Source organism: Lytechinus variegatus, chromosome 5 (assembly GCF_018143015.1).
Source record: "Lytechinus variegatus isolate NC3 chromosome 5, Lvar_3.0, whole genome shotgun sequence".
Taxonomy (NCBI): domain Eukaryota; kingdom Metazoa; phylum Echinodermata; class Echinoidea; order Temnopleuroida; family Toxopneustidae; genus Lytechinus; species Lytechinus variegatus.
In genome coordinates, this window is record NC_054744.1 from 45,692,030 (window position 1) to 45,821,709 (window position 129,680).

General features: G+C 36.0%; 2 protein-coding genes across 2 annotated transcripts; both read left to right on the forward strand.

Annotated features, from left to right (window-relative positions):
* The first annotated feature begins 41,721 nt into the window (after window positions 1–41,721).
* Window positions 41,722–56,876, forward strand: LOC121415481. Its single transcript, XM_041608682.1, has 2 exons — window positions 41,722–43,280; window positions 56,824–56,876. Exons 1-2 carry the CDS (start codon window positions 42,029–42,031, stop codon window positions 56,874–56,876), a joined length of 1,305 nt encoding a protein of 434 aa, XP_041464616.1. The 5' UTR covers window positions 41,722–42,028.
* A 6,132-nt stretch (window positions 56,877–63,008) lies between these two features.
* Window positions 63,009–101,393, forward strand: LOC121415482 (G-protein coupled receptor 54-like). Its single transcript, XM_041608683.1, has 3 exons — window positions 63,009–63,065; window positions 95,183–95,318; window positions 99,878–101,393. Exons 1-3 carry the CDS (start codon window positions 63,009–63,011, stop codon window positions 100,489–100,491), a joined length of 807 nt encoding a protein of 268 aa, XP_041464617.1. The 3' UTR covers window positions 100,492–101,393.
* Window positions 101,394–129,680: the final 28,287 nt, after the last annotated feature.

Consider the following 129,680-nt stretch of genomic DNA (forward strand, 5'->3'; position numbering starts at 1 on the left):
AACAATGATGTTAGAATTGATGATCATATGGATGAAGCTTCACTTTACATCAATCCACATTATTTACAGTCACACGGTACATACATGCCATTACCCACAAATACGTACATACATCCAACATACACACACACACACGCATGCATGGAATAAAATGCCTTTAAAATATGTGGAGCCCTCTGCTGTGGTCGGGACCAATCCATTAAACTTGGATCAAGTTTGGACAAACAAGCATTGTGTTTTTCCATATTTGTGAGGGCCATACCTACCTTACATTTAAACCATATCTATATGTTTATATATATATGTATATGTATGTGTGTGTGTGTGGTTTGAATTATCTTTATAGTAACAATTTTGCCACCAAAATTGAAATTTCAACACTTAGTAAGCACAACCTTTACCCTTTTGTGTGCCAGCTGGATAACTGAATCTGAACATTAGACATCTCCAGCATTTTTCACTTAGTTTGTGTCTTTAAAGTGGGTTTACATTTCATTTTTAATTTGATACTTGTTTCCTCTACACTTTTCCCAAGCTTGACAATGATTAATAAAATGAAAATGAAGCCTTAGCCATTTCATGTAAATCACAGCTCAGTGTAAAGCAAATATCGTCAAGATAGCCTCAGTGTGTGGGGGAGTAGGGTGGGGCGCAATGCACTCTTCGAAGTGCTTTGGGCAAGGAAACAAGTTTAAAAATGCAAAAGATAACATCAAATAAATTTTACTAGCTAAATTCCACGTGTTCTTCATGATTAAGATGTACTTTTATTCGCATAACTATTTCCAAGTTTTGCGCAAATAATTTTTCACTAACTTTTCAAAAGTAAGTGGTGCTCACTCAAGCGGAAATATTTGTTGGCAGTTATATCGTCATTTGCTTAAATGGATCTGTACCAATGTTAAAATGTGAAAAAAATCTTCAGGATATTACACATATATAATTTTACAGGATTTTTTCTGAGTGTAATTTTTTTTTATACGCACTGTATAATTAAATGTTTAAATATATATGTGTGTGTGTGTGTGTGTGTGTGCGGTTTGAATTATCTTCATAGTATGAGGTAGGTATGCCGAAATAAGAAATAAATGTTTTGAATAATTCGTTTCGGGTTTTTTTTCTGTTGCTGCAGACATGCCTTATAGTCCAGGGCGCCAATAATAATAACATTTAAAAAAATCAAACGTCAATTTGAAGAGTAGAAAGTATGTAAGGGGGTTTTGATTTGGCACAGGTAAAAAAAGAACACCCGAAATTTTCATACAATATTACATTATTTGCAATATTTTCAAATTGTCTTTCTTGGATTTGATGATCGTAAAGATGGACATTGAACTATCTACCAACCTACAGAAACGAAACCGGAACAACAAAACAGTGATTGTCATTAACTAGTAAGACACATTTGCTTGTGGCTGTTGTCTGATTTTGGTAACTCCTCTTTCCCGTAGGCTTTTCCATGATGCCAAATACATTCAAAGTGGTTAAATGAAATTAAACCACTAATCCAATATTATAGGGTTGCCGGTTACTGCCGGAGTAATAATAATTATGATAACAACTATTGAGCACAGTAAACTATGTAAATATACATGTAGTACCTGTGCTATATAAATGGTCCATATCATTTTCATTATAATTAGTATTATTAGTATAATTATTATCATTATTGTTGTTGCTGTTATTATATAGACTTCATGCATTGAAAGCATTTGGTATGTTTTACGCGCAGGTGCAGTAACTAGATGCACCAACCGCTACACGCGCTCATACACATCCACACGCGCCTTTCACAGCAACTGAAACACCCACACAGACACACGCGCAAAGAAAGGAGAGCCGCTGACACTCACTGATGGTCATACTCTCAAAGTCGCACTCGGCATCCTCGTCCGTGAGAGGGTGGTTCATTCCAACTTTTTGGAGTAACTCGGTGCGGTAGTCACATCAGGTTCATCCTATCGCTGCCACTTACTTTTCAAAACAATGGCGGACTTTACAACATTCATCACCACCTTGACCGCTGAGGATTTCTCAGGGTCTACCTGGCCGACTGATACAGACACTGATGTCTCGTCACCTGAGCCAAGCCATACCCGATTTGAAAGTGTTAGTCGAGTTCTTGTTCCCCTCATCATGTCCATCATCACAGTAATCGGAATATCTGGAAACTCCATTGTCCTCTACATTATTATTCGACATCGAGAGATGCAAAATATAACCAACTTTTTCATCGCTAATCTGGCTGTTACTGATATTGCTCTGCTTGTCATGTGCACCATCCCCACTGCGGCAAACATTGCTGGAATTTTACCCATAAGTGATGCCATGTGCAAGGGGGTTAGCTACATGCAATTCGTAAGTATCAATTTATTAATTATTACTCAAAAGGAGATTTAATTAATCTAAGGATAACTGGTTGGTGATTGCCTTTGTCCTCTTATTTCACACCCTTTTATTTATTTTATTTTTTTACTAAAATTAATTCAGGAAGAATGTACTGAGCGAGAAGGCTTGAACTAATTAATGAACTATCTCGTGTATATTTATCCTCTCCGCAAACACAGCAAGAGCCTAATGGTCCTCCTTCGCCCAGAAGACTTTGTCTCTATATGAAATATATGCAGATGGCGGCGCCGTAATCAAAGCTGAAATTCAAAAGTAAACATGGAATCTTACTCCTAATGGGGTTGATACGTCAGTTCGTGCATTCGAACTCCATCCCTTTTTTCTTTGTATTTCACAAATTAAACAGACGTTATACATGTATTCTATTTGGTAATATTTTTTCACAGCATTGTCTTTATTTAAAGAAGGCGCCAAAATATGGTCTCTTAAACCGTGTTTAAGGATATGTTATGCGTGTCTTTAAAACTTGCTTTGGTTTATGTATTCTTTTTTTCATATTATTATTCAGCTTATTCGGCATATTGTTTTTAAGTTATATTCACGGCATATTCGAAACAATATAAGACTAAAGTGAATTACAATAAGAAAATTAGTTTCTGTGTTATCAGTTAGGAATAGGAAAATAAACTTTTTTTCATGCCACTTGACAGCCCCCCCCCCCTCCCCTCATACCGGTTTTGTATTTACAAGCAGTAACCTAGTTGTAAGAAAAACTAAATGATCGGCTGAATATAAGTCAAATTGTTGTAATTACGATGATTATTATAAAGACTATATTCATTTCCATAGTAGAGTATGGGCATACACGTAATCCCTTTCTTTATTTTGCACTTTCCCTAGATTCATTCTATATGCTTTCGTCTGTCAGATAAATTGACTGCTTGTTATTGGGAATTATGCACGAGGTATTAAACATCATGTCACTTGTCAAAGCCTGATCTTCTCTGTTTTAACAAAACACCCATCCACTTTTCCCCGTTTTACCCTGGACGTCGCATATATTCTTCTTCTTTTTTTGTTTAAAGAATGTTTCTACCGGATGGAGACATTTAGACGACGTTAAGCACGTGCTGCTTGAGCAACGCAAATTTACTCGAAGAAAAAAGTCAATACACACCTGACGTTTGAGTCAGATCGATACTATACTCGAGTTGGACGCAAAGACTCTTTACTCTGGTAAAGCAATGTTCCCTCCCCCTTCGGTGGCGTCAAAATCTCGTCTGAAATCATGCTGTTTAAGACGGGGCTTGTGTAAGGTTCACTTCCTCGTGAAACAAAGCGCTATATTCCCTAAAACCTCCGAAGTACGACGTGTTGTTCAGAGATCTACATGATAAATATTCAGTCATCGATTTTTCCACCTCATCGAGTTAACTATTGAAATGAATATCATTTGCATAAATTGATTATCAGGCAAAGAGTAGAATGTCGCACTAATTTTAAACAACCGGACATGAACAAAACATTGCACCATACATGCCATACGGCCAATACCACAGCGAATACCTGTCCCCTTGTATTTCTCTCTCACCCCCTCCTTCTCTTTTTCCCCATCTCTCTCCCTCTCTTTTTCTCTCTTTCTCTTTTCCTCTCTTTCTCTTTTCCTCTCTTTCTCTTTTCTTCTCCCTCTCTCTCAGTTATACTCTCCTCTGGGCCCCGCTTCATACACAAATTTACCATTGTGTTAGCTTTGCCAGACAATGGTAACTACCATGGTAACAAGGCTCCACAGCCAATCACAATCAATGGTTTCATGTAAGATACCAAGGGGAAGGCACATTTACTGTAATAGTAACATTTATACAACGGGGTTCAGGTGACCACCTCATTTCTGTTTCTCTTCTACAAACAATATACACACAAATTAAATCTTTTATAGGAAGGGTATGAGAGTACGATTTCACTTGTCGTTCTCTTTCTTCTATTTGTATTGATTTGCTTCTGTTTCCCCTTCCTCCTTTCTCTTATTCTCTTCTTCTTTTTCTCCTTCTGGTTCTTCTTCTTCTCCTCCTCCTTCTTCTCCTTCATCTACACTTATCATTCCACTTCTCCCTTTTGGTTAATTTCCTTTATTCATTCATTTTGTTTAATTTTCGATTTGGTTTAATTGTTACCTCGATGATGTTGACAAATGAGGTTTTAAAAAATATAAGAGATAAACATAAATATATGCATATTGTTCATATCATCCGAATCCGTTTGAATGAGAAACACTTTTCTCAAATATCATCCATCTCTTGCACTTAAGGTGCATAACACCATTAACCTTGAATTTACACACCTCAACGAGAATATGCCTGGTAATTTGTTTGCAATAGCTGGGGTTTCAATACCGTAAATTCATGCTGACTTGCGCTTTAGATTGTCTAGGCCCATGCATTCTTTGTGTACACAGCCTTCACAACGCTAAATTATAAAGGAAAATTTATGGACGGCGGATGATTTCCGAACATATTCAGAGAAATTCTATCTGAAAATCAAAATTTTACTGGAATATTTCATCGAAGGAAATGGAAAGAAATTGTTTGGCGGCAGTTTTATGTTACAAATGCAGTTCTTCCTGCTTCTACAATACTGCGATTGTGATCTAATATTTCTTCACAGAAACGAGTTTTGACTAAAGATAGGGCCTAACTGTGCTTCGGGTATTTTAGTATTTTAATCTGATGTAAAATAGTAAATGATCTATGATCAAGATTGAAAACTGACTTTGATAAATATATTTCATTCTTTGTTGTGAAAATATCATGCACCTCAATCCTTGAAATCGTTATATTTCCTATCCTTAGTCCAATCTCCTTTTTTATTCTTATAAACATTCCGTAAGAAAAAAAAAAAACTTCGAAAAACAAGCTTTCACAATTGTTAAACAGCATGCTACTCTTATCTTCATTATTTAGATATCACGCGGTATTATTTCCTGGTTTCTCGGTTTTAAAACTAATTGTGATTACAAATGGCCTCTAGCACTTCACAGGCACCAACAAATAGATCGGGCCCAAAATAACCTGATTATCAATCTGCTTACTCCCATAATAAAACAATTAGTGTCGACTCATTAGAGAAACGAAAGATTGCTGAATAAACATGTAATATTGAGGCTGATGCAGGGGCTGAAATATCTCCCTAAAGGTAAGGGGGACTAGGGGCTGGAAAATGGAAAATTTGACAAGCAAAAAAAAAAGGTTATCAAACTCAAAGTAAGGTCATCTCGTCGTAAAATACATGTTTTATTTCGATTTTGGATAATGTATTTCTTACCATCATAAAAGACCACAAATAGTAGGGGGAACATTTGATATTGTGTAGGGAGACACGCCCCCCCCCCCGTCCCCCTGGGATTTCCGCCCAAGGGCTGATGAAAGCAAGACGCGTTTTTTTTATCTGCAATATATGAGAACATTAGAAGGAGAAAAGTCACGTTTGATAATTACTCATTTGCGTCGTATGGTCTAGAGGTTAGAGCATTGGATTCATAGTCACATGGTGGTGAGTTCGAATCCCACTCTGCCATTGTCTCAACTTTGATTAAATGACCTTAGAGTAATATATGTTGTCTACATGTATAAGGTGAGCAACTATGCCGGATTAACTTCGAAGTAAAATGTTAAATCCTAAAAGGACTGGGGGCCATCATGGGCCCCCTCAACAATTCGCGCGATATTTCTGAGACGCAAGGAAATAGACACAAACAATTTTTTGATTTTTTTTTAATCTCGCGTAACTTTTGGGACAAAATTTTGCGACTTACGGGTAGAGCATCACGACACCACGTGACTTTTTTACAAGACAATGTCGTGCCGAAAATGTCTTTTTGTTATAGTTTGTGTACAAAGTATATGGGAAGTAAAATTCATGAAAAGGTGATTTTTTTCATTCTAATCGCTTTGCTTAATCAGTTCAGGGTTTAATTTAGTTGTTAAATGGTCTGTAATATTTTCCATTGAAATAAAACAATGAAAAACAAAGAAATACATTAAAAAAATACTTTCGCAATTTTTCTTTGTAGAAATCTTTAAATTAAAGTTCAAAAACAAAATATTGAAACAAAAAAGAAGAAAATTTAAGTGAGATTGGGTGTTTGATATTGAATTTCAGGAATAAATTTATATATTTTATTCGTTATACATAAAATGATAAATATTTTCAGATTCTTTTTGTTTACTGGGTCGTAGTTTATTAACCCATGGAGCCCAGGAGTCGACCGTGGGGTAGATTGGGGTCTCAATAGTAGATTGGTGGTGGTGATTTTTTTACCTGATTGCTAAGAAAGCATGAATGCATGTAAGCAAGCAACCAGAGGACCGACGGCTTAAGGTCCTCTCCGAAGGACCTGGTACTGAGGATTAATGCCTTACCAAAGGGCACTAGCGCACCAAGTGTGAATCGAACCCGGGTCACCGGAATACAAATCCCCCGCTCTACCGACTGAGCTATCGCACCTCCTAGTAATCTTAATAAACTGTGAAAACAGAAATTATGCATTACCACGATTATATGGATGAAAGTTTATCGTGACACACAAATCCTGACATGGAGTCACTCTACTATAATCCGAAACAGTAACCGAATCCGTTCCCAGGACATTACTCTACCAGCAAACTGAATTTTGACAAGCGGCACTAAGTGTTATGCTTATTATTATAGATGTACAGTATGCTTGGTATATTATATATATAGTACCTACCAATGGGACCCCAACTTTGAAATGTTTACAATGTACAGTAACATGCAGGAGATGGTCGTCTCTCACCCCCCCCCCCCCATCTCCCGTTGGATGGACAACAAACAATATCGAGAAATCGACGCATTTGATGCTGATTCTCCATGTGAAGCAAAAGTGAGTAGTTATGTTGCAAAGAATTCACTTTAACTCTTAAGGGCCATGACCAGCTTGTTTATACTAATCAGGATTTGTTAATCTTTGTTCCCAATTGCCAAATTCTTTATAACATGCGCATGCTCGTGATCATTAGCCATGCGATTTATTTTGAAGGAAGGCTATTTCATCTACAATGAGAAAGAGAGGGGGGAATAATATGGACCAAATTCAACGCCGTAACCTCATGATTCTTGCGAATGTTTGCCACGCATCGAATTGCGAAGTTATATCGTCCTTCGCAAATCGTTCGCATTTACAGACCTTCCGAGAGAACAGTAACATCTGCACAGTCAACTTGCTTTGTATTTTATTTTGTCTTTTTAATGTTTTATCTTGTTCCAGCCTCAGTATTAAACTGTTCTACTCCTTTTTTTTCTTTCTAGATCGCTCTCTGTCTCTATCCTATTTTTTTTCTCTCTCTATGAGCAAACACCGTCATTACATGATGATGTTCAACTTTTGCACTTTGCTTGAAAGAAAAAAAAATAGAAAAAGGGACATATCTTGCTTAGAGCAATATAAAGTAAATGGATGTCTTACTCAAGCTGTGCACCTGCTCCTCACACGTTTCTTCTTCCACGTTTCATCATATTCATGCTAAGAATAGGACACATTGCAATGCCCCAATCCATGTAAATGTTATTATCAATTATTTCCTGCATGTGCTTTGTTTTCAAGATAAATTATTGCACTCTTAACCGAAGTACTCTAAACTTTTGTTTGTTTTCCCCAATATTTGATTGATTGATTTATTCATGAACTTTCTTTAAAAGAAGGATGGCACATGCCAAATAATATTCTTTCACAATCTCGAAACCCGGGACGCTCCGTAATTTATTTACATTTAAGTAATAGTCGCACACGCACTCATTCCCACAAAACTGTTTCACGCAACCATGGAGTAACATCAAAGTGGAAAAAGAATTTTGTTCATTTTATTGATTTGTTTTTACTACACGATATATGGGAAGCAGCTTGCATGTGATGTCACAAACCAAAATCCTTATAACATTTTTTAATGGATTGTTTTCAAACTACACCGATATTCTGTATTATATTGTCGGGGTGAACTCTCATATGCCATTCATATATTGTTCATATCGCAAATGATATGTGCAATTTTCTGTTCTTAAAGTCACCTAACTACATTACTACCAGACCCAAATGTTGATAATTGGTTTAATCCCATTGCAAGCACCGTGCAGGGTAGAACATAATGAACTTCAAAATGGTTTTAAATATTCCGGCGCCGGTACTCACTTGGAAAAATTTGCGATGTTATCGTGGCGTTGAGAACAGGAATTCGCCTAAGGGTCTGGTGCTTCTCACCATGCTGTGGGTGTCTTCACGCCTTCTTTCGGCGATTTACTTCGCTTCCACTACTTGGGTTTCCCATGAGGCAGGAAGTGTGTGCATTTCTAGATTCCCTATATGTCTACCAGATAGTCATCTGTGCTAAAGGGAATGTATAGACATATGCTCTTTGATGTCAACGATATTAACGCTTCTCCACAGCATTTCACACGACAGAGTTCAATATGTACTAACCCTATGTTGTCGATTTACTTAAGTATATGGCCGGACTTTGTACATTTAAATTAAACATAAAGGGGGAATATTTAATATTTCCAGACGATGTCAGAACTCGCTTACAGATGGAAAGGGATGGGGCCTTTGGGTCCCTTGGACCTTCTAAAATTTAAACAAACAAGAAAATAAATGAGAGAAAGAAAGAACAAAGAGTAAATCGGGTAATATATTATTCTATTATCTATCAATATTTTGTCAAAATTTGTCACACAGTTAGATCTTAAGTTAAAGGAGAATGAAACCATTGGAACAAGATCGCTTGTGTGAAAACAGAAAAATCAAAGAAACAGATCAACGAAAGTTTGAGAAAAATCGGACAAATAATGAGAAAGTTATGAGCATTTGAATATTGCGATCACTAATGCTATGGAGATAGCAAATTGGCAATGCGACAAAGATGTGTGATGTCACTTGTGAACAACTCTCCCATTACTTCGGTATATTTTTCACTAGAATTGCCTCTTTTATCACATCTATCTATAAATAATGTGTTCTGTTTACATGAGGGCATGTAATACATGTTTTTTAAGAATACATCATGGATAAAGAGTTTGTATCATCATAAGAAAAAGCAAAAAGAGACATTTTGAGGGTATTTTATAGTCCACCAAAGGGAAAGTTGTTCATCAGTGACATCACACATCCTTGTCGCATTGCCAAAGTGAGGATCACCATAGCATTAGTGATTGCAATATTCAAATGCTCATAACTTTCTCACTATTTGTCTGATTTTTCTCAAACTTTCTTTATTCTTATTCTTTGATTTTTCTGTTTCTACAAAAGCCTATTTGTTCCAAAGGTTTCATTCCCCTTTAAATTCAACGTTTTTGGTCGCTGGTTTTACCAGCTGGCATTGCTCCCTTGCTGTTGTCCACCAAGTAGTGTTGTAACTCCCACACCAATCTGCGTCTGAATAGTGAAAGGCTCGACGTAAAATACATGTCATACAAAATAAATGTAAACTCAAAGTTCCAGGACTAATTATGAATAAATGTTTATTAATTTTGATATAAGATCTCGTCGTTTCTCTCATTAAGGTTAGCTGTAAGATGCCATTTTTAGCTGATGTAGATTTAAAAGAAATAGCTTGATTCTATCTTGAATCCATGTTTGCTTCGATGTTGCTTGAATCAGTTTTCTTTTTAAATACATCACTTAATATTATTTCCCGTTTAGGGCAAGATGCAACATTTGTATTCATTTAAGCCAACACACCAAAGATAACCGTTGACTATCACTGGAACTTCTTGTCACCAAAGTACTGACAACAAACTTAATTTCCATTAATCTGTGGTTATAGTTGCAGTTGTAGTCTTTGAAAGTTGATACTCTCTTCTGGCATTAAAATTCTGGTCTTAAAATCATGGGTATTTGTTAGGATTTATACCTGGAACATATTAAGTACACATTGCCTGGTACATGTGGTAAGACGTTATCTGATGTGATAGCTTTACCCTGGTTACTAGCCGTTCTACGGACGTGCCAAAATACATTAGCTCAATGGATACGGTGTAGTTAAAAAAAAATATCGACACCTCACAAATCCAAAATTTTAGGGAAAAAATATTTCATGAATGCAATGACTGAATCCAGATGCACATGATGTCATGAGTTGGTAAACGTGTTTGCAAACCCATTTTCGATGAAATTAACTTGAGAATTGATAGTTAAAATTGTTTATTAAATAATTATAATACAAATTATTGTAAACGTGTTTTAAATGGATTTGATGCAACCCTTGTAGGATTGTGCCATTATGGACATCTGTATTCATTCAATCCAGTCATGATTTACTTTGGAGCAAATCGAAATGTACATCACTGCAAAGAAAATTTCATCCAATCGTTAACATACCACAAAAATATGGTACCGAATTAATTGTCAGGTCATGTATAATAATTATGTGTTCATGACATATTTTGTACTTCTATTGGGGTATTGTGAGGTATCAAGTATCATATCATTATATTGAACTCACATCAATCATTTAGCGGTCATTATTAGTCCGTGGCGTCGCGAAAACGTTATGTGCGAGAGAAACAAACCCAAAAGGCAAGTCAGAACATTTGATATGAATTGAACCTGCCATCACAGAACAATGTCAAAGTTGCTTTCATTCTAAACGTGATCAAAATGCCATTACCTCGAATTTAGGGTGATTGAGTAGATAACAGAGACGGGTTAAAGATGGCCAACCACTGTAACATCTTCTGGTGTGAACGACCTTGCTCTAAGTCGTGCTTATTACCTTTATCCAATCAACTGTACTTTAGACATAAGGCATGCTGACTGTGAATAATGACGGCAATTCATTATGACAAATTTCCGGATGATGACTTATATTTCAATGCACAGTTTATCTTTTACTTCAACTGAATTGGTAAAGGAAACTTTCGTTTGCGACACAAATATTCTACCGGAAGCGCCCTTTTCACATTTGATTTGGTACTGAACAGGAAGCAGGGAATAAATTGCATGTCAACTCTTCCGTTAATTCAGTATTGAAAACACTTGGAGTAGTGAAATTACGCATGATGTTAAGTTTTCATCGAACGCTCATCCGTTTTGTAAAATCTCGTCAACATTATTCCCCTAGAGAACGTTCATTGCAAATATTGGTTTGAATTGGATTTTTTGATGCTCGGGAGGGGAGCGCAGGGGGAGGATCGGGGTGAGGTGGCAATACACTTATAAAGGAAAGAACAGGCATAACATTATGATTTGGCTAATGAAATTGTGTCTTTACGATGCCAAACACGCTTACGATCGACAAAGGAGTTACGGTTTTGAAATAAATAGCGAAAATATCAAGAAAAAAGTTCTGAGTTTTCCATTCGATACACTTTCTCTCAACTGATTTTCGGCTATTTTTTCTCTCGATCTGTTTAATTTCTATTTTTTGGTAAAGATTTACGCTGTTTAAGCTGAGATATTCTTCACACAAAATACTCTTCTACCAAAGAAGTAATCTCCCACTCTCCTGCTTCTACGCAATAAAACTATGTTATAATTTCAAAAAAAGTCTACCAGGAGTGACGTAAAAAGTGTGGCTTTGATCGGGGTAACCTACCGTACTTCCCTGCTTTGATTATACATTCATATTGATGACCTAACTGGGTCATTGTTTTGAAAATTGTTTGGTTGTCAAGTAAATAAATAATAATGTTATTGTAGTTATTGATGATAAAAATGGTGGAAATATTTCCATTAAAGATATTGCAATGCAATGCAACGTCATAGTATTTGAAATGATAAAACTGCAGACATATTCTTTATGTGCATGTTATACAGCTAAACAGTTCCACTGACCGTGCTTGCCTACATGTTACAACACTAGAAACCTATAGTATTTTCACATCGTATCTCTAAGATTAATGTATTTCCTTTCTACGAAATAATTACCTGAAATATAAGAGTGAAAATAAATGTCGACAAATTAGAACCACCATAAAATACTACATGGAAGGCGAGAAAAAACAAAGGAATAGGGGGTAGTGGTATGGTACATATTGATTCATTGGTGATCATTTCCTGGGATTATATTGCTCATTCCTGGAATGAACACTTGAATAGAACAGCCGTCTTGGATTCGTGACCGATACGACATGAATGCAATTAAACTGCTTTGACCAGCGTCCCTAAGGACAATTTCTATTCCATGTTTTTCATTTGATTTCTCACAGTAGGATATTTACTTTGGTATGCCAGGAATAAAGCTTTCTATATTGCATACCCTCCCTCATCAAATCTTCCTCTTGCCCTCTCTCTCTCTTTCCTTTTTGTGTTGAAAAATATATTTGTCTGTGTAGCTTCATGATTTGTAGATATTTTTTTTCTCGCTATACCCCTGTTTATTGAATTATTAAACAGACTTAAAAAATGCGTATGTTCAGTCTCTTTTTTGTCAATAAAAATTAGACACCGCCATAAATAGCATGATAAATAGGACCTAAGATCTTTAATTTGACATTTTCCTTCTGAAACCAGCATCAATCAAGCACGATGTTTTGACCATCGAATCAGGGGAACTTTGGCGTTTGTTTCATAGCAAGGTTTCACATCATTCCTTGTCGCCTAATCTCCCCTCTCTACTGTCTATACGCCCCCCCCCCTCTCTATCCCTCTTTACCCATTTTCTCTCTTCCCTTCCGTATCTTTCTCTAGTTCCCTTTCTCACCTCTTCTTCCCGGATCTATAATCGTATCATCTCCCCTCTCTCCACTAAGGCAAGGGCGCCAAATTGAGCTTGCGCTGATTGGGGTTTTATGTGACATACGATGACATGCTCCCTGCCTGGATAACAAAATGCGCCACATACCTAATGCTCACCTACTATTGAACCCCAAGTAACCCGGAATATGTGGGTAGAAAACGTTTACCTAATAACCTCTGACGGTTATCCTGCGGTTATGGGTTTCTGTACCACTATGCACCGCTACAATCGACAGAGTAACCGAAGGGGAAAAAAATAAGTCCCCAGGAATACACCTGGAGTTATTTTGGCGATAGTACAAGTTGGTGGGCTATGTAACAGTTCACTTGGTTCATTAACGCAAGCTTGGCTACCTGATCACATCTGATGTGATAAACCTGGAAGTAGTGCTATCGATTTAAGTAGGGCATACCATTACCCTGCATCAAAGTGGTAATATTATAGCACACATGAAGCTCATACCCCCTTTAATTATTAAAGTAGTCGGGTAGCTATTTCTTCCAAGACGTCTCGTATAGCTGGTCTGTTTAAGTCAGTGCCATATATAGGGAAAGCATAACATTTAAGATTACAGGTGGTCTCAACAAGGAACGTATATTGCTGGTGTGATGGTCTGCAAAATTAAGTAGCAGCGTTTGCCCTCGTTAAATACAATCATAAATGATCGGCCAAAATGTTAACTACCTGACTACCAAGATTACCAGGTTAAAACACGTTTTACGCGTTTACCTGAATAATGTTAGTAAGTTCAACAAATGCATGACCACAATCCTCATGCCAACTATATCACTGTTAGAAAATAAATTGGTAAATGAATGAGGAAATCAAAATATGGATAAAAATATTAATGATGATATCGACATAATCTTGTTTATCATCGTCGTCGTCGTCATCTCACGTTTACATAATGACATAATTGTCGTACCAGACCGAAAAAACGGATAGAAATGCCTGAGCATTGTATGAATATAAACCTTCCTTGTTTTGCCTCTAAATCTCCATGACAATTTGTATTGGAATACATCACGGGAGATGTCCGGATACTTTGTCGAGGGGGGGGGGGGTGACTCAACGGTAACGCCATTTTTTTTTATTCAACTAAGTCTTTTTTATATTTTTCTTTAATCTTCATCCGTTTCCTAATTTTCTCACTTTTTCACTACTCCAAAAAATAGCTCCCCCTGTGGTACGTTCTTGGAATACAAACAATTCTGATATCGAACATGTCCAAGGTGTTGAGCAGATTTGGAAACAAACTGTAACGATCCAGGGCAGATGTTGAGTTCGTAAAGCGCATTGAGTGCATAAGGAAATAGTTTGGTTGACCCATTTACTCTATTTTCGATCTCCCTGGGGCGATGTGTTACAGCTTTAAAACGTTTCAAGCAACTCATAAGTCTTTTCTTATACATATATTTTATTCTTTAAAAGTTTTGAAACTACGTTGGATCAATATTATCAATTATTATTCATTGATTGTTATTCTCAACTAAATATTCCAATATTAATCTTGTCACTGATCATCGACGCTTTCTCTAAGATTTTTAAAATTGTAGGTGGCATTGAATACGATGTTACACATCCCACTCCTTGAGGAACATTAAGACCGTAGGCAATATATAATGATTTCAATACAAGACAAACTGTCATAACTATGACGTCTTTATCTGAAAATTCTAATTGCAGCAACCCATTTAAGAATGAGAAGTCTTTCTTTGAAGGTAATTTTTTTATAGCATGATTTTTTAATAATAGTAGTTTCACTTCAAATAATTATATATATATGTATATATATATATATATATATATATTCATGTATATATATATATATATATATATATATATATATATATATATATATATATATATATATATATATATATATAAACACAAGTTAACAAGGTTAACTCGAAGTTCATCAATTTCATAAAATTTGATATATATTGTGACAGAAATTGATGAAGTTAACAATGGTAGGCGTAGCTTAAATCAAGGTTCCCCAGAGCTATCTGCCCTTTGGAAAAATTGCCAATTTTTTTTAAAATTTGAAATAAAAAGAGTTGCCAAAGCTGTTGTACACGTATAATTTCACACATGTATATACATATACTGTATATAAATAAATATACATAAATAAAAAAAAAAATTTGCCTGAATTTCAAGAATATTTATTTTGACTCTCCCCAATATGATGGCAAGAAATGATACAGGGGCCGCGGAACGGTTTTCAAAGGGGGGGCTGAAGCCCTTCCCCCGCTTCTGCGGCCCCTGTGATAGGTATCAAATATTTGAAAATTGAAGAGGGCAAGATTTATAATCCTTATTTTTTTTGTCGAAAAAACACATTGATCATTATGAGGAATGAGTTTATAAAATGTTTAAAATTGTTTGCCGTCTTAAAAGCATGGGCGCGTTCGAAATGTTTTTTTTTTAATTCATGTAAACAAGGCTATTGACAATTTGTAATTCCACATCCCTAATATCTGATGCATATAATCGGCAAGATACCTGCTGTTTTATTGTAAGATCAGGGTGACATGAAAAACCTCATTACGTTGGGGGAAATGACTCCTGGCCTTTTATAAAGTCAGGGTTTGTAAACACAGAAGGAGAAAGAACAATCGAAGCCGACGTTATCCCGTAGTCGATAAGTTTCCTTCCCTACTCGGTGTAGTTGAAAGTAGACGTCTACAATAAAAAAAGTTAAAAGAGAGAGAGAGCGAAAGAAACATAAACATACCTCATGAAAAAGGGAAATGAACAACCAGAGTAAACAAAAACAAAAATGAAATCATTTATACGAGCAACCAATGATTCTGAAAATGAAATTTAAAAAATGTTATTCAATTTCTGCTACCTACTGTTTTTTTTTTATTCAACTCAATACCTGCTTGTAAACTGATCTATATGCTATTAAGATTGGTTCTATATAGAATACACCATCTTTTGTATTCTATCAAAAGGCAATTCTAAAATATGGAGAACATGCAAGGAAAATAAATATATCGTGTTACCAAATGACTTTTTCTCATTCAGCCAATAAATTGATTAGTTTGTTGTTTTTGTACCGACCCTAGGTTTGTCGCCTGTCTTGCCTTGAGGCTAATATTTTGAAGACATAAACCCTGGTCATTGGTGGTCATTGCTCTTAAATCATCTTTATTTTTGTAACCTCGTTCTCTCCCACAGCGTTTTAATGGCTGTACCCCAATGAAACAAAACAATGTCTCATTTGAAAGAATGGCGTTCTATTTTGCTACTAATTCCAACAGTGCATTTATCATGTTCAACATACATGTATCTCCTCGCTAATAATGCGACTGAAAAACTGAAAAACAATGCAAAGTTTTTATCGTTACTTGCAAAAATACACTAGGATATGTATGATTTTTTTCTTACAATTTCCTTAATTGGTACTCGGATGCATGAAGAGTTATCATAACAAATACGAAAACTCTCTGTGAATTTGATGGAAATGATTTTTTTTTCACTTAATTTTGACCATTCCCGGCCTAATATTTAAATATTTCTTTAAGAATCTTATTTTCTGCGTTCAATTGACTATTTTATGCTTTACATGTAGTTTAAGTGTTTTTTTAATATCAAAATACATTACATCGTAAAGCTCATTTGTACGGGAGCTCCAAGCAAAATCATTTTTTTTCCTATTCAGATAATCATAATGACCTCGATATCATCCTTGCACTCGTACAAGAAATAAGAATTAATACGAAAGAAACAAAACTGCAATTTCTAAATTTGCAGCCGTATGTAAACGCTATGTTGATGGACTTAAAATTGATTTAGGAGACTAGCCGATCCATTGTCGGATGTCTAGGAAGATGCTCGAAAGGTAATATGATATTGTATTAAGGAAAATTGGGTGCTTGATATGCGTAATACGTTCAACAGCTTCAATAGCATATCAGAACTTGAAAGTTACTAGCCCCTCAAATCTACAAAATCGATGCACTTATCCAATTTTCCCAAAGTGATAAAGGTATTTCGAAATGATATAGCCTGAGACCGAGTGAGGCAATTCCCTATCTTCCCAATATATCTTTGAATTGAGAGAGAAATCAAAAGTCTGAAGTTTACTGCGCTGTCCTTGTTTTGAATTTATGTCACGGATTGGTAAATTGCCGGACAATACTGAGAGTTTTCAATTTATGACTTCATCTTCATCATAAATATCAGATAGCGGATACGAAACTAATCGTCAGTATAATTTTTACCAGGCAAGGGAAAATACATTCCGTCATTCAAAGTCTGAAATCAATAATTAACAATAAAATACATAGTGAACAAACATCTCTTATTTCCTTCAGTGGCAGCATGTCAAAGGAATAACAATATTCGGTTTCCTGTAAAATTTCGACAAAATGAATAAAAACTAGGAAAGGTCAAAGAGATATAGAGATGCACGTCAAAGTATTCTTCCACCATACATTAAAGGCGTCTTCTAATCCAATAAGAATTTTGAAATTTAATTTTCTAGCCCGACTCCTGGCTAGAAGGATTTCTCTTCTACGATTTCATATTAGATCAATAGAAAAAGGAGAGAAAGGTATGTTCTGCATGGAATGATGTGATCCGGTTAACATCAGACCATTTTATTCCTCCTTACAGTTTTTTTCCGTCATATATATAAAAAAAAATCTTGTTGAATAAAGCATCAAATCTTGTTTAACTCTCAAACTTTCGTTATTTTTCTATATGTATTATTTCTAACAGACATCAGTCTTCTTTAATCTGATTTAATGGAAGGTTGAAGTTTGTGTGTGTGTGGTGATGAGAGAGAGGTGGTGGATGTGTGTGAGTAAATGTGTATCATCTTCTAAAACATTGTACAGTGTTTTTTTTCCTGGGTTTGCACGTATTATTAGATCTAAAACAAAGTGTTAAATAAACAAAACGAGTAACAGAGATAAGAAATATTCTTGATAAATATGTGATATATTACTTATTAATCCATTGTATTGCAGACCGGTGCATTTAAATCTATCAAAAAATATCACTTTAAATCATTTTCCCCGGTTAATATCCTGACATATTCAATGAAAGAAATGACAATCAGAAATGGAAACGCCATCTTTATATCATATATCGTCCTACGCTTAGGCTCAAATACAGTAATTTCTGCAACATGCTCCCACGGGAACCGATATTCGATATTTGAATTCTGGCAACCTACAACGTTCCAGAGAGACTACCGTTTCTTGTCTGCTTTTAAAATAAACACAATCACATCCTACATCTTACCCTTCAACAACACAGGACTAGTTTATTTGTTTCTATTTCTCTATTTCGTTGTTTTGTTACATTTATCATCTTTAGAAAAGATTAAAATAATATTGATATGTTGGTACCATGATTCTTTCCAGATCATAGGGTCCACTGTTTAAAGTAATTAATCTGTTTTCTGTCCCCACTTTAAAATTAAAAAAATATATATTATTATAAGACTGCACTTTAACTCGGAGAATACCGTCTTTTCACTCAATGCCCTTACCCTCCAAATCACACAGAACACTGACTGTGCCAAAAAAATCCAAATCGAATCAGTATTCTTCTTGTTCACTGTTTAAAAACAAGGAGGGGCTGACAACCCCTCCGGTTCATGGTCTCCTCGAAATCCACGGTCTCCCCCATAAAGAACTCTTTAAGTAGGCTATAGTCATTATCTTACGTTTTATCCACTGTGTCCGTTCATATGTTAGCAAGTCTTCTAAATAATGAATAAAGTTATACTTCCTTTCATACTTTATTGAAACGAGTAGTTAATTCTTAAGTTCTCGTAAACCAATTATTTTCATTTCATGAAGACAATCCACGTTAATCATCCGCCTTTGATCCCTTATTTTGGTATATATATTATACCATAACGTATGTTGTAGTTTGAAGACTTGGATTTTTTGGATTTCTTTCCAGTCAGGTTTGGAAAATATGCTTGGAGCCATCTTTCGATCTTTCGATCTTTCGATTATCAATCCTGATCAATATCTGATTTTTTTTTCTCTCTCTCTTTCAAATTAGATCACGATGAAGATATAACATGTAGTTGTCTTTTTGCTGACGCAATGCATTGATTAAGAATTTTCTTAAAAGTATGACCTCTACTGTATGTAGAACAAGTCGATCCAATGCTCTAAGCACATTTCCAAGTATGATATCAATAAACAAACCAAATAACTGTCTGAGCTGAATCCTCAGTAATATCGAGAAAGTGTGAATGATAATTGATTGTCTCTTAGATTTTTAAACTTGAATATATTATCCTTTTCTATATATTCATTTTATAAAGATAATGCGATTTTCTTTTGTTCTGCCCTTTGAGAAAGAAGCATCTATGCATAGACATTCTAGACTTTCTGTTTTGCAGAATATCTTTTGAGCGATGTTTTATCCGAATAACAAAAGAAAAAGAAGAAATAGTTCAAGTTACCCTTTCTCGTTCCTCATTTGTGATTGATATCAATAATATATCAAAAAGAAAGTACTTCTGAGTAGTCTCCTAAGTCTCGTTTATACGCATCCCTGCATTGGGAACAGTGAACTGCACACTAACGTGGAATGAATCGTCAATTCTTTTCATTCCAAGGGAAAGGATATTCTAGTAGTTCCCCTTGTTTCTATATTGGTTTTGAAATTATCCTAACCCGTAGGATCTGCATACGTATGGCGTGTTTTATTCATGATGTATTACCTCTAAAAGCGACTAAGCATGGTCCCGCATGGAATGCTCCAAGAATCACATCTCTGTCTTTTAGATTATTCACGCCAAAAAGGATAGCTAAAGAATGACGGCTTAGCATCTGAATGAATATTTATAAGATCAGGATGGTGTTTTTTTTTTTACTGCTAAATACACAACGTTCTCGGGGACGATGTATAGTACAGGAAATTCGAGTATTTCTTGTTATTTACCCCCCCCCCCCTTCACCCCTTCATAGGGCGAGCTATACCAACGCGCGGCAGCCTTTATGGAAACATCCACAGAAGAGTTCTTTGGTATGCATATTTTTTCGTTTTGGCAAACCGTCTTCAAAGTGGTATTCCATATCTGAAATCAGTTTTGGTGACATTATGTACATTAAATGTTATGTACATTATGTTATGTATGTACATAAAATTTTATGAATGCAAAGCAAAAAGGAGAAATATGTTGTTTTTGCTTCAATTGTATTAGAAGGAATTGTGACATTTGGCATGTTATGCAATCAGTGTTCCTGTAAAGAGGTAATATGGCTCCCTGACCACCTCTAATACCCCGTGATATCGATAAGCGAGGGCGGCATAGCGCCTCAATGGCGACTGTAGACTGACCAATGACGAATTACTTTTGACCCTGCTCAGACTTTTTCTCAATTCGCATCTATTTCGTGAAGATAAATCCCCGTGGTCCCTTGAATGGCTGAATCTTGAAATACGTGGAAGATCCACCGCCCTATCCACTTTCGATCGAGGGATTTAGAGGGGAGAGTGAACTTGGGTGTAAGATTGACGGGTTACAGTTATTTTTTTCATAATTATGTGCGCACGCATGGAAGATTTACAGTAACTTACATCAGTGGCGTACCTGTGGATTTCCACAGGGGGGGGGGGCAAAAAAGGTCTTCAACCAGAAATATAGTATTTGGTACCAGTATACTAATTGACAAGCAAAAAAAAGAAAATATAAAAAAAGGTCTTCAACTCGTCGGAGGGGGGGGGGGTAGGGATACGTCCTTTGCTTGGGTTCTGACTCGTCAGGAGGGGCAGTATGACCCTCCCCCCCGTAGGTACGCTAGTGCCCTACGTCCCATTTGCATCCCAGTTACCACCTTGTGTGAATGGTCACACCAACAAAACGACTCCAAGGCGACCTCCCTCCATGAAAGTCCAGGAAACCAGTAGGAGTATAAACCTTGGTCAGGGCCTCGGAGGAAGGTTGGGATAACTCTGTCCAGACGTGCACTAGTCCCACCTTTTCTTCCGACCAAACAGCCTACGTCTGGTCTGTGACATGATGAACATCTTAGAATACATTTACTGTCGTATATTAGAATTTTATTCCTACTAGCATCCCAAGTCTGAACGAGGCTAATATTACACAGAAATATCAGCCGAATCCATGCTTATCGAAGGGTAAGTAGTTGAATATGTCATCAAGTTTATACCTCTGGAGTCATGGCGTGAGAGCAGCGATGCTTCAACTATTCTTATCGGATTCAGATCTTGATGATATCGCAGTTGGTCTAACCGTTTTTGCACCAAGGTCTCGTTTGAGTGTGAATGTTAAGTCACGTGGCTGATGGTTATCTTTAAACAACGCTTTAAGACGGTCTGCAAATGAATGAACAAGGAGTTATCGCATTCCGACAAATTATCCTATTTTGCCTTTTAAATGAGACGTTAAGACGAAAGAGAGTCTGTTTGTTAGGGGAGATGTTCAAGATGGATAGGTGTGAGGTCACAGACTGAAGAATCAAACGTTAAACACCATAGTACAAGGTCATCAAGTATTTTGTTGTTAAACAGTCACTTGAATGAGCCCTGATATGCATTGAGATAGCAGGGGATTCACTTAAACTTTGAAATAACTCTTTTTACTCTGATTTATTTTCTTCTTTTTTCTTGTCATGGTCAAATGATTACCAATTTTAATTTAAATTTTATTCATCTATGTATTATAGTTTTATTGAGGGGGTATGAAACTCTGTATAAATTCCGTAAGAAGAATCCGTACAAACGGGATATTTTTATTCCAAACATAATAGTTATACCTCTTTTTGTATGCCGTCATTTACGAAACACTATCTGAGTTATATTATATTAAATGCAAAATTGTAATTTCTCACGAAAGTTATGTTTATTTATATTTATCATGAAAAATTTATGAACAAAGGACGCAGCTATGATTTCACGTAAAAATGGAGAAGAATTGAGTGTCATAATAGTATTCGGCTTCAGAGTTTCCACGTAAGGTCAAAATGACTTACCTTACTTTTAGATCAATTACTGACAAGAATACACTCTTTCACTATTTTCTTGACTTCCTGCTATGAAGTAAACAATGTTAATAAAACCCCAACTTAGTCATTAAGGTTTCTTGCGAGGATTGTATACTGGACAGAATATTTGACAGGGAATAAACGAATTCTTGGAAGATGATAAATGGTTCTTAAATCTCACAACGACCGACGGTTTCCAGAGATAATGCACTGTGTCAGTTTGTCTTTTTAATCTTTATTTATGGATTATACGCCTTAATATTGGTTGTTGTTTTTTTGTCTCGTACATAGGAGTTCATTGTCTTCATTTCATTTCCTTTTTTCATACATGAAAGTGATATCAATATATAATTTAAAGATTTTATGAAACGTATGTCTATAGACTGTTCTCAAGGGGTTGAATTGAAAATTTGAATAAATAGTTTTATATTAAAAAAAATAACTCTCTTATTGAATGGTTCGTGAAAGATATCTATTCTAGTTATGCAATGAAAAGAAGAAGAAAAATGAAATGGAAAATATAATTTTTTTAACATTATAATTTTTGTTATATTTTGTTGTATATTTATTACAACTATTATTATCATTTTTATCAGAATTATCATTTATAATTGTTTGGGAGATAGGGCGGCGGGGGCCTGCCACATTTTCATTAGACTATTCCTCATGAAATTCGAGCAATTGCACAATACTAAAGAATTGAATTTAATGTAATAATTTTTGTACTTTGATTGGGATTCACATGATAATTTATTGGAATTATATTATTACCATCATTATTCTGATTTCTTGTAAGTGATTTGGAAATTGTAACATAAATGGTGCAAAGATGCACCTAGATAATCACCGTGTGTGGATCTCTGTGTCTTAGATTGCCCAAGATGTCGTCGATTCTTATTCATTCAAAACATCAAAACAATTATATATTTGGAAGATAAAGGACAGATCGTAGATAGAGAATGTGGGGGTTATACTAAGGATTTTTTTTTTCAATTTTCTAGGATATTTAGGAAATGTAAATCATATGGCATGCTATCAACCTATTGTCTTGCCATAAATGTCGTCAGTCATTAATACCCCGAGGCGAGCAATAGATAATATTACTCTCAAGATATTTGCCAGCATCTTTGATAATTCCGTTCTTCCCTTACTTATTTTTTGTTTATGTAAGCTAGCATTTTGTATTCTTTGTTGTCATTACGTTGATGGATAAGCTGCAGATTTTACTTTCAATTTCCGAGTAGATAACCATTTAAAGGGGGTTTAAGCGTCGGAGGGTAGTTCTCAAGCCTACTGACTCTAGGCTTTACTGATATATGATCACAGTAGCACTTACATCCTTGTCATAAATGAAACACAAAACTGAAAGATGGGTCTGCTTTTTGACGTCACAATGTAGACAATGAGTTTCTGATTCTCGCTTATTAACGTAGGTCCGACAGATTATGTATTTCCCCAACGTTGGCCTTTCCCTGTATCCCAGCCTGCATGTGGAAAAAAAATAAAAAGTTTTTCCCCCTATATATATTCCAGTGAAATTTTTAAATATCATTATTTCCTTCTTATACATCAAATTTTTAATGATATGAAAAAAGAAGTTTTAAAAAAGATTTGCAATACATAAAATAATTTATCAATGTAGTATTTTTAATAGCTCAGGGGCTACTACACCAAATGCAAACAAATTGGTTTCATTGTTATTTATTATTATTATATTTCTTTGCTTTAGTGACGTAACATGCATGTCATTTATGTTTTATGGTCCCTTATCCTTTGAATTGGGGCAGTCAGAAAAAAGGAAATTTAATCTAAGCGTCGTATTAGTTTGTATCTTCCAGTCTAATTGTAACGACATTATTGGCGGATGGAATTTTGTATTTTCCCATTGAATTCATCTTAATTCTAGTTAAGCCAATAATGTGTACCCAGATTAAATGAGATTACACCCTTCTTTATTTGGAATACAAAATTTAATGGATGAAAGGAGGGTTAAATCTTCAAATACGCCCGCAGACACGTCTTTGCATGCGATCCACGGCTCCAATGCAAATGTGGTGTTCAATCAAATGGATTGGGGTCAAGCGTATACCCTCTATATGCTTCATCGAGCCATATCATTGAATAATTTTAATGTATTGACGTGATTTATTGAAGAATCGAATAAACACGAAAGAAGAGTTATGGGAGAATTATAGTATGGCAAAATATAATATTCACAGCCATCCATACTGGCATGATGTTTACAGCATGTTTGGATACCTGTGCTACTTAGGTCAAAGATAGATCTATAACAGATTATGGACAATATGGGATTTTGAATATAGATATTATTTGCGGAAATTCAGATATAACAGTTATTGAAAAGGAATTGTGGTAAACTGTCCACAATTGTGGCATCGGCATAACAAATTATTTTAAATACTGCGTCTTCTTTATCAATACTTCTCGTCGAGGAATATAGCATCTTTATCACACAGCGAAACAAACAAGGCATTTTTATGATGAAGGCGAAGCATAATTATTCTCCCCTCTACGAGTGGGGGGGGGGGGCAAATATTTCGAAAATGGGCATTTCGACCATGTTGTTGTTATTGTTGTTTTTATGTTTCATAATTACCCTCATTTTCTTCCTTGTCTTTCATTGCTTGTACATGTTTTGATAAGGCAAATGTCGACCCATTCCTCAAGCAAGAGTCTTGTCGACGAGACGATTCTCTTTTATTATTACAAAGGAACTTCACCCCTTGTGTGTTTATTTTGTGTAGACAAGACTTTCGAGAGTTCAATACTTTCTAAATATCAAACAAAAAGAATTTCACATCTAAGGTAGATGTGAAATAAGTACAATGATATAAAATACACGATAATACTGCGGTTTATTGTCAATATACCATGGATTTAAAAGAAGATTATCACCATCGGGTTTTATTTATTTTCAATTATCATCTGCAGTAATTGATTTCGTCCTGTGAATAGGTATTTATTTACATTTTTTCTTAGTTCGTATATTTCAATTCAATATATGATACGAAACAGTCACTAATGAAATTCCTACCCGTTAATTGCATTGATCGATTGGCAATTAACTTTCATAGAAAGGAACAACTTTAATATAGAAATTTTACTCTTGACAAATAAATTCAATAACAGGTTGAATACTTCGAACATCTGTCTGTAATCTGTTATACAGTATTATCGTTTTCATAGCTTCGTTCCTGATTCGCTTGCTTTTCGCGCTTGACTTAATTTTCGTATTAAAGTAGGCGTTAGCTACAATTCTATTCTCTGCCCTAATTGCCTCAAATAGGTTAACAATTGCCTGTGGGTTAGGAAAAGTGAGTGCTATACTTTGTTAAAGAAAATAGCCTGGATCATGCTACTAGACGAATTATCTTAATTGCAGCCATGAAACATTTATGAGCGTAGGATAGGTTGATTTGATATTATCTCATGGGAAGGCAAATACATGGCCAATTTAAAAGGGAGTTTCATCAGATTTGTTTTCCATCTCACAGGCGGAAAGGGCGTGTCTGCGAAACAAGATTGATATATTCTGGTAGATATGCTTTAACGTTCGATAGCGTGTTTTTTTTTCAATCCATCTCTCTGTATAAGTCTTTCATTAATTCAGTATGTTTAGCATGATATGCATGGCACACATCTAATATATTGTCTTTATTTTGGACCTTTATTTTTACTTGCAATACTTTCGTATGAGAAAATAAAATTGAGTTCATTCTACTCGACATTGCGATTATTGTTTGGTTTTTATTTGTAAAAAAGACACAAACAAATACATGTAAATAAATAGTAGTGTTAAAGACAGGTTTAATGGTAGTCGCAATGGAAATTTGTGAGGCTTCAAAATTAGAACATAAATGTTGAAACGCTCAAGCATCATTTTTATTTGTGCAGAGTTTAACGAACTGAATGTACTTTCCAAACTGTTATTTTGCTGTTGGCTAAACTTGGCCTAGCAGCTGGTAGTTTCCACGTGACTGCTTCAGCTCCACTGTCCTATGTTTGACAGCCCAAAAAAAATCGAAAGATCGTTTAATGCATAGTCAAGGGGGAGTCGGAAAAAAAATCATGATTATGACATGTATATGCGCATTCTTCTGCTTTATTATGGAAATAACAAATTCTTCTTCCTCACGAGCTATAAAAACGTCTTGGCTTTTGACAAGTTATAACAAGTTAAGAGGTTGCGTAGAAAAACTAGTCATTTGCAGATGGGGTGAGGAAGTAGCCAGCCATTGATGATATGATCTGCCATCTGCTCATCTGCACCACCATGACCCGACCAATGCAATCCCACTTCTGGTCAGTTCAGGACATTGGGAATTTCTAACAAGAAGGTCACCGTGTCCCCTTCCACCCATGTCTTCAGTCTTACACCCCTATCTCTGATAAATCCATCCCTTCTTCACTGTGTCTATCTTTGTACCCCATTCCGACTTCATTCACCTTTCACCTCATCTCCATCTCGTCATCCTGTCTATGTATGTCATTATATTCACTCTTCTCATCTCCTCCCTCCTTCCTATTTATTACCTTCTTCGTTTTTTATTCTATCTTGTCCAACATTTAGTTCTTTTGCATATCTAGTGAGGATCAGGGATTCTGATCAATTTCTCACATCATTCGTCTCAGCTTTCACCATCGCGTGTCAGAACGGAATATGATCTACCTGGGAGTGGAGACAAAAGGGGTCAAAATGCAAAGAAAAGGGGGCTAACGGAGGAAACGGAAGACTTAAGAGATGGCGAAATGGCGAGTTGGAGCGTAATAGAGGCAAGCACATGAAGATGGGCTTATAACTAAAACGATCAAAATTCTTCACAAGAGGGGGATGTGATGTGGATAAGGGTAAAGGTGGAGGGAGTAAGTTTCTTTCGAAAACAAAATAACCACGACAAAAATAATGAAAAGTTTGAGCTCAAGGACAAATGGTATTACACAATGCCAAGAATGAAACGTATAACATGTATATACTTACTTTTAATGTGGTCAAATTGAAAAAGCCTTTACACACAATAAAATAAAGAAATGGACATCCCATTGAAATGATAGACTGATTGACAGACTAAGAAGCTCCCTGTGCCTTGCGTTGATGCGTCCATGTAATTACGTTAACAAGAATCCCCGCTCCCTTGAGAAATCTTGCTCTCAAATAACCCTCATCTAAACAGTAGTCTACTCGATAGCTCTCATCGTAAGGGGGTGGGGGTGATTGGGTTTGTATTGAGTTAAATGTATTATATTTCAGCCTACGTCAGTCGTATAATGACCTATAAATGGGTTTCCTGGGGTAGGATTGTTGAGAGAATAGAAAAAAATATTTGATAATTTTCTTATCAAAAGCATCACGCCCGCTTATAAGTAACAATACAATACATGCTGAGGGGAAACGGAATTTTTCACACGAAAAACTACTGTACATTGAATAATGAATACAACCTGACAATATACGTGTAATGTTTAATTTTCCGTTTAGAAATTGTCATTTCAACAAAGTCATGAGTTAAAGGCAACATATCCCTTTAGATATGTTGGTTTGTCTTACCTTCGTCTGCATCAATTTTAGCGTCTCTCCCTGTCTCGGTGAACATCTTTTTGCAGCATTTTATTGCAACAATTTATGTTTATTATGCATCCTTGATCAAGATGATAACAATGCTGTAAGTGGATGCATGGTAACCATTTTTTTCAGTCCTCAACTGTACTAAAGCAATCTTAGAAAAAAGAGATATATATAGGGTGGAGAGGAATAAGAAAGAGGGAGAGGGGAGATTTGCTGTGTTAAACTTTTATATTAATTATTTCCTTATCAAGTTCATTCATAAAATATTTCTTTGAAAACGTTATAAACCACTCTACCTTCCCTCTTATTTTATTACCCTCAAGTGAGCAGTTATTCCGATTATGTTCTCCAGTGTCCTGTGAAAATGTATGAAAAACCACTGCTTCATCAACCGTCTCACAAACACCATGGTTATCATAAAATCATGACATTGTTAATTTTATAGAAAATGAATCTCTCCTCAGCAAACTCAACTTCAAATAAAAACCAGTTTCGTTCTTCATGTTAAGTTGCAAATGCTTTGCTTGGGATGATTTTTTTATTTACAGATTATCAAAAGAAATGTTTAAACTACCTTTTTTGTCGAACACTTATTTCCAATCATCAGTTCCCTGATGAAGCCCTCAAAGTATTTGAATCACCACGTCAAAAAATTATATGATATTATATTATCTCAGTGAGGTTATATATTGATTCGACTAGTTTGGTATAGTATGGCGTCTCTTTTCTTCCACCTGTAAATGCCATGTTGTAAATATCCATTTACTCTTTTTAAAACTAATTTATGTCACTTAGTGAGGCTGTCTTGCTTTGATCTAGCTCATAATCACTTGTTAGCGTCAGCTGAGTAAGCACAAACCTGCGGCGAACATGGCTAAATTTTCATTAAATACAATAACGGCGATCATGGCGATATACACCCGGCAGGCCATCTTCCCTCTGCATGTATGTTTGCATAAGACGTATAAAACACCATGCCCACGTTTCGTTATTGTGGTGTTGAGGGGCTACAGTAGTCGTACGATAGATTTGTTGTGGGGTTTTTTTCTGTGATTTCATTCATTAATTTAAAGCATGGTTGGTTTTGTTGGCGTTTTTAACGTCTATTTACCATTATTCCGGTCATCATCGAAATTAAACTGAAGAAAGTTCGTTGTCAATTTCATCATCACTAATCATCATTACTTACCATCAACATCATCGTAATCATTATCGTCGTTATCTCCAACATTAGCAGCAGGTTAGACTTCATAGTCATAATCTTAATGCTTATTCTGAACCAACAAACATTAATCGAATAGTGGAAATAAACCTGCGTATTTGGTATTGGATGTTTATTTGCCGGTCAAATAAGGAAACTAGCCAATTTTTGAAATTGCTCTTTATTCATTTTAATTTTCCTCCATTTATAAAATCTTATCTGACGTTAGCTGCACATCCTCACATCCGCAAAGATGGTAAAAAAAATGGTTAGAAACGTCCGTTTTCATAATCACATCGGAGTACCTGATATTAAAGTTGATCATAAGCTGGCAAGGAAATGTGATAAAGTGATAGCGTGTATTGGTTATGTAAGGGCAATGTTATGGCAATTTTCAGGTGGCCTTTGTCAATGCCGACATTGTATGGAAAACATAATTGTACTGTAAAAGTGGAAATTTTCGCGGTGTGGAATTTTTCACGGGTTTCGCGGCAAGATCGACGAGCTCGAATTTAAAAACAAGCGAATTTATGAGCATCTATTCTAATGCAAGTTTTGAATCGCGGTTCAATTTCCGTGTCTCTTTTTGGCAAAGGCCTGCACATTATTAAAAGGGCATCAACATTAGTGTATACCTCACCATACATGTATGTATTTCCAGATCCGTACATTCATTAATGATTGCATGTTTGTTGAATATTTAATACGTTTTATTTCTTTTCATAAGGATAATAATGAATGATAAAGAAATGTGCTTCAATAAGTCAATTATTTGTTATAGCCATTGCATTTCCCCCATCTCTCTCTCTCTTCTCCCTTATTAAAAGAATGCATGGTGAATAGTATACAAATATATAATGTCTTTCGAGGATCTAGCGAAACTATGGACAATGAAGAGATATAAAACAGTAACCTTTTCCCGGGACAACTTTCTATTAATACTATACCCGAGGCTTGCCGAGGCTATAGTAAATTTGATAGAAATTTGCCCTAAGGGAAAAAAGTCACTGCTTTATCTCTGTTCATTGCCGATTTATCAATCCCTTCTATAAGTTAGAACTGTAAATCAAGTTCATCTACATGTAGATAATTATGTAATCATTATGGACCAATTCAAATTAGGTCTAGCTAGACGTACATGTAGTTCCTAGCTCCCAAGCTAATGACAATACTTGCCCGTGCCCGGAGTGCCGGCTCCTGTGTAGGCTGCGCGCGATGTCTACCCGTTTCCAGTAACTGAAATATCCGCTGCCTAGCGCTGCAATTGCGCCGCTGCAGTTTCACTTAAGATGTCGCGCACACAAAAACACACTATATTGTAGGGTCTTTGGCGTGCAGGATTACTGGACAGATCTTCACTCACCTTGTTTTCCTTCTTGACATTTTTTTTCAATTGAAGGGTTGCTAAATAAAGATGATAAGGCGTCTCAAAACCTCATGATCAAAATATACGGCAGTCATTTTGATTAGAAATGTATCTTTTGCATGATAATTCAAAATGAGAACCAATTTTGCATAAATTGGTTTATTGGTTCTCGGTACTGCCGCGCCGGCAAGCATGTTAAGTTTAACTATCAAGTTGTGCGGCGCCAATGATGGATCATGATGCGCTTGGCCTGGGCGTCCCTGCTGCATTGCATGGGCCTCGCTGCTCCAGCTGCAATCACTTCCATTACATAAACCGTTAGGCAAAGACACCGGCTGCAATGCGACAGCGCCCGCGCTCAGGTCAACACATCACACAGAGTTGCGACCGGGAATTGATGGATTGGGAAAGTTACATGTGTATCATGGCAATAGTTATTTTTCTCCCGCTCTCAGATTTTGTAGTAAAAACTATTCTTTTGAGATGTGCAGGAATGCAGATGTGCTGTAGAACACCAATTCAACACACTCAATGTAAAGCCCCTTTCACAATTGGCGTACGATCTGTTTACGACCGCCTGCAAGTTTTTTCTTGTTGTTGCACGATCGATCTCTTGGTGGCTTGCGAGCACTCGCAGTCTTGTAGACGGTCGCAAGAACTCGAGGTGGTCGTGACTGGTCGCATCTGAACTTTGGACATGTTCAAAATCCAAACGCGATCAAATACGATCGATTCACTCGCATCAGGTTGTACCATCCGTCGGGCGATCATCGTGTGAGTGGTGTTCAACGTTGTACGACTCGGTGCGAGAGGTGGCACAACTAAGTAGTCGCATTTGCTCATCTGGAGGTCGTACAACACTTGTAAATGTGCTATAGAGACCAGTCTTGCGACTGGGTGCGATAATATATAGGCCATAAGACTGTTGCAAGACCGATCGCAACGGCCATTGCACTACCGTTGCATTAGCATGTATGCGACCGTTCCACCCGCACATCCTCGTGAAACACTGGCATGTAATCGCACGAGCACAATAAGAGCATATGCGGCTTCCTCATGCGCGGGGTTTTACTGGTTTTTACTTTTGTTGTACGACAGCTGTTGCATTTGCGAAAGTCTCTGTACGATCTTATTAAATGAATAGCAATTAATGCCTGTTACAGCCTGTCGCGCGACCAATAGGTCGCAAATGGTCTTACGTCAATTGTGAAATGGGCTTAAGGGATATAATAAACACAATAATCTAAGGCTACTGCGCGCACACCTTACGAGCTGACTGGCCTACTACTGGTATGCGACTGACTAAAGCCCCTTTTTCAACTGGTCGTACGTCAATTGTGAAAGGGGCTTAAGAGGAGATGAATCGTAGGGTAGCCATAAGCTTCGACAAGGTAGCCATAAGCTTCGACAGCCGTGCTGTCAGCGACTCACGCATGCGCTTTTGCTCTTTGTCATTTGCTATAGCAACTGAGAAAATTACGCTCACTACTAGGTAGGCGTGTTGCATATCATGTGCGCGCCGGTATTTAAGTGCGACTCTGCTGTCACTCCCACTCACTCTCAGACGAGTCATAGACTAGTCGGGTCGTAATGTGTGACCTTTTGATACGTATAAATAATAATTAAAATGTAATATTAATAATAAGAATCCGCTTTTATATAACACTTAATACATCGGAACGACTTGTCAAAGCGCTTTACATATATATTATTACACCAGTCACCGGATTCAATCAATCAGTCCCGCACACAATGTATGCACATCCTCCACTCCCTGAGGGGTATTTTACCTGGTAGCCCAGCTCTATACATAATGTAGGCCTACGATATGCGTGTTTTTTAGCTCTCCCTACACGACGTTTACGAATTCTCAGAAATACATTTCATAAATTATTTGAAATCTACACATGATGAACGTGTTCAATCTTCTTGATCTGTGGTAAGTTAAATCCCTAAAGGCACTTCTGTGGCCTTAGAGAGTGCCATCAAGTCATCTTGTTTCAAGCAATAATACTTGCTGGTGTTGATCTAAGGTCAAGCATTGCCTAATTGGCTTGGAACATTGTCGTAAAAATGACAGAACTGCAAAAAAGCAAAGGGTCGTTTTTCTGTTGACATTTAAAATAATAACTGCTTAATTCATGCAGCGAAGTACAGTATATTAGATTATTTGGATAACTTATATTTGTAATTAGTATCCCCGTCTTTCTTGAGCAATATCTTGTTTCTTCGTAATTTAAGATTAGCTTTGAATATCACGTGGGATATTCTCTCTACTTGAATATGGTCTTAAAGTATGCCTGAATCATGCGTACACACAAACACACAATCTTATATGCATATAATGTATATATATATATATATATATTCAAGTACGGTGTTGAGATTTGGTGTTGGTATTTTGACAACACCAGCTACAACACCGTACTTGAAATCAGACTGGTGTTGGGGTTGACCTCCGAAATTATGACGTATTTCCGGCACTTCGTGTTAAAGGCTGGTGTTCAATGTCGTCTGCTGAACCAAACACTCCGCTGGTGTTGACGACCTACGTGCAATTTTCCCATTCACAAACTCCAACCCCCAGGGATTGGGAAAATCGGGATTTCAAATTCGGTTTTGGTGTTGGTGTTGGCAATCTCAATCTCGCGAACAGGCGGTGAACACGATGAAACATCCCCATGAAATTAGATTTTACAGTTGAGATGAGTACAAATCATTTGATTTTTTTATATTTTGATGAAGAATAATATTTACTCTTTCGAATTCTTGAATTAATATCAAAGTATTGGTATTCTGTACGATGGGAATTTAATGCATTTCTCTCCGATTTCATTTTCGTCATCGAATCGAGACTTTTCACGTGTAGTTGAGATGATTTAGCAGCGCAGCACAGAGGCATGACGTCATGTGCTATCGGTTACGCAATTGGTATCGTTCATCTGAACCTAGCTCCGTGTTTGAGCTTGGTTCAGCGGCCTCTTTACTCTCTCAACTCCAACACTAACACCGAACTTGAAATCACCGAATATGACGATTTTGTTTGGGAATCTCAATTTCCACGAAGTGTAATCACTAGAAAATCTACCTTGCAGCCTGTCTCCGCCTTGTCATAACCACAGTAGTTCTTGCATATGGATATTTGTAGCATATAAATTTCAAGTTTTGGGTATTAAGTTACCATTTTATTTATCTCCCTCCCCCCCAAAAAAAATAATAATAATAAAAATTAAAATGTTTGCGAGTTGTTCATTTTTTTTATATTAATCCAGTCCAAACGGGTGGGGTTTTATGCCAAGATCCATAATCTGACTTCCGTGGTATGTTATCGGACAAAGGTGCCCATCCCAGTAACATACAGCGGCTCACAGCAACTTTGTACCTATATGGCACATGCCAAATGTCGATCTTTATTCTAGTTTGTAAGCCAAACCGAGCCTCGGGTGGCCGTTCAGATATAGCCTTAGATAGTAGGGTAATCAATCAGATATCGTATATGAGACAAACACCATGCTTCTAGATACTATTCATTATACTCCCCTTTTCTCATTTACTTTAGTGGAAAATCTATTTAAAGAAGTTTGATCAGGTGTGAACTGAGGAGGGTTAAAGGGGGAGAAGAGACATTACCAGACACAGGGAATGCTTACCTGACTGCTAAATGACCTTCTTGCCGTCCAATCATGCAAGATTCCCATTTTAGGGTAGATGCATGTGTTATGGACCATTGATTCCATAGCTCCTTAGCCTTGCCAGGAGCCATGGTAGTAACCATTTAGACGTTGCCTTGTGTTTTTTATGTAACGGAGCCATAGAACATTCATGATGCCCAATGAACTGATGAAATACTGAGAAATAATGATTTGACAGCAAATTGTAAATAAAAACACATTGAAAGCACCAATAGAGCTTAGTGTAATATTTTATTTGATTTATTTTTACCTAATCGTCTCTGAAGTGTTAAAAGTTTGTCTCTCGTGTTGAAAATATATTGATGACAGCTCAGAATAAGCTAGATTTTATAGTTGTTACATGGGTAGCAACCTTCTTTTGCCTGAAAAGAGTTTCTTACAGGTATCAGGAGACTGTCTTTAGACAATATGAGACTTCCACCATCGCTAGATTTTTAAAATACTGCCTTTTCTTTTCTCGTAGGCGACGTGGATAGATAAAAAATATTTTAATATACAGTGTTGCGATGATACTTTGATCAACAGCAAAATCCGATTAATGTATATGTGAAAAAATATATTTATATAGTTATGCTACCACCATGGCCCTAGGAGCAGATAATACTTCCATAAATTTTAGCTAGCGCTCACACGATTTAATTATATATTTATGTTCGTTTTAAAAGAATAAAGCTCAGAAGTGACTGTCATACATATTTTTATATTCATATATATATATATATATAAATTATGTATATATATATATATGTTTGCGTGTGTGTCTGAGGGTGTGTATGTGTGTGAGGGTGTGCGGGGGTGTGGAAGGACCTGCCATGTGTGTGTTTATATAAAAGAACAATGGAAAAATTAATTGCGTCCCCCTACAACTTTGAAGAGAAATTTCAGCCCATGTAAGCACCCCCCCACTGGAAAAATTCGTTGCCAAGGCCCTGGCTACCATACTCTTGGTATATGATTAAAACCTTGAATAAATATGGTAGGCCCTATTTATAGCGGATTCACCCCCCAAGGAAATCATAAAAGAGAGAAAATACCTTGAGAAAACCACGAATAACAATTCGAACAATTTAGTGAGTATATAAATAAAAACAGAATAATTTTTTAAATCTCTCTGAAGATATAAAGGGATTCATAAATGATTAAATTGTATTTTTCTCACGAATCATCCCTTTGGTGTCCATCTTCACCTATTATAAAATCCTTACAAAAATCTGGATGACCATTATAACTGCATGATATTAAACATGTTAAAAGAACATACATCAGCCTACAAAACCTTATTCTCATTTTATTTTCATTTCCTCTCTTTGTAAGACGTCTCTTTGCCATTTTGTATCATCTGAAAACTATGATTAACTAGGTTCTATACCATACGGTTCATTGCCGGAGTAGACCTGTTGGATCACGTTAAAGCACCCACGCCCGTCCCTCCCATCACTTTTGCAAGTGATAAAAGAAAATCTTTTCCCGGCACCCCACTTTTCCATTGTTTCCAAAATTTGTACAAAATTTTAGTCAAACTCTAATTTTAGACGTTGTAGGAGGACATTTCCAGCTGTATTCATGTTCCATTTAACCTATATAAGTGTCATGTAATCAAATCATGAAAAGGAGAGTAAACCGAGTTGTTCAAAATAGTACAAAGAAATGTACATTACTGTGGGGAGCCAAAGAAGACCAAATAAGCCTTAAAATCGGCATCCAACACAAAATAAACAAATAAGTGCTATCAAAATAAACATTTCTTAACAATATATAGCCTGTGGATATGGCTCTCATTCATAACTTTCAAAATGATAGTTTAGAAAAAATCAACATATTCATAAAAAAATCATATAGCGTTACGTATGGTAAAAATGAGTCAAAAGAATGACTTGAATTGTTATACTCTGTGATTATCATCACTACCTATCACGTTTATGTTTTCAGTAATTATTGACAAGACCTTTCATAAGAAAAGTATACTTTCCCATGATTAATACATTCACCAATTACATATAGTAGTTTTTTTTCTTCAATAATTGTCAGGGAAAATTTCTGCTGATGTATCGTACTGGTACTGTTTCACAGAAAACTACATGTATGTATATATATATATATATATATATATATATATAGCGTGTAAAGAAATCGTTGCTTCTACTCACTTCGAACTATTAGTCACGCTAGGCATGTTAATACTTTTCTTATACCATTTACGTCTAAAGTAATCAATAAAATCTGCGTGTTACAAAATGCTCTTAATTTGAATGCAAATGTTTGAGCCAAGCGAAGATCCATCAGTAGGATGTTGCTTTCCAAGTCTTTTAACATGCCACATATAGGTGTCATCTCTTTTATTGCTCTATTACAGTATGTTGTGGAAGAAATTACAACTTATTTCTTATCTTCTTTAGCAATATAGTGTCCATTGACGGTTATACTCATCATTATCGTGCACCTTCCGATTTATGATTAAAAAATATACAAAATCATGTTATACAAAACATAAATTGCTTTTTTATATATTTACAAAACAGGGGAAGATGAAATATTGAAGAGTATTATGATTCATTCACCTTAAAGGGATGGTCCGGGCTGAAAAAAATGTTTAGCTTAAAAAATAGACTAGAAGTCACTGAGCAAAATGCCGAAAATTTCATCAAAATTGGATAACAAATAACAAAGTTATTGAATTTTAAAGTTTAGCAATATTTTGTAAAAACAGTCGTCATGAATATTCATTAGATGGGCTGATGATGTCACATCTCCACTTGTTCTTTTGTATTATATTAAATGAAATTAGGTTTATTCAAATTTGTTCCTTCAAGAACTAGAAAAATTGGATAGACAACTGAATAGTGCATTAGATATTTATTGCTGCAACTTATTTCATTATAAGGGAGATATATTATTCACACAAGTATGAAATAATATAATACAAAAATATAATTTTATGTAACAGCATAAGAAATCGGAAAGTGGAGATGTGACATCAGCGGCCCAACTAATGAATATTCATGATGACTACTTTATGTATTTAGATAAAAGTATTTTCAGCCCGGACCATCCCTTTAAGAAAACGTTCCGATGATTCCGACATGCAGAATCTGAGACGATGATCTCTGGGTTTTATAAAGATAAATGTCACAGTAGCAATGTTAGGTGCATATGGAATACATGTAACTGTTTAGATATGGGTCAGTTTTCTGTATAAAAATACATTCTGTATGGATTTTGTACTGCATAGAATATCAAATTTGAATGATAACACACAACGCCTACGCACATGTTATTCCATACCGAACATTATTGGATTACAGACGGCTGATCCCTAATACCAATTTGCTTTATTACTATACGCGAGTACTTTTTCTCTATAGCTTAACATAGGAATCCAACCCAAAGCTCAATCGTGTTTTTTTTTCTATTCTCCATCAGCATGTTTACCTAAACATCAATTAGATTGTTAGAGGATGTCAAGGTTGTCTTTACTCTTCGTAAAGTTACTCTGTAAATGGAGAATTCCTAATGTTTAGTGGATTTTGAATGATGGAAAAGTCTTGGGGAGATTTCGGTGATCCCGACTGCTTATTTATTACAGCATGTAGCTTTTTTATGATACCCTGTACAGGTAATGTTTAGTATAAGGGAGCACGTGATTCATGTTTTAGAGAACACACAGGATTGAATATGGATATTTCTTTCTATCTTTTTTTTCTTTTCGAGCCATACAAGAGATTATTTTTCCATATGTGACGATATCAGTCGAATCGAATTTTCTTATTCAAACTTAAATAATTTTACGTCACTTGTTGGTCTTATTCTTATCATCATCAACCCATGTAACAAGTAATAAATCATAAATTAAGAGCAGTTACAAAATTACTTTAGTATATGATGAATAATCCATTGATATTATTTGAATGAGTAAAACATTAATACCACTTAATTATCTCGTCAACAAAATCAAAATCAATGTAAACCATTAGATTCAAGAAATTATTTATGCAAAAGACGGAAAAAGTACATGTGAACTGGAAGCAAGTGCTTTAAGCAGTCTAACGTGGTTCAGTTTGATTACGAGTGATGCTGTCATTACCATATGGTGTTACCTATGTTGTCCTGATTACGTGCAATCTACCAGAAGTTTGGATGTTAGGACTACCCCCCCCCCCTCTTCCCTCTCTATATCTCTCTACATCCTCCCACCTTCCGTCTCTCTCTCTCTCTCTCTCTCTCTCTCTCTCTCTTTATCTCCCCCTCTCTTGCTCTGTCATCTCTTCCTGCTTTCTTCCTCTTTCTTTGTTAACATTTTTTGTTAAGTTTTTGCTGCCTACAGTCTGAATTTCCTCACTATAACATCTTCCTCGCTAAACATTCCTTGTTATTGAATTTTTTAAATGGGGGCGGTGATTATGCCTAGACAATTCATGCAAAATAATGTTGTTTATGGCTTCATAAAACTTAGGCAAGCGAGGAAGTAAGACGCCACTATGATGAATATATATTAAGATTTAGAATAGAATTCATCATTGAAATTCATTGTGAGCATGCTATTGCATTTTATCACTCCAACACGTCATTCCTGGCATGTTTCCACACGTTCAAATCCACATCATGCCACCCTCATCGAAATTCATAAAGAAAGTTTGGTATTACAAGCTGCTTTCTAGTACCTCCCCCCCCCCCTCCTCCTCCTCCTGGATAGCCGACTGTGAACGTCTTACACCCCCATCCGCCCTCAAGAAAGAGAGAGAAAAGGAACAATACATTACTACGTGTTAAAGAAATCAGAAATACGTTGTTATATGTGTGTGTATGTATGTATGTATGTATATTTATATACATATATATATTGTATTTTGCTATATATATATATATATATATATCAATTGGAAGAAGCTCATATCTTAATATTATAATAGTTGATAGGGTTTATGAATATAATTCCTTTCCTAGCACGAACTGTAATGATCACGTGCAAATCGAAATGAGCCCAAGGCGAGCAGCTTTTCACCATACTCTCATAGCATGAGGTGAATTGGGTTTAATAAGATTTGTATCAGAGGTTAGTTTCATACTTATTTTTGCTCCACTGATACGCACGGTGGAGCTTAACAACTTGGCTGTTTCTTTCTCTTAACTTGTCCCTTCTAGTCGACCCCCTCCCCAACACCTACCATCTCTCCCCCTCTCCCCCCCCCCTTTCTGCTTTCCTCTACCCACCTTTCACCTTTTTGCATATATTTTTTTTCCAAACACTATGTAATCACAAGAATGGCAATTATACTATATATTATATTACTTTTGATATATTGTTGATTGATCCACGAGTTCCATGTTGGAATTATTTTTATCAATCCGCAACCAAAACATAAAACACCCATATATATACACGTCTACAGTAGAAATCAATGATAAACTTTTCAACAAAGCTGGTTTGGTTCTGTTTTAGTTTCTATAAAAGAGTATGTACAAATTATAGTCTAGAGCCTTTATAAAATTTAGTATACCATGATATGACGTATTGATTCTTTTGCCAGTGAAATCTGAAATTTTCACAAATAATATTTGCACTTGTACTGTATCGTAACTATGCATTTGATTAGTGGGAGAAATGCATAATGATATAGTGTTTGGAAGTTATCCTTAAGAATGCAAAATTGTAATCAATGCATTATTAAAGCGGGTTTCACTGTATAATCGAGAAAATTTTGAACTTTGCCCCTATCATGACTGTGATACAGAATAATATTGTCTCATACCTTTTGCAATAATCCCCGAACCGATGATGTCTGTTACATGTTAAATCGCTTTAAAAGGGAATTGTTTGTGTCCTCGGATTGCAGTGTGGGGTAACGTCACACACAAACACACACGCAAGTTTAAATAAATTCATCCCAGTACATTTGTTGTAGAGGGAGGGGGACTGATATTATTGTGTAATCGCTGCTCTTTTATTTCTGGATCCACTCGCTCCCCGACCTTCAGTCTTTTGTATAAGGAACGTTGTTACGCCTATAAATATCATGTACTTTGATTAGAAGCATTGCTAAATCCACTCTGTTTTACTGTTAGTTCTCGTCATGCACTGCCATCTTCCTGTCTTAGCAAATTACAGTGAAGAGGCCAACGCCTCGCGAAAAACCATTAAAGAAAAAAAATAATTAGTAATCCGTCCGCAAGCCTTTCTGGGACCTTGTACACTCCAGCGGTGAGAGAGATATCAAAAGATGACTAGAGAAGCAATGGTGTCATATGTTTTCAGGTTTTACCGCTTCGAGGAGGAAGAAAATGAATGAATCTTGGCTCCTTACTGGGATGTCTGTATGATTGAAATAGCGTGTTTTAGAAAAGAGAGGCCATGCAGGCGAACATGACACCTTATCTGCGGGATCATATCTGATGTATTCGTGCTAGTCCAATTACAATACTCAGTCAAAAATCGGCTATGACACAAAGGACAAATAGAAATCAATCAATCAGAAAGTGCAGAGCTAAAAGGGTTTCAAGTGGGAGAAATAACAAGAAATAACAAGGTATAGAAGGTGAAAGAGGATCAAAAGGGATTAGACAGGGAGGAAAGGAGAATGGAGGAAATAATTTGATACAGAAAAACATGAAAAAAATAAATCAAGAATCTCTAACAAAGAGAAAGAAAGAAAGGAATAAATAAAGGACAGAAAAAAGGAGAAGAAAAAAAGCATGTTAAGATCATTTAAGATCATGAAAAGCAGGCGATATATATATATATATATATATATATATATATATATATATATATATATATATATATATATATATAACTTCTTCTTCTTGTAATATCTGAGCATTGATAGAACTACATCTGCCACCGATAAGAAACTGTTCAACGTCGCAAATCGAAGTAAAAAAAAAATCCGAATTAGACTACACCATAACTTGCCATCTGAATCAGAGCCAGTCACCTCTTCCCACCTCGGGACTTTTCAACATACCAGCGCAGAAGTCCTTTCCCTTATTCGTAAACTGCCTCCCAAATCTTACCAATTAGATCATGCTCCTACTTTTCTTGTTAACGATTGCGCTTCCACTTTTGCCCCAATTATGTGTAAAATTGTTAACCTTTAATAGTATGCAAGATCAAGCTACTGTGCCTTCTGTTTTAAAGGCTGTGTTTATGCGACCTCAAGCCAGAATCATGATTTGAATCATGATTCAAAATACAAACATGAACCACAATATCACAGAATCAGCGTTTACACGATCTTCATTCCAATGCTGTTTCTCCTGATATTCGGGCCAATCCGGTATGCATCAGTAGTGCGCAGTTTGACAGAGGAAAATTTTTGCACGTATTTTGGCTCTCGGAAAATCTTTTGCTTGCAGAATTCAGTCTATACCTCATTTTGTTTACTTCTATCACAGGGTCCATATGCTTCTATTCATCTTGTTGGTTTATCCAAAATGGTGTCCGGAAGCGGATTCCATCGTAGATCCAATTCAATATTGATACTGTTTACTCAACAACAACTGAGATCATTGTTCTTCCAGTTAATTCATTTACTAGAACTGGATTAATTCATTTACTATAGAAGTTGAAGACATGACCAAAAATGAAAAGTAGATGACGATGCGATGACCAACACAGAACTTGTACATGACAAGAAATGCATGCATAATACATAATCATGTACATACAATGAGCATATAGAGCACCTTGAGCTTGGCAAGAGTTAAACTGAAAGTAGCTCGACAGAGTAAGGTCATAGAATCATGATTCAAATCACGATTGCGTACATACATTTTTTTTTTTTTTTTTGGTTAGGATTAGCGCACACTGTGCGGCTCTCCACAGAGCTCCCATTTACATTGTTAATTTACTGCTTTTAGCACAGAATTATATTTTGTGGTCATTGCTATTTGGTTAAGCTAGTTATCTAGATGTTACTAGACCTTTTTTAGAGTTTTCTGTGATTGTGGTTACCTGTAATATCAATTTCAAGTTTTGGCTACTTTGGTTATCTCAGTTAAGGCAAGGTAGTATGGCTTCCAGTACATTGTAAGTAGCTGTCTATGTGTAATGTGTACTCATTGTATTATGTAAGTATATGCGCCGAACCAGAACCTGAACACAATGGGACTTCTTCAGCTGTGCCTGGTGGTTGCTTTGTGTCTGCATGTTCACATGAATGGACCTGGACATTACAATGGGCAGTCAACATTTCTTCCTTCTGTTCATCAGCCTTTCATCAGGAAGCATTTCCTTAAGACTAGGATCTCCTATAGCTCGAACTGCAATGCCACCTTTCAGATTGAGCTACTGCAAGATGGAGATATAAACCCTAACCCTGGCCCTGACCAGCAATTGTCATCTACATCGCCTTTGCATGGGTTATCTTCCTCTGAACCAGGGATTCAATACACTCCAACACAGCTTCGTCATTTGAAAGGTCGCGGGTCTTCACTACCGGAAAATGTTCTACGCATCATCAACAAACTTCACATTAATCGCAGTACAGTCAGATTTAATCGTAAAAAGAAAACCAGGAGAGGAACGCGTGGTGGTAAGGGAAAGGAGGTGAGAGACACAAGTAGCAACAGCTCCTCCATCTCTACTCATTCCAGTTACCTTCAGTTGTGTACGGTGAATGTTCGCTCAGTACGTAGTAAGTCAGCATCGCTTTTGGATTTCGTTTGTGAAAGTAAGGCCGACTTGTACGCTATGACTGAGACTTGGTTGACAGATAATGACTCTGCAATCATCCATGATATCATTCCTGATGGTCACCGATTTGTCCATTGCCCGCGTACTGTTCGTCGTGGTGGAGGAACTGCTCTTCTCTTCAAGGACAATCTCGATGTTCATCAGGTTCTGGCTGGTGAAAAGAGGTCGTTTGAGTTTGCTTGTTACCATATATCACTCAAATCTTTCCAACTTAAGCTAATTAATATTTATAGACCACCGTATTCTGATGCTCATCCTGTACCAATGTCGGTTTTTATGTCTGAATTTAACGACTTTATACAGGAACACTTGTTGTCCAATATACCTGTTATTATCACTGGTGATTTTAACATTCATGTCGATGTTGATAATCAAGAGTCTAGGTTATTCATGGATCTACTTGAGTCATTTTCTTGTATTCAGCATGTTGATTGTAGTACTCATATACATGGTCACACTCTAGATTTGGTTATATCTCGTAAGTCAGACAACATAATTGTCGGGCGACCGTGGCCTGGCTCTCTAATATCTGATCATTTCCCTGTTTTTTGTCACCTGAACTCATTGAAGTCACAGTTGCCTCCTAAGAAAACATCCTTCCGTAAAATTGGTTGTATAGATTTGGACTCTTTGAAGGGTGATGTTGCTAATAGTTCACTTTGTACTAGTACTCCTGATGATCTTAAAGAATTGGTCACTCTATATAATGATACACTTAATTCAATTTTGAACAAACACGCACCTTTGATTACCAAGACCGTTTCATCTCACCCGCAGGTACCATGGTTTACAAATGATGTAAGAACACAAAAAAGAAAAAGAAGAAAGGCTGAAAAGAGATGGTTGAGAACAAAATCCTCTCTTGATTACGAGAATTTCAAAATCGCTCGTAATGAGACCTTATTTGTTATGAATAGTGCTCGACGTACATATTACTCTGAAATGATATTGGAAAACAGTTCTAATCAAAGAAGTCTCTTTAATGTTACTAAATCTTTGCTGAATATGACCAAGCTTCATCCAGTGATACCTCCTCATATTGATAAGAGAACATTTGTTAATGATTTAGGGAATTTCTTCTGCGATAAGATCGTAAAAATTCATTCTCAAATAGAGTTAACTGTAAATAATGGAACTTTTACTTCTGATGACATATCTTTGGATAGTACAAATTTTGAGATTTCACACTCTCAGTCTCAAATCTTCTCTCATTTTGAAATATTATCTGAAAGGGATGTGGAGAAACTGGTCACAAATCTTAGCAAGAAATCATGTTCTTTGGATCCAATCCCAACTAATCTTCTATTGCATTGTAATGAATCGCTACTCCCAGTCTTTACGAAAATTATTAACTTGTCACTCTTAAATGGCCTTTTCCCTTCCGAATGGAAGGTTGCATTGGTGAAGCCACTTCTTAAGAAGCATGGTATGGAGCCTAGTTTTGATAATCTTAGACCAGTTAGTGATTTACAGTATATATCAAAACTTGTTGAAGGAGCTGCTACTCAGCAAATTCTAAAACATATTTCTCATAATGCATTGTTTCCATGTATGCAGTCAGCATACAGACAGTTTCATAGTACCGAAACAGCCTTAGTCAAAATAAAAAATGATCTTCTATTGGCAATGGACAATCAAAAGGTAACACTTTTGGTATTGTTGGATCTGAGTGCCGCTTTCGACACTATTGATCATAGGATATTGTTGAACATACTACATACATCTTTTGGTTTGAGCGACTGTGTCCTCACATGGATTGAATCTTACCTTTCTAACAGACAACAAAAAATAATAGTAGATGATGTTATATCTCAGAATTTTGATGTTCCATACGGAGTGCCTCAAGGGTCACGCCTCGGCCCCCTTCTTTTTACTCTTTATACAAGTAACTTGATTACTATCATTCAAAGGCGCTTCCCTAATGTCTCTTGTCATTGCTATGCTGACGATACACAGTTATACATTTCTTTCAGCCCTGATAAGGAAAACCATAATGACAATATTTCAAACTTGGAATCATGTATAAGTTATATTCGTTTTTGGATGTCCCAACATAAGCTAATGCTTAATGATGGAAAAACAGAGTTTCTCATAGTCGGGACAGGCAGGCAAGTAGCAAAACTGAGTGTTAGCAACATAACAGTTGGAGACTCAGAAGTTAAACCATCAAACGTAGTGAAAAATCTGGGTGTATGGCTTGATTCTCGCTTAAACATGGAGAAACACATATCCAACATTAGTAGATCATCTTTTTATATGTTATACAACTTACGCCATATTCGTAGATACTTGGACCAGAAAAGCGCAGAAACCCTTATCCATGCATTTATTAGCAGTAGGCTTGATTATTGTAATGGATTATTGTTTGGTTTACCAGACTCGCAAATCAACAAGCTGCAGCATGTTCAGAATGCATGTGCAAGACTTGTATCCGGTTCCTCAAAGTTTTCCCATATTACACCTGTTCTGATTCAATTACATTGGTTGCCAATAAGGCAGAGAATTGCATTTAAGATACTTTTGCTTGTTTACAAAGCACTGAATGGTCAAGCTCCGAATTACTTGTCTGAATTAATATCATTTAGGTCACATTCATATGCACATAACTTACGAAGTACACAGGATAAGCTGCTTCTAAAGCTACCTCACTTGAGAACAAAAGTAACTCTTGGGGATCGTGCTTTCAGTTGTGCTGCTCCAAAGCTTTGGAACAAATTACCCCTGGAAATACGAAAAGCACCAACTGTTACCATCTTCAAACATTTATTGAAGACCCATCTTTTTTCAGAAGTTTTTGGTTAATTGTATTATATGCATAATTGTTTAATTTGTTTGAGCAGTAGCATTGTTGGGAGCTCTGTCACACTACAGCGCAGTAGAGTATATTTGTATAGTGACTGCGCTATATAAATGGTCTAATTATTATTATTATTATTATTATCATACGAACTTTTTCGTTCGTGATTCTACAGAAATGTCTTTTCAAACGCTCCTTTTTAGAACACAATTTACTTGACCCTTTTCAATCAGCTTACCGACCTCATCATATGTTGAGATTCTACTCATAAAGGTTTCTAGTATTATATTGAAAATTGAATACAATACATCACAAGAAACTTGTAAATATTTTTACAAGCTTAGGTATCCAGGACCAGGCTCTTAAATGGTTTAGATCTTACCTACCATACCATTAACAGTCTGTCGTTCTTGACTGTTTCACATCCTCCCCACGGTCATTAGGTTGTGAAGTACCTCAGGGCTCTGTAGGCGGTACGACCTTATTTTCAATTTACCTACTCGGTTTATCACCATTATTTATGCCTATGATACACGACCTTATTTTCAATTTACTTATGTTTTTTGCGCCAAATCTCAATTAAGTAGACTTAACACATACTCCATTTTCACAGCCGGTAGTCATGTTTCTTTCTCTGATATGTGCCGCAATCTTGGTGTCATTTTTGATTACCAAATGCCGATGTGAAATCAGGTCACAAGTATTTGTAAATATGTCCGCTGTCAATTGCGTAAAATTGGTTTCATTCGAAAATATTTAACTCGTTCTGCAACGGAGAAACTTGTGCACTCACTCATCTACTCACGCCTTGATTTCGGTCATAGTCTTCTCTTTAATATATTTATAACTCCAAAATTATCCGACTTCAAAAACTTCAGAATTCAGCAGCTCGCATTGTTTCTCTGTCAAATAATTACGATCACATCACTACTGTTCTAGAAAACTTCCATTGGTTGCCCATAAAAGATTGCATACTCTACTTTTGGTTTATCATATCATCAATGGATCCGCACCCTATTACGACAAGTCTCTTATATACTACTATCAACCTGCACGCACACTGCGATCATCCCAATCTAGTGTCTTGCATATTCCCCTATCTAAAAAATCCTGGGGCGATCGAGCCTTTGCTAATGCCGGACCAGCCACGTGGAATTCACTACCACTGGAGCTGAAGAACTTTAACTCTGCAACATCCTTTAAGGCAACCAAAATTACATTTATTCACCAGCAGGTACTCGGTTTGAAGACAGACATTTTTCCTCGTTTGTAATTTACCCTTTCTTGTACTTCTTTGTTCTCTTTACTTTATGTTTTGCTCTCTTCTAAGCACATTAAGCATTAAATCAAAATGTAAAGACGCTATATAAATCATCTGTTTTAACATTATATATATATATATATATATGTGTGTGTGTGTGTGTGTGTATTGATGTTTATATATATATATATATATACATATATATTTATATATATTAACATAAAAGGAATAATGGAAATATATAATACACCATATTCTGTGATTCTATTTCGTTCAAAATTCAATCCTGTATTGTACTGTGTATACAATACAAATCTAACCCTTTATTAACCAAAAAACTACTCCCTCATTTTGTCGTGATTTTATAATTTTCCTATGATTCGGATGAGACAGATTTTTTTTTCTCTCTTCACATTGTTAGCTTTTACCGCCTTCAATGTGTGTAAGTTGGGGATTTCATATGAAAGTATCACCAAGAGTCTCATGTAAAGGGCACTGTAACCCTGGAAAATGTATTTTGCTCTCAGAATCAGGCATGCCAAGAGGAAGGTTTGATTTACCAACCATCTTCTACACGCCGCAGGGCGATTAAATCACGCATCCAATTTTTTAGTCATCGGGGTAGAAAACATATCTATATCTCTGTAAATAAGAAGGGATAGGAAGGTTGTTTGTAAGAAAAAAACTTGTTCTAAAACAACAGAGAACATATTTAAAACAGCGCCTTTCTCGCATAAACTCACGTACATGCACACTCTCGTTCCCGCAACACACACACACCATTCTCACCCTCTCTCTTTTTACAATGAATGCACACATAAACTATTGCTCTCATGTAGACACACACACAAACACACACAATGCTCCATTTACTCTCTGTTAATACGTTAATTCAAATTTGAAACACAGAATCATAGATCCCTACTTCTTGATCATTATCACACGTGAGTGTATTCCACGTACAAATACTAAAGCAGGTGACAATGCTTTTCAGACATGTGCCCCAAGACTCTGGAATACCTTCCAAGATATATGCGACTTTCTCCTTCTTTGGAAGTATTTAAGAAACATCTCAAGACTCTGCTTTTTAATCAATAATATTAACATGTATTAGTTATTATAATTTTCTATTCCATCACTGTGTAAAGCGCTGTGAAACGATGATATATTGTAAGAGCGCTATATAAATGAACATATTATTACACTATAATTCTCAGCATTACAAGTATTATTTCTCTTTTTTTTCAAAATAAAGAGAAGCAGCATTACAATTAATATATATACATAAGGAACACCTATATATTATAACTTCTGGGTCCGATTTGTCTATTGCACCTCAAGATTCATTCTTAACAACCATCACGATAGCCCGGATTACACCAAAATAAAATCATATTACGTGCGAATTATTATTTCCTCATGATTATTTCTCATTAGTGCCCTTGCACGTTTCATTCAACATGAACATCATCATGAAGAATGTTAATGTGTTTCCTTGACTAAGATTCATTAATGTGCAGCATGAGCCTGTGTACTTTAAAAGGCGTCATATAGAAATTTTCTCAATTAAGATATTTAAAACTCATCTGAAACAGCTTAATTTACCATGTACGTTGTTGCATGGCATACTCGACTTAAGGTCCCACAATCAGGAAGATACAGACAAGCAAATCTGAAATTCAATCATTAAGAAAATTTATTTAGATTATACCTAGACGTGGAAAGAAGTGGAAAAAATAACGGATTAACCTAATAATATATAGATTCATTAATTCAAATTTCCACGAATGTTATTGGGGGGAAAGGAGGTTGCCCTATAATACAATTATGTAATTCATCTCGTCACTACTGAGGCATGGCCTGCTACCGCGGCGCGTACCAAACCTTCCCTTCCTTAGATCTTTTGCCGCCAAACATACGTCACGAAGAACGTTTAGCAGCAACCATGATAGATTGCGCTGCTTTTATCATTAGGAATTCCACCTGGTCCACCGTGAACCAAATTAGGAATGATTGGCCAATATCTTTAAACGCAGCTAAGGGGCTAACTCAATTACAGCTACACATCTATTCTGCTTTAAAATGTTGGCAAACTGATAGGTCTACATAGGATACGTATACCTATTTTTATTGTGTTTAATTCAGTTCGTGATACTTTCGCTGTGTATCCAATTGCGCGCCCAAATTTAACTTTGGATTGATAAATTTTAAGCAATGAATAAGGAGATGACTGGATTACTGACATAGCATTGAAGCTCGATATATAATTTTCATATTTAACAGTAATTCAACACTTCAAATGAAGTTGTTATTAAATACATTCTATGATGTGAACCCTGCAAATATGATATAATACATATGACAGTTAGAATTTGAAATAATGTGGTTTACATCTGACCTGGTTTAGGCTATGATGTATTTGCTATTTTCTGTTCCAGATTATTTGATTTTATTTTGTCATATTCTGTTAATATATTCCATTGGTCTGGAGAAAAAACTGTTTATATAATGTTTGTCTGCCAAAAAAATTGACGAACCAATGAATTTTTTAAAGATTATGAATGTTACACACCGTCATCGTAAAGAAGGACAGAACTGTAGAAACAAGTATTACATTGTGCGGAGTGATGTGTTATTTTGTTGTAGTATTGTTGCTATTGTAGTTTGAAAAATCAAGAAAACTGGACTACCGTGATGCAAACCGCGAAATACTGATACTGCCTTAACATTAAAAAATGAACAAATTGTGCATTACATCCAACCGAATTTTATCATGACAATTGATTAGTTTATTGGATGATTTTTTTTCTTCAATTTACTAACGAAATATATAAGAAATAACTCTTAATCAGGAAGCTAAAATGCCACCGCCAACCATCCTGCGAAAATTGACACATTAAACGCTGTGGGTGTTACAACAGAGACACACCGTTCTTCGCTGTGTTTTTGGTCTTTTTTTGGGCGTCCCTTTGTCGCTCCTGTTTTATCGTCATATATATCTAGGCCGTTGGCACACATTGCCTTGCTTTCGTTGCATATGCACTGTCATACCCGTGTATCTGTCTCCTGCCCTCTTCCTTCTTAACCACCCCCCCCCCCTCCTTCTCTCTTCCCCTCTTTCCTTACTTCTCATTCCCTGTCATTCTGTATAAATCTCTCTTTCTGTCTCTCCATTCCCCTCATTTTTTTTTATTTCAGTTTCTCCTACAACACATCAAATTGCACTGTCTACCATTTCATTATTATTTAATATACCTAGAGATGAATAATGAGGGACACAACGAAATCAAGAAGGAGAATGAATACGGGGGAGTGTTGTAATAACAGTGAGAGTGAATAAAATATAAATGTTACCCATTTTCATGCTCTCTTGTCTTAAATAATATACCATGTTGTTTTTTACGCTTGCTAATGAAAGATCTAAAATTGACAGCCCAGATTGAAAAGAAGATACTGCTTCCGAAAGAAATGCCTACTGGATGAATTAATTGGAGAGAGGAAGCTTGCATATAACATTATTATCGTTGGCGTCATCCCTACCCCGTACTCTTGCAAAACGAGCATTATGGGACGGCGTTGGTGTCACGGTCGATCAACGAGGGGAGAAACTAAGCAGAATTTTAAATCGCACCAATGTTTCGCTTGATGTGATCAAATCACCTCAAAGTTTCAAAGTGATATGATTTCAGCCCCTGGGTTGTAATTGGCTGGCTTGGTTCTCATGGGAAGGTGTACCGATAATTTGGTGGCACTATTGAAAGCCGTTTGAATGTTAGAACACAATTACGTGACCCACATTGTGCGCCTGAGAGGACCTCTCTGCCAAACCTGTTAAAGATATTATGAAAAAATACTTTAAGACACCTAAAACTATTGAAAGATAAATAATTATGAAAAAGACGTCGAACAGAAGAACTGTAATTTTCGCAAACTTCACTTTATAGGACACAATGATGTGATTCTACATGCATATCACTACGCGAAATTAAGTGTACGTTGACCGTTCATCATATTTTTGTAATAGTCCGGCAGCCAAACCCTGATATTGGGGGTAAGGTTGCATTGGAATGTCATAGTTTTTTTTTTTTTTTGACTGATTTTGACTGGTGAGACCTTCTATTTGAAGAATCTACACGCTGGAGCTCTGTCAGCATTGAGCAATTTGAGATATACGCGAAAATCCAAAATGGCCGCCGGCAGCCATCTTGGATTTTCTGTTTACTCACTTTAGCATACCAAGATGTTTCAAAACTTGGAATATACTGGTTAAAGGGGATGGAGAGTCCATATCTGAGGTTAATTTTGGGATATAACCATGCTTCGATGTCGAAATATACAAATAGTGGCCATTTTCCAAGATGGCCGCCATATTACATGAATTATATTGTTTATTTCTTGTATAGGGTACCTAGAATTTTCAAAACATGGAATATACTGGTCTTAGGGGATGGAAAGTCCAAATCTGAGGTTTATTTGGGGATTTAACCATGCTTCGATATCAAAATATACAAGTAGCGGCCATTTTTTAAGATGGCCGCCATATACGTACATGCATTATATTGTTTATTTCCTGTATAGGGTACCTAGAATTTTCAAAACATGGAATATACTGATTTTAGGGAATGGAGAGTCCAAATCTAAGGTTTGTTTGGGGATATGACCATGCTTTGATGTCGAAACATACTTGTAAATATTCCTCATCGCCATTCTGGGCAAGGAGATTTTTTTACTTAACTGCTCCCAATGTGTAATTATGATTCAGCCACAAAATTACTAGCAGGGTCCCGACCTTTGCAGGCCCTGGTGGAAACTTGGCTCAACATTCTCCTTTTCCCACTTTAATATCCAATTCAGCTAAAGAAGCGCTAAGGTTCTGTCAGGAGGCCCCACTTTGCGATCTGTTGACCATCAGCCTTTTGACATTGCACCACTCTTTTCCATGGCATGCCAACCTCATACTTCCTTGTCCTGGATAACACTCTGTAGGTCTCATCTTGATGCAGGTGTCACCTTAAGTTGTCTGTCTTTGCTGGCCATTCAGCAGCGGGGTCAATATCCCAGGATGCCACTCATTCAGATTTTCCACTGGCTGAGAGACATCATGTTAGGGGCTGTGTGGTGATTGCTTGCTCTATCTGTGCTCATTACATAGTTCCTCAATTAACAAAGAACTTCGAGAGGTAAAGATATCTTGCCTACATAAAGGAATCAGTTGAGTGCTAGATATGGTAAGCCGTTGTGTTTAGGCTACTGTCTGGAAAAGAGCTACAGGAGAAGGCTTCATGCTCTTCATAGTGCAATACAGCCTGATGGTACCAAGTAATTGACTAGATAAACAGTTTGGGCGTTTTTCATTATTGGTGTTGAAAGTCCTAAGAAATTCAGGGCTGCAGTCGATAGGAATCAGTGTTGCTGACGTGATGATGCCATACGTGAACTGAGTAAACTAGAGCTTTCAATTGGCTCATTGCTAGTGGCCAAATCAGAGATGTTTTCAGTGGTCCCGTAAATGGAGATTAATATTGAAACATGATTTTTCCTTTTTATATTATCAAATGAAGACAGTCAGTTGTTACATGCATTTTCTTTCAGCATACAAGTCTAATCCTGTTTCGACAACAGTGTCTGTGCAATGCATATGTAATATTTAACTGTATAGTTGCAGTTATATGCAAAATAATCAAGCATTTGAAACTAAATTTATTTTACAGCAAATTTGGCAATGTGGTAATCACTTCAGGAGGATTAAAAGATTGTTTTGTCAAGGTCAAGCCATTACTTCAGAAGAGGATAAACAGCCCACCCCTTCCCATATACTTTAGGTTACTCTAAGTTATCTTGAGGAGTAATTATATTATATTGCATCATCACAGTGATATATGTAAAAACCATACAACCATCAAAATAGTCATTCAAGAAATATGTGGAAATGATTCAGATGATTAATATGCCTCATCATACATGTAGCGATAACAACTAAGATATCCTACTTTTTGCACTTAATCTTGATATTTCAATTACTGCCTCATTCAATTGAAGTCTAAATATTGTTCATTATCCTAATCCTTCCACCTAGTCCAAAAAGAAAAAAGAAAATGACTGATAAATAAGGAATCTGCTTGTATATAATTACGGTAGGCCTACTGTAATACTTGTTCTATGGTGGCCATCTTCTTCATATATTTGTACATTTTGACATCAACGCATGGTCCTATCCTCAAAATAACCACAGATTTTTACTCTCTAAAACCATTATATTCCATGTTTTGAAAATTATAGGTTCGTATGTAAACGAAATAGTGCATATTCCAAGGCGGAAATCTTGGAAAATGGCCGCTATTTATATTTTGAGAGCAAAACATGATCACATTCCTTAAACACCATCAGGTTTGGATTTTCCATCCCCCGAAATCTTCATATTCCAAGGCTTGAAAATTGCACGTATGCTAAAGTAAGTGAACAATATAATGCATGTTCTATGGCAGCCATCTTGGAAAATGGCCGCTATCATATGTTTCGACACCAAAGCATGGTCATATCCCCAAACAAACCTCAGATTTTGACTCTCCATCCCCTAAAACCAGTATAATCCATGTTTTGAGAATTCTAGGTACCCTATACAGGAAATAAACAATATAATGCATGTTATAAGGTGGCCATCTTGGAAAATGGCCGCTATATTTCGACATCAAAGCATGGTTATATCCTCAAATAAACCTCAGATTTGGACTCTCCATCCCCTAAAACCAGTATATTACATGTTTTGAAAATTCTAAGTACCCTATACAGGAAATAAACAATATAATACATGTTATATGGCGGCCATCTTGGAAAATGGCCGCTACTTGTATATTTCTACATCGAAGCATGGTTATATCCTCAAATAAACCTCAATTTTGGACTCTCCATCCCCTAAAACCAGTATATTACATGTTTTGAAAATTCTAAGTACCTTATACAGGAAATAAACAATATAATACATGTTATATGGCGGCCATCTTGGAAAATGGCCGCTATCTGTATATTTTGACATCAATGCATTGTTTTTTCCCCAAAATAACTTCAGATTTGGATTCTCCGCCCCCTAAAACCTGTAATTCCCAAGTTTCTAAACTTCTAGGTATGCTAAAGTCAGTAAACAGAAAATCCAAGATGGCTGCCGGCGGCCATTTTGGATTTTCGCGTATATCTCAAATTGCTCAATGCTGACAGAGCTCCAGCATGTAGATTCTTCAAATAGACGGTCTCACCAGTCAAAATCAGTTAAAAAAAAACTATGACATTCCAATGCAACCTTACCCCCCTTGGCTGCCGGACTATAAATTAAGATTTTTTCGAACCATATGCATTTAAGGTAGAATTAATCTAAAGGTGTATGTGGTTTTCATCGCTCCTTTAAAATGCTCAGATACTCTACCCATCCTTCCTGTTCTTGATCGTACATCATCATTAGGATAGCGTTTCGGATCATCGACTACAATCTGCCGAAATATATCATGTCAAATCATGAGTTTGCACGAGAAATTTGAAGTCATTATCTAACTGAGTAACTCAAAATGACTAGTCATTAGCCAGAGAATTGCCTTGCCAATTTTCCCGGGACGCTAAATTGTTTTTCCTACGACAAATTCAAGGTTCTCACGCTTACCAAAACATTCACTTGAATAATTAACGTGAAGAAGCAACGCTATTATAAGATGTGGTTTCGTCTCCCAATTCGCGTCCAATCATAAGATTTCGCGTGTCCATGCCAAAAATCTATTTACTTCAATTATTTGGGAAGTGGCCCTATTCGAGACACGGGCTTGCCCCCATTAGACGCCATGTCTATCCTAGATTTAGAAATCTAGTCGACACGCCTCATAAAACGAAGCGAATGGGTAAATACATGGATATTCACGAAGGGTCGAAACGACGGTGAAGTGGCGGACACTCTAATCCTGAATCTACAATCGTTCAAAGTTCTTTACAAAACCCAAGTTACATCGGCGACATCGATTTAGATCAAATCAATTAGACCTACATTATTACCAATGTCATACAATCGATCGATTTGGATTGTTTCTTTGGTGTGCCTTTACACTTTCTCTGCTAACAAAATATTTCCTAAACATGTTATGTGGTACAAATCATTTTCAAACATTCCTTCAAACTGCTTTCTATATAGATGTAATTGCAGTTATGATAATAAATCAAGGTTAAAAATAAATATTAGACATTGTTTAATATTAATTTATCACAAGGGAAACCATTTAATACTTGGAACCCTCTTTATGTTTGTTTATATTTAAACGTTTTACAAAATAGAACAATGTTAGCCCAAATGGCTAATTCATTGTAAACACGCTTTGTATATCATATTCATAATGATCCACAATATCATGCACATTTCTAATGCGTCCAATCGCGGAGTATATATATCTACGCTTTTTATCAAGATTGTTCTTCGTCTTCCTCTGATAACAGGAAGTTCATAATTTACGGAAGTACTTATTTCTGGTAGTATTCTAGGAAAACTTATAAGAGTATCAACACTGTGGACATTGTTCCACGCTGGAAATATAAAACATTCATTAATACTTTCAAGTTTGATAATGGCTTTCCGTTATTGATCATCCATCATGTACCGATATCACAGAAGTTGATATCGATTGATGAAATATAACCCACTCCTCCCAAATCCGGAGAATGGATCCCACATCTCTATTGATTCAATAAGATTATCTTTCAGACAATGACCAAAAGCATGAAAAGGAAGTTTAAGTTGTATGGTCTCTCTCTATGTCTCTCTCCCCCGCTCTCTCCCTCTATCTTTCTATCTCTCTCTCTCTGTCCAGCCTCCATCTCCCTCTCCGTGGGATTATCATTTTAAGGAGGTGGTGATGATGATGATGTTAAAATAAGAGGAAGGAGAAAAAGATGGGAAAGAAAAACAAAACGGAAATACTAAAATAGGTAAATGTACATCCTGTTTTCATCATATACGGTCCCGACAATTAACCTTCAGAATGTACATTAATCACGTTATCAAGCGTGATTTATTAGGTTAGAAATCAAGCTTCAACTATTCTTTTTTTCTGCTGGCATTCTTCTTCGGTTGTTGTCATGGAAACATATGGAAACCATCTCATTAGTTAAGTATGTTGAATTAATGACAAACGGGTCACGTATTTTTAGGGCCATCGATTCATTAGTATTTCATGGAAATGTATAAATGATCAAAAATCATTTTCTGCCTACATGTATGTTGTTATATATTTCCGGTGTTTTCATTTAAATAAATTAAATTGTAATTTCGTTTTCCTTCCGTTAAATGTCAATTCTAATACTATGACAAATTTGGATATCTCGTCTTGAAAACGCTTGTTTCTTACTTTATGTGGCTATTCAAAATCATCTACTGCTAGTTAGTTGCTGATTTTAATTTAATCGATACTCGCATGCTGACAATTTTTACAATTCAGTCGCATTCATATCCCAGCCCGCTGCTTCTTCTGTGTCTTCATATACTGTATTGAGTTAACAGGTAAAGCAAACCTTCAAGATTCAAGCTGTACTAGTATTGTTATTTTCAGACTTTGCTGTCTTTAGCTTTCAAGGCAATATAGGCTAAAGAGACTCAGTCGAGATTCTAGCTAGGTATGCAGCTACTTTAACTCCCTCGAGCTCAGGGGCCCGTTGCAGAAAGAGTTGCAATCAATCGCAACTCTAAAAATCACGCGCAACTTGATTTTCAACCAATCAACAGCGCGCATTTGGGACTTGCGATTGATTTTTTGGCTTGCGTTTAAACGCAACTCTTTCTGCAACGGGCCCCAGTACAGATAGATTCACGATTATATTTACATTAAAATTAGGTAGGAGGAGACTGAAAAATAATACACTTCGGATGAAATTTAGTCCGATTCCTGTCATTTCTTAATACCCCCTTTCTCTCAAGTAAAAGAGTGGAATCCGTTCGACAGACCCCACTCAACTCTTAGCTATTAAGTGGGCCGTTGGGGGAAGTCGCTCGGATTTCAACTCCCAAGCATCAAATGCTATCGACATCTTCTTAAAAACTCATTTTTGCATACCGCTTCAATGGATCGACACTAGGGTCTAACTGCGATTCCTATTTATATTTCTTATCAACCCCCTCTTCAGGTGCGGATGTCAGCTCCAAGCCCTTGTCTCGGTCACGCACGTCGCATTCTTGATCTCTCCCATTATATGGGGATGTGGTACAATCCTTTATCGTATATAAATACGTCTTTTAGAATACAGGAGTCGTGATAAATATGTCGGAAGGAACGTGATTATCTGCTGATCAATATGTCTAACAATAGCGCAAATTTTATATGGAACAAGCTTATGAGATCAGTACACATATTGGAGCAATTTGGACCAATTATATTGATATAAGGAGGGGTGAGATATATGTGATGTAATCGGCCTATAGATTGGCCTCAGCAGAAACGAACTCTATATATGAACTTACGATTAATTTTACATCAAATGTTTATATGTTGAACAAAGTTTTGATCTACATCAGCTTGACCTTCTGGGCCTCTATACTGGCAGAATTCGACTAGATGTAAGCATGCTATCTCCGTCTGGAGGTCTGTCTGTTGAACCCGATTCTGAATCAAAAGAAGTGTTTGAGAAATTAGTTGATTCCCTATCTTCCTTAAAAAGACATGCCTTTCCCAGAAAAGACATGCTTTAATTGTTAAAAATGTGTAAACAACAACATCTAGTGAATAGGCTGTAATGGAGTCATGGGATTGGTTCTAAATGAGATTACTTGGTATTGCAATTCCATCTACATGATCTAGTCTAATGAAGGATCCATATGACGTTAGCGCCATGTACTGAGGGTGTGTGGTGGGGTGTGTGTGTGTGAGGGTGTGGAGAGGATGAATATGTGTGGGTGTATGTTTGTCAATTCCACTACGTCAACATTGGGCATGTCAAATCTCCATTTCCTCTAAAGATGAGCAGTTCTCGGTGAAATATGGATAATTGAATAATAATAACATATTAATGATAATATGTCCATTTATATAGCGCAGTTTTTATATGCATATACTCAACTGCACTTTGATACTTGGTATCATATTATTACCCCGGCTGTAGCTGAGCCGCCATATTAATAGGCGCTAAAGCGTTCAAGGAATAAATCCTACCGGGTACCCATTCACCTCACCTGGGTCGAGTGCGGCACAATGTGGATAAATTTCTTGCCGAAGGAAATTACGCCATGGCTGGGATTCGAACCCACGGCCCTCTGTTTCAAAGTCCGAAGACTAATCCACTGGGCCACAACAATGATATAAAGAGAGGTATGAATGTGATGGTATTACAATTACCTGTGATGGTATTACAATTACCTTCTTGCACAATGTTTGTCTCTACTATTCTTCATGTTCTTAGATAAGGTTCTACATAAAAGACAACTCTTCTCCAGATGGGAATGCTGGCAATTTTTATTTCATTAATTACCAAAGCCTGCACAGCGCAGACATAATACACGAGATGAAATACGGTTAATGGCGTTAAGAATCGCAAAGGGGAAATATAATTACCACAATGATTTCCCTGGAGACAAACATGGTGATATAACTGATATCAAGCTAATTTGATTACGGGATAATTGATAAAACACCGCTCTTCCGCACGTGGAATCCTCCTGGTAAATCCGTCCTGTCTTATGCTAACATAACCAGCTTCCAAAGACAGTACTAATAATACATGATCTATGATACCTTTACTCTGCATCAATCAGAAAGCCCTCTTTCAATTGGAGTATGAATCTCATCAATTACATGGTATTTTCTTCACCCCCTTCGTTACGTGGTTACATCTAAATCTGCGCCATAGGTTGTTTGCATTACATGTCCGTTGTACAGGACTTTTTGATGAATGACCCAAATCAGATAAGTCTACATATCAATCAACTCGTACGAGATCATATAAATCGATATCCTTTGAATAATAAAGCAATATTCTGTAATTAGGTATTTTGAATGAGCTTCACTGTAAAAAATGGGTAAAAATTTTAACCATTACGAGGATAATAAAAATGTATGTCCAACAAATTTGGGGCAGTATTTTACCCAATGCCGGAAGCATAATTATTGTCTAATAATTTTGAAAAAAATAAGCAGCAATTACTTTAGAAGTGGCAAAAGATTTATCACACTGAATAAATAAAAATGCCAAATATTGGTTTGACACATAACTACCCTCATGGAGCATTTTACCCGATTTCTTTTGGAGTGTTGTTTTCTAACTGTGGTAGAATTCGACTACTCTCTACGATTATATTTTGTTCGCAACTGCAATATGTCTCGACGTGTTCCATGACGTTTGCTACGGTTACAATTGCTCCGATTGAAAATTTACACGTTAAGCCAAACATAAAATCCAACCTCAAAAAAAAACAAAACCCGAATCCTTATCTTTACATTATTCTGAACCAAAAATTCTATGACAATCCTAACTCTAACGCTATGCCCTCTAAGATGCTAAGACCTGAGCAAATGTCGCAATAGGAAATGTCGTGTCACCGTCTGTCTTGATAATATATGCCAGTGTTGTAAGCATCATTGGATTATTAGCTAGACACTCTTTCTCTAAATAATAATATTGCATATTGTACTATGACTAATAATCATCAATCCAAGTTCCTTAACAAACAAACTTGCAAATCCTCAAATATAAGTCATTTCCGGGATGTAGACACATTTTGTAGCTTTTTTGTTTAAATACACATACACATTTTGTTTAAATACATTTTGTATCTTTTTTAAAACACATTTTTACAATCTTTTTTAGACACAATCCTCATCATGAACGATAGACATAAATGGAGCAAGTTGTTCAACATGTCACTCATACAAAAAGTGAATATGGAATGAATTTTCACTGAAATAGAATGGAGTGAATCAAAGTAGATGTAGGTAAAGTATCTGCATCCCTGTATCAATACAATCACCTTACTTTTGCTGAGGAAATAAGTAGGCGGAAATAAATTAGTTATTTTTAAGGCAAAATCAGTGAAGAAAACAAAAAGAAACCTGCAAAAGAAGTGTAGCATGCGGAAGTGGATTTATGCGTGTGTTTGTGGGGGACAGGTGTCCTGGATGATTTTCAAATGAATTATTTCTACGCCCCACACAACCACCTCACGACTCCTTAAACCTACCCCATTCCCCAGGAAAAAAAGTAAATATTGTTTATGAGATTTTATGAGATTAAAGAAATTGTAACGATAATGCAGCATATTTGGGTGATTTTTTTTAACAAAATCAATTATGACATTGGAAAAAATATCGTTCGTTGCCTTCTTACATTTATAACACACAAAAGAAAACCTTGAATCATAAATGTAAGGATAATCTTCTTCAAAAATAAAATTGTGAAAGTGAATGAGAATGTCATGCAGTAATTAGATTTTTTTAAATGGTTTCAATCATGGTACTGACTTTGACAAGACCAGGTAATTTGTATGCGGAAATTATACTAAGTTACAGCTGAAGAGAATAAAGAGAGTAATGATGATAATAATTGTCATTTGTACGTTTCCTCAAAGCGGTTCAAAATTATTACTCTGTCACTGGATTCATAGCATTTCAAGCAACCTGTTAGGCGCACACTTGCTAAACCAACCACAATGACGGTTGTTTCCTACCGGTACCCAATAAGCACCTGGGTGAGAGTGGCAAAGTGTGGATTGATGCCTTGCCAAAGGATGCTAGGCCATGGTGGAAGTCGAACACACGACCCTGTGATTACAAGGCGAGAGTCAGAACCGCTATACACAAGAACACTAGCTACACTTATCACCCAATAGTCATGAACGTGATGAAAATGAAGATGGTGATTGTTCGAGTACGCTGATGGTCGTGATGATAATTGCGATATCTTTTTCCTCTTCATTTCTTCTTCCTTTATTTCTTCCTTCATTAGGGACTTTTAGGAGTAGTGAACGAGAACGTCGTAGCAGTCCTCTGATCGCTCGAGTCAACATCGTCGTCTGCCCTCGTTCACTACAGATCGAATGACTTTAGATTTCACTCGACTTGTACGTGTACGTACGTCCACTTGAAACAGCGCGATAACCAGCGGGTCATGACACGCTGCCCGACCCGGAAGATCTGGCGTACCATCGCCTGTCGACCCGGTCGGGTGATGCGAAGGTGCAACTTGTGCACACTTGCCCTTTCACTTGCTTTGATTCCTTTTTACGCGAGTTAGGATATATATCGATATAAATTTTGGAGATCAGAAAGCAATTTCAAATATGATAAACATAATGCATCGTACAACTTACATTAATTTTGTGAAAAAGTCACTGAAAACTGTGTTTTAAAAGGGAAAGGTTGCACTTCATGCTGAGCTTGAGCGGTTAAATGACGTCACTCACGTGCACGTCGACTATGATTTAGGAGAACCGCAAAATGAATGTGGCGAGGTCTCGATTCTGATAGTGGACGTGTGTGAGGACCTGAGGCATATGGAACGCCAAAAAATGACGTCATCTCGTACCAGTTGACTATGTCTACGTGCATTTCTAAAAGTGCTCAATGCTAATGACGGTAATGATGATATACAGCACCCTAAGGTGTATGGAAAAATAACCGAGAATGTTGCTCGAAATGACGAAAGTCCCCCCCCCCCACACACACACACACTCCCAAACCAAATGAAATTTTCACAAGCTTTGTAATCATTAATTAAGCGAGAGAAAAAAAAATAGCGGTATTAACAGATTGACGAGTAGATTGACTGATTTATTTGAATGAATATGGAGAGGTGGTGGGGGTAATATACCAGGCGACCATCAAGAGTGGTAACCCTGGTTTCCATTGAATGCTTATTTAGTGAGATTTTTTTCTGGATTTTTTTTATCCTCCCTACAATGACATGCTCGAAGTGAATGTCTCCGTACGATGGCATGCTCGAAGAGATTTTTTCCCTACGATGGCATGCTCGAAAAGATTGTTTCCGTACGGTGGCATGCTCGAAGAAACTGTCTACGTACGATGGCATACTCGAAGAGATTGTCTCCTTACGATGGCATGCTCGAAGTGATTGTTTCCGTACGATGGCATACTCGAAGAGATTGTGTCCATACAATGGCATGCTCGAAGAGATTGTGTCCATACGATGGCATAATCGTAGAGATTGTGTCCGTACGATGGCATACTCGAAGAGATTGTGTCCGTACGATGGCATACTCGAAGAGATTGTGTCCAAACGATGGCATACTCGAAGAAATTGTGTCCATACGATGGCATACTCGAAGAGATTGTGTCCGTACGATGGCATACTCGAAGAAATTGTGTCCGTACGATGGCATACTCGAAGAAATTGTGTCCATACGATGGCATACTCGAAGAGATTGTGTCCATACGATGGCATAATCGTAGAGATTGTGTCCGTACGATGGCATACTCGAAGAGATTGTGTCCGTACGATGGCATACTCGAAGAAATTGTGTCCATACGATGGCATACTCGAAGAAATTGTGTCCATACGATGGCATACTCGAAGAAATTGTGTCCATACGATGGCATACTCGAAGAGATTGTGTCCGTACGATGGCATACTCGAAGTTATTGTGTCCTTACGATGGCATACTCGTAGAGATTGTTTCCGTACGATGGCATGCTCGAAGTGATTGTCTCCGTACGATGGCATGCTCGAAGTGATTGTCTCCTTACGATGGCATGCTCGAAGAGATTGTGTCTATACGATGGCATACTCGAAGAGATTGTGTCCATACGATGGCATAATCGTAGAGATTGTGTCCGTACGATGGCATACTCGAAGAGATTATGTCCGTACGATGGCATACTCGTAGAGATTGTCTCCTTACGATGGCATGCTCAAAGAGATTGTGTCCATACGATGGCATAATCGTAGAGATTGTGTCCGTACGATGGCATACTCGAAGTTATTGTGTCCAAACGATGGCATACTCGAAGAAATTGTGTCCATACGATGGCATACTCGAAGAGATTGTGTCCATACGATGGCATACTCGAAGTTATTGTGTCCGTACGATGGCATACTCGAAGTTATTGTGTCCTTACGATGGCATACTCGTAGAGATTGTTTCCGTACGATGGCATGCTCGAAGTGATTGTCTCCGTACGATGGCATGTTCGAAGAGATTGTCTCCTTACGATGGCATGCTCGAAGAGATTGTGTCTGTACGATGGCATAATCGTAGAGATTGTGTCCGTACGATGGCATACTCGAAGAGATTGTGTCCGTACGATGGCATACTCTAAGTGATTATGTCCGTACGATGGCATACTCGTAGAGATTGTCTCCGTACGATGGCATGCTCGAAGAGATTGTGTCTGTACGATGGCATAATCGTAGAGATTGTGTCCGTACGATGGCATACTCGAAGTTATTGTGTCCTTACCATGCTTACGATGGCATACTCGAAGAGATTGTGTCTGTACGATAGTATAATCGAATAGATTTTGTCCATGCTCGTAGTGATTATCTCCATACGATGGCATGGTCGAAGAGATTGCCTCCGTATAATGGTATACCCGAAGTGATTGTTTGCCTTAAAAAGGTGAATAGCAAAGTGGGAAAGAAGTGAGAAAAGGACCCCAAAATAAAATTTTGAAAGTGAGATGCAACGATTCCTTTGATTAGCAATACTTTGTAGTTCGATCCAACAGGTACTGGAATGGCTGTACCATACCATTATCGGGATTATAATTATAGTATTGCAAATAAAACTAAGTGGGATAGGTGGTACGTGTGTTTACCGGTGCTTTCACATCGATCAAGTTATGAATATTTAACCTACTTAAGACAGAACTCTGGATAATAAGCGTGAGACGATGAATGTAGGAAAACACCGCGCCAGAGTGAAATTTTAAAAAGGTCAACGCTGTTGAACCATTTAATACACCTCATTATAGATCTGTTTAATGGTAATGAATCTGAAAACTGTCGGAAATATTGAATCGATTGTCATATTAGCAATCGTTGATGAATAAAAAGGAATGCTAAATAAAGACGTGAGATACCATCAAACTGAACTGGTCTCATATTTAGCAGAGTGATAATGCACAGGCCTGTTTGAGTCCATCTTATGGTAGGCGATAAAGGTTAGGAATCGGTTTAAATGTAGGCTATTGCAAGTTGAAAATACATTTCGACATCGACTTGATAACGAACCAAATAATGCCCCCCCCCCCCCCGATTTTGTTCGTTTCAGGTTTATTTCTTCTCCTTGACGATATGTGACGGAAATCAAAGGGACATAAAATCCAAATGGAATGCATATTGCGCTTAAAGAGCATGAAAAATTGCAAACTTACCTTGTATTTCACTTTCTCATGGTAAACATGACAACTGATGATTTCGCAACACGAGTGCTTAACTTCTGTTTTATATATACATAATTATATAGATATATGTATGTGTGGGTGTGTAGGTGTGTAAATATGGGTTATATTATTCAGTACGATCAGAGGAAGTTGATTCCATTAGAAGTAGTATGGGGGAAAAAAGTATAACTGACCTAGTCTAAGAACGGCGCACTTTTCATAACGAGTCATGGACTTTGATGCCGTAAAACCTCTCCTATCTAGAAATAAAATAATTGTTCAAGACCATGATAAGCTCTAATCATGGTAATTGCGCTCAGAACAAAAATACTTTTCATCGTAGCTAGGGCTTCATCCTTTACATCATGTACATGTAAAAATGTTTTATTCTTCTGACTGTTCAAAATTATATTTTGAATGCACCGTTGTTCCATAACTTCCTTTTCCATGATTGTCGCCTATATCAGGCGTGTGATCTTCTTTATTTCATTTTCGTGTGGCGTGTATCAAAACACCATAAACAGGTCTCCTGTAAAATCAATTTGATATGTTATCATGGTTGACTACCATCAAATTATGTTATTACTATACTTGTTCCGACAGTGAGTCAATGTGCTTTACACAAGACCTTGGTTCGGTGATTTGAATACAATCTTGAATGTGCATGATGATATTAAAAAAACCATCGTGTACTAGAGACCTTGGCATACTCTGTGATTGACTCGCCTGTTAAAAGTGTCAGCAGACAGTTTTGTAATGAGCTGACTATTACAACAAATGTTGCATAAACTGAAAAAAAAATTTAATTTACTGATTGGCGACCAGAGAAAATAACTATTCAAACAAATATTTACAACAAGTAAGACTGAATATTTAAATTTCAATAACATAAAACAGCCTTATTGGATTGGTTTTAGAAAGGGAAGATGTACGTATCTCAACTACACTACCAGAGTTTTTTTTTGTACATAAGTCTTGTTTACGTCTGTTATTTTTACTTCTCTTATTTGATAATAATAATAGGCATTTATATAGCGCCATCTATCTAGAAATATTCTATTCCGAGATGCGATGTTATTATTATCATTACCCCGGCTTTAGCTCGAGCTGCCGTTTACCTCGGAGTCAGTCATTCGTTTGCATCCTTGTCGGTGAATGAATGTAAAGTACACAAATAGTAAGATAAAATGACTGTTACCATTAAGGATACCTCGAAAAGTTTCTGAAGGAATGGAGGGAGAAGAAAAATTAAATGAGTGAAAGGGAAGATTTTGGAAGAGAATGAGACAACCTTATAAAATGAGGGTTTTGTGATAATAATAATAATAATATAGGGAATTTATATTGCGCATATATCCACCTTGTTAGGTGCTCAAGGCGCTCCTATATAACCTGGCTAAGCTAGGCGGTCATAGCGCACACAGATTTTTAAGGAATTACTTCCTACCGGTACCCATTTACCTCACCTGGGTTGAGTGCAGCACATTTTGGATCAGTTTCTTGCTGAAAGAAAATTACGCCATGGCTGGGATTCGAACCAAGGACCCTCTGTTTCAAAGTCCGAAGACTAATCCACTGGGCCACAACGCTCCACGTGATGCGTTCTTACTATACAGTAAAATAGCCCTATTAATCAGTTGACCGACAATATTGACCCTCTTGCAGGTAATCATCAAAATTGTATGTTGCATCATTGACAGAACATTATGAATTAGTCAACAGTGTAGGTTATAGATTGTCGTATCCTACTACCCTATATACGTTTCGAAATCCCAAAGCACTTTCCACTAATCTTGCTAATGGAAAGGGATTGAAAAGGATACTCTGTCCTATTGTAACTTTGTTTTTGTTTATTGTTCATATACATACATCTCACTTTCAAGCGAAATACAAGGCGTGCAGAGGAATATGCTCTAGCACTAATGCCATAAATGTTTATTCCATTGATTGGTTTATTTACTTATTTATATGTTTAATATTTTTTTATTCAAATCCCAATCTCGGTCAAGTGTATCTATGGAATCAAATCTGTCAATCGTGTTTTAAACAAGATTAAACAGCTAACAGAATCATAAATAAAATCAGATTACTCTTTACGTTCACAGTCTTACACAAATCTGAATTTGCAAATCAATGTGAAATAGAATTATTGCGAAACCAAGACTTCAAATTCAAGGTTATGTATTTAATGAGTTGGGCTCTGCACTTATTTTTGATATATCATATACGTGGTTGGATAACTCTAAATTGATTATCAATCTCACTAAACTAAGAGCACATTTCCACAATGTAGCATTATGTATATATACACAACGGCTCAAACGATGGGTTTTACCTATAAAGTACGTCCCCCAAATTAATTGTATTTGTAAGTAAAGCCATGTGTTAGTTGAATTTGTCGTACTCAATATATTCAAGAGCTGAATGCAAAGGGCAGAAAGCATTTTAATGTATATAAGCACCGGTTTGCTATTATCATTTTTTGATATTATTATTATCTTTATTATTATCATAATTATTATTAGTAGTAGTATTTTTATTATTACAATTAGATTTATTGTTTGTTATTATTATCATTATTATCATCATCATTATTAATGATGATAATAATAATAACAAACAATAAATATGAGTAGTAGTAGTAGTAGTAGTAGTAGTAGTAGTAGTAGTAGAAGTAGTAGTAGCAGTAGTAGTAGTAGTAGTAGTAGTAGTAGTAGTAGTAGAAGTAGTAGTAGAAGTAGTAAAAATAGTAGTAGTAGTAGTAGTAGTAGTAGTGGTAGTAGTAGTAATAGTAGTAGAAGTAGAAGAAGTAGTAGTAGAATAAGTAGTAGTATAACTAGTAGTAGAAGTAGTAGTAGAAGTAGCAGTAGTAGTAGTAGTAGTAGTAATAGTAGTAGTAGAAGTAGAAGTAGTAGTAGAAGTAGTAAAAATAGTAGTAGTAGTAGTAGTAGTAATAGTAGTAGAAGTAGAAGAATTAGTTGTAGAATAAGTAGTAGTATAACTAGTAGTAGAAGTAGTAGTAGAAGTAGCAGTAGTAGTAGTAGTAGTAGTAGTAGTAGTAGTAGTAGTAGTAGTAGTAATAGTAGTAGAAGAAGTATAAGTAGTAGTAGTAGTAGTTGTTGTTGTTGTAGAAGTAGTAGAAGTAGAAGTAGTAGTGGTAGTAGTAGAAGTAGAAGTAGTAGTAATAGTAGTAGTAGTAGTAGTAGTAGTAGTAGTAGTAGTACGTTGTAGTAGCTGTAGTGTATGCATTGCAAACAAATAGCAGATATAATGAATAAATTGACACACAGTTTAAAAGTCACCACTAAGATTGACGTCATTCTTGATCTTTTTTTAAAGTATAATGAAATAATTTTTTGATTATGCGGCATACCCGATATAAATTTGGGTGTACTTTACACATCATTAGTATGTCGGATTTAATCATTTCCCTGTTGATTTCATTCTATTCTAGTCGTCACTAACTTTGGTATACTAAAGTCTATACAGACATGAAATTCCAATGAATGTGTGGGTTTAATTAAAATACGTTAACAAACAATACCTCGTGAGTGATTCATCTTGTACGTGTTTTAAGTCGGAGTGAATGCTTTACACGAGCACGCTTCCGAGGCTAACTCTATATTAGCTTTCTCTCCAGAATACAAAATAGGAATCTATTCTTTATTATTCTTTTTTCCTTTTTTTTTTCTTTTTAAAAATCATTGGGTTTCCAATTTTCGAGTTGCATTGATTGATGTGTTAAGCTAAAAATGACCTTCATCTCGGATGGCAAAAACAAATACGTTAATCATTTAGTCCCACATTGCAAATTTGCAGTAATGGAATACATGAAAAATTAAAACAGGAATGAAAATGATCGAATGATTTTCTATTTGTATCAGATTCTAAATCGGAATAATTTTATGCATTTTCGTCCTTATCTAGCATGATCTGTAGGTAAAATATAATTATGTACCATTATACATGTTATATTATGAGGATGTGGATATATGCGCGTGTGTGATAGGTGTGTGTACATAAATTCAAATAGGCTAATTCAAATTACGTCTTAGAAATAAAAGTAATATTTTTTTTGTTCCTTTCTTTTAGCCAGGATATTTTGAATAGTCGTAGAAGCATGTAACTTATTCCATCACGCCTTCATGTATTCTCAATATCATGCACATGGTCTAAAATATCAGTATTTTCGAAGGAGGTTGATAATAAAACTAGATAATAAATAATATCGTCGTGCATAGCCGCAATCGACGAATCACTCACATGCGTTGTACTATATATTTACTGACAAATTTGGCGTCATATATCGGATCGCATGCATAATAGTATTGCTCATTGCTTAAGCGACGTCGTAATTCTAAAGGACAGTTGGCGCAAAGAGGTGTGGTTTTTAACTGGAAGGAATTGATTTTGCAGATTGTTGGACGCAATTATGCACGTACTTACATGCTCTATTAGATTCACATCACATATAACATCGGAAATGTGACGCCTACTACCATGACTAGGTCCCCTCTAAGGAGGATCTAATGCAAACGTGTTAGTGGCCTATTGTTTGTTATCAACAGGAAATGAAAATACCCTTGCTCTTTCTCCCACCTTCATAAGTATTTTGAATCGAAATAAATAGTCTTGATTTATTGGGCGGCATGTAATATCATGTGATTTAAAAATCCACAAATGCATTTATATTGTATATATGTACAATATAACTTTTTGTAGGGAGGTTACTTGGTACCCATTATTTAGCCACTCACAGCTCGTGTTTTACTGCCACTATTTATTATTACATTAGGGGTGTTTTGTTTTTAGTTCTGCTTCGGGGGGGGGGGGTAGTGAACAGGTCGGATGGGCTTAGTTCAACCCTCCTGTTGAAACCGCCTGTTTATACGGTCCTTTAATTCTCTCACTCTAAAATGATAAATACTAATTCAAATTAAGCAGATGCTTGTAGAGTGTATTTTCATGACATTGATATGCATGTTTTAAATGGACAGTAACCTTAAACACATCATAGAACAATCATATCGACGCATAAAATACTCTAATTTATGGCGTGTATCGCCACGTGTTCGTTTTAGCTTTATGCTTATTTGAATGAGATTTTTAAAAAAATGAACATAAAATATGGATATTTATAAACATTAAAAAGACATATCTCATCTGGTCACCACCAATTAACATGGATTACATGTACATGATTCTACTTGAAGTCTAAACATGCCACCTATTACGGGAGATGAGTAATATGTTCCCAAGGAGAATATAAACGTCTGGCTTTATGGCCGAGTGTTTTATAACTCTCGAAAGACATTTTCTACATCAATTCCTCTTCGCTGACACGAGCTTCCAAGGAACATGTTTCATGTTCGTGTTCAAAATGTCAACGATACGCAATTGGTTACCTTAGAAACGTAACATATATCATGGAATAAAGGAGCTTCATTTGGCAAAGTGGTTTCTACATGTAACTTTGAAGGAAATCACCTTGTTTTTTTTTTCGTTCACCCCCCCCCCCCCCCGCTTCTGCGCATGTTCTTCTATGTCTCTCTCTCTCTCTACCTCTCCCTCAAAAAAAAACCGCCACAGCCAAAGCATAATAATAACAAAAGTGTTAATGATAATAGTAATGATAATATCGCACGTATCCACCTTGCGTGCTCAAGGCTTTCCTATATTGCCAAAGCTAAGCTTGGCCACCGATTCTGGTGCTCACATCTTTTTGAGGAATTACTTCATACCGGTACCCATTTACCCCACCTGGGTCGAGTGCAGCACACTGTGAATCAATTCATTGTTGGAGGAAGTTAGGCCATGGCTGACAATTGCTCACCGTTGATTATGTTAACTGAGTTAAAATTTCATTCACATTGAATATATATTATTTTGTTTGAATCATATAGACAGAATCCGTATCGAGAGACAAATTGTTTGTATTTTTTGTGAAAATGGTCGTACGATACCCTCTCTTGTTCTACTTACATGTTCGTACATAGATGTTTGAAAAATATACTTAATAGAACATGTTAATGTCTATCCATACTGATTTTGGAATTCGCTAATAGCTCCTTTAAAAGTGTGTTTGATCTTAAAAATATAATGATCAGATGATTGATGTGCAATATCCGAAACCTTTTATAGTCACATGACCAAATGAAAATTGCGCATGGACAATAATAAGATCTATTGACTAAAAGATCCTGCTATAGTATGTACTTGCATGCAGCATGGTAGAACATCAAACATTGAGTGTTGCAGTAGCTATCCTGTCCAGTACGCGTGATTGCACATACACTGATGGCTTTCGATTGAAATGAAAGCTGTCTTATTTGGAATCACATGTTAGTTTAAGATGTTATAGATGACTAAAAACCATTATTACGCGACTTTTTTCGATTTTTGTGGTGTTTTGGCGATGAATCTAATATTAGCATGACCTCAGTGTTTATTTATTCATTTTGGATATCTTTCCTTTTCACACGAAATTAGTTAATAAAAGAGATGTGTAGAAATACATGTAGAAAGTAAAATCAGAAAGATTGCCAATAAGTAAGCCCTTCCAGTATAGTGAAATGAATTTTAATTGATCGGGTCAAAAACTATGAATGCCCGTTTCCTTCTAAATATGTAACGCATACCAAGTCCGATGAATCTTGTCCGGATGCAAATTTTAATTCCATTACAAAAAAGTAGTAGTAGTAGTAGTAGTAGCAATAGTAGTAGAAGCAGCAGCAGCAGTATAGTAGTAGTAGTAGTAGTAGTAGTAGTAGTAGTAGTAGTAGTAGTAGCAGTAGTAGTAGTAGTAGTAGTAGTAGTAGTAGTAGTAGTAGTAGTAGTAGTAGTAGTAGTAGTAGTAGTAGTAGTAGTAGAAGTAGTAGAAGTAGTAGTAGTAGTAGTAGTAGTAGTAGTAGTAGTAGTAGTAGTAGTAGTAGTAGTAGTAGCAGTAGTAGTAGTAGTAGTAGTAGTAGTAGTAGTAGTAGTAGTAGTAGTAGTAGTAGTAGTAGTAGTAGTAGAAGTAGTAGTAGTAGTAGTAGTAGTAGTAGTAGTAGTAGTAGTAGTAGTAGTAGTAGTAGTAGTAGTAGAAGTAGTAGAAGTAGTAGTAGTAGTAGTAGTAGTAGTAGTAGTAGTAGTAGTAGTAGTAGTAGTAGTAGTAGTAGTAGTAGTAGTAGTAGTAGTAGTAGTACCAGTTCCATGACATATGCTGCAGCGACAGTTGCTCTGCTCTTAATTCTAAACCCTGATGGAAATACTGTTTTAATTTCATCGGCTTCACTGACTTATTATATTCATCCACTGCCCGAGACAATTATGCATGATAACACCAGCTATTCCGACAACCAGAATTTGAACAACCATGCTTACCAGATTTTTGTAAAATCCTGTCAAACATGGCTTTTCTAAGCCACACTGTGGTTTGAGCAAAGAGGTACTGTCATTCAAGTCATCCACCACATGCTCTATCCACACACGCCCTCACCAGCTTCCAAAAACCTCATCAAACCAAACTGTGCACTATGTGACGAATGGTCAAACTAGTGACAAAGAGAGTCAAAGACTTTCAATTCTGGACTATAGAAAAGTCTAGAGCTTTTTACGTCCTCTCCGCAAATAAAATGGTCCTGACAAATCAAGATGAAAACGTTAGACCATCATGATTCAATGACACTAATCAAGAAGGCCCGCCTTAAAAAGATTTGCGAATGATCAAATCAACCACAACTATGGAAAGCCAGTAATTCATCATCTAAAAGGTATAGTTGTTCGACATTTTCTAGATATGATGTTTATTCGTAAATCCACATTTCTCTTGAAAACTGAGTGTGTTTATCCTAAATCCTTTATAAAGAACATTCTGCAATTATTCTGAGGAAAACATAGACATTGATAAATATCCGGATGCTTGAGGTAATAATAATCGTAACTCTTTGTAAGACGAGGGCCCTGATTTGTATTTTTTCATAATAAATACGGGAACTGTCTAGACCAAGACAATTTAGTTGATTTTCAGTCTGTTTTGTAAAGTGGATATGATTTATGTCTTGCTTAGATATATGTAAAGCAAGCATGTCCGTAAACGGCAGCCTGATGACTGCAAAACGAATAGGTCTACTCTCTTAAAATGTTGGGAAAACACACTGTCCACGCAACAATTCGTTAAAAAAATTATCCAACTCTTGGTTTTTTCAACCAATACTGTGTAGTTTTCACTCAAAGCTCACAATATTGGTGTAAAACTACCCAGAATTTGATAAAGTTTTAACCAATTGATGTGTGGACAGTGTGTTGCCAAACATTTTTAAAGTGCGCTGACCGTATTTTAATTTCGGTCTTTCTTAAAGGGGAAATTGACCCTGACCACAGTGTCACAATGGAATTAGAATAGCATTTACTTGTGCATGTCTTAAATTAATACAGATTAAGACAGAGGTGAGATAGAGAAATACATTGGTGGGGAATGATAGTGAAATATAGTGAATTGGAATTAGTGTGAAAATTGAAGATCAAGTTTCTAGTGTGAAAGGGGTTTTTATTTATTAAAAATTCTTTCAACAGGATACAAAAATTAATCACCACGCAGGCTGTTTCACATAATGGTCTTGCATAAGGAGAGAAATACACACATTAAAATGAAAGATTATAAATAATTGGGAATCATGTACAGCAAAATTAAAATTCAAATTATGATAAAAGTGAAACATCAGAAAGAAAAAAGAGCAAATTAAGATTTATCTTATAGCAAGATAAAGAACTGAAGTGAAAAAAGAGGTGTTATACATCCATATGAAATCACGTTAAAACAGGAATAGGCCTCAATCTAAAGAATTTTATCAATACTAATAAGCAGTGTCACATAGGAAAATAATAATGATAATAATAATAAGATATGTATTCTTGGGTAATCATGCTAATAATAACAATACTACAAGTAAATACGAACAAAAAAAATGTCTTACAATGATAATTGAAACTTTCAACTAAAATGGCCTTCTGGATATCAGAGAGTTTTTACAAGTTACTGTTCCGGCAAGTTAAGGATTGTTTGAATGGGATATGTTAAGTTTGGGTAATACTACATTTACTAAATTTGCATTCCTCAACTTGCCTAAAGAGTATATCTTATAGGCAATCGATTTACATAACTTTCTTAAATATACATTCCACATCAGGTTTTCCTCTATTACAATGCCGAAATACCGTATAGACTTTACCTGTTCAATCAAGCCAGTATTCATGAATATATTCAATGTATCGGATGATCTTGATTTAATTAGTATAGTTTTGGTTTTGCTTGTGTTAATGCGTAATCGATTTCGGTATACCGTTCATTTAAGGCGTTTACATCTTTCTGTAATTTCTTTGTTACATCTTCCAATTACTGTCAGAGGCAAATACTACTACACCATCAGCAAATATGCTGCAAGCTCCTTCAGTAATACATTCAGATTTATCATTAATATATATTAAGAACAGGATGGGGGCCAGAACACTGCCCTGTGGTACTCCAATAGAAAGCTTTTTAATATTAGATAGATTTCCTTTGGAAAATACAGCTTGTTTTCTATCATTTAAATAGTTTTGAACCAAGTGAGCATATTATTGATAATTTCATATTGTATTTAGTTTATCTTATGCCTGGGGTAGTTGAAATGTGTGTTAACCAGTGCTGGAGAAAGAGGTTGAATTTCTAGTGTAAAAGGGTCTTGTCTTGAATGCAAGAGTAAATTGAACTACATGCCTGGTTCTATTTTTGTGTTCAGGAAATTTATAAGGTTTTCTGTTTAAATTTTTTTCTGCTCGAGCGCTGGTAGCCTATCATTATTTGAAGCAGGGGGAACCTTTTTTAACTACAGCAGATACGCTGTGTGAAATATGGCGTCATTGTCATTCTGTTTTCTTCTCTAATATATTTTTAAACAAAATTTACTTATCATCAAGCTGAAACCCTCATTAAGGAAAAAATAGATATAGGTGTCGTAGCCAACGTGGGAAGGGTTAACAATATATATTTATTGTCCCTCTTTTCAAACTATTTTCTTTAACATGTTTAGGAAATGTGTCAAGAAGACTACTCTTTCGGAAGCATTGCATGTCGTATATCACCATTGCAGATACAGCACAAGACCATTATACCACAGTGTACATTACCATTACAGATACAGCACAAGACCATTATACCACAGTGTACATTACCATTACAGATACAGCACAAGACCATTATACCACAGTGTACATTACCATTACAGATACAGCACAAGACCATTATACCACTGTGCACATGACCATTATGCCACAGTGTATAAAACCATTACAGATACAATATTATCATTATACCAAGACGTAAAAATTGGGCAAATTTACACACTAACAATATACTCAGTACAATTCAATTAAAAAAACATCTAAAATATGAATTCCCCACCATTTTTTACCCATTGAGAGATGAAATAAAAACGGTCATGTTAAATAATAGCTTCATCTGTTCAGCTTGCTATATAGATGTAAGCATAGGCAAAGCCTAACTTCCCATTCCATTTTTATTTTCAATTCTTTTCACTCAACCACAATGTTTTTCACATGAAGATTTCGTTGAAACAGAATACCACAGAGTATTGTCTTGCACCTGCCTCGTTTAAACATTTTTTTCTGATTTCATATTCTACGATCATGCGTTATATGTCACGCTTACTTTGCCTTATAATTTTGTTTTGTTTTGTTTATTGTAACAATAATGTAATTTGACCATATCCTTTGATTTTAATTTCACCAAGATTGTATTACCCATGTGCTTCATTCTTTCCCTTCATCGCTTATACTTTACTTTTATCTATTGTACTTCACAGTAGTCCAGTTATGTCTGTATATTTTTTGTCTCCACCCGTTTCTCTCTTTTGATAGTTCATCTTGACGGTAGATCTGATCAACAACCAATAACCATGGTTTTTCTCAATCTCATTCATCCATGAAAGTCAAGTTGTTGAGGATTATATGGTGACGCTTCTACGGCAAACAGCCTAACCGCTCCTCCCAATGGGACCATATTACCGTTACACTCCTCCGTGTAATCCATCCTCAGTCCGCAAGATAAATAATTCAGTGACAATCCTTTCCTATTTTCTTGTATCTTCTTTTAAAAATACATCTCTCCCCTAGTCTCTTGTGCCGCTTTTCGTTTCAGATTCTAAGTAGATTGTCCTTTCCCTTTTTCCCATAATATCAGTGCCCACTGGTGATACGTTATCACTTACAAAAAAACACACCAAAACCTGAATCTAATGACATCACTATTCGTCTCTTTCACATTTATATAGTTTTCTATCTCAAACATTTAAATAGATATCGAAATAATTCTGTTTTTTCAGGTGGATAATGTTTGGGTCTTTCAAGGTTCGCACATCAATTTTGCAAAAGCTTAAATACATGGAGCTTAGGAACGTGTCAAGTAATTTCCCTTTGTTCTGTATTGTCAATACAATGCTCAAGTATGACCCATTCAAAAAAAAAATAAAAAGATGTTAACATCCATTTACCTGCCAACCTACGTTTCACCCCTATTCGACTAGCATATACCGGAAAATGATCGTTGAGCGGGGGTATAAATGGGCTTTCACAATTGATCTTGCGACCATTTTGTTACAATATTTCACACGATCACAAAAGTCGCATGATTCGTTACCATGAAGAAAAATGTGAAGGAGAAGAAGGAGGAGAAGAAGCAGCAGCGACAGAGAAGAAGAAAAAAGAAAGAATATGATAATAATAATAAGAAGTCCAGCCATTTTCATGTTTTAATTTCTATCGATAGTGAATATCGGCAACTCCTTTTAATTTGTCACCGTGCGCTTTTTTTTCATTTATTGTGTCGGGGCCTGTTTGTCATTATAAAATAAGCATCTAACCATGATTTTACTTATCACTCTCTAAGGAATACCCATCTTTCGTCTTTAGCGAGCCATGAAGCTGGGCGAGACGTGTCATTTATACAAGTAAGAAATGTCACCTGTCCCTCTGTGACGCCATATTCTCCCCCGTATTTTGACCACCTTTACCGCGTTTCCACTCCCTTTGCCTCCAAAAAGTTCTCCATATTTTGAAGAACTCCCAAGTGACAACCGTGTGAAGATAGACTTACGACAACAGTTATCTAATCTTATCACACTCACGACGTGAAATATCTGCCCACATGCGATTCATCTGCTAAACATGGTCCCAAAGTAGAAACAATATTAATATGAATAATGAATAAATCAACAATTAAAGACAACAAAATAATAAACGGCATTATTTATCATCGCATTTCAGATGTCATGTTCTAGTTCATCATTATCAGCATAAAGAAAAGTTGGAGAAGGAAAGGGAGACCAAGAAAGATGATGGAGACGAGAGGAAGAGATGAAGCGCAAGCTGGGGAGAAAAAGAGACGACAAAATGGGGAGGAGGAGATTAGGAAGAAAGAAGAAGAAGAATAAGACGGCGATGAAGAAGAAGAAGAAGTAAAAAGAAAAAGAAGACGACGAAGAATAATGATAAGAAGAACAACAACAACAACAAAAAGAAAGAACAAGAAGAAGAAGAACTGAATGAGAAGGGGAAGGTTCAGAGAGATGTATGACCTTTGCTTGATATGAACTCAGCTTTCAAGGACTACCATATTCGCACTGAATTTTCCTAGACCTGAGTAATGATGATTGGAGCTATTCTGATGGATCCTGTAAACACTGGATTGGAGGTCAATTAAGTAAACGTGGGAGAGAAATTGGACTAGAAATGAACATTGTTTATGATCTAATCTTCAATTTCGTGAAAGTGAAAAGGTTATTTCAATATATCCTCAATTTTACCCAGGGTAATATGTTCCTCTGCAACTTTTCATTTTTCGATGCCCTTTTCTTTTGTTTTATTGATATAGCTTTGTTATTAACACGGTATACATGCACTCTAAAAATTCGAATGTTAAATCAACCTTTGAAAGGTTTGAGGAGTGACAACCTTTTCCAAATGTTAAATCCAACCTTGTATAAAGTTGAATCCAACATCTTAAATGTTGCGTAGAACCACTTAAAGTGGTAAATGCAACATTTAGAAAATGTTGTCACTCCTCCAACCTTTCAAATGTTAAGTTAACATTTCTTGTTTTTAGAGTGTGTATACTGTATATGCTCAACATCATTGTTAGACAAAGACAATAATATTCAGCTAAAATAATGCATACGTCTACAGAATCACCAATTTCATGTGGAATATTCATGTTAGAGCGATTTCTTCGAGCATCATAACTAGCCCTTATCAATTTAAGCAGAGTGTATTATATTCTTTTTATTATTAAATGTTCTGAGTTTATTTCTTTTCCGTGTTAAATGGTCCTTTCAAATTCAAATTTCCCTTTCTGCCCCTAAATAAGGGGTACGTTCATATCTTATATAGATTTAACTTATTTCATTCATACATTGTGAATTTGATGACAAACTCTGTTTCAACATTAAATTTATGTACATTTATATATATACGTATATATATATATATATATATATATACATCTCTCTGTCTGTCTGTCTTTCTCTGTATATACATTTCTTAATGAGGAAGCGCGATAGCTCAGTCGGTAGAGCAGGATTTCGAATTCCGGTGACCCGGGTTCGATTCCCACTTGGTGCGCTAGTGCCCTTTTGTAAGGCATTAATCATCATTACCAGGTCCCTTGGAGAGAACATTAAACCGTCGGCCCTCTGGTTTTTGCATTCATGCTTTCGTAGCAATCAGGTAAAACTCACCACAATTACCATTACATAAATACATTTACAGTTGCTTAAGTAAAGAGGGCATTTTACTAAGCCAGTGGTGACTATTTCATTCCTTAAATGCCGTAGCAGACTTTTTTCTACATACTTTTATAAAGTAATTGGCAAATCAGGAGGCATTCCCTACTTCGATGTTACATTTAATCCAGATGTCGTTGAATTCGTTATCATACAAGAGTTTAGTAAGATTCATTGAAAACTAATGCTTATGTAATTACTATAGTACTATGACACAAATCGAATACCTTCCAATTTTCCAAGTTTAACCATAAAAAAATGTATTAATAAATGAGGAATAGGATAACCTATCAAGCAATGCAGAGCATGATTGTGTTCATGGTTTATTTTCTAGTTGAATTTGCGATTTCGAAGTGTATTTTTTATGACTCATTCTTTAGATGTGGTTCGTGGTCCATTTTAACCCCCATCCCTTACATGATATGACAATGGTAATGTCTTGTCTCGTTTTAACCATTGTATAATTTCGTAGTTTTGATTTTAAGGCACCAACATTTACTTGGTATTGCTTGGGGCTTCAAACGATCTTTTCTTTAATGTTATCCCAACGAATAATAGCTTCAAAGATTATTTTGACGCAGATAAATTCCTGGTCTCTGGTCTCATAAAAAAAATTTCATCACTTCATCATTGTTTTACCCCGGGTAGTTAGATTATATGAATTATGGGCATGTCTTGTTATTCTCTCCTTTTCAAAGTACCTTGAATTCACATCATGAATTTGGTCTTGTAAATTCTCCTTCATTTAAAAGCCACTTCCTCCCATTACACGCCCACCTCAAGGTCAAAACGAACTGCAGTCTAACATTTAAAGTTCACATTTAATATTTCCTCACATATATTGTTCGTTTCATAATCATCGGAATTCATAAGACTGATACGATTGATTATTAGTAATAAGATTATTTTGTTGAAGAATATATTTGTTAGAGACTTAACATATATTTATAAAATTTTCTTTCTACTGTTAACATAGTTAACAGCATTTAGATTACGATAAGTCTCCATCTTTAGATTGTCGAGTAATCTCCTATTATGACCTTGTCATTTCTGTGTCTGCATTAATCAATTTCCGCCATACTTCAGGGCTTTTCTTATATTACATCCAGCAGTGTATAGTACACAGCTCCTCGTCATAATATTAAAGGTTACCAAAAATTTTCTGTAGAATCTGATTTTTTGTGCTATTTCCCCTATTTTGAGGGTGCTGAACATGAATCTGCTTGTTGCCAAATTTATAAATGCCGTCTTTGACCGTTGCCATGGCAACGGATTAATTTCTCAAAAATAGCATGTGTACCCCTGTAAATGGTAGATAAACATGATAAAAATTAGCAAATAGATTGAAATGAAGGTTCCAATTAAATACAAATGAAATTCAGAAATATTTAAGATCATCAAAATAGTTCCAACTGGCCCGTTGCCATGGTAACGGCTCATTTTTCTTCCAGAAAAGTAAAAAATTTGATTTATAGTTGTAGAATCTGTTTTTTTTTTGTTTCATTTTCCATGCGTTTACGGTGTTAAACATAGGAGTGATTTTTGCTAAATGTATAAATACACTCATTACGTTGCCATGGCAACCAAATAATACCTTATTTGGTAAAAAAGGAATAACATGGTAAAAAGATAGTGGCGAGAAATACAATAAAAGCGACCTAATCTACATGCGTTGGGTTTTTTCCAAATCATTTAGAACAAAAACTACAGTAAGTATTCTGCAGGAGTTTATTGGAATGATAGGAATTGATGTTGCCTTGACAATGTTTGAATTTAAAGATAAATAGGAATATTGCAAATTGGCCGTTGCCATGGTAACAGCTTATTTTTCTCAGAAAAGTATCCATTTGATAGAAAATATTACAGAATCTGAATTTTCTTTCATTTCCTCTAATTACAAGATGCTATATCTATATATGCTTGTTGCTAAATGTATAAATACCATCTTAAGCCATTGCCATGGCAACCGAATAATATGGGGGAGATAATAATGGAAAATACCATAAAAATCACAATCTACTTGCGTAAATTTTGAACCATTCGTTTAATATTGAACAAAACATACGGTAAGTGGTCTGCATGAGTTCATTTGAAAAAATTAATTACTGTTGCCTTGGTAAGACTTGCATTTAATATAAATATGAATGCAACCCCCCCCCCCCCCGTTGCCATGGTAACAGCTGATTTTTCTCAAAAAAATACAAAGTTGATAAAAACTTCTGATTTTCGTTTCATTTCCCCTAATGTTAGGGTGCTCAACATCCATATGCTTGTTAATGTAAAAATACTCCCTCGGGCCATTTTCAATTTATAATAAAGTCCAATCGACATAATCATTATCATTAATCATAAAGTTCAAGTTTCAGGTCATATGATCAAGGTCTTAGGTCTTTTACGATCGCCAAGATTTGGCCATGTTGTATTATCATCATTGAATCTCATCAAGTTTCTGATAAGGCAAAACTTTGAGAGTTCATATAGGTATTCAACTATCACTGATCATTGTGCAGGAGTTTCAGGTTTAAGTTCTGGTCAATGAACTTTGACTGTACTGTGGTATCAACATCAAAAACTTTACTTAGGTTTATTAATTTTCAAGTTAATTATATATCATGTCACAAGGTGAAGGTTAAGGGTCTTTTGAGGTAAAAAAACTTCTCAGGATTCTATTATTAAATGAATGGGTTTTTCATGAAAGTCCCACATTGAGTCTACATTAAAACATGGAATTTTACCTTGTATCCTTAAAGTTCAGTTGTATCTAATAGAAGGCCAGGATTATGTCAATTTGCCAAATAAACTTTAGAGTTATAATTATTATCTTTAACAGCTTTCTTTTAAAGGTCAAGTCCAACCCCGATAAATGTTGATTTGAATAAATAAAGAAAAATCATACTAGCATAATGCTGAAAATTTCATGTAAAAGAAGAAAGTTGTGGCATTTTAAATTTTGCTTATTTTTCACATAACAGTACAACTCAGTAATACGCAAATGAGACAGTCGATGATGTCCCTCACTATTTCTTTTGTTTTTATTGTTTTAATTATACAATATTTCATTTTATACAGATTTGACAATAAGGGCCAACTTGACTGAACCATATAGTATTAAACAATGCTAATTACATGTGTTCATGGAGGAATAAAACTTTGTATTAGACATGAGAATGAGGAGAAAATAGGAAAAATTCATATTTCACATAATAAAATGCAAAAGACATAGTGAGTGGATGACATCATCAGTCTTCTCATTTGCATACCGACCAGAAAATGCAAGTATCTGTTTTTTTGTGAAATTAAGCGAAATATAAAATATAACTTTCATGTTTTACATCCGATTTTGATGAAATTTTCAGTGTTGTGTTTGTTGGATTTTTCTCTTTTTATTAAACTTAATTTTGTGTTGGGGTGGACTTGTCCTTTAAAATAAATACATTTTAACATTTATAGCAAGTTCTTCATGTAAACATGCTCAAAGCATTTTCCAATATAGCTTAACATTGTGGGGGCGTCGTGGTCTAGTGGTTAAGCCTCTTTCTTTCAATCTGAGGGACATGGGTTCGATTCCCAGCCGGGGTGTGTTTTCCTTTTAAAGCAAGAAAATTATCCATATTGTACTGCAACCCAGGTGAGGTAAATGGATACTTGAAGGAAGTTGTGAGCACCGGATGCGGTAGACTAGCTTAGCCAGGGTAATAAAGTAGCACTATACAAATCCTAGGCTATATTAGTTCATTTATTATCATAAAAATGAATAATTCTACTCTTCAAGTGCTTACAATATATTAAGTGGGTGTTATACATAAAATTCAAAAAAATATTGTACAGAAGGACATGAACTGATTTTGAATACTGGGACCAGTGAAACTTGTGCACTGTTTACCCAAGTTGGGGATAGAAAAGGGTATGGAAAAACCCAGCATGAAATGTATTGTGGTGTCAAGTTATTAATTGACAAGTAAACAAAGCAATTTTTCTATGATACTGTTTTTGACCAGTAGCAAGTGAAGCTCTTTGAAGAAAGGAAACATGATCATACTTTCTGGCTGTTGTAATGATACCGACTGCTCGGTTCTGAATGTGCTGTTTTGACTATATCTAGGCGCCTGAACCCCAGTGATTGAACAGCATGATGGCAAGCATCATACGTCAATATCTTTCCGGCCATTATATAGTATCATGGTAGCTCCATGTTTGTATAAATGGGAGTTTTAGGTTTTAGAAAGCGAATTTACTTGCTTACTCGTTAATGACGAATTAAGTTCAACACCTAGAATTCTTACAGATTCAGCAGGTTCAGAATTACCAATTAACAAATGATCATGGGCAGGTAAATAGTGTCTATGTCTAGGACTTTTTGTTCATTCAAGAGTAGGCTTAACTTTATTTCTTATCATTGATACATTAATTTCCTGAATACAATAGCATTGTGAAAACTAGTTGGAGATTTGGGAACTAAAGAAATCAAATTCAACATTATTCTGCCTCAAAGTGTCCCCAAGTGGTAATAAATACAGAGAAAAAACTATAGGTCCCAGTACAAAACCCTGAGGAACGCCATATTCAAACCCATTACCCATTTTTAATTACTACCGACCGCCATTCGTTTTAAAGGCAAGGTCAGTGTGTCAAATGTAAATGGGCCCTGTTGTACAAAGAGTTACGATTGATCCGATCAATTGTAACTCTGGAAATTCATCAGTGTCATAATTTTTTCTATGAAAAATTTGCACAATGTCCTTTGTAAACAAAGGAAATCACACAAAATTGTTAAGAAATTAATGACTTTACAGATATACATTCATATCTAGAAATCTTTTTGAACAAACATGCATTTCATATGCTGATTTTGCTGGTTTTTCATAGTTGCGATTGATCGGATTAATCACAACTCTTTGTACAACAGGGCCCCAATTTTTATTTCTTGTCTCTAAAACCCCCAAATAAATATTTTGAACATCTCTCTATCAAAATGGAATCATTTGTGACCCTTAAATTGGCAGCCACCTTGGAGTTAGAAGTCGGGGGTAATTCAATTCAGCAAATAGTTGTCGCATGTCAAGTTCTTAAAAACTTTACCCCTAAATCATTATTTCTGTCAGATTTCTAGGCCAAATTGCCCAAAATATTCTCAAAATTGTCTCTAGCTGAATTCTCCCAAATTTCACAAACCCTTAGAAAAATTGGCAGGAGCTGTCGCACGGATGGTTTTGCACTTGTTCCCATTTTGTGTTCGAAAGCTTCTTCAGGATGCTGTTCCTTGCTCCAACTTTAGCCTTTGTCTTGGCAACATGTTCTTTGTAGGTAAGGGAACTGTCTAGGGTGATGTCAAGGTAGATTGGCTTACTGGTGTGTTCCAACCATTTTCTATACCATCTGACCCTTAGTTACTGGTCTGCATCTCTGTTTTTTAGGTGGAAAGCACTGACTCAGTGGGTTTTCTATGGATTTGCCCAGAGATGATTTGCAGCGTAGTAAGGAGTCAGGCCTACCAGAGCATCGCTGAGTGCTTTTTCATCTCTTCAAAGGACTGTTTGTGTGAAGTAATGCAAATGTCATCAGCGGAAAGGTAGCTCTCATTATTTGGATTGGTTGGTCATTTGTGTAGATGATAAAGAGTAGGACGATGATGCTTCCTTGTGGGAGACCTTTTGTGTGTCAGCCATCTGCTACGGGAACCACTGAGATTCCCAAAACTGTTGATTTGAGAGCATGTTCTGAATTGTCTGTCAGGCCATGGATAGGTCCATGGTCATCTCAAAGACTTTCCTTGTGAGTATTCAATGATTGTGTCATAAGCTTCAATGAGGTCAACAAAGGCTGCTCTTTTTATCAACCCTTCCTCGAAGCAATCTTCAATGTACTGTGTCAGATTCAGCAGTTAACTAGAACAAGACTTTCCAGGCCTAAATCCTGCTTGTTCTGGAATAAGGAGCTCATCCACCAAGGGAGCAATGTGGTGGAGGAGCCTTTCAAAGATCTTGTATGACAAAGCAGAGATATTGGCCTGTAGCTCTTTGGGCTGGCTGGTGTTTTGCCTGGCTTGAGTAAGGCAACTACCCTTGATTTCCTCCATAAGTTTGGCATTGTGCTTTCACTCAAGACAGTAGTTTAGCATGCCAAGCCGCCGTTGGAGTGCAACAGGTCCAAGATGTCCCATCTGTTCACAGATCGAGGACATCGTCCAATCCAGCTGCCTTGCTGATCTTCATTGCTGTGATAGCATTGCACAAGTTGTTCATGCTGAAAGTTCTTTTGAATTCAGATGACTCTTGGCAGGCTATTCCCAAACTTTGAGGATGGAACTTCGCGGGTTGCCTTGGCTGTTCACTAGAAGCTGGCTGGCCACTTGGCCGGCGGTAACTTGGGACCTGCATGTAGATTGGGACTTTGTAGAGTCATTCCCAAGGATCCAAATCTGGTGTTTCTGCTGGCCCTGAGTATAGCTTGTATGGCATCCCTGTGGAATATTCTTCCTTGATGATTTCTTCAGCAGCTCTGAAAATGTGTCGTAATGAGTAGGGAGTGCAGGGAGGTTCTGAAGATATGTATTCAGACAGGCGATTTGACATCAGACATCAGGCAATTTGCAACATTGATATTTATCATATGAAATTAAATTAATTAACCACTATCAAAGCAACAGCAACAAGCATATCAATGTCTAGCAACCTACATGTATACTATGGCGGAAATGAAAGAATAATCAGACATATCTTTATTAAAATGTTATTTTCTGGTGTAAATGGAGCCGTTACCATGACAATAGGCCATTTGCATCATTGATAGTTATTGATAAAATCAAGCGTTGCTAAGGAATTATCCATTTTATCATTCTAATTAATTAATGCAGAATACTTACCGGAATTTTGCTTTAAAAATTAAATTAATGGGTCAAGCCTTTCGCATGTATATTAGTTCGTTTTTACTGTACATCCACCATTACCTTTTTTCAACAGGTTATTTTTTACCAAATAAGTTGGTATTTGGTTGCCATGGCAATGGTCTGAGATGGTACTTACATAATTACCAATTTTTAGCAAACTAAACTTAGTGGAAATTTAAGGATAAAAAGTGACTCTACATGATTTTATCAAAATTTGTACTTTTCTGAGAAAAATAAGATGTTACCATGGCAACGGGCCATTTGCAACATTGATATATATTCTTAAATTCAAGCATTGTCAAGGCAACATCAATTCCTATCATTCCAATAATCTCATGCATATCACTTATGTAGTTTTTGTTGTAAATGAGTGGGAAAACCCCAACACATGTAGATTAAGTAGCTTTTATTGTCTTTCCTGCCATTATCTTTTTTTCCATGTTATTTTCTTTTTTTACCAAATTAGGTATTATTTGGTTACCATGGCAACGGAATGAAAGTGTATTTATACATTTAGCAAAATCACTCCCTATGTTTAACACCCTAATCGCAGGGAAAAAGAAAAAAAAACAGATTATACAACTTTTAAATAATTTTTTTACTTTTCTGGAGGAAAAATGAGCCGTTACCATGGCAACAGGCTAATTGGAACTATTTTGATGATCTTAAATATTTCTGAATTTTATTTGTATTTAATCGGAACCTTGAATTCAATCTCTTGGCTAATTAATATCATGTTTATCTACCAATTACATGGAATACATGTTATTTTTGAGAAATTAATCGGTTGCCATGGCAACGGTCGAAGACGGCATTTATAAATTTGGCAACAAGCAGATTCGTATTCAGCACCCTAAAAATAGGAGAAATAGCACAAAAAATCAGATTCTACAGAAAATTTTTGGAATTCTTACTACTTGCCGCCTACTAGTAGTAAAATAACGAGAAATCGTCATTACGGTGTAGCGTTAATTTCGGTGAAAGTTACGTAATCTTCGCACACCGAATTCGCATAGCGGCAGCATGGTCGAGTGATTTTTGTAGCCTGTTATTAGTCGTTTCGCGCGTATTTGACACACAAGCTTGCACCGTGCAATGATGCACACAGCACCCACGCTCTTGACCGAAGAGACGACCCAACATGCCCAATGAACTTACACACAAACTAAGGCCTATACCTCGGCTATCTTTCCTTGTATGCACACGTTAATGCACACACCAAACCCCATCTCCCTGGTATACACATGATACATGTAATGATAAGACAGGATTGAGATGAATGAGGGAAATTGTTCTCTGACCATCGACGTGATCATTGTGAATGTAGGCCTACCGTACATGCACGCTAACTGACCACGGGACCATACAGCCAGTACCAAATTATTCACCGTTTCCCCTTTTCTGCACTTAACAGTCATAAGCCAGAGGAAAAAATAAGGGATATTAATGATTCATGCGATATTGGACAAGTCATGTAAGTTTTATAATTTCATCATGTTCATCTGTTTTGTAATTGACGATCCTGATCCTTCACTGTGTCGGTGAACTGCATCAAGGACTCATCATTTTTAAATAGTTTTTACTGGTTTTTATTGTACATGTCAATCTTATGTTCCCCGTTGCTATCACCTATGAATATTAATACTATAACGAACCTTCAAGTACGACGTTGTGTGCATATTGATCAGTACACTACGTGTAGAATGAAAGTTTACATATCGGATACAAAAGTTTACGTGAATGACGGCTGTCATAAACGCCTATCAGTCGTTTTATTCAGCTCGGCAAAACTGATGTACAGTTTCTTTTGGTAATTTATAACAAAATGCCACGGTAAAAAAAAAATCGGCGCGGATAGATCGAATGCTAATAAAGTTGAAAAACAAAGTATCGTACTTTGCAGAAATCCTTTTGTTTTGGGACAAATCGCCGGGAAGGGAAAGAAGGGGGAAGAGCTCGTGGAATCGTTCGCTCTCGCTCGTTTCTCATAGGTTTTGCGTGCAAATCTCCGTGAACCGCTGGCAATGTGCAGCGCTCTCGCTGTTATCGATTCACTGTGGTGACCTCATTTTATTACATGTTTGCGTAATGACGATTTCGCGTGATTTTACTACACTGTCCAGGGGGTAACTAAATTCTCCCCGAGATCTTATTCGAGGTCTCAATGAGCTCCTTTGCTTGAGGTTGAAAACGTCAATCATATATACTTAGATCTTTATTGCGATGTTAGATTTAATGAATAATATTACCATATATTACATTTATAGGAATTCCACTTAGCAGAATTTTTCAAATGTAAAGCAACAAGTTATTGTTCGTCAACTAGAATATATTTTAATATATCAGTAATCATTTTCCCAATCTAAAGAGCTTATTTTGACTATTACTTCCATTACCCATAAGCCTACCCATATCTTTCCAGTGCCAATTCAAGAAGGACTATCATGCTGATAGCTTAATAATAATAATATGTTACCAAGGGTAGCCACTTCAGTTCCTATAACTGTTCTCCCAGCGGCCCCTGCTATTTTATTACCCTGCAAAGCTATTCAGGTGCACATAGCTTTTTGGGGAATTACTTCTTGCCGGTACCCATTTACCTCACCTGGGTCGAGTGCAGCACTCTGGATGAATTCCTTGCTATGGCTGGGATTTGAACCTACGACCCTCTGTTTCAAATTCCGGAGACTAATCCACTGGGCCATGAACATGAACTTGAACGTTATTTGCAAATTTCTTCCCCTTAAATATATTGTTTTTTGCGTAGTTTTTAATACTGTGATTTGTACCAATATCCATGAATGTTACGTAAGAGCTCCTTACCACATGACCTGTATGATCAACTAGAACATAAGGAATGACGATAAGATTGGCAGGTTTCATATTCTTCTTTCACCTAAGTTAAAATATTATACATACATGTAGAAGAGGATCATTGGCCATAGCGCCACATTCACGTTGAATAATTCAAAATAGCAATTTTTCGTACTATATGATTAAGAAAAAACATGTTGAAACATAAAAAAGGGAGGTAGATGATAAAAGCATTTCCACGCACAAGTGAAGTACATTACATGATATAGAACAGATTGGGTTTCTCACAATGCTCATCCTTGTTTATTTTTCGTACTATAGGCACAAAATAGATCCCATTATCTGATTGAGGTTTTCACTGTCAGTGCAAATTTACATTTTCCTGAACGATGATCAAATACCATTAAGAAATTCCTCTCCCGTGAAATGGTATCACGATCACTATCTTATCTTTTTCCTTCTCTTATGCAAAAAACTGCTTTTAGAGTAAGCATCGGTTATGGGATTTAATGCGTGAAATTATTTCCTGAAAATTCTATTTACTTAAAACAAAAGTACGACCCTCCCAGGCCAATAGAGCAAATATCCCTGCGTTCACCAAGGCGATATTATCCCTAAACCTCACTAAATGTTCTTGACATTCTTGCATGGTAATCATAAGACGTTTTATAGTTAATTATCTAGCAAATATTATTTCCACCATGTCAGGGGCCCGTCTTACAAAGAGTTGCGATTGATCCGATCAATCGCAACTATGGAAACCCAGCAAAGTCAATATATAAAATGCATGTTTGGTCAAAAGTATTTTTAGATATGAATGTCTAACCATAAATTCACTAATTTCTTGACAATTTGGTGTGTTCTCCTTTACTTACAAAGGACATTTTTCATATTTCCCTGTAGAAAAAATTATGATACTGATTGATTTCGATAGAGTTACGATTGATTGGATCAATGGTAACTCTTTGTAGGACGGTGCCCTGATGTCATATTAGACACAATTTCGTGCCTAAAATCATAATAAATTCCAATGTAGACTGAGTAGGTTCGTAGACGTGTATTAAAATAATTGCACATGCATGGATAAATATGTGTTGATTTTACAAAATCAACAAGATTAGAGTGAAAATTTGACTCGTATGTCGTGTTGACTTTTTTCAAAGTAATTTCAAGCATCATCTTACCCTTTTATTTTTTTTAAATCCTAACCGTTAAACTAAATTTAACAACTAAGGGGCAATGGTTAGGAACAACTACAATAAGATTTTATGTTAAATTTTATTAGTCGTGTCCTGTATTCTGTGTCATTTCATTTTGTAGAAGCCCAAACGAGCGTAAATACTCCCACGGCGCTGCTAAATGCCCAGTTATTATCCAAAACATAGTCAGTTTTGGGCTTCTCCTCCCTGGTAACATTGTTATAACGGCCATGGGGACATGCTTGCTTCCTTTCTGTGCATAAACAACCGCCTTCATGTACTACTACAGATCTCATTACTTCTGCCTTAAAAGTGTGTGCTCACCTGTTGAACTGGTTAAAGAAATAGACGGTTCGTTGAGTGATAGTCGCTGGGGGTCCCACAAGGGTGTCCCATGTCACCAATAACACTTGTACTTGGTAATTAGATCCACTTCAATGGGGGAAGCAACACGACTATCATCGAACTTAAGATACCTCTCACCTAGATTCTTTACAGTAATTTATTTGTAACCATAGCATGCTTGTCCCCTGTGTTTTCTGGATGACCATTGACATGATTGAAACAAGGAAGGGCACAGGAGGAGGAGGAAGGAGAATGTGGTTCCTGTTTAAAGGTTTAAAGATCTCAACATTCTTGTCTTCATTGACAGGTTCATGCAGTGTTAATGGAGCTGCATATTAACTCATCCGTTTTATACATGTTCGTACAATATAAATAAATATTTGCATGTACATGAACAATCTAAACATCAAAAACATTATCTAAGTTGCAGATTAATAAATCATCATAAGTCATCCTATAGCACACCATGTCCTTTTTGCAGTGATATAAGCATTACATACCAGTGTTTTATTAGGAGGGTTTACCTGTTGAAAGCATTAATGTGGTATCAGATAGGGCGTTTTTAATTTGACAGAGAAATCTTTAATGAGTTAAATTTATTTTTTGTGGGTAAATATTTGTTTGTGTATTTGTTATGACAGTATGAAGCCATACGATTTTACCGTGCGTGTGTTAAACTGTCTAGTGAGTGCGCATGAAAGAAACGATGCACAGCAGTTTTAATTATTATTCTACCTTGAAGAGTAATTCCTTTCAGCAGCTTCAAAGCTGTATATGATTGTTTATCATTTCTATTATTACTTTTCTTCACTTTTGTCTTTTAATTATGAAAATGCCATCATATCCTCATCAGTACACCTAGACACTTCGTAAAAAGTTTAGTATAACAATTGATCACGAAGCTCCATTCCAGATCTAACTAACCGATGTTATAATGTGTTCCGGTTTTGATTGGGATAGAAAAATCTATCTATATGATTATGAATATCGGGCTTTGATTTCATATTCGTTCGTTTCGTTTTATCAATCAAATGGTTTTTCCAATATATTCAAAAGCTTTTTTAAGCTTATGCTTTGCTCATTCGGGGTTTCAGGGACTTATTCTCGTAAATAGTATTTTGACATCAATTCGTAGACATAAAATTTTACTACAAAAGCTTCTCCATCGGACTTGTGATATTATGATTGTTAGATATTTTCAACAATACTTCAATGTGTATTTGATGTACTTGAATAATGTCACTATTTCAGTACAAGATTAGCTTGTCTGCATAAGCTGTTATTATTTTATTTCAATATGCTATTATTTTATTGCATGATATCGATTTACATTACAGGTTACATATAATACGCTCACAAGGCAGGTTGCTTCCTCCCTCCGTTTACGTGCTTTTACTCAAAACCTGTAGACAGTTAAAATGACATCTGCGGAGGTTCATTGGCTGTCTTCTTTTCATCCACACCTCATATTTTCAGGTCTTTCGTTTAAAAGCATCTTCAGTTTAACCCCTATTTGGGCAGCATTAAGTCATGTAAAAGGAGAGATGAACTAAGAAGTGAAGATGACTTTTACATGTAGTCAGAAAGAGAGAGCAAGGCAATAAACTAGACAAATTCGCGTGTCCTGCTTTAACACAAATCAAATTTTCAGGCTTTCATCAAATATAAATTGAGTCTATGAGGGAGTGGTTTGCTGAAGTGGAAAATACAAAATATCAAACCTGTCAGATGAAACGTAGCGTATAAAGCAAAATCAAAGACATAACAGACCTTATTTTTATTGAGTTGCCGCCAACGTTCATGTCCCATTGGCAAAAAGGTGAGTTATGAATTGATCTCGTTTCTTCGGCATTATTTCAGCAGAGATTTTTGACGCGCGTGCCTATTTGATTTCCCACTTGTGACAGAACTCTGCTTTATTCTCACGCAGACGATGTAAATGTAATTAAACTTCCCAACGGAGTAACTGTGCAGGTAATTGTAGGAGACTCTACCATTGAATTGTAGGTCATACCAGGTTGTATGTTATCATTTTGTGAGGTACCGAAGACACAAAATCGCCAAATTCAAATGGAACATACTTGACACAGTTTTGTCACGTTTCTACTTCATTGCCTACCTATCCTGATTTAGGGGAGTCTATGACGAATAATCAGAGGACTTGTAAAGGTGAATGGTGTAAAGGAGACCTCTTGGCATCATGTAATGAATTTGAGAGGATATGGTTGTTCAGAGGGTGAAGGACTTAATATATCGTTCTTATTTACACCCTCTGTATGATGAGCAAGTCGATTTATTTTCAATTGATCCAATGCCGATTCGTCCAAATACCAACTCGTCCACCGTCATTCGATCTACCATCAATTCGTCCACTATCCACATGCTGTTTAATTTGCCATTTCGTCCACTCATAAGTTCGTCTCATAAACGAAATGTTGATGGGCGGAATGGCATTAGACTAAAAGAAGGTAGACCATATGATCAGTGGACGAGTAAGTAATAGACGAGATGGCAATTTACTGTTAGATTCTGATGGTTTAAGATGGCATGCAAATCGATGAGGAGTCACGCATGATAATGTCTGTAAGATGCAATAATGATAACATGATAATAATCGTTGCAAAGATGCAAAGATACACTTTATAATGTGTCACAATATGTTCCTCCGTATATCCATTGGAATACTTAAATTCAGATCATTGTGATTTTGCTTATGTTTCAAACATGTCAAAATAATTCCTAGTCTAAGCATAAGCATCAGGAACCCTTTTAGACACATATAGACATGTATGACGTACTATAGAATGGCCATGATGCTTTGGATGTCTTGCATGTGTGTAAGATATTTCCTTTTGTCGTTCAAGTCATGTGCAGTGATGTTGATATAAACCTAAAAGAGAAGACCTTAAATCCTTTCTTAAATAAATAATGAAATGCTGACCGAAGACGTGATAAAACTTGAGCCGCCTGAAATCCGTTGAACAAGCACTTGCATTAGTTTGGTGCAGGAAATGAGGGGGGAAATAATTTACATTGGCTATTCTAACGATTGTTCGATTTCTCTTATTTTCCTAACATCCATAAAAAGTAGTCTTTAATTGATTTTTTTTTCTTAGCACAATATTGTTTATTGGTTCCTGGGGGTTGCCCCTTGGAAAATGAAAATTTGTGAGGACCATCTTGTACTTCATAACTCGTCTTATTCTTTTACTTGCTTGCCCCACTCCCACTCTCTTTAATGACCATGCCCCCCCCCCCCCTTCTGTTGGATTTCCTCATTTATTTTTAATTTCTCTCTTTCCTAGTCAGATTTTGTGATCTCTTGAATGTTTTTTTATGAAAAAGGGCCTGATTCAAAATTGAACCCCAGAAAAGAATTGTCTGTGCTTTAAATAGATGAAACATGCTTTATACAATAGGAATCTGTCTCAAACAAAAGGGTATCATCTTTACAGAATTGTTCGCTGTGTGAAACATGACAATATCAAGAGGTCCCGAGTTTGGACCCAAACTGGCAAATCATTAAATGTAAATATAATAATAGACATAAAGATCTGTGACCCGGCAATTGCTATACCGAACGATTATATGTGTTATTACAAAAGATTTAATTTTGCAAACCTTACCATCTTTGTTAAGATTTTTCTAAGAATATGAAAATGAGCAGACTGAAATGGCTTTCATATCCTCGAAAAATGCATTCATATTTTTTAAGCGTCTCAAAATATCATAATTTCAATATCACTTCCCGTGATTCATAATTTCGGCCTGTTTTTACATATTATTAGGCATAGAAGGGTTGCAAGCTAAATGACAATAAATAATGGTTGTGTATATCTAAATATATTTTCTTTACCCAGCATGTATACGTAACACAGAATTTGTACTCTTAACCCTGAACTAATATAATTTTTGGGGCTAAGCCGTAGATTCGCAGAAAATAAATTATTTTTGCCATACACAGCAAAAACTGTGGTGTTAACCGGTGTACATAGAGGACCACGCCAGTTATTTTACACCAGTGTTAAAGTTGTGGTGTTATTTTTACAACACCTTTTGTTGTTACATTTACGCTCTTTGATGTTATGCTTAATCTCTAGGGTGTAATTTTAACACCTCAGGGTGTGGTCCTCTATAAACACCAATTGGTGTCAGTTTTAACATCGCAGTTTTTACAGTGTAGCATGGTCAAATGGGTCTAGGTAACGGACCAACCGTCTTTGTGCTAAGCGTATACATTGGTCTACATTGATGGTGTTTTAAAGCAATATAAATAGGTGTTGGATTACTATTTTCACCTCAAATGGTAGCTAGACGAATGAAAGAAGTAAGTTGAATCTCAGATTCAATTTACTAGCAAATGATATTTTTAGGGTGATGGAAATAAAGATTAACATTATATACAGAAAACATACTAATAGAACGCTTTTTGTTCACACTAGTGTATGACAATTTCTTTTTACTTTTGAACATAAGATTCAGACATGGGCCCTGTAAAGCATGAGTAATGGTCAAGCAACAAAAAAAATCTAGAGACCAATTAAGGTCATTCTTGGGTGGGCATCTGATTTGAATGATTGACCAGTAGTAACCATTAAAATGCGTTGCTTGAGACCTGATGGAGAGTCTTTGCATAAAAGGTGTCTGGATGTAAGCTCGATATATCGACATTATTTTATCGTTGAATAGCTTGTTCTCTGGTCGCGTGCGAAATGGTTTGATTGATATCGATTCAAGGGGTTGTTCGTGGTTATGATTACCATTTGGAACAAATACTGTGCGAATACGTGAAGACCTATATTTGTATATCACTCTCTCTTGAGCCTTCTCTTTCGGTATACGGACTTCATTGATATTAGGATCGAATTAAAACCATGATAACCGTGATACCGCTTGGCTTCAGGAGCTTCAGTCCAAAGTCGGTACTCGTTGCAAGTGTACCTTACTTTTATTACCCCTCTATCCTTCTGCCTCCCCCTCTCTCTCTATCTGTCTACTTATCTATCTATCTATTTATCTATCATCTATGTATATGTATCCATATATCTGTCCCATATTCATGTAAGTATATACACACACTCTCAGACATATTCGCATCTCAGTCCTAAAAGCAAAGGGTTTTGGAGTATCTACGAAATATGTTGAACATATCTTTCATTATGATATTTTCTTCATTGTTTAATTACAGCATTCCATCTGATACAAACATATTTTAGGGGTAATTCCCCTCTCAGCCAATTAAGCCTGATGGTTAGTTCTCGTGGCATTCCATTGTGGCACTCCGCTCGTGATAAGCTGCTGCACTGCGTACGCTGTGAATCGTTGGATAGCAATCATGATCATCATATTATTAGACAGCTAGATAATTTTAAGCAAAGGAATTTCAACAATAATTTCATAATTATGTAACCAAAACGAAATATTCAACATATGGATTAAATGAATAAATTGAATTCATTGGGACCTCATCATTGGTATCTGGCACTAGTTTGTAAAAAAGAAAGAAAAAAAATAATATATATATATATATGTATACTTTGCTTGATGAACGTTTGAAGGGGAAATAAGGTTAATCAAAAAAAAATTATTACCGGTACACTGGAATTACACTGAATAAATTGAAGTAATGATTCCATGATACTTGTTGATTCACTCTATATGTATATTATGTATTCTACTTTTACTTTAATATATTTTATATACATTGAATGGCTATAATGTTGAGTTATTTGTTAAACTGGAGGGCGCCTTTTGAAAGCAGTTTTGCTTAACTGAGCAAACCTACCCTGCAATATAGAATAAAGAAAACAAATAAATAAATAAAATGAGTAAATAAATGAATAAATAAATAGGTATATAAATAAATAAATAAATAGATAATTAAATAAATAAATGAAAGTTCGGGACAGAGCTCCTTATATGTCATCATGCAATGTACTTAACTGTATCATTCGAAGTCCCTGTAGTTGCACACTGCATGGATACCGGACAAAATCTTTGAATCCAGAGTTCAAGATCCTCGCTGTGGTTACTTGTAGTATTCGATATTCACTTAATTTCTTTCTTTTTTTTTCTTTCTTTTGTTGATACCTTCTTCAGGTTACCGTCCAAGCTACCTGTGTTACCCTTACTGCTATGTCTGTTGATCGATACATATTAATCGTTCATGCAGTCAAATCACGTACTACGAGAACTACTAACAAGGCTGTGTTTATCAACGTTTCCATATGGCTCGGTGAGTATCTTAGTATAACGTTTGAAAATATATTACACTTTCAAGTGAAATGTTCTTAGAGGTTGTTTCAAAGAATATAATTACAACATGAGCAATAGAAATATAGCGTAATTGAAGGCCAGACGAATATCAAACATAAAGAGGTAATTATCATGTGCCATCATATTTCATATATAATATTCGACAAATAGCCAACAAAGGGATGGATATGAATTACTTTATTTCGTGCGATGCGAGGTATTTTTTGTTGTTGAAAATTTCATCAAAATCAGGTAACAAATAACGAAGTTATTGAATTTTAGAGATTTGCTTTATTCCGTGTCTTCATGAATATTCATTACGTGGTCTGATGATGTCACATCCCCACTTTACTTTTTGTCTCACGTTATTGTATGAAATCATAATTGTTTCAATTTTTCAGAAATGTGTAAATGTTGTGTCTCCATTGTGAGTAAATAAGTTGCATCAAAAATATATATTGCACCTAATCACTTGTCTCTTCAATTGCTGTAGTTCTTGGTAGAAAATGATTGAATAAACCTAATTTCATATAACAAAATACAAAAGAGCAAGTGGGGATATAGTAAATTGCCGAAAATTTGTTAACAGATTATAAGTGGGGGTATGATATGATATGATCTGATCAGCACACCTAATGAATATTCATAAAGACATGCATATACCTGTTTCACCGGAATGATACAAATCTTTAGAATTCATTAACCATGATAACTTTGTTATTTGTAATCCGATTTTGATTAAATTTTCAGCATTTTGCTCTGTAAATTTGACTCTATTTATTGAGATACAAATATCTTCTGCCCGGAGCGTCCCTTTAATTGAGCTAATGTACTTACTTTTCCAATTATGGGGGATACAAAACATGACTATAACTTGAGCGCCAAATATTCCAGATTCCGTCAAAATATTGTTATAATGGCACCGTAAAACCTCATATAAGATTTAGACATGAAATATTATGCATAAGGTCGAGGAGATTTCGCCACAGGTTTAACCAAGAACAAGGCTATGAATGGGAAGGTAGAGTGAAGAAAAGATGTAGAGAAGTAAAAATGAAATAAATTAAGAGGGGAATGAAAGGTGAGAAAGAAAATATAATATCCACCAACACATCCAACACGCCATCACTCCGACGCACATAAGCATACTACATGTCATTTATTCATACACTAATGTGTATGTTTTTGTAACATGAATGTTGCTTATTTCAAAACTTTGAGGATAGCTTCATGTATATATATAAATAGACGAAAGTAGGGGGAGGAACTCAAAATGAAAGCATTTGTCTTTCAAAATTCTTTTGATTTTGCAATTTTCCTTCACTCTATCGAGTGGTACGATACCACAGGGGAAGTGTTTATTAAGGGTACATAAAGGCAGATCCTCGAGCAAGCACACACTGCGTCATAAAAAATAACATCTAGTCTTCAGGAACAGGTGAATAGTTTTCTTATTCCACCCGTTCAGTCTTCCGTTCTACCCTTCCTTAAATCGCAAGGATATCATCGTAATCAGGAGCGCGATGATAACTGCAATAGACTATAGTCTATATTTTCTTGGTTCCATGATTTAAAATGTGACATCCCGTCATGTAAGAGGAATAATTGGCAGGATGCCATTATGTTAAAAGACTAGATTGTTCTCGTATTCCATCGAGATTTTAATTGCAAATGATGCAAACCCTCGATAATGCCTCACTCACTGTTCAAGTACCTATATCACGAGTCAAAACACGGTGAAATATGGACGAGAACCCTGAAGCCTCAAATCATTACCTTACAACTCGACAGACGTTTCAGACGCCATGAATGATTTATGCAATTACACTCTAACTTAAGCAATTGCACCGAAATTATTTTGCATAATGGCCAAGATTACGCTGCTATTGGCAATTTATAGCTTTGAAAACGTTATTTCTTTTTATATAAAAAATGCATCAAAATTTGCTTTCTCAAAGTCAAATACGGGATTCTTACGCACAAGAAATCTTGCACTCCCTAACAAACACACGCATTTTCAAATTGAATATGCCGTAATGTTCAGATAATGACACGAAATTTTATCAAGGGAATATATTATTATCTATCAAGCGAATAAAAAAGACATTGAAAATTGTCAATAGCATTATGAAAGAACGCACTCTTCCAAACCGTCTCGTATGATTCTGGTGTATTTTTAACTAAAATGATATGTATAATTGAAGAATAACATCATTTAATTTCTTTATAATTTCAAAGTTGCTCTTGTGAAATGAGTCGATTTGTCATTCTATTCTTTTTTAAGATTGCGTTCGTTAAACTTTGTCTACAACTAGATATAAATCTACAAGAAATTGCTAGACTTCTATTCACCCTTCCTGCTGTCAGCGATTAGAGCAACCACCTGGAAGCATAATACTCATGAGAAAGCATTTAACAAAACATTCGATTAATAATGGAAGAATAACATCGTCCGTCGTTTGGATTAAAGATAATGTCCCATGAGTGCGTGTACTCGTGGTAGGTGAGAAAAACAAAGGGAACACATATTTTTTACCCAGCTGATGTTACTAAATGCCTAAAGTCAGTGCGCTAGGCCTAAATCGATGATTACTCAATGATAGCGTAAAAACAATATGTTAATCAACGGGGTTTTATATTTTTACATTGATCGAACACGTAATGTTCTTTCCTATATCTATTTGTTTTATGTGTCGATGCATGAAAGAAGAACTCCTCGTCGTAAACAGTACTCAAGAATGAAGAAAGTGTCTTTGTAACGAAAACCGTTCCGCCCCCCCCCCCCCCCCCCCTCTCTGTCTCTCTTTCTTTTTTCGTGCATTTCTTGTTTTTAGTCGTTTATTCTTATACAGGAATAATAAATGCCCTTTAACTAATTTATAATTTTTTCTCCACTCTGGAACATGGAGATACGATACAAGCAGGGTCGTTTTGTAATATCTTAAAATGATATAAGGAATCCATTCTTAAACCATGTAAACAATGGCGATGTATACAGTTGAAGGACCTCTTTATGTTTAACTGTTTGGGATTTGATAACGGTCAAGTTTGTAAAAAGAAGAAGGTTTTGTCTTTAATTTGGACTAGAACTTGACGCCTATGATTCCTAGTACACCATGTAATGAAATACCATGGGGATTCCCTTAAATACCACTCACATGTAATTTGACCATGATGATTTACAGATACACCCTATACATGAACAAAGGGTGCAGATTTACTGCCATTGGAATGGCTTGGAATCTCACATTCTTAACGATATCTTAATACTATCTTTCAAATGACTGCTTCACAGAATGATAATAATAACATCGTCCAATGCTATGAATTTTTTAATAGTGAATGTTTAGTTTAGTTTAGTTTAGTTTATTTTACTCCAACGATGTGGTAGGACGAAGCCTGTTCATCGATCAAAGTAGAAATGTCTATTGCTGCTCTCCTTCAGACAAAATTAGATGAGCTACTTATGTTGGCATGGAGGGGTGGCAGGGGTATCGTAGACAGTGAAAAATTCCATGGAAACACACAAGAAACGAAAATTACTCAAAGTCATAGGCAATCTTCTCCCAATGCTTATCCAGTCTATTCTTAAAAGCAATCACTAAACAAGCAGTAACTACATCTTCTGGGAGACTGTTCCACACATCTATCACTCGGTTAGCAAAAAAAAAACTTACGCACATTAAGACGCAAATATCTTTTCTCTCTGTGTTTAAATAATGATTAGTGTATATCCATTTAAGCGGATAACTTTTTTTCTTACTTCATAGTAATTTCAACCATTATCCACCAAGGGGTAACTTTCCAAGTGATAATATCAGACGGTTGTTTGTCTCAAATCCTTGATTTGTCATATTTTTTGTAATGTATCGTCCGATTTCATACATTTCCCTCATGGCATATTTTTCTTACCCCTGAGATAGAGAGAAATTCGATTATCCCTGCATATCCTGGGGGCGAGATATACATATATAAATTACTCGCTCTTCTCCGAATGTACTTCGTTCAACTCTTATTGTCGCTATTTTGTAATATTTGTAACTTTTCCATTCCTCGTTAGCCTATTGTAATCATATACAACATACACACACGCACACACACATCCTCACACATGAATTTTATATATTTATATAGTTTCGCGTGTTTTATTCGGTCGGTTCTTAAAAAAAACCCTTAACAATGTAAATCTGTTATTACACCAGTGGATACCAGATCTTACGGATAGCATAAATGCAATAAAAAAAGTAAAAAGAATGGTTAGGTACGTCCGATTATCCATCACTGAAATAAGTGGTAGTAGCAATAGACAAATATATACACATTTCAATGTAGCTAAGAGACTACATTATGTTTCTTTTGCCATGTTTATCTTGTTGTGTATAGACTTATAGTGTTGGACTAAAACAACAAGCTCTCGAAGTAGTGCAGTCTCAGTGAGGAGCTGTCAAACATTTTCTTGCTTTCTTTTTTTTTTCTTTCTTTCTTTCTTTGTTCAAAAGTTTAAAAACCACGTTTTTATCACTTCCTTTGTTCTTTCAGTTTCGTTCCTCGTCCACCTTCCTGTTGCGATATACCAAACGTACAAAGTCGAGGCCAACGTGTGCATCATGCCCATGGGTCCTGACAACGCCAACGAGAAGTACTACTATCTCTTTTCCTTCATCTCCATGTACCTGCTACCGCTCATCATAATCCTCGTCTGCTACGCTAACATCCTTCTCATGGTATGGAGGAAGTCCAGTGCTGGAACGGAGAGTGCAGCTGCTCACGAAAGGTCCATACGACAGAAGCGCAAGATTACCCGTATGGTGTTCATCGTCGTACTGCTCTTTGCAGTCTGCTGGTTGCCCATACAATGTATTTTGCTTTGGAACAACTTTCACTCCAAACTCGCCCAGTCCATGAATCCCATAACCTTGGGCAGTCTGCACTTCTTCTCACTCTGTCTCAGCTACGCAAATTCATGCGTAAATCCATTTATATATGCGTTTACCACGGCAAGTTTCAAGAAACACTTCAAGCGGGTATTTGCATTCTGTGTGGAGCCAGAGGAGAGTACAGACGAGAAGCCGACCGGAAACTCCGGCTATAGAAAAGCAGGCAAGTACCTTAATGAGTACTCATCTGTCAACACCTGTGATACTAAATTGTGAGCTATTAAAAAAAATCCCCGAAAAATCCTATTTCTGGAGAGAGAAATAATGACAGAACATAAGTAGATGGATCTCGAATGGACAAAACCAGTAGGTGCGTTTATCAGTATCAGACCTGGTCGACGTGTAGGCATAGATCAAACACTGTGATGGGGATAGGGTAAGAACGAAGAACAGAAAGGGTATTCTGCTTTTTGACAAGGTCACTGAATGTTAGAATCTCAATGCTCGTACTGAGACATGAATTGAGCTGGAAGAGTATGGCCGAACACCAGAGGTCGAGGAGAATGACTGATGATGAAAATATAGGATTGGAAGAATGTAAGACGATTGAATCTATTGAGGAAAAGCCAAATAGTAAGACTGCGTGAAGAAACTAAGACTACAATAGAGCTAAACGACGTCTCAATGCTCTTATCTATTTCAGATCAAACTTCAATCAAACGAACGATGCTGGCAAGTCAAGCGAGGACAGTAGGCAATTAACGTGGTAAATTCTAGTTCATAGTACAACCTGAAGTAAGAGTTATTAGGACTATGCCTTGAGATGACTTACAGGATGATTCCAAGGGTTTGGCTACGCGTCTTACACTCCACTACCACGGTCCAGATTCCGTTCTAACAGCTTAACTGTTAACATGGTTAAACAAGACATTTAAGAAAATGTGTGATGAAAGCTATGACGTATGAAAGCATTGTGCCATGATCGTTCCGATTCCGTTTCCTCCTAACTTACTGTTGGGCGATTAACTTACCTAATCTTTTTTAAGAGGGAACGCTACGTTATTTGTGTACTGGTGATTCAAGAGATGAGAATATGCATCGGAACAATGCAGATGAAGATATCCCCCGATATTACGCGCCATTATTGCAGTCGTTGTGTTAGAAAACTGGGAAAATAACATTGTGGAAATGTATAATTTTTCCCTAGGGAATAGATTTTCTGCTTTGCGTCACGTTGTCTGTTCTCTATTTACTTCCCTGTGGCGGAGACGGTTGTCTCAAACAACAGACTGGACAACAAAGGCGGAATCAGACAGAGAAACAGCTCCTCTGTCCATCTTACTTGGAGCAATAACTTATCTTAGCTCATCAGTAGGATCGTTACCGGATTGGCTAATGGATTGACAAACTAGCAAGATTGCTGGTAGTGATAACCTACAAAGCCTGGATCGCCGATTGTCCGCTCGTTCCATGATACCATCCTAATTTTATAGTGGCATCGCAGCACTAGTGGTGGAATCCGATGACGCTTCCGCAACCGCCCGAACGAACGTTTCATCTTCAAATTACCCATATCCCCCAACGGGTGATCGGCTATTCGGATGAAATGTCACCGTTAAAGTGATCTTGAAAAATGACGCGGGCATTCTATGTCTGTTCCGATGTTTATCGCACTTTAGTTTGGGTTTCTCTTACTTTTTATGTTGCTAGCATTGAATGACAATTTCTCTGTAGGTGCCAGTAAAATGATGCTGAAATCAAAATAAAAACATCTCAGAAAAAGAATCTCAGAGAAGTCCGTTCCTGCCCATTTTGTTTACCATTGTTCCAAGTATATATATTCTAAACTGATTAGAATGCCATGATTACCCCGTATGCAAAGGTACTCAAACTTTAGTTATTCTTCATAACTTTACAGTTTATTGTTTAAAGTTTTCAAGAGTTGCATTCTTATAAATAACTTTCATAACTAAAACATAGATAACCATTTTGAGGTTTATAGAAGTCATTATAAGATCAGACGGCCAATCGCAAGGGTTATTGAAATCCCTTTGCAGTTGTGTTATATTACAAATGCAACATTAAAAGTAGCTTCTTGCTTTCAAATATCAAACAGTTATTAGCTGATGTACATTTGTATTGCTGTTTAGGGAATAAATGCAACCAATGATTTGTTGGCATTTATCATTAGAAGTATTATTATCATCACTTTTTATCGTACAATCTTTAACATATTTATTATTCTTATTCTCTGTTCATTATAAAAGAGACTACTGGTTCAAGTACATGTAGTAGTAGTAGTAGTAGTAGTAGTAGTAGTAGTAGTAGTAGTAGTAGTAGTAGTAGTAGGAGGAGGAGGAGTAGTAGTAGTAGTAGTAGTATCTGTTGTTGTTTTTGTTTTAGATGTAGTAGTAATAAGCGACAGTTACCGCGGTAGTTGAAGTAGTAGTGTAGGGGATTAGAAATATCACCATCATAATTTTAGATTTTTCCTTTGTAGATCATTCAACATTAAGTGGGTTCCCAATTTATCTTTACTTAATGGTTTAATAAAACTTTCTCGCGTATATCTTAAGCTTTCTTAATTAAATTCCTTAAGCACCTGTTTAAACAAAGCGTTGCCGTTTTTAATGTGCAAAATCATGAAAATAACATTCTATAACAGCAATGTTTACGGTTGACCACACCGTTCAAGATTCTTGCAACTTACAATTCTACATTCGATCCACCATTAATTTGCGGTTCGCATATTACCCATGTGCGGTTTAGGGTCCTTGAATGAATATTTCACCGTAAACTTTGGCCGACTGTATTCCTGCCTTGTTTATCACCACTATACCAAATTTCAAATCGGGGGATTCACAGAGGGAAAATTGAATATTGGATTTCAATTTTCCCCGATGTATCGTCTTATCAAGTTACCCTGACTACCCGTGTATACATCTTACGCTCTGTCTTGTCACGAATGATTTTAGACAGATCATATAATTTCATCCTTTTGAAATTACAAGTTGACAGGGCTTTGTGCAAGCCTGGTATGTTTGGCTTCATATTTCAGATGTATGTTCAATAGACTTTATTTTCAGTTCAATTATTCACAATATTAAAAGATGTGTAGTTATTTACACACACCAGTAATATTGTATTGTCTGATCGATATTTTGAATGGCTTTACGCGATGTCATTTCATTTTCCAATGGCTCATGATATATCCATTATTTTGACCTACCGTATCCAGCTCCTCAGTCAAGACGTGATGTATTTGTTTCAGTTATTATAAGCCGATTTCGTTGATGTATGATATATAGATATGTAAATAAGAAATATTGTATATAGGCCTACATTGTAAATAATGTCTGTCTAATGTTAATAGATCATGAGTATATTTTATCTGTTTCGACGTATGTTCTCGTTGTTGCTTCACTGGATATTTTGAAAAGGCAAAGCACTAAAAAGCATACCATCATCTTGTTAGTAAGATTCCATTTTTGGGGCTTCTTCTCTTTTGTATGATGGATACCGCCGCATTACAAATATTCTTATTTATTTATTTATTTTGTTTTATTTATTTTATACTGCAGGGTAGGCCTTTTCAGTTCTTAAAACTGCTTTACAAAGGCGCCCTGCAGTTTAAAATACATGTCAAGATAACTATAAAATATATCATCAAAAAACAATCAACGTCAAAAATACCAAATACAAACTATTTAACATCATAAACAATTAACATCAAAATCAAAAATTTAGAGTGGGAAGTGACAATTTAAACATACGAGTACATAGCATTGTAAAGCAATGGAATGTTATTTCGCTCTTCATCAATTCGTATGAAAGGCTTTGCATATTTTTTTTAAAACTAACAAGGAGGTACAGGCTTGTAAATTTGAAGGAAGTGCATTGAATAATTTGGGTCCGAAATATGCGAAAGATTTTCTTTTATATTCAGTTCTAGCTTTGGGAAGCTGAAGGGGGCATCGCAAAGAAAACGGTGTCCTGTATTTCACGGGCCGTTTACACACTAAAGGTTTTAAATAATTTGGAACTAAATTATTCATTATTTTATATACAAGAACACAATACTGATATTTTATTCGATGATCTACTGGTTGCCACTTCAGGTTTATTATTATTATTATTATTATTATTGTTATTATTATTATCTTTACTATTATCATCATCATTAGTAGTAGTAGTAGTAGTAGTAGTAGTAGTAGTAGTAGCAGTAGTAGTAGTAGTAGTAGTAGTAGTAGTAGTAGTAGTAGTAGTAGTAGTAGTAGTAATAACAGTATCATCATTACTATTATTAATCAAGCTTAACATGATCTTCTTTCAAAATAAAAGAATGGAACAATTACTCATATCAAAATAATCACATTTAGGGCAAATTGTTGGAATTATTTTTCATGACATCTTAGTTATTAGGAAAAAAATACAGGCATGATGAAAGTGTCAGCGCTCACATTTAAATTCTGAACGGAATGTGCATATAAAACTTTAAAAAAAAAAGAAGAATATTATTATGTTCTTATTTTATATCCAAATTTGAAGACATTTCTAGTGCTTTGCTGTTGGTGTTAATGGGTGTGTGTTAATTAACTAATGTTTCGGGGAAGGCTTGTTTTTTTTATTATTATTATTTAAGATCGAAGTTAATTTTTTTTTTAACAAAGATTTTCAATTCAGGTGAAAATCATATCAACTACCCTAATTAATAAAATTTCAATTTCTATTCAATATTCAGCCATAATGAGAAAGAAATAGACAAATTGCTGCAGCCTAGCCTAATCTGCGTATGTTACGTTTTATGGATGTACATTGTGTTGTAGTGTTACAAAATGTAAAATGTATGAAAATTGAACGTGTGATTAAAAGCAGACATGACCAACACAATTTTGGAATGTGTGTTATTTCGAGTGTATATCGTATGTTACATTATTTTAAGAGGGAATGCTGGGGTACACAAACATGAGGGTGCCATATTTTTTGTTTTCGTAATATTTTTATTAATTTAATATTCCATTAACTCTTTAACAAATTATTTGCTCGTGCTTATTTGATGTTGTTTGTTTGGGGTTTTTTTTTGGGGGGAAGGGCAATGTATTATTCAAGGAGTTAAAATGTTCCCATGAAGATTCTACCTGATTATTAGATTAGGAATCTCCCTAGTCATGGTTGCTGTGGTCATTGAGGAATATTGATTCAAGGAATTCATCAAGTTTGAACGAATTACGTATTGAGTGCTCTATAATTACAATCACTTAGCATTGCATGTACATGTATGCTAACAACAACCAACCATCTTCTTTTTCGTTTAAATTACAAATAATGATGATTATTTCATCTTGATAATTTAGAGCGGACCAATGCATTCCAAATTGTTTGGCTATAGTGACTCGTACATCGTCCATAACTGAACAAGATAAAATCAAGAAAAGGGGGTTAAATATGATAAATTTCATATTATGAATATCATCTCAAAATATAAAATAAGGGGGTTTGTAGTAGAAAGGTCAAAAGTTTTGCTCTCTCGCAGTCGTTAGGACCTTAGCCCTATAATACGCCATGCCTGGCCCACAAAGTTGTGGCTTAACACGCCCCTGTTGTAACGGTCTACCTACATGACCTAATATCAATTTCCCAATGAGGTGCCACAGTGTTTCATAGTAGTTCAGCAAATATAATTAAAAGTGGCTGTAGATCAAATACTAAAAATGATATTGAACCAAAATCAAAATCATTTACAAAACGATCGTTTATTGACCAAATGTTCATCAGTCAATTTACATTCAGATTAGATATATGAAATGATATGTGCAGTATACAAACGACAGTGCCAACTCTCGTGATGTCATCAAAGGGCCTGTACATGAACGTTCATATACGTGTAGGTTCCTGCGTCCAAAATTAGACCTTGTGTAATCTTATGTATATTACAATTTACCAATTTACATTCATTTTTATACGTTCAAGTAGCTTATTATGTAATTATGTTCAATCATGTACACAAGAGACCAATTTTATCACTTGAACTGAAAAACCTTTCCAAAATATCCCACAAACAGCAGGGCCCTGGGAACGTTTTTTTCAACTGAGGGTGCTGAAGTATATTGGCAAGCAAAGAGAAAAAAAGAATAGTTCTCATTACAAAATATAGCAAATATAGCTTATTTCTGTATAAATATGACAAGCGAATAGGAAAAAGGTTTTCACAACAAAAAAAATAGGTAATGTTGCTAACATTTATCCATTATTTAATACCTACTAAATTCATGTGGGTGCAGGATATGAAAAATAATATACGCAGCATCCCCGATTCCAAGTGCCATTACAAACAGTAGAAAATAAAACCCATCTATCTTTCTATCTCTCTCTCTCTCTTTCTTCCTTCCGCATACATGCGAATACACACTGTTAGAAAATATTTCCTTAAAATAAAAGAAATTCCTGCAGCAGAGTCTCGACACTTTTAATCTTACCAGATTGCGTAATTTTACAGGAAATTGGTATTTGGTGTATGGAATCTTACAAATTTCCTTAAGAGAACACCCTTTTCCCCTTTTTAAACAGACCTGTTCTGTGAAATTGCATAAAAATTCCTGCTTGCTTTATGAATTTACAGAATAGTTCTGTTATTGCTTTCTGCAAAAATCTTCTTTTTTCTGCAAAAATCTTCTTTTTTCTGTAAAATCAGAGGGGTTTTAAAGTGCTCTCAAACGCGCACGCGCACTCACACTCTCGCTTACTCGAATTGTCTATGGTGCTCGTTGTTTCTTCTTTTTCGCCGTTTCATCACTTTGGCCGAGGGATCTGTGTGATATAATACATCGTTGATTGGTATGTGATTCAACATGCCTTTAACGTTTAAATGCCACGTTGCATCATTTTACAGCGCGTTCCACACAAAAAAAAATTTCAGAGATAAATTTCACAACGTTTTTACTATGAATTTGATACTGATGTTAAGAGTGGAATCTCAACTTTATATTGAGACAGACAGCTTAGCAAATCATTCCCGCATGTCAAGTTGCAAATAATAATTATTGAGGCCTATTAAAAACGATTTGCGCAGAAACTCACGTAAGAATCTGAATCGACACTCTCTTCAGGGAACATTGAGAGAAACTTAACGGAGCATACAAAAGAACTGCTAATGACTTAATCGAATAAGAACGGTTGTCGTATAACGAACCAATCTCGTCTGAGCAACCAATTCTCCTGCGCAACCTGATTTTTACATTAAAATTGCAAACTCGTCTTGCTCGAGAGTGCGTGAAATATTCGTCACATATAAGGTATCAAAATGTAGAGGAATGATTGAACTGTTGGTGATATAAATGAAATATTATAATTAATTTGTCTTTAAAGAATAAATGATGTGAGAATCCCGGTTTCCTTTTTTTCTGGGCAGCACTGTATATAATCAAGGATAATGTATATTTATGGGATAGCAATAATTGCACGAACGTATCATATATTTTGTTTTTCACTTTCGTCAGAATTCAGCCCTTCGATTTATGCTCGCAGCTTACATGACAAATCGAAATGAATTGCATTTCATCTTGAGGTATGAATTTACATTTGATATCATCATGCTTGTCTGGCGACGCAGGCTGATGACATGTCAAGGCGGGGGAGGTATAAAATGGCCACTCATAATTGTTTCTTTATTTCTATCTTGTTACCCACGTGTTCGATCTAATTTCTGAAGGGACTTTTTAGCTAAAAGGTGAAAAAAAGAGAAACCTAGGTTCTTACCTGCTGCTCCAAGATCGCTAGAGTTACATTCTATAGAGACCAATGGTACCCCAAAGGAAGCTTTGCCCTTTTCTTACCCAGTTGTTCTGCGTCAATCAGAATCTCGGGGACTAGTTGGGATAGTGGCAGTTGATTTCCCCGTAGCCCACAGTTATGTTTTCGACCCTGTTGCATGCTTCGTTCAACCTATTTATCCGTAGCATTTCATATATTTTGACGCGATATGCTCATAGTCAAAATTAACCTTTCGTTTTTACGTGTCATTTTATTTCTCTTGAAATATGAAAGTGCAATCACTCGTGAATCCGTCGGAACACAGCAGACACAATAGTAGGTATATTTTGGATGATTTACTTGATTTACTTTAAATTCGTAGAAAATTACACTCTAAAAAATGAAGTGCTAATTTAGCTCTTAAAGAGCGTGTATAGTGACTGCACTTCGGAGTGCTGATTTCACTAGTTCAAATTTGAACTAGACAAATCAGCACTCCGAAGTGCAGTCACTATACTCGCTCTTTAAGAGCTAAATTAGCACTTCATTTTTTAGAGTGTATCATCATGGCCAGATAGTCAGGGCCTGTCTAAAATTTGGTATAAGATCAATAGTTTGAAGTTTTCATATACATGTACATGATTATTATAATCTATCATTGTAATCTTGCAAAAATATAAAATTAAAAAAAAAATGCGGAATGAATTTTATGAAATTCAGGTGGGCACAGACCCAAAAGGGCACTTCGAAAAAGTCGCTTGTACTTGGAAAGGGTACTTTCTGCTTAGAAATGGGGGCTTTTGTGCGAGTTTTTGAGAGAAAAAAAAATGGGCCTTTCGCCCTGAACCCTTCCCGATTCCGCCGCCTCTTACTATGCAGACGTTTTCTGGAACGTTGAAAATCTATCGAAAGTACTCGTCAAATCGCAATGACAGATTAAAGGTCATTGTCAAAAATTGGTGAACCGTGACAACAGATCGTCCTAATAATAGATATTCAATGTTCCAGAAAGTGTCTACGTAGGCCTAGTAATTGAGATAAATCCCTAATAAAGGCTTATTTAAATCTATTTTACTAATCATGCGAATGTGAAGAGGTGAAACCCCTTTTTGAAGTGAGGTAGTTTGGGCTTCAAATTTCAATGCTGAATTTCTTTAATTTGTTATTTAAAAAACATATCATTCACATGGATGGATACATTGGTTTCTAGCTGCACGTATCATCCATATCACATCTTGTATGATGACTCATCACATATTTGTTGAAATACTGCATTAAGTATTTGTGAACTGCATTCTTAGGAAGGCACAAATAATTGATACTTCCCTAGTGGTAGACACGGAGCAGCTTAAAAAGGTAATTGAGTTATCTTTAAAATTTGATTATTTTTACATGCCAAAGCAATCAGTTGGCTATTTATTATAATTATTTTTGTTCGGAACACTTCCATGCTAAGATTTAGAAGAATAGCATCCCCTATCTAATGATAAGATTCTCTTTACAAATAATCACAACGAACTGTAACACAACTAACGAATGGTTCAATATTATTCATGCTGAAAGTCATGGCATGTGAGGGGCTGTTACCATGGTAACAGTTCAAGTTATCAACCATGGCCGTTCAACTTACTATTACCTGCTTCAACTAACAAAGATTCTTCGCAGCTGAATCATTTATTCATCTCATTATTCAGATATCAGTCGGGTAAACAGAAATAGAGCCCAGCCTTAATAACACCCCCCTGCTCTGGTATTTCTGCATGCTGAGTACTATGTTGATAAATCTCCTCGGTCACATTTTCAGAATATATCAAACTGCGTTTGGGTAGCCTGAACGACGAACTCAGTCGTAATTTATCGCTGATTGTGAAAGACACGTCCAATTAAACTGGCAACCAATTGCAATCAAAACCATTGAAGAGCAAACTTCTGACATTAGCCCTTCCATCTGTCAACAGTTGCCTATTTTGTATTTATTTGGAACGTTCACACAATTTGCATTATCGGTGCCAAGTCATCCGCCAATCCTTTTTGTTTTTTACATATCATTGACCAGTATCCGAACAGAATACAAATAATACTGTCATTTATAATTTTAAGAATCTTAATGCAACGAACACGTACATGTATAAAGTAAAATGTAAGTGGCTTAAGAGTAATATTAACGCCGGTGCCTTAACCACTAGACCACAGAGATAGGTTAGTGGCTAGGCCGAACCCAATCCGATTGACCGTCAGATAGACACATTTTCGACACTATACCAATTATATTTTCCTTTGTCGGGTGAAGGTGGGTTTAGAACAATGAAAAGCCGCCATGCTTCAACTGGATCAAAGCTATTGCTTCGATACAGTACATGTATGGGAGAAGAAATACAATTGTGTAAAGTTATACATGTACAACAGCTTTTGGCAACTCTTTTTTATTTAAATATTGTAAAGAAATGGATGAAGAGAACAATGGTAGGCGTAGCTTAAATCAAGGTTCCCCAGAGCTTTCCCCATTTTTTGGCTTCACCAATTTTTCCATTTTTCAATTTCTTTACAATATAAATAAAAAAGAGTTGCCAAAAGCTGTTGTACATGTATAACTTTACACATTTATAAATATATGTATATATGTATATATTTATTTATTTATTTATATATATATGCAATATAGATGAATGTCGGGGCAATGCATCTTTAATTCGTACTGATTTCATTATCTGATATTTATTCAATATCCTATGAGTGGACTTTAAAGACTTCATCTAATTCTGTGATCACGAAGTTATAGCAAATACATTAATAAATCATCAAAACAACAAAACAATCGTGACGTAAATCACACAAAAAAAAATTAATCAACATACGTCGTCTGGATTAAAAGGAGACTGAGGCCAGTAACAATCGGGAAAGTTATGACAGCTACTAATAAAACCGACTACTAACTTATATTCATGATATGGTATTTAAACAAAAGGGTAATGGCTTTGAGCGTAGTTAGTTTCGCTCATTTGACTAAATCACGACTAGTATTTTACAAAAAGGGGAATGTTGTGATTTATATCGATTACTTTTAATCGCTGCCAGGGGCAAAGCTCAGCATCTTTTCATAAGGAAAAAAATATTCGTACCGAATTACTGAACAATTAAAACAACTTAGAATAGGCAGATACAGTAAACGGTTCACGTAAGTAACCTATATCATGTGCATGCGCATTTCAAAAAAAGCAAAATCTTTCTTCAAACCGTTTGTGCGCAATGATATTTTTTAAATGGCATAGGACAGGTGATGGTTAAGACTACAAGATGCGAAATCTTGTCAACTGAAGGACCCCCCCCCCCCCCCTCTCTCTCTCTCGCCGCATCCGGTGTTTTAAGAAAGCTAATCTATCAATAGAATAAAAAGAGAAATTCTAGCTTCCATCTTGATAAAATTACATCATAAATTCAGATATCTCAAAAATTGCCTACTTTCTTTCTTTTATTTCACCGCCTATGAAACAAGAGTAATGTAATTAATTCACCCACGTTGGATCGGGTAATTAAGAAAATTGCTTTAGCCCCCATAGACAGCAAGTGCTGGCATTTCCAACGATATTACGATGTGAAAAATGGAAAACAAGATTTCGTTTTTAAAGGCTTTATTCTCGTATTCAACGCCTGGATTAATTCATTCTGTAAATGTATTGCAATCATTTGTTTGTTTTTCTAAGACACATGATGTCTTTTTCAAAATAAATATTCAAAATTCTCCCCCCAAGCTTTATGTTCCTTAAAGTTTTTCTTACGTTTACGTAACCTGTTGTCAAATCGACGAATTCCAACCAAGATAAAAAAAAAAAACGGCTTTAATGTTGTTTTCATTGTCACTCGCCTCATGGTTTGGATTTTTTAAAGCAACTTCGAGTAAGCTTGGTTCTTAAAAGCCACACATTTATTTATATTTCCCTTACTTGAAAAAGAAAAAGAAGAAGAAAAAGAAGAAGAAGAAAAGGAAGAAGAAGAAGAGGAAGAACAAGACAAACGAGAACATTAAGAACAACAAAAAAAGAACAATGAAAAGAACAAGAACAACAAGAGAAAGAAGAAAACGAAGAAAAAGAAGAACAAGAAGGAGAAAAAAATAAGACGGAGAAAAGAAGAAAGGAAGAAATATAATGAAATAGAAAAGGACACCTGGAAAGAACAGTGTAAGACTAGAATTTTAAATCGCCAATATTACAGTTAAAGTTTCTAAAAATTAAGAAGACTTCATGCATAAATTTCTTTGTCGGTCTGAAGTTCGCCATTGCAAATATGACCATGATGACTGGATCCTTCTCGGCATAGTTCAAGTACCTCTCTCTCTCTCTTTCTCTATGAGTCAGCTACGTATAGTAAGAAGTACCTTGGATTGAGATAAGAGGTCTGTGCTAGAGTGATATGGAAACATGTCTCAACAGATCAATGCTCAGACTTGGCAAATGTCACCCTTGTCTTCCTTTGGTTGTATTTGCGCCAATGAATGGAATACATAAGCGCATTCTTAATGAGTTATGTCTAACATTTTCAAATTGTCTCACTTCTTCAGTTTTCTCTCTACTACATGTTAGCATGTCACATTAGATTTGTTCGTAAAAGTTTATCGGGTAAATACATGTGACAATGAATCGCCCTTTTCGCTTTCGTTTGTAGGATTCTTTAATATTCTTGCTTCTTTTTCTGTTTATTAGCGGAATTCTTTACATTGGAACCATCAAATGCATGGGCGTAATATTGAGCAAGATTGATTCTCCTGTGTTGACAACACTTTACATCGTGCCTACTGGGTATAGAATTATGCCATTGTATACTCACGACAAGTGCTGGATGGATACGTTTTCTCGTATGTTAGCCGAAGACATATCATCCAAAATCGATATATTCCATATTCAATACATCATCAAGGAACGTTGTTTGTTAGCTTCGAAACGTTGAAGCACTAACACAAGACTGTCTAAAGTATAATACCCCGAAAAAAATAGGGGGGGGGTAAAGAATAAGAAAGAGGGAATGCTTCCATACTATTTTCTAATGTTGTTTTTTACACAGGCAGGGCCGGAGTATGAGTTTGGAGAGGAAATGATGCCAAAAAGGTATTGTAAAAAAGAAGAGTCCGGACTCAAAACACTGGTGAACGTGAATTAAAGAAGGCTAAGCAAACAAAACAAAAAACATAAATTGACCCCAAACAAATATTTCAGTAACGGAAAAGGGAAAGACGCGAAAACGCGTCTGCTCTGACGGATCTAAAATAGCATTTCAAACTACTTAGTGAGATGAAATATGGGAACTTTCTGAACCGACATGATTACATGATTCCCATAGTCCTTTTAACGGTAGATGGGCAAGCTATGGATGATTTGGCTTACAAGCTGCCCCTTATATCCTTTTTGCATGCCCATTCCCCACGAAGGGTGGTTATGAACCCATTTATGTCGATGGCAATTTAGGAGAGATCCCGCAGAACTTGGAACCCCCTCCCCCCAACAGCGGCGCGTTCCTCTCTCAGATCACGTAGGATGTGACACTCTACTGCAGGTGATTGTGGCAATACCTGAAAGAAACATTCTCTGGCTCAACCCATTCATGAAAAGGGAGTACATGGTTTGCCTAATTTGCAGAATACGATCCGAATTATTGATCCGATGTTGATACCACATGTCGTATTATTGTGGGTTTAATAAGACCATCCCAGCTGATGCAGAGACCGTTGAGCATGAAAGTTGATTATATACGTAAGGTTTTGTAAGAATTGGATCTTAGGCATGTAAATAATGGGCATGGATCTGATGATTTTGTACTAAATTAATAAGGCCTTGCTCGAAGCATCCTCCAGGCATGCTCAAGCAATGGATATAATCTAAGCTATGCATGATACCAACAAGAATATTTCATCAGTTTGGGTGTATTATGGTTGATGAAGTTAGCAAATCAACATTGATCATGTTGCGAGTTTTTAAAATTTTATAAGGGCATCTACGCATAAAATCAAAATTGTAATGTGCCTACACAATTTACAGCATTTGTAATTCTGGTATACTCATGCCTGTGGTAAGAACGCTCTTATGGAAAGGGGTTTAACACCCAACTATTCACGAGACTGTATTTTTATTTTTATAATTTCCCTAAATACCTACCTCCCCCCCCCTCTCAGGTCAGAAACCAGAAACAAATTCAAATATATTATGAATTAAAATTTCATAAAAGTTCATAAAATTTATTTTCCACATTCATACATGTACATGAAATATGTCAAAGACACCACAAAGTAAAATCACATAACATCAGAATACAAAGCAGAATAATGAAGGAAAAAAAATACAATACAGATATTTATATATACAAAGAGATATCTTGAAACGGATATGCTACATCGCTCATAATAACTCTTTCTTAAAATCACTGCCATGAATACATGGAAAGTTTTTAGTAATAAGTTCATGGAACAATTCAAGCTGACCTGGAGAATCATTTTGTATTCTTTTCAACTCATTGTCAGGATATTGAAATTAATCTTCAAAAAAAAAACCTTAAGGGTATTCCCTGCAGGTAATATCAAGTAGGTAATATGATATTCATAGATTCCAAAGTATTGATTTAATCTGTCGGTAAGGAACACAATGCAACAACAAAAAACAGAAATACAAAAATGTGGATGCATGTTATATCAGAATTTCCCACGTCAGTTTATATAAACAGTGATAGATTTACCGTGATGTATTGGACAATACTCTGCATCATCTTTTTTAGCTTGACCAGTTAATGTCATCACCATGGGTCAGCGTCACAGTTATTGCGTTATACATGCGTCTCCATCTTTTTTTTTTTTATTTATATTCTGATAATAAAAGCGCTAACAGCACTATTTGGTATTTGAAATATCGAAATTAAATATCATTATTGTTATTATTATACAATTTTTCGTTAAACAAATCAAGACGTACATGTGTTAGAAGATCAATAAATGCAGGCGAAGGATCAGGATTTTCTATTATACAGCCATTATAAAACATGTTAGATGCTTTTTGGAGAAACAAAGTCATTAAAAGTCTGTGGATTATCTTTAATACATTAGGATAATATGAAGTTAATGTTATGCATTTAGAATGGTAAAAAGTGCAGCTCGACACAAAAAAGTGCAGCTCAACAAAATTGATGTCAATTCCTTTTCATTTTCTGGCCACGCAATTCATTTGTCTCAAACTTGCCGTAATCTTGGAGTAAATTTTGATTCACACATGACGATGTCTTCCCAAATTTCAAGTATCTGCAAATGAGTTCGGTATCTTCTTCGCAATCTAGGATTTATCCGGAAATATTTATCTAAGTCCGCGACCGAAAAGATAGTACATGCCTTGATTTCCTCCGGCCTTGATTTTTGTAATGCCCTTTCGTTTAATTTACCACAGGCTCAGTTACATAAGCTTCAGAAGCTTCAGAATGCAGCCGCTCTCATTGTCACTTTGTCAAGTAAACGCTCACATATCACCCCCATCTTATATTCGCTGCACTGGCTCCCTAAAAAAAACGGATTATCTTTAAGATTTTGTCACTTGCCTTTCATAGTATTCGTGGATCAGCACCACGATAAAGTCTTTCATTTACCAATCACTACAGACCAGGCAGATCTTTGCGCTCATCCACCTCTGGCTTACTTGTCATTCCGAAAGTTACAAAAACCTGGGGGAAAGATCATTTGCTTTTGCTTGCCCCACTTTGTGGAATAGCCTTCCTGAAGACATAAAAAATGGACCTCTGTCGAAACTTTCAAAAATCTCCTAAAAACTTTGCTTTTTAACTCTTAGCTCTTTATGCGCCTTGAGCACTCTACAGAGTGGATTTCGCGCTTTACAAGTCTCATTATTATTATTATTAAAAGAATGTTTTGGTTGTATGAGTTTTTGTATTTGACTAAGAGTCATGAGAATGGGATAAGTATATTAAAGTTACTTAATTTCAAACATTGCATAGTACGTGTGTCTATTCAACGATATTGACTAAAAAAGGTATTGACTGACAATACAAATGCACCTTTTTAAACCAATTTTTGATTGATTCGATTGATTGATTGATTGATTTGTGTGTGAGTGTGCGGGTGCGAGTGGGGTGTGTTTGCGTATGACTTGCATGTGCGCGTGTGGTTGTGTTTGTGACTGCAGTTTATTTTAAAAGGGGTCTTCTTTACACAAAAAAGCGGCCTATCTAACATGCTCAGAATGGACTGATCTTAAAAAATTGTCCTTACCTCTTAGCTGCCTAATATCTAATCACTCATTTAAAGAAGAAAGACTGCTGCTTTTACCTGCCATGCTTGGAGTTAAGGGGTCAAGGTCTTGTAGTTATAATAATGGAGAAAGATGGTCTGGTGGATGCTGTACGGTGAGTAGGGTATATAGTTGTTGAAACCGGCCACATGTCCTTTGTCGCTTATAAATTATGTATTATCATTTGTTGAATTCATAGGGAAAGGCTATTTGAAGGTATCTATATCAGGCTAGGGAGTGTATGCATTCATATCGCTAACATGCGTGGGGATTATACAGTGCGTACTAAAAAAAGTTTAAACTTTGAAAAAGCCTTGGGAATTAAAAAATATACAACATGTGGGTAATTTTTTAACATAAAATATTCGGTTTGGGTCTCATCTATCCAATGAAAGTAAAAGTTTTGACAGAATGTTACACTTAAGTGAGCACTGTCCATTTTTGTAAAGCTCGCAGAAATGCTCGTTTGTATATATACGCTATGTCAAGGGGAAAGAGCGAAATCAAACTTACCCTGCGAAACATTTCTCATACATTTCCCCTTGCACTTTTAGTCAATTGAAATAAAAACAGATAATCATTTTTTCACTAACTTTTTATCATGTAAAGTGGGTTTACATTTCATTTTTCATTTAATACTTGTTTCTCCACACTTCTTCCAAGCCTGACAATGATTAACAAAATGAAAATCAAACCTAAGACATTTTATGTAAAGCAAATATCGTCACGATGGCCTCGGTATGGGGGGAGTGGGATGGGGCGCAATGCACTCTTCGAAGTGTTTTGGGCAAGTAAACAAGTAAAAAAAAGGTAAAAGATATCTTCAATTCAATTCACTAGCTACATTCCACGTTTTATTCATGATTAAGGTCTACTTTTATTTGCATAACTATTTCAGAGTTCTGGGCAAATCATTTTTCAATAACTTTTCAAAAGTAGGTAGTGCTCACTCAAGGGGAAATATTTTCGACCCTTATATCGTAATTTGCTTAAATGGATCTCTACCAATGTTAAAATGTGGAAAAAAATCTTCAGGATATTGCAAATGTATAATTTTGCAGGACTTTTGTGAGAGAGATAGAAAAAAAAAGAAGAAAGGGTAAACTTTTTTTTTTTTGACTGTAGATAATGTCATGAACTTAAATACAAGGGTGATTACTAGCTGTATATTCCGTTTCGGAAACAGCTCGATCATGAGAAAACGTTGCTGATCTATTTTGTCTAAGGTTATAAATGGTAAATCAATTGAGACAAACTCATGAGTTCAAAGGGATGCGCAGCTCTGTTGCTATCAGGAGCAATGATAATGTTGATGCATGTTCTATTAAGTGTCTTTGCTGCTACAGTCATACCTGAGTAACCGACTCGCGGACGATCAAAGCTATGACGTGATTCCCAATATCACACCATCGGTCGGTTTAGAGTAAGTGTGACTGTTGCGAAAGGGTCTAATGAACGTTGCACACTTTTCTTTTTTAATGTCCAGAAATTAATGGTAATAACGGTATTTACGACTTGGAATCAGCGATTATCACAACACAACATTGTGATAAATTTGTAAATCTAAAATTAAAAGAATCCAACGTCATGTCTGAGCTAATAGAAGTATATACTAGTAGCCTATAATTATCTCTTTCCCAGGAATGATCTTAAATGCATGTTTAATAGTTCAAAGTGTAATTGAAAGATATCTGCGAATTTAAAGCTTTTTCCTTCAAAAAAATTCCCTCCTAATGATTTAAATTCACAATGTGCTGTACATGGTGTAATCCCGACGCTGCAGCGTACTGTACAACATGGAAAACACACAACACACATGCCTGATCAATGGTCCAATTTGCTGTTGTGTTGACTTTCGTCAAAGCTACATCTCCCTCTAATGCCTTGTTGATGATAGATGCCACTATCTTCAAGTTCAAATCGGTGAACACCGAGCTGGAATTCAAACCATGCGGATTCGTGGTTTTCAAAATCTTTTTGAATTAAAAGCTTTGAAATAGCAGGGAGCTGGATATTTCTCAGATTCAGTACAATCTAGAATGGTATTGACGTAATAACCATTTTTTTGTTTATCTGCATAATACAAAAACACTGATATACATCATGTAAACAAAGATATATATATGTTAAAGGGTTGTAGCTGTGATTCAAAATACACGGAGTAATATTGGTGACATACATTTCATTTATCATGTTTATAGCGGAAATGACATTGTGACGTAGCTTCTAAAATATTCTTATTACCTCGGATTTAGCCTGGCAACATTTTACAGAGCACATGCCTTTCGAGGAATGAATCCTACCAGCTTCCATCATTTTGGTTGGGTTGATGAAAGAAATTGACGCCATAGGTGAGATTTGAACCCAAGACACTCTTATTGAAAAGCGGAAGCCCGAGGAACTAACCTTGTTGGCTCAGGCGTTAGGCCGCAGTCCTACTAGCCAACCTACGCCGGACAGGCAAAAGCTATCACATTAATTCATAATGACAAACCATCGGTTTGAAATCCATTTATTTGATGTGACTGAAGCAGTAATGCAGATCAGAGCCCCGTTGCAGAAAGAGTTGCAATCAATCGCAACTCTAAAAATCATGCGAACCCTGATTTTCAACCAATCAACGGCGCGCATTTGGGACTTGCGATTGATTTTTTGGCTTGCGTTTAAACGCAACTCTTTCTGCATTGGGTCCCAGAGCCCCGTCTTTCCTAGTAAGTCTCGAGCATGCGTTCGTGCCACAATAGTTCAATGAAATCCATAGTACTTTCAAGCTTGGAATAGATAGGCCTTTCTATCTTCATCCTAGTTTCTTCTTGGATATTTTACTTCCTCCAGCTGCCCTTTTCCGTGCCTACTCTTCCTTTTCTATCTTCCACTTTTCTTAGACTCGATCACCTTTCTAAATTCCCTCTTCATATTACCATTATCAAGTGTGCATGCGGTACTCTACTGGTCTACGATCGACCCCAAATGATCTCGTGAAATTGGAGCCAATACCTTTAGCCTTTTGTCGCATTTGAAAAGCCCTTCATCCAATCAGCCGCTCTTACTTCAGAGAAGTATTGCACAATGTCACCGAGCACCTGAGAGTCTAGGGGTTAAGAGAGAGACGTCAAGAAGATCGGAAGAGGTTACTTTAGGTGAATATTCCCATTCCTAATGCTGCATAGACTGTAGGGTGCGGTATGCTGAACTGCATAGGGAGCGAATGAATCTGAGCACATACCGTCAAAAGTCTGGTGGGTTGAGGGTTAAAGCAAGCGAAAGGGAATATCCATTTTCCCGATAGATGGAGGAGCCTGCCGATGAGTGGTCAATGGTCATACAGTGGTTTCTCCTTTCGCCGCATAGCTTTGCTTAGATTGCTATCGGGATCAAATGAAGGGGTGAAGGGGTTCTTCGACAAGGTGAAACAATCCTCTCCATCTGAACTGAAAATGGCATCATGAATTCCGTTAGTATCCGATTCCAATATCAAATGCATAACCTCTTCGTGACGAAAGAGAAATATTAAAATTGTTTCAAGAGTAACAAAGAAAGTATCGCACGTATCGCACACAAAGAAGAAACTGTTCTAAATGCCCTCTTATGACATAATATGTAACAAACTTATATTTAAAAACTACTGCAAATTTGTCTCTGTTTCATTTAAAGGAATGGTCCAGACTGGAAATATTTATATCTCAAAAATAGAGTATAATTCACAAAGCAAAATGTTGAAAATTTGATAAAAATTTGACAATTGAATATTAAAAATTTGCATTATTCCGGTGAAACAGTTCTAGGCATGTCTTTATGAATATTCTTTAGGTGGGTTGATTATGTCATATCCCCATTTGCTCTTTTTAATTTATTAAATGAAATTGGGTTTATTCAAAAAAAATTCTACCGGGAACTAAAACAACTGGATTGACAACTGATTAAGTGCATTAGTTATTTATTGCCGCAACTTATTTCATGTCATATTTGCAGAGTGCCATTCACTGGAAATTCAGCCATTTCCAATAATACTACATAACAATGTTGGAAGAAAGAAAACAGTTGATCATCAATTAATCATCTTGGTCATCAATTTAATATTTTTTAACATTTTAAAGGACCGTTTAACACTAAACAATGCCACTTTATCTGAATGGAATGTTGACTCCGTAAACTAGATTAAATCTATTTTTGACGTCCCGTGTTGAAGAAATCATTACCTATTCCAATGCAAGAGGATTAAACCTAATTGATAATCTTGTCTTAGAATGCAATTAATGGTGTAAGATATTGCTGAATTATAAGGGATGAAGATACCGATCAGATAGTTATGTAGGTCGCTTGATAGGATCAACATTGGCTGGAGCAGCTGCCCAATTGAGTCAAATTAACTAGTAAGTGACCACTTAACAAGCGTCTTGGTTTAGCTCCTGGCAAAAACGTCGCTCAAATAACACATTTCATCAAGCGTATATTCTGATACTACTTTTAAGAAGTATTCAAGAAATGATGATCAGAGCTAGCTGCACCTGCTATTACTTATCATCTCTTATAATAAAGTTTATATCTTATTCACAAAATGCCATTACTGTTTTATTCATAGGCTTTAGATGATTAATCTCTTCATTTTGGAAATGATTCGCCCATGGGCTTTTCAGGAAGGAATTAACTGGTAAAGAAATTAGAACAGAACGAATGATGGGTTGTTTTATTTTCCTGTTTGCATTTTGTTGCATGTTCGTTCAGAGTAGAGTGTCTTTTTTAAGGAAGATATCAACCATTTGTCGCTATTGTTTTTTTTTTGGAGGGGGGTTGGGTAGTCGCATTGTGTGTTATGAAGCTTACATATGTTTCAGTATTTGAGATGAAAATTTGTCGAATTCATCTTAATTTTCTACATGCCCATGATATTGCCATTGAGTGCTGGTGATTGATAAAACTCAGCCCCTCTCTATGCAGCATTGTACTTGGAAGTGCATGGCTGATGTTTGCCTGTTATCACGGATTATTTTTTTTTACATGTGAAATAAGAGTATAGTGAAAATTGTGTATCATTTTGCGGTGCATCAAACATTTCTCAATCTGTATTCATAATTAACCATACCATCCAAATGCCATTGTCAAGCGACATTCATAACAATATCAATATTCATAATATTGTTTTTGTTTACTAAGTTCTTCCCATATATAAACATTAATATAATATATCAGCTTTGCCTTTTGATCTTTCGATGTTTCTTCCAATTTGCCCCGTGTGAACATGCCGAGCTCATAATCAATTTTCAAATGGGAAGAACATAGAATCCGGTAGTGTTTACATAATTGATAAAAAGACGGAAATGGGAGAAAATGGAAGAGGATTCTTAGTTTTGACCAGTATATTGTTACGATAAATTAAAATTGTCATAGCTTTAAAGTGTACATCATTAATCATTGGCCTTGCCTGAGACAGTTGGTAAAGATAAAGTTTTTGAAATATCGCTTACATAAAAATAGAATACATACATTCAAGGAATAACCTCAAATACGTTTGCCGCAGTTGAAAATCATTTTCTAATACCAAAAGCACTTAATTAGATGACTTTCATGAACATTAAATGCAGTAAAGAATCGAAACTGTTAAAATCAAATATGTTGTCATGGTTACTTTGTAACGTACTCCCTAAAAAAATCAAGTGAATGATTCTATTCTAAGAGGAAGTGAATAGAATTTCATTACATTAAGAGAGGCAGCAATTTTTCTTGCTGAATGGACGTTACAGTTTTTAAAGTAAAATTTGTGTGAATTTTTTTTCACTCGAGATACTCAGAATTGAGTGTTCAGTGACGTCACTACCAAGTGTAGTGAGACACGAATGAAAAGTCAATCACTTTTTTAAAGAGAGAAAGAAAGTGTGTACATGCTCTTTTTTATTAAAAAAGGGTAGAGGAAATATCTAGTTCGTTCTTTCTTAGGTCTATGATTTTGTTCAAATATACCCAATGCCAAATATTGATTAAAATCTATATTTTATCAAAGCAAAAAGAAATATTGGAGGGAACTTCTGTTGCATTTGTGAAAACAAGGCTTTGTCTCATGCATTAGATGCATGTGGAAGTTGTACAATGATACATACACGCATTACTACGGCTCGTCGAGGCGCTCCCGGACAACGTTAAAGCTTTTCCAATGTTAAAAATGTTCCAATTTGATTTGCCAGAATTTCACCTCCAGAAAATATGAAACAACTGCGACAATCTGCATCCTCTCTTAATAGATCAATCCAATTCTTTTTATCTTTCTGTTTACTTTTCTATCTACTTCTCCCCCCCCCCCTCCGAGTCGCAGCTCTCTCTCTCTCTCTCACTATCATAGACATAGACCCACTATCTCACACGAGAAATCACTTTGATCGTGTTGTAATTAGATTATTTTCTGTTCAGTTTGTCCATCTATCGTCTACATAAGATATGAAACAACTATAGTATTTTACACTTTCTGTTTACTTTTTAACCCCTTTCTCCTCCAAACTCTGTTTGCCTTTCTCTCCCTCTGCTGTTTACACATAATTATACACAAATAGACACACCTATCGTAAGTCAGGTACCTTTATCAATTCAGTTTGCACATCTTTCGTCTACGTAAGATATGAAGTAACTTTGATAATTTACAAGCAGAGAAATATCTCCTTATGCATGAGACTTCCAACACAAGCCCCATAGAGAGGTCAAGAGATCTACCCAACCCCCTTCTCTCCCCCTCTCTCTCTCTCTCTTTCTCTCTCTCTCTCCTCCTCCTCCTCCTCCTCCTCTTCCACGCAGACAAACGCTCACACTGTCGTCCATACATACGCATCCACACAAACTAGACGATCTCACACATCATGAGAAACAATTTCACACAGTTTCATTCAGGATATCTTTCGTTTTGCCTATCATTATTTTGTTCGCAATTGAGCCAGATGACCGTGACTTCTTGTATTTCAGTAACCACAGCGTTGGGTTTATTACTCTCAGCATAGCTATTAGTCTCTAATCATTAGTAGATATGAATCTATTCTTGAACAAACGTTTATATCGGACAGGCTAGGCGGCAGCATTTCTTTTTGTCATAAAGCAGGTAAAAATTGATATTTTTCCAATCTCCTGTCTTTCCACCATCTCACTGTTTCCTTCTCTCTCCCAGTCCCCCTCACAATATATACATATATATGTATATATGTATATATATATATATATATATATATATATATATATATATATATATATATATATATATATATATATATACATATATATATATATATATATATATATATATGTTTATATATGTATGTATATACACACACACATATATATATGCATATATATATATATATATATATATATATATATATATATAATGGATGACAGCAGACTTTTATGAATCTCAAATTCACTTATGTTGATATTTCGATGTGAGGTTGTGTTGTTTATCTACACTCTAAAAAGTGTTTTTCAAAACATGCACTTTCGTCCAATATGGGGTAAAAAAAATATACCCGGCAAAAATACATGTTCCCTTTCTACTCAATATTTGGTAAAATTTAAGTCATTATTTTCAGAGTGAACCCCTATCCCCTCCTCCTCCATCCTCCATCCTCCGCCCCCCCCCTCCGTCCCACTCCTGTCTCTTTCTGACTCTCTCTCTATTTTCCATCTTATGTGGGTGAGGGTAGGTGGGTGGATGATTGTGTGTGTGTGTATTACAAATCAATCTTCTTGAATGTTGTTTTTGTTTGTTTCCCTCTATTTTTTCTTGATTGACAGGGAGATATATCTTTATATAATTTTATCCCTCCATGAGTTCACTAGGGCTTGTGATCTTCGATGTTCGACATGACATGTCCATCGAAAGCCTTTTCCAATAATACAGCTGTATTTATTTGGTGTCAGATCTCTCTCACAAATTACCCTAGGCGATGGTTACCGAAACGAATAATTGAAAAAGTGACCATATTCCGTTGTCTTAGGATTGCAATCATGGATATAAAAGGTAAGTTGTGATTGCGCTATCGTTTTTCTGCTGAAGTTCAGTCATAGCCCGAGGCCATCAACGCTTATTCGATATGTATCCGTCCTTTAGCTCTTCATGGGTCGACGTCGATAATAAAGAAGCGAAATTAGATTTCAAATCTGGGACATTTTCCCCTCTATATCTCGTCGCTATCTCTCTTTTCTCTTCCGCCGGATTGCCCTCTCTTGATCTGACCATCTTACTCGTTCGTGGGTAGGCCAGAAGCATAAGCTTTTGAGGCGAGTAATCTGTATAATCAACACTATTTTCTGATGCTAGGCATGGGGTTACAATGTGGTACATGACCTACAAAACAACCCAGATTTACGCAACCAAATCGGTTCAATCAGGGATTCTCAAGCCCTGCATACCCGCCTTGGGACAACAGTGTTTTGTATTACCATTCTTAACGAGCTTTTCGGTAGGGAGTAATTTTTTCTGTCTTTCCTTTGCGCGGAGCTGATAGGGGAATACAAACCGATCCTATATATTTCGATCCATTATCAGATATCTTTCCCTCTCTGTCATAAACACCAGCTATAGACAGTATAGAAAAAGAAAATTGGAGCAGAGGTCTTTATATCCCGGATACTGGTGGAGAAAGTAACCGATTGACTATCAGATGTTCTGTCCCTTGAGAAGATTCTCTGCAATCACCAAGGCGATCATGAGAAAGGGCAGTGGAACATGAGATCGGACGGAAGGTACCGAGATGATATCCAACGAGAGATAAGACTGCACCCCCCCCCCCCCCCCATCTCACACACACACACACACACACACACATACATTAACCAACCCTTCTTATCCTTACTTAAGTTTGTTTTCGTATGATGTATGTTTATTCATCCAGGAAGAAAGTCAAATTAGGATAGAAAATAAATGACATATTCACCTATACCTATTTTTTAGAAAATCATTACAGTTTCACGTCCGACCCGGGACGCTTTTAGAAATAAACTACATATTTACTACGTTAACCATATCCTGGATATACAAAGGGCATTGCTTCGTATCGACCATTATAAGTGATAGTACTTCTGCTGAATGATAAGGGTCGACAGTCGTAAGAATTGATTCTATAAAGCGAAGATCGATGATGTCCAACGCTCACAGTATATAGACTGGCATCGAAATCTTATCAAATATTGCTGGTTATAACAATAAACAATTTCACTCACTGTCCGAGATTAAACAAAAATTAAATATGAGACCGCTTTGGATTTCAAGTAAGAACAGCATTTACAAACTTTCTTTCTCTCTCTCTCTCTATCTATCTAGCTATTTATCTCTTGATGTTGTCTTCTTTTTTTTACTTGTGAAAGGTTGCACTTTTGTACGATTTATAAGGCAACCGTGGAACTATGTTATATTTATATTTTCAAATTTAACAATATTGCGTTCCAATAATAATGATAATATTCCACATTTATATAGCGCTTAACACATCGAAACGACGTCTCTAAGCGCTTTACAGATATATTATTACCCCGGTCATCGGATCCTTGCATGCCCGCATACAATGTATGCACCTTCTCCACTCCCTAAGGAGCATTCCGACAAGAGTTCCAAGAGACTCAATTGCTACATGTACATAGGCTTTCTCATCCAACCGGGAATCCATTTAACACCTGGGTGGAGAGGGGCACATTGTGGATTGACGCATTGTCAAAGGACGCTAGGGCCTAGGCCATGGTGGGATTCGAACACACGACCCTCTGATTACAAAGCGATAGTCAGAACCGCCACACCACGACGCTGCCGATGCGATTACATGGTAGCAATGCGACACTGACCTTCTAAGATTCCTTGTTACTAACACTGCACTTTTCTGGTGAATATAATATCCAATGGAAAAAAAACCTTTACAAAAGGAGAGATTATAAATTTAGCTTTTTTATGTCGTATGGCAGTCGAGGCGGGGCGACTTGGTAACCCTAAAAAAATCGACCCTGTTTTTTTTTTCTTTGGCTCAATTATTGTCTGTTTTATTTTCCAGCTAAACCCCATTAAAAATATAAATTCACTCTGACAATTTTACCAGAGGTCTGGATTTTGTCGTATGCATAATGCGGCATTTGTAAAAGCGCAAGAATTGGCATCATGGAAAGGAAGACTATTACACAAACATCTTTTTCAGAAAGAAAAAAAAGGAAATGACCACAAACCATGCTTCGTGATTATATTCTTCAACTTACCCCTTGGGATATGAGATCTTGAAGGACTCGTAACATTCGATATCATATCCACTTTTGACGTCACAATCGAAGAAAAGTGATGACACTTCCTATCCTAAGTAGATACTTAGACATGTTAGACCCCGCTATAAGCGTGTCCATCTATCGCCTTTCGAATACCCGATTTTTTTTTCCCAGGTCGATTTTCGCACCTTACATCATTACTCATGTCATGAAATGTGTTCCTCTAAAGTTTCAGAGTTCTATCCTGTGAACTAAAAGTTAGTTTAAATTTAGCTGAATGACCGTTAGCAACAGATCGAGAAATAGGTATCGGTATATCTACATGTATTCATATTACGAGGGGTGGGGTAGGGCGGACTGAATTAAGTTCCGTGACCCCACTCCACCTCCACCCTCGTCAATAAATAAAATGCCAAACAAACATAAATTAATTAACTTTTTAAAGAAATATTATATATTTTTTTCTAGAAAAAATAATGATATGATATTCCTTTAGTATTATCAAAGCTAAATTATACAAAATACCTCACATCCATAATGCAAAACTCTCCACTTTAAAGCCTACTCATAACGACCTAGCGGCAGTGACGAGCACTACCGTACATAATAATAGACGTCTTTGCAGTAGCTCTTTTTGGAAAAAAAATGATCATTTTCCACGTTTATAGTTGCAGCATATGTAAGCGTTCGAACACTGTCTGGATAATTACATCTATACAATTTGTTCACGAATGAATGGTAGTTCATATTTTCACTCACATGTTAGGAGGGGAAATCCCTACAAGGATGTTTAAAATCGTTATTCGCTCAAAGTATATAGACTGAACCCCTTTAGAACCACCGCCCTCCCCCCCCCTTCTATCTCTCTCTCTCTCTCTGTCTCCCCCCCCCCCATTTCTTTGCTCGACTCCTCTGTGTATGTATACCACTCTCTCTCCATTTCAACGCCCTTTCCTCTTTTCCCCATGCTTCGTACCCCTCTCCTATCTCTCTCTCCCTCTCTCTCACTCTCTCTCTCCCTTTGTGCCTTGCTATACGCTCACAATCATTATTCCATCCTAATGTTTTTCTTCTCCATGAATCTCATTCTAATTCGTTATTCTTTTCATATATTTTTTAGACTTGTAACCTCAGCCGGCTCATCGTATATCATCATTTTTCAGGCTTATATCCATCTTTTCTGAAAGATCAGCCGATATCGAATGGACATCAAAATATGCCATGATTGCTCTATTCCGGGGGCAGAATAGTTTGAGTGGTCATATACTCTTACTAAGGTACCTAAGGCCTAGATCTAAACACGAAATAGAAACCTTTCACATCCTGCCGTTAAACAGAACTCGAAGGGAGCTTTAGGCTATACCTCAACAAGAAATGGAATAGATTTTCAAACGTCCAAACCACTGCTATTTGTTGGGGTTTTTTTTTTTAGTTTCTTGCATCAGCGCCGATTTGTCATTACGGTATTACCACGCAGATCAGTCATTTCCATGCTGTCGATGACGATATGCGGGTTAAGATTGACTGCTTTGGAGGGTTTTGTTGTTATCAACGATGTCATGAATCTAACTCCTCCATTTTCTTTTTCATCATCATGCAGCAAGCGTCATCATGTAGTGCACATGGAATGGGCTATGGAGTGTTATAATCCATACCCGCTTGACTTAGTTACCCCCACTCCAAAGGAGGCGACACGAAATAGACCCTCTACCTGTTTTGTTTCTCAAGATTTGAGCCATATTAGATATACATGCAGACGTGTTGAATGTAGTCGTTGAGGGTTGCTATAGAGAGCAAAGCCTGATGTAATGGGTAGTATAGTCACCAGGGCAGGACGGAAGAGATCTCAAGAGGCTGGCCTCTAAAGGATACCATTCCCCTTAAAAGAATCATTCCCCATATTACTACTCATTAATCATTCTCATTTTATTTCTCTGTAGAATATCCACTCGAGGTCATCACAATACCTTTGACAGTAATCAACCTTTTTTTTTTAACTGTTGCGGTTAAAATTTGAAGTTTAAGTCCAATTATTCAGAATGTTAATTCCTTGCCACTATACAGCAGATTAAAACAATGCTGAAAACGATGACGATGATGCTGATGATGATGATGAAAAAGAATAATAATATACTGTCTCTTTAATGTTTTGCTCATGATTCGGTTTTAGATGTAGAGGATGTCGTGTGAGATAGGACGTGTGCGTAGGGTTGTGTGAGGAGTGGGCGTGCGTGCGTGTGTGTCCATGTGTGTATGTCGGAATATCACTAGCCAAGTTAACTAGTCTGCATTGTGTGACTTTTAAAGCGCAATACTATGCCTGAAGGATCAAAAACTTGTATTCACTTGTTATTGCATTATTTCATTTGTATTTGTTTGTTTGTCGTGATTGGTTGAATGAATTTTAAATTTGAGACGCATTAATGATAAAATTAATACTATATCGAAATCTCATAATTCATGTCTGAGTAATGAATCAAATTTACCCCAGTAAAAGAGCAGTAAAAAGTACAGAACGCAGTAACAACAAATACAGCAATGAGATAGCAAGCCGGTAAGATAAACAATAGAATAATTTTTTTTTTTTATTTATTTATTTATTCACGTCCATTAAAATACATTGATCATACAAAAAAACATAAAAAACAAGGAAACAAAGACACATAGCAAGATGCAAGATAGATTTTAAAAAGGGCTAAGATTGTATAGGGATAATTACAGTACATGTATAAAAAATGAACATGAAATGGGAAACTGCAAAAGAACAAAGCAAATGTTCTGTCGAGGCAGTCCCTATGGACCGTAAAATATAAAATTCAAGACTTGTACTGATAAAATAAACATATAATAATTAGGAAATGGAAATATGATGGGATAAATTAAATTAAGATGTTTGATGGTTGAAAAGAAAGTTTTTCAACTTGGATTTAAAAGAATTTAAGTATGAGATTTGTTTGATATTACGGGGAAGAGAATTCCAAATGCAAGGTCCTTTGAATTTAAAAGAAAAGGAAGATGCTGCATTTTTACATTCTTCAACATAATAATTTTCAGGATTTCTGGTGTTATAACTGTGCATCAATATTTTACTTTTGATCATTGAGGCAAGATTACACGGCACTTTATTTTGTTTATTTTTAAAAACCATTAATGCTACACAATATTGATTCAATTGATATACATTCAGGAAATTAAGTTTTTTAAAAAGTGGTTTTGAGGGAGCATTAA

What these genes read in the sequence shown, in the direction of transcription:
- LOC121415481 (XM_041608682.1), top strand. Translation starts at nt 42,029, where the DNA reads ATGGGACTTCTTCAGCTGTGCCTGGTGGTTGCTTTGTGTCTGCATGTT. An exon ending in TGTTGCTAATAGTTCACTTT is followed by an intron (nt 43,281 to 56,823) that starts GTACTAGTACTC and finishes CCCCCTCTTCAG; the next exon opens with GTGCGGATGTCAGCTCCAAG.
- LOC121415482 (XM_041608683.1), top strand. Translation starts at nt 63,009, where the DNA reads ATGGCATGCTCGAAGAGATTGTGTCTGTACGATGGCATAATCGTAGAG. An exon ending in TAATCGTAGAGATTGTGTCC is followed by an intron (nt 63,066 to 95,182) that starts GTACGATGGCAT and finishes TACCTTCTTCAG; the next exon opens with GTTACCGTCCAAGCTACCTG. An exon ending in CAACGTTTCCATATGGCTCG is followed by an intron (nt 95,319 to 99,877) that starts GTGAGTATCTTA and finishes TTGTTCTTTCAG; the next exon opens with TTTCGTTCCTCGTCCACCTT.